This window comes from Salmo trutta, chromosome 11 (assembly GCF_901001165.1).
Source record: "Salmo trutta chromosome 11, fSalTru1.1, whole genome shotgun sequence".
Lineage (NCBI taxonomy): Eukaryota > Metazoa > Chordata > Actinopteri > Salmoniformes > Salmonidae > Salmo > Salmo trutta.
The window spans coordinates 14486115-14627409 of NC_042967.1; the positions used below are offsets into that span (position 1 = coordinate 14486115).

Here is a 141295-nt window from a genome sequence, read left to right on the forward strand (position 1 = left end):
ATGTCATATCAATAGTTTTCATGACCTGCCGTGAGTAACCATAGGTAAACAATAGTTTTCATGACCTGCCCTGAGTAAACATAGGCAAACAATAGTTTTCATGACCTGCCCTGTGTAACATAGCTGTACAGCTGTGATAGGATTTATTAGGATATGCACAGAGGAATGCAAATATTTACACTGTGATTTCCATCCTAGAGACACAACACGTTCTATCTCTCTCTCTGTCCCTCTCATACACTCATACCCCTGTGTCCTCCTCCTCTTCCCTCCAGCCAGTCTCTACAGATCCACTGCTTTAGACTAGAGGAGCACAGTACCATGACTGTGTCCTAGGCCTGGGCATTACCCCAGCACTTCCAGGGTTTCCCCAAGGCTAGTGACTTCCAGCTGAGGGAGGAGATGCTGCTGCAGCCCAAGGATGGACAGGTGAGGGTAGGATAGGATAGACTTTAAAGGGCAATTCCACCACTTTTCAACCTTATTTTCATTATCTGCAGCACAATACCAGTGTGTACATATGTGGAAACGGTGCATTTCTATGTTTTGTAAAAAAAAATATATAACACATTAAAAAGTTCTACCCGATAACATCAAAAGTTTTTAAAACAGTGGTTTCCCAACACTGAGATTCGCGGTGATGTGGGGAGCAAGATAATACCTTCCCTCTGGGTAGAACCACATTGCAGGTTTTTTAAAAATCACAGTTTTTTACACTTTGAATCCTACCCTGTGATGTCACAGAGAAGCATTTTTTAGGACCTTCTTATCTTTTTAACTACGGATCATAGAAGAGCACTGTTTCACATATGTAGACACTGGATTGGTGCTGGAGATAATGAATATGAAGTTGAAAATGGGCGTAATTGCCCTTTAATGTCCCTGAGAGAAATTGTCTAGCACATCCGACTGAAAATTTCACACAAAATTAACATATTCCTTTTGCAATTCTAACACGTTCCATGTTATGTAAAATTACTTGATAACCTGTTTCTAATGCAAATGTATTAACCACAGGTTATATATGCGCCGAAACGGGGAGGGACTAATCAGAATTTGTCCCCCACCAAAAAAAAGTGTATTCTTTGCAAAACAGTGTGCACTAATGAATACACCTTTGAACAAATTACAAATTTTTGTTGCAAAATGTTTTCCGTTGCAAAACGTTTTGGTACAGTGTTCACTAATGAATACACCCACAGTTGGAGGCTGTGTTCCTGAGTGTGGACCCCTACAGCCAGGGGATGATGAAGGTGGGAGATTGGAAACAAGTTGCCAAGTAAGGGAACATTATGGGGGACGGAGGTGGGCATGTGGATGCAAACACACCATAGACTTTCTATACAATTTAAAAACTCAAAAATGCAATTTTGAAAAAAAAAAAAAAAAACTAGCAAAAATTACCCCCAGCCGTTATCACGTTTGTTGCTGAAGCGTCATTCACCTCAGTCAATCCACAAACACAGAGCCTATTAGCTATACAATTAGCCACTACACATTAACTCACATCAACTCAGCACTGGGAGGATTAAAAACTATAATTGAATAATATACAGAGTAATCTGTAAGCAGAAAAATTATTTTATTAACAAAAGGTAAACAAATGCATTTGCTTTACAGAACTTGTATTTTTTCGCAGGTCCACTGCTAATTTCCTGCAATTGTACACATTTTACCATGACTTATGTCACGTTAACATGATATCTGAGTGAGCGCAACTAACCAAATCAATGGGGGCCCCCTGGGCACGTGCCCTCTGTGCCTGGTCAGTAATTTGGCGATGATTACTACATGGTACCAGGTAGCCTAGCTGCTAAGAGCATTGAGCCGGTAACCGAAAAGATGGTGGTGTGATCCCCGAGCCGACTAGGTTATAAAATCTGCTGATGTGCCCTTAAGCAAGTTACTTAACTCCAATTGCTCTGGATAAGAGTGTCTTAGCTAATGTACCAATCTGTAAAATATGAATTAACATGGGCTAATTGAGTGACATATAACAAGAGGAAAACTGCCAATTGAACAATATGTATTCTACTATTCTAACTCAACAATAAGTTCAGGCCCTACACAGCACAGTTGAAAAAATATATGGCAAATAGAACTCAAACTGGGTGGTCTTCAGAGATAGATAGGATGGGTTGAGGGTAGCTGAAGGATGGGACTAAAAACAAACAAACAAAAGATAACTCATGTAAAATATACTGTTTCCATAAAATATATATTGTATGTGTCACGACACCTACGGAAGGTGGCGCCCCTCCTCGCCCGGGCGGCGCTCGGCGGTCGTCGTCGCCGGCCTACTAGCTGCCATCGATTTATGTTTCACGTTCTGTTAGTTAGGCCTAGGTTAGTTGCGCACCTGTTTTGTGTTAGTTGTTAGTGGGGAAGGGTATTTAGGCTAGCTAGTTAGGTTTGTTGTTTGTGCGGGATTGTTCGTTGTCAGGGTGTGTTTTGTTATGAGGTTCTGTGTTTTCCCTTTTGGAGTTACGTTGTTCGTTTTGGGGCTGCGTCCCTGGTTACGTTCTTTTAAGGGTGGTGCGTTTCTTTCTGCACACCTTGCACTCCATACTTTCGCATATTTTCCGTGTGGATATTTTATTAAAATGTATTCACGGACTCATTCTGTCTCCTGCACCTGACTCCACCTCTCCTGAATCCACAAGCCATCTGGTGTGACAGTATGTATAAACTAGAAATAGAAGCCAAAGTGTTATTCTCCATTAGTTTACTCCAATTAGGGGAGGGGTGGTACGGTTAGGGATAAAAAAAATAACATATATATATATATATATATATATACATACATACATACATACACACACACACACACACACACACACACACACTGTATTTACCCCCAAAATATATGGGGGATTGGAAATGATGCAGACAACTACATTGATAGAAGCCACAATCTGCAATATTAAAGCAGATCTTTATTTTCATTTGTCCTCTTATGTAGCTACAGCCCTGATGCTAATATATTTGATTCAGCTTTGATCTAACTTTATTAAACAAGCACCATTCACCTGAGTATCCTGTTCTCTGGGCAGCCAAACTGTAGCAGAGACTGCTTAAAGTAGAGAATTACGCACATGCTCAGAATCTTCCGACCTTTAGCTACCAGGAGAAGTTTTTTTTTGTCAAGATGGAATAGGCTAGTTTATGTCCGAATTGACTAGAATTTACACAGCAAATTAGGATAATTAATGTAGCAGATTAGGAGAATTAGGTTAAGGTTAGAAAAAGGGTTAAGGTTAGCTAAAATTCCCGAAAGAGGGTCCCTAAGAATTCATACCCACAGCCACTCTGTAAAGAGATAACGAGCTCTGAATTTCACTCAAATTTCCTCCACTGTTTGATCATCAAAGTATGATTGGCTTTCATTCATCTAGATCATCATTATTTGGCCAATCAACAGCACATTAGGCTACGAGGGGTCCGGAGGAGGCGTAGATGCTTCTATTAACAGTGGTTTCACTGGGAAAAAACATTAAGCATTTATGAAAGATTATATTTACAAATACTGCTTGTATTGTATTTATAAAGACTGCCCTTAATGTCTTAATACTTTCATTTGCTAGCTCTGAATGGGTTTCCTTGACTAAATAAAATCATAATATTAAGAGATGTAGATAAAAACAAACTGCTAGGCTACTAGTAACATGCTTCCCATTTCAAACATCTCCAAACGCATCACAGTGGGTGATCGCATGGAGAAGTTTCTCCCGCAGAATGTCGATACTGCTGTAGTTAGGGAGGCATAACGTCACAGAGCAGGTTTGTGCTTTTGGATAATATTCATCAGCCTCAGTACTGCCCATAGACGTGATTTGCATCTGCAGTTTGGAGAGACTTCGACCTCTGGGCAGTCTGTCCGTTCCAGTCAGAAAAGCTAGAAGTTAGAAATGAGAGGAGAAGAATGATCAACTGACCAAGCATTTGTGGAGTGCTACAATGATTTACTTAAAGGGGCAATCAGCAGTTGAAACAATAAAGCGTCCTCTCCACCCCGTTTTGGTAAAAAGCTGAAGGATGAGAGAAATGTAACCGCTCTCAAATTCATAGACAGAACTATGGATGCCATAACTGACCATCCAAAATTATAGCTTTAACCATGTTTTGAGGCTATATAGTGTTTGTTTACCTTTACTTTGTTTACAAAGCTTATGTGGGTTCTGATGGGGTACGACAATGAGGCATTAATAAGTTCTATTCTTCTAGAATCAATGGTTACATTCATTTCTAAGTCCAAGAATTCATGTCGCAACTGCAGATTGCCCCATTGAAGTTAGTTAATCATAATTGTGTTAACTCACTTAGGAACTTCTTCTTTTGCTCATCTGAGAACTCTGTGAAAACACTCCAGAAGTTCTGGATGATGTCATCTGTGTGCTTATATCCTGGATACTTGGCATTCTGTTGGGAGCAAAAAAATGACATAATGAAACTACATGTACAGTAGACCATGGCACTATATTGCTCCCGAGTCGCGCAGAGGTCTAAGGCACTGCATCTTAGTGCAAGAGGCATCACTACAGTCCCTGGTTTGAATCCAGGCTGTATCACATCCGGCCGTGATTGGGAGTCCCATAGGGCGGCATACAATTGGCCCAGTGTCGTCCGGTTTCGGCCGGGGTAGGCCGTCATTGTAAATAAGATTTTGTTCTTAACTGACTTGCCTTGTTAAATAAAGGTAAAATAAAAATATATATTATAGACCGTATAGCCCAAACAGCATGGGACAAGATTTAACCACTGGGAGCATAGAGCTGCTAGCCTGATTACCATCTCTGTTCAGCTATTACGTTCCACTCCTTGCCACTCATGTCATTTGGAGTGGAATGTTAGCTAAAAAAAGTCTGGTACGCCGACTACAGAGCTGCTATATAGGCTACAATACATGTATTTCAAATTATAGTTACTTATGTACTCTTATGACATATCTAAGCAGGTAGAACTTTACCTCTCTCAACTTGTCCCACTCGTAGTTGTCATCTCCTTGCAGAAGTGTCATCAGCTCCTCAGGTAGAAACATCCTCCATGCCTGCGTAGGGCAGCCTTTGTGGAAGCCTTTCTCAAAGTCTGCAAACTGGCTCTGCACCGACTTGTTGAGCTTCATGTCAACGTACAAGTCAACATATTTCTTCCTGTGAATGATATATGGCAGAACAATGTTTGTTTATGAGTACAGAACACTTCCTGTGGAATCCTTTTGTTAATTCAAGAGATTCATAAGATTTATATGTTGATAAGATTACTGTCATCAAATATACCTGTTGACCATGGTAACTGGGAGCTCCTCTCCATTTGGTATCAGTTCTTGCCCATTGTCCTTCAAAAGACAAAGATTAGTACTGCATCAGCTGGGGTTACCTGTGTAGGCTACCAAAAACAGCTAAATGTATCAATTCTCTCTTACCATGAAAACCAAATCCAGCGCTTCAACAACCTCCTCATCTTCATCCAACACATACTGCAAGCAGCTAATTTTAAACAAACAAACAGTATAAATGTGATATGAGGAGATAATAGTATATCTGTAAAACAACAACTACACTGTTAAAATGATGTGCTTTGTTACACCCAAACTAGTGGCAACTGAGCTGCCACCAACTTGAAGGAGACGAAACCTTAATTTTGCAGGAGTATTGAAACACATCATCGTGAAATGTTTTGGTTATCCTAATGAAAGATACCTACATTTTAAGAAACATTAAGTTGGATTGATTCATACATTATTTTGGTAAAATGACATTAACAAATCATTGCAACGACTTGCATACATTTAAAAATAAATGTTTTTGGGGGGGTATTTTTACACTTTGAGACGGTTATGAAATGACAGAGAAGATACAGATAGGTGGGAGAAACGGACTGAAGGGTTGGAGCGGGGAATTTAACCCCGGTCTTCGATGGGAGAGGGGTGACATGTCTAGGCCAGGTACGTTATCGCTAGACATGGGCTCTGCACGACTTGCATACATTTTTATAAAGTATATGTTGGTCTTTTTTTTTGTCAATTTCAATTCACCCCAGAATAATTTCTTACAGTGTGGCTGCGTAGTTGAGTGGGTAAAATTCCAACGAAATGTACCATCTTACTGCCCCTCCTGTTTCTAACCTGTCTAAATAAAGCATTGAAAAAAGAATTCCACAAAAAAATATTCTCCATAGGCCCTTATCATCAATCAATATTTAGGATATAAACCGTTTGCATTTCTGAACCAGTGATTGTATGAGAAACAGTTGTGTTTTGATGCTTCCTTTTACATGCATTGAAATCCTAAAAAGTGTTTTCACAACACTCTCTTAAAAACACAAATATTCAGGTTGAAGAACCACTTTGGGTGTTTCAGAGTACTTAATTTCTGTTTTAAAACACATTCTGTGCATCAAAACACTTCCATTGGATAAACGGATATCAAGGTTTATCTGGAACAGTAAGGGACCAAGAATTAGATTTACAACATTACAATTACCAAAAAACGGTGGGGGTATGGCCTTACCAAACCTAAAAGATTATTATGTATCAGCCCAATTGAGACCTCTGGTGTTGGTGCAATTCAGAATACGAACCCAAATGGAAAGACATCGAGACTACTTTGACAGAGACACCCATACAGTCAGTTTTGGGAAATAAGGACATGGTAATAGAAATATACAGTAGACAAAATGAAGACATGGTTTAAGGTAGTTAAGCAAAATAAATTAGAGAGAGATCAAACTGCTGAGTTGGCCCGCATACGACCCCAGCTTCATCCCTGCAACTCAGGACGGCAGATTTAAACATTGGACGCAGAAAGGCATCACATCATTCAGTACAATCATAAGGAATGGGGACCTAGATAACTTCCAGGACCTAAGTAAAAAACATGGCTTGGACTAACCAGATTTTTACAGATACCTACAAGTTCGACACTATTTCTTAAGGGAGATAAAAGGGACTGACCCTCGAGCACCTCCAAAATTAATCCAAGTATTCACTAACACATACAACTTGGGGAGTAACAAAAAAAATATCTCAAATCTCTATTTGGGTATTCCACCCTTAAAGAAACATTCTACAAACTATATTAAAAAGAAATGGGAGGAGGAACTTAACATGTAAATAACTGATGAAACATGGTTGAACATATTAGAGACTCAACAAAGCGGCACCAACTCAAGATCACGGAGAGAATTCTGTTGGAAGAATGTTGTACGTTTCTTCATAACACCTAAACTGAAATCAAAACAGACTGGCTCCCTACATCCTTGTTGGAGAGAATGCGGCCTATCGAGGGTGGATCACTCTCATATCTTTTGGACTTGCCCCGCAATCGAAACCTACTGGGGAGAAATAACATCTAACATTGGAAAAATAATGGGATTTGACATAGAACAAACATTCATTTCTTTGTACTTGGGTGAAATACCTGATAACTTACACAAGAGAGAAAAGTACCTCTTGAAGGTCCTACTGGCAGCCAGTAAAAAGGCTATCACTGGGAAATGGCTACAAAAAGACCCTCCCACAGTGACAATGGATAGACATTGTAAAAGAAATACACCACATGGAGCGTATGACCTTTGCTTAAAGAACACAAGAGGACAGGTCAGGAACACTGGGAAAAATGGGTTTCGTACTTGGAAACGGTCTAATTCAAAGATGTCAATGTAACTAATATGATGAAGGTATGACGTGCACTATAACTGCCAGATCTTTTTTGTTGTTCTTTTATTTTACTTTATTTGTACTTTCTTTGTGTTCCTACAATAAAAACAAAGTATAAAATAAAAACACTTCCATTGGGTTTACATTCAAACCCCCTCCAAACACCAGATCTCAGCTTAGATGCACTACTTTTCCTGGTTTCATTACACAATCATGGTGTTTTGAGACTTTCTACTTTTACACTGTACTGTAGCAGCAGTTGAAGAGATGAACATATATTATGGACCCCTCTTCTTTTTCAGCAGAATAATTGTACCTTGCTTCAGTTGGAGACAGCTCTTTAAGGTCATCCAATGTTGTAGTCAGACCCAGAAGCTTCTTGAAGACAGCCAGAGGGAAGCAGAGGTTCAGAACACACTGACTAAACAGGGCCTTCCCACAGAGCAGCCCAAGTAAGTAGAATTCATCAGTGATACCACCGTCCTATGGATAAAAATAAATAAATACAATGCCACAAGCCGTTAAATATTAAAAATATTTAATAGTATAATATCAGTACCATAATTGGCATTTCTAAGAAAATATATTTCTAAGTTAGTAAATAAAATTGTGGGGGAAAGATGGAGTTAAATCTGGGAACAATTTGTAATTGAATATGGAACATACATCTGTTGTGAACCATGCTAGTCCAGACTCGTAAACCTCCAGTGTCTTTGGTTCCATTTTGAGAAGTTCCCTCCCCAGGAGCCTGAAGAATTCCAGTGAAACGCCACCTTCATCCACACCATTCTCTGCTTGAAACTTCACCTGGAGACCAAAACAGTTCAGAGCACTTGAGATGACTAATCTAAATAGTCCCACAGAAAGCTACCCATTCTCCAAAATACAGAAAAGCACAGCACCTACCTTTAAAGCCACCATGTGGCAAGTCATTTTTCGCAGTTGCTGAAAGGTATCATCCAGAAGTGTTTCCCGGTCCACCTTTAGGGTTTCGTCACAAAGCCAACCGTATTCGCTGTCCTCATGACAATCCTTGGATAAGATTATTAAAAGGTATGTGAATATTAGAGAAAACATTTTGGCAGAACAGCAAAAATAACATTTTTGGTGAATTCAATTTGCCTTGTGCCCGGCAACTTCAAACAGGATAATGTCTAACATACACTGTAATAAAGTGGCATGGCACTGTTGTTCATCTTAAGTGTTCTATTCAATTTGTCTAAAATCGCATACCGAATTTGAGATCAATGTGATTTTTGAATTGAATGAAAGCGTCTAAATTGCTTTCAATACCTCATAGCAGTGGGCACAATGTAGCGGTGGCAGCCTATCAGATGTGAGTATTTGTGATTTATTAGGTTTAACCAAAGAGGAAAAGTAAGTTGAGTGTTGAAATAGGCTGCAACTTGAAATATAGGTTTCTTAATAATCAAATATAACAGTTGGCATTAAATCATGTATTTGGTTTCAATAAATGTTAGGTTTTCTCAATTGAGAAATCCTAACTCAATCACTTCTAACCAGTTGATGCGATTTTTTTTAGGTTGATCAAGAGTCATTTTTTAGAGTGTAGTTTTAAAAAATGCAGGTACTTACTTTGACCTGATCAAAGGCATACATCCACACTGTACATTTGGTTTCAGTGTCCAGGATACAGGGGTTGTTCTTCAGGAGGCCAAATATGTTATCCTAAAGTGCAAAAAGTAAAGGGATTTTCCACTCAAAATACAACCTAGTGTCATTTCCCAACTACCTTGGCTGTAGTCGATTCCCCAAAATACTAATATGTTTCTAATGATTGGAAAAGAACATAAATACCTTATAACGTTTTATTTTGCTCAATATGATCTCGCTTTCAATCCAATATGTGTCATCCTCCCCAAAGAAGTCCCAGACCAGCTCTGTCAGTTCTGAATGTAAGTCTAGTACCTGAGTTTGGAGAGAGGTGAAAGCGCTAAGTAGACATTATGCAGTGTATTGCAGGACCTGAAATTAAACATTGCATGGTTTTTCATTAAATGATTGTTGCAGAAATGTGTATGAAATGCACTGTATTGTACAAACCAGCTTAGACTGAAAGAGAGAACTGATTTTGTTGATATGGAAAGTGTCAACTGTGATTCTTCTGCATCTCTTGCTGTTCGCCTACATGCAAGAGAGGATATTGATATGCAGTGCAGTGAACATTTAAAATGATTTGGGGCCATGACCAATATTTGAAAATATCAAATAATACCCACATCAAAAAGCCTTTGCAGAACCCCAAAAGTCTTCTTTAATGATTTTCCATGATCACATCGTTTGACCGCCATCTGCTGAAGATACTCTGCTGACACTGAGTGGAATGCTTTCACCACTGTTCGGAAGAAGGAATCTGACAGTGTCGACCATAGGCCCTCTGTTGGAATTAGCCTGGAGTTTAGTTGATACAAGAGCACACAGATGACCTCATGTATCTAAAAAAAAGAGTATAGAATGGAAGAAAATAGAAGAGAAGAAAATAAAAGACAAGACGTGTATTGATGCATGGTGACTTTACCAAGGACCTGGAGCTTGTCTGGGTTCAGTCTGAGAACGGCAGCAGCGAAGGCCTCAGTAATGTCTATGCGATGTTGTTTTAGGAGAACTCTCAGGAGCTCGGGGATGATGAGGTACACCCTCAGACCCTCCACACCAATGGGATCCTTACTCAGGGAGGGAAGGAGTATGCGCTGGACGACATTTTTAACCTAGAACCATGACAGGAGTGCTTGTGGGTCACAACTCAATGACTTATCGTGGCTTACAGTATCAATGACTGGTCAAATTGAATATCAAGGACAACAAACAGAAGTATTGAAAATAAGTATCTGATCATAAAGATAATAAATGAAATGATACCTCAGCCAGAACTTTGTCCTTTTCTGCAAGCTTTTGAAAAGCCATTTGGGCGAGTGACAAGTCCAGGCCAGAGTGCATCGTTGAGGTTTGGTAATGTTTGTCACAACTAGAGTAATAAGACCAAGAAGTACTATTAAATATGCAACAATAAAAAGTATTCAATAATGTGATAAAACATTAATGGATAGGCAGTGAGTTCTTACCTTTTGTCCAGGAAGCTCCCATTTAAACATGATGCAGAAGAGAATGTTTTTGTGATTTCCCTGAAAATAAAAGTGAAGAATCTTATAGTTCAGTGTATGTAAGTTCTGAGACCTTCATCTTTTCAGTAGTTGTTGTGTCACTGACTCATGTATGTTTGTGTTGCCTTGTCCACCATCATGAGTTGTTTATTTGAGCCTGGGGATCAGGTTTATTTGTATCATATACTATATATATATATATATATATACAAAAGTATGTGGACACCCCTTCAAATTAGTGGATTTGGCTATTTCAGCCACACTGGTTGCTGACAGGTGTATAAAATCGAGCACACAGCCATGTAATCTCCATAGACAAACACTGGCAGTAGAATGGCCTTACTGAAGAGCTCAGTGACTTCCAACGTTTCACTGTCAGAGGATGCCACCTTTCCAACAAGTCAGTTCGTCAAATTTCTGCCCTGCTAGAGCTTCCACGGTCAACTGTAAACACTGTTATTGTGAAGTGGAAACTTCTAGAAGCAACAATGGCTCAGCCACGAAGTGGTAGACCAAACAAGCTCACAGAATGGGACCGCTGAGTGCTGAAGCGCGTAAAAATAAAATGTTCTCGGTTGCAACACTCACTACCGAGTTCCAAACTGCCTCTGGAAGTAACCTCAGCACAAGAACTGTTCGTCGGGAGCTTCATGAAATGGGTTTCCATGGCCGAGCAGCCGCACACCATATGCAATGTCAAGCATCGGCTGGAGTGGTCTAAAGCTCGCCGCCAATGGACTCTGGAGCAGTGGAAACACGTTTTCTGGAGTGATGAATCACACTTCACCATCTGGCAGTCCGACGGACTAGTCTGGTTTTGGCGGATGCCAGGAGAACACTACCTGCCCGAATGCATAGTGCCAACTGTGGTTCGGGCTAGGCCCCTTAGTTCCAGTAAAGGGAAATCTTAATGCTACAGCATACAATTCTAGACGACTCTGTGCTTCCAACTTTGTGGAAGGCCCTTTCCTGTTTCAGCATGACAATGACCCCATGCACAAAGCGAGGTCCATACAGAAATGGATTGTCGAGATCAGTGTGTAAGAACTTGTCTGGCCTGCACAGAGCCCTGACTTCAACCCCATCGAACAACTTTGGGATGAATTGGAACGCCGACTGCGAGCCAGGCCTATTCGCCCAACATCAGTAACCGAACTCACTAATGCTCTTGTGGCTGAAGGAAGCAAGTCCCCGAAGCAATGTTCCAACATCTAGTGGAAAGCCTTCCCATAAGAATGGAGGCTGTTATAGCAGTAAAGGGGGTACAAACTCCATATTAATGCCCATGATTTTGAAATGAGATGTTCGATGAGCAGGTGTCCACATACTTTTGGTCATATGGGGTACTTACTTCTGTATTTTCTCCCATGATTTTGAGTCGCATTGCAAGATCCATCTGTCAATGACATCGTTGTCTAATGTTCGAGTCATTTTTTCAACACGGGAGTCATTCAACCCTTTTCCTGATTCCTGTAATAACAATTTGACGCAGTTTATAAAAACAAACTACTAAGGACTAACACAGAACAAACTAACTGTAAATGCAATACCTTAGCGGAGCTGCACAAGGCAAAAGAATGGTTTCCTCCAGCAAAGGTTTGTTCAATTTGCTGGTCATCAATGCGGCCTGAAAATGACCCAAAACAGTCACGATGTTATAAACCTGTTATTTGATCATTTCATAGAGACCAACATTTCTGCCTAAGTACTGTATTGCATTTTAATTAGGTTACGTTATGCAAAGGAAAGGAATGTTTTAATTACCCTGTGGTAGCTGTACTGGCAGAGGCACAGACTGATCCATCTTGACTCCATTTCCCAGCTGCCCTTGCTCTCCACGCCCAAATGAGTAGATCTTTTTGAAGGAGCCCACGAACGCCAACGTGTGGTTTCTAATTTGACAAACAGGATTGTAGGTAAAGGAAAAAAATCACAAATCAACTGTGATCCCTAAGAATGGATATATCCAAGAATACACCCAGTGTCACTCCAAGATTGATCTCACCATCCAAGCTACATCCATTGATCTTTGTCTGACTATGTATGATTGTACAGAGATTCACATGACTTCTATCAATCAATCAATCAATCAATCTAGTAACTACATACCTTCCACAGGCTATCTGGGTCACCTTTGCCCCCCAGAGTTCGGCCACCAGTCGAGGTCGTAGTTCATTTCTGAGAGAGTTGTGTCCAAGCTGTCCATGTCGACCCGAGCCAAATGTGAACACTAAACCTCCCTAGAACAAAACCATTCACACAGTTATCATGATGATGTGTTCGGCTCCTGTTGTTGATATGAATGTTTCTACTGTGTGTGATGGCAACCAGCAAGACATCATTGGTCCAAACATTCTTTAGATCTTAATGGTACTGGGAGTAAAAACATAGTATCAGTTGGAAATATTGTTGTGTAAAAAACGTCAGAACCTTTGTCAGAACGGCAGTATGCTCCACTCCACAGGAAACAGTAATGGTCTTCTTTAGATTCAGGCAATCAACAGGAGCTGGAGCAGGTCTGTCTGTAGAAAATTGAATTCACTGATTTCTTTTCCTTGCTCGTCTTTTTCTTTTGTTGACTAAATAATGATCAGATCTACTCATACTGTCTGCTTCAAACATATCAAATGTACTACTTTTCTTTAAAAGATACCAACTATTAATGAAAATACATTAGCATAGTAATATTTGTGTATACAGTACCTATTGTGTCCCCCAGTCCCAGCTGCCCGGTGCTGTTCTTGCCCCAGCCGAACACGGCTCCAGAGAGGGTCAGGGCGAAGCTGTGGTCTCCCCCAGCGGTGATCTGAGCCAGGGGGATTCCTGACAGAGACTTGACAGGCTGGGGAGACAAGGTGCTGGGCTCTCCCTTCCCCAAACCCAGCTGTCCGCTGGAGTTCTGGCCCCACGTGAACACATTACCATCTAATGGAAGGTAAAATAACATTTGTACATAGGAAATCTCACAGGACACATGCTGCATTGTTAGAGTATGTGATAAATGTAGTTTTATTTTAAATGTCTATTGTGAACCTTCTCAAACTCTTTTTTTTCACCTTTTATTTCTGCACTATGAACTTTTGGGCATGATGATGTCCCAATAAAACATCTCTATTTTAGCATTAAAGCCTCAGTATATATTTTTTTTGTTTTGACAGTGTGCGGGTCTCCATCTCTTCCAGTATTCTCATGTTGATATCTATGTACCTGGAACAGAGACTATTTGGTATAAAGGACATTCAAAGAGCACAGACAGCCTCCTATCATATCCTGTCTCAAACTGAGTGATTTAAAATGTAATTGTTTACCTTGGGTTAGTGCAATGGAATGCTGGTCTCCACATGCAACCTGAATTACCTGATTCAAGTTACCCACTGGTCTGAGAAAACACAAGAGAAACATACAGACCAAAAGTGACTATTTCAATATGTTCAGTTGCTAAAATTGACAGATGCATCAAAACATTGTGTGAGTAGGCCCGAATAGAGATGTGTCATTCTGTCAAGGCCTACCTGGGATCATTGGAGGCAGAGGTAAGACAAAAAACTCTGCCCTCCTCAGACAGTAAAACAACATGGGCATCTCCACAACTCAGAGCCAGAATCTTCTCCCTGCACTCCACACTCTCTACACAAATAAAATAGAAATAAAATATTAAAAAAGGTCCAATGCAGCCATTTTTATCTCAATATCAAATCATTTCTCGGTAACAATTAAGTAAGTGTTTTCAATTTAAAATAAAAAACCTTCCTAGCAAAGAGCAATTTCTTAAACAAGAATTTGGCTAGGACTGTTTGGGAATGGTCTGAGTGGGGATGGGAAAACTGAAAACTCTTGTTTCCAGGTAGAACGCCTTTGGGTTCTATGTAAAACCCTTTCCACAGAGGGTTCTACATTGAACCCAAAAAGATTCTACCTGGAACCCAAAAGGGTTATCCTACGGGGCCAACAGATGAACCCCTTTGGAACTCTTTTTTCTATGTGTGGTGTTGCGGGAAACATATAGGAAAGGTACTTACTCAGTTTCCATGTGACCCTTCTCCCATCTTTATACTCGTGCATCCTGCAAGCGAAGGACACTTTCCCATTATTTCTGATAAACGCGACCACTTTATTACCTGCGGACAGATGTGCAATTGGAGATTTCGTGAGTATGACATTTAGGCAACAATCCGTCTTCGCCTTTACCAAACCATTCGACTTTACTAAACCGAAGCCATCACCGATGTTCTCTCCCCACGAAAACATTGTCAATGTGTTATTGTCGCCTTCTAAACGTATCAATAATCAGCTACTCTTGATGGTCAGGGCGGTCTTTCTGCGCCCTGTGAGTCAGTGCGTTCTGAAAGGGAAAAGGGATGAACGCGACCATATGAAATAACAGCAAGGAACGAAAACGAAACTTGAGATGACATTTTTCTACAAACAGAAACTTATGCCACAATGAGAATGGCCTGAGCAAACGGAACAGGCGCCAAGTAAAGTATTTTAATCAAACAAACACCCCAGCTATCACATTTGGATCCTTGGAAGTTGTGGGGACGTACGTTTTGTTTTCCATTGGTTCTGGAGACGAAGCCATACGTTTCCTGACGGTTGAAACTGAACATATTTTAAACATTCTGAGAATGGATGTAAAAATGTTGCCTGTTCTGGGGACTTACATTTTTAGGTTGTAGGGAGGTTATTCTATGGTTCCCTGAAAGTTTTCCTGGGGGGTTTTATTACCGTTCTGAGAACAGAAGGTTATTTGAGGGTAATTAAATAATGTCCTGAGACTGTTTCAATAACACTGCTAGTTTAGGTGAACTGTTCTGAACTCAAAGCACAGTTCATTTGCGTAAGCATTAATCATGCAAACCCATTTCTTTGCTAATGTGGCATGGTGTCAGTGAGATTCAAACCTATGATCTTCTGCTCTCTAGTCATGGAATTAGTCCACTGCACCACTAGGATGGAGCAAGCATGCCATGATTTTTTAACTCATAGAAGCTGTTCATTTTGGTCTATTCAAACAGACCCCATTTCAAAGGAAACAAGCACTCATTAAGATCAGGTGTGGCCAATTAGTGGGTGCAGCCAACACACCAGAACACACTTAAGAGAGAATTTTGTTGATGCTCGGAAAGGAATGTTTTTAAATAATTCTTCCAACATCCTTTGAATGTTATCTTTTCATGGCAGTTTTCTTAATGTTCTGAGAACATGACTTTAAATTAGAACATGAGGAAACATGCAGAAAACGTTATGCTGAAGTACTGGATTTCCCACAGAATACCATTGTTTCTTAATAATGTTATGATGACTTAATAGAACATGAGAAACTGTAGAAAACATTATGCTGAAGTCCTGAAATTCCCATGGAAGAACATTGTTCTATGAACAATTTGAGAATATTCATTTAAATAGAACCTTATAGGAAGGTTGTATGCAACATATAGAAACATATGGTTCTCAGAACTTTATGTGCTAGCTGGGAAGGTTATGCACGTTGGAGAAACCACACCTCTGCATCAAAGTGCTGACAGCTGTTCCCATTGATAAAAGAAAACACTTTGAGGTGAACTAATCATTTATCATCTCTATTTATTAGATACATAAAGAATTATTACGTAAATAAAACACAAGATACAGACATGTCCAGAAAAAAAAAGGATGTTCACATGTAGAATTACATTACATTTTAGTCATTTAGCAGACGCTCTTATCCAGAGCGACTTACATTTCATACATTTAAAAAAAAAATCCCATACTGGCCCCCGTGGGAATCGAACCCACAACCCTGGCGTTGCAAACACCATGCTCTACCAACTGAGCCACAGGGAGGCCTTACATCAAATGCCACACTATATCAGTAACGAAAACATGCATAAATAACTAGGCTCTTGAATGTATATTACTGAATAAGAATGTTATATAAAAAAAATCACTCAGAATTAGTAGACATTAAGTCAAGGAATGTTTTTTCTATAATAGGGTAGGCCTACATATCCTAGATTTGCAATTTTAACATTTTCAATAGACCAAGGAAAAAGGCAACATTTAAAAGTTTTTAAAAAGTGGCAAATCTGAACCTAGAAGGTAGCTATAACCAAAATCCTATGCTAAACTGAAGCGATATATTGACATGTAAGAAACACATTGAATGAAATGATGAACACAGCAGTAGCCTATGTAAAGTGTCCATTAATCCTTCCAGAAGCCTCTGTTGGCACATGCCTCTTTGAGCCTGGCCAGCAGTATCTCCTTGGAGGGGTAGATGGGCAGAAACAGTAGGAAGAAGCAGGCATGGGATTCTGGGAAATGTAGTTCAGTAGAGTTCTGCATGACCGCTAACTTCATCTGGATCTTGTCCATGCCCAGGATGGGAGTGCGATCACAGCCCGTCAGGAACACTGAGAAGGAAGGGAGAGCGAGTGAAAGGTAGACAGAAAGGGAAGAAATATAGTGAATGTCATTGTGTGGTAGGTAGCCTAGTGATTAAGAGCATTGGGCCAGAAACCAAAAGGTCCCTGGTTCAAATCCTTGAGCAGAGAAGGTGAAAATATGTTATGCCCTTGATCAAGATACTTAACCCTTATTGCTCCTGTAAGTCACTCTGGATAAGTGTCTGCTAATTACTAAAATGTGTTCAGACAAAAATGATGTGTAAATGTTCTTGGAGAACAGGAAGTTCAAATATGCAGACAAAACCTTGAACCAGCATTATGAAAGACTGTATGGTTCCTCCAGTTTTACTCAACCGAGAGCAATTTAGTGCCATACTTACGGAGGAAAGATTTCTTTTGGTAGTCTGTCAGTTCCTCAAAAGCCTCCCAGAATGTGACGATGTTGGGATGTCTGGCATGGTACTCTCCATCATACACAGTGTTCTGGATATACAAACCAAACAAATGGCAGCAATAATTAAACAATATTAAACTTGCACGCCATTTAAACGATTCACCACTCAAAGTCACAAAGCACCATGTATAGCACATTATCTCCTAGTCCCAGTCCTAACTTGAGAAATGTACCCATAACTTGACATCAAAGCAAATCCCCCATCAATATAAATGCAGCAACACATTAATTGATTTATGCCCTAATGTCTCAAGTCAGCACCCAGCCCCACACTGAGTAATGAATGATGGTTGTATATAGACCTGTTTGAGCGTGTCCCAGTCGTAGTCCTCTTTCCCCACCATGACTCCCCTGAGCTCCTCAGGCTGGAACAACTCCACCACATCCCTGTCACACACCTTGAAGAAGCCTCTCCTGAACTCTTCAAACACCTTCTCCACTGATCGGTTGAAGGCGAGGTTCACGTAGGCATCAACAAACTGCTTCCTGTAAAAATAATTAATGGTATTTTTATATTTAAATTTTTTTTAAAAAAAACACAGAAAGCATGCTTGTTGTAATTTCTAAGACGTCGACCTTGTATTATGCATTACAGATGTAAGACTGTAATGTGAGCCAGTTTGCTACAGCAGGAAAATAATCCTGCAGCAACAGAAAATGTGAATTATTATGTGGATAATAATTAATGGACATTGTTGTAGGGGTTGATACATTTTTCTTAAGGGAAAATCAAGTCTGAAGCCTTTTTAAACCTCAAATATATACTACACTTTTTAAATGTACAGCAACAGGGGGATCAAATTAAGATCTTACATCTGTAGGAGTAAAAGTTGCTGTAGCCTTACTTGTTAAAACTTGTGACTGATTTTCCTGTTTCTTTGGGATCAAGCTCCACCTTCAGGTCATCCCAGCTCACCTGATGAAAATAAACAGTTTTACCACTATTCACATACTGTATCTAGGGATATTTCATTGCTCAATCAGTTTCAATACTATACATACGGTGAAGGTCATGTCCAGGTTTTCTTCAACATCATCATCAGTGTAGTCCTCCAAGAGGTACCGCAAACTTCTTCAATTACAATGAAAATAAATTAATGTTTAAACATTTTAATCAATTTCTAAGGGATACTAATTAAATGCTAAAATGTACATTCTAAAATACAAACGTACCTTCCCACAACAGGGTCAAACTCTTTCAGGTCCTCCAGGGAGGGCTTGACCCCCACCATCTTCTTGAACAGGGCCAGAGGGAAGGGCAGGTGTACAATGTTGTGGTTGTACAGGGCCATGCCACACAAGACACCAAACAGGAAGTAGCTCTTCTCCTCCACTCTGGGCTGGTAATAAGGGTAGGGGGCACATGAGCCAAGGCAGAGGTAAAAACAAGAATAAACACGAGCAGGCACCATCCCAAGCTGTGAAGACTTTTTCAACTAACTTTTATCTCCTTTTTTTGTATATTTCTTTTGTCTGCATACTGCAATTTAACATTTATGCTGCTAATGTGCACAGCCTAACTAATAATAAAACCTTGGTACATCAGGAGGAGAGTAGGGAGTGATGGTAATTCTTGTAAGCAATGCTTTAATGATTGATACAGTGTAGATAGTGGCACTGCTGTAGTGGTTGAATCTCTTTGTTGCTATTAACTGACTAAATGTATTTTGATTGTTTTTAGAATAATCTAACATTTCTTACTCAGCAAATTTTTATTTGCTTGAGAGTGCAGTGATTTATTATACAGTAATGAAATCGCAATTCCCTAATTCAAGTTCTTACCTTGGCAGGGAACCAGACCAGTGTCTTGGTGTCATTGTACATGAACATCTCAGACTCTGGTGCCAACAGCTCTTCAAACACATGGAGGAAGAAGTCCCTTTTGTTGACGAGAGACAGCTTCATGTCCTCCACAAACTGCACCTGAGGGATAAAGCATCAGAGGAACGTTTAGGTTGAGTTCTGACATTGTCTTGTGAAAAGCTTTTTTCAACATTTGTCCTTCCTAATTCAGGTTGTCATCATTTTACCACAAGTTCTCTCTGGAAGTAATCATGATCTGCAGCACCCAGTTGTCTGAAGGCATCTTTGATGAGTGACGGGCGCCTTAAGGTCAACTGGAAGACTGGGGCAGGGGGAGATTCTGGGTTGTCTCGGAACGTTCCAGAAGGACACACCACTGTCAGACGGTGGGCGAGTTTGTGAACCTTCTGCAATATATAAATACACAGTAGTTACGTTTTTTTTATGTCACGTGCACAACTACACTGAAATGCATTCCCTGCTTGCACTTTTCCAACAATGCACTAATCAATATCAGTGTCACTGATGTCAAAAGGAGAAGAGGACCAAGGTGCAGTGTGTGTGTGTCGTTCCACATTTTATTTAGTCTGTGAAACTACACAATACATAAACTGAATAACCAAAACAACAAACCATGACGTAGAGGTGAAAAACACTACTCAAAAATAATCACCCACAAAACCCAGGTAGAAAAACCCCTACTTAAGTATGATCTCCAATTAGAGACAACGAGGACCAGCTGCCTCTAATTGGAGATCATCCCAAACAAACCAACATAGAAATACAAAAACTAGAACCTAAAAGAAATAGAACACATAGAATAAACCCCCATGTCACGCCCTGACCTACTCTACCATGGAAAATAACAGTTACGTTAAGTAGAACATAAACACACAAGAAATATAAAAAAGAACACAAGAAATTAAGTAAGTTATATACATGGGCAGCTCTAGGGTCTATTTAGAGTGATATACAGACTGGTCTTTGGAAACCACTGGGTAGGCTATGGTGTACTTGAAAACAAAGATTCAATAAAAGGATATAAAAACAACCTTAGTACAATGTGCGAAAATGTTGAAAATCGCCATCTTGCAGGTCAGATTCAACACAAACGGGTAACGGCAAAAGATGACTGGTGTCACCTCTGTGTCCTAGAAGTGACACAAAAGAAACATGAAAGTGCATCTCAATAGTCTACATGGGTTCCATCTCTTTGTCTCGTTCCATCAATCTGTACTGAAAGAACTGGACAAGTCAAACCAGATTCCACCACTTTATCATTCTAACATTTTAGTAATTTACAGATGATTTGGTTATTTTATTACCTCCCTTGTTGACCAAAAATGCCAAAGCTTCACATCCTCCAATAGAATAACACTCTCGTTGATCTCGTCCACATAAAAGGTACTGGCTGGAACTTCCTGGGTTCTTCCGGACCTTATGTTTGCCTTTGACATAAGATAATGTCAGCATCAAAATAGATTTGCACATCTGCCTTGCAGTTCACAATATGAAGTATGCTAGGGCATGATCAACAATACTGACAAACGGCAACTACAGAAAATGGTCAGGAGGATTATAAAAATGATTGACATAGACACTGACTCTGTGGAGGTACTTGAGGGCTTCCAGCAGGAATTTGACTCCGGGGTTGTGGGTAACCAGAAGACCGTTCCTCAGCATGAATGACAGGGCATTCTTCCACATCAGAATGTGCTTAGTCATGATGGAAGGCTCCATTGAGGACCACCAGTCTTCTATAACATGATACAAGAATACAAAAGTCCAAAATATGTAAATGATATTGCCTGAGCAACAATTATTTTAAATCTTATAATATATGGTAATGTGTCACAGTGTCAGCTATGCTTCTATTATAATACAATTCTGTAAAATGATACTGATGCCAAATTCACTGATAAAGTGACAAGGTCAGAGGTTATTTACTTAATGTTTTTATGGCCGTGTCATTCAGATGTTCAACGATAACTATAGCTAAAGCCAAGACCCTCTTCATGACGCTGATGTCCTCATGGAGAAGAGAGATTGTGGGTAGTAGCATAAAGATCTCTGGTGACTTGATTGCTGGTGACTTGATAGCTGCTGAAATGCAAAGATTTTCCACCAGTGGCACAATGTTTACCTATTTGGAAAAATAACAGAGATATTAGGAGAGTAACATTTAGTTCTGTTCTAAATATATATATATTCATTTAAAATGTGGGTTTAAAGAGTGAATTGATCTTAACTGATTTCCTAATCCAAGGTATGTTCAGTAGCTGGTCGAAAACCTGGCTAGCAGCCTCTAGGTCCACTGTCAAAGCTCCGGCTGCTTGTGGAATCTCACTGGTCATAAGAAACAGAGGGCGTAGCATTAGAAACACAGGGCGTAGCATTAGAAACACAGGGCGTAGCATTAGAAACACAGGGCGTAGCATTAGAAACACAGGGCGTAGCATTAGAAACACAGGGCGTAGCATTAGAAACACAGGGCATAGCATTATCAGGAACACAACATATACAGTTAGGTCTACAGACAGTTTCCATTTCAAACCTTCTATTTTAAAATCACTTACCTGGCTTTGGTGAAACTGGCCACAAGACTTGAACTTGTTGAGAACATCAAGGATATTTCTCTGTTGGAACAAATGTGGACATATTTGATGTTTCAGTACAATTATACTATAAGAAATACAACTGTAAAATAAATGTTGATTATTTCATTTTGAGTTAACTAGAAAATAAATAAATACTAACAAAGAACCTTTGTCTACGGTAGATTATGTTTTAATATTCAATGTAAATAATATTAAATGAACCTTGCCGCCTCTGCATTTCCTTGCTCCATCGTCAGCCATTTTTGCAGCTTGGCTTCATCTAACCTCCCGATTGGCTGTTCCCTTTCAGAACTCTACAAAGGCAGATAAAGCAATATAATGAATTCACATATCTCAAACATGAATTATCAGCTTGAGACATTTAGAATGTTCCAGTCTCCCTTTTACTGGGGTATAAAAGGTCAGAAACATTACCTCAGCAGTGTAAATGAAGTTTGAATTCCATCCCACTGATATCTTCATGTCTGGTAAAAATATAAATGTACAGAAGAGGTTGTAGGGACATACAATCTCGTAATGTGTTCTTACTCAGTCACCCAAACACTACATAGTCAGTAGGTAGATGCATAATATAATTGAATAGAATCAAATACAAAATAGTAAAGAAGAGAATAAAATAGACATTGTATCCGGTACCGTTGTGTGTGACTGTCCCTGCCCCACCAGAAGCCCTTTTCAGCAGCACTGAGGTGGGTCGCAAGCAGCCCTCTGTGTTGCCAGTCCCTAGCTGACCTTTGACCCCACTGCCAAAGGCCCAGAGTTGACCTGAGGACCCCAGCACCAGGGTGTGATGGCTGGCAGAGTTACAGTAAGACAAAAACACAGTCAGACTGAGAATGTTCAAGGTTGGTTTCCCATTTGTTTATTACATGTATATATGTGTATAAGCAGCATTATGCTGTTGGTCATTACCTGCCACATGCTATCTGTGAGACCAGTCCATCCATACCCTCTACCAGTTTGGGTAGGAGTTCGTTAGCTGACGCGTTGTGCCCAAGCTGGCCTCGGCTTCCCTCTCCAAAGGTGAACACCTGTCCACCCTAAAGACCACAAAGAACCAGAACCAGTTGTTACATGTCAAGGCCCAGAGTTGTTCCTGGTCTCGTCAGGTCAGGGCCCTAATCACTTCTCTAAGAGACAGTATAATAGTATTGAAGGGTCGACACATTGGATTGACCTTTACTCTGGTAGCCCTGAGGCTTGATCTGTATTAACAGCCATAATCAGGACATATTCTGTATTACCTGTGATATTCCATTCTGTAATAAACTAACTTCTCATTTAGTATGAGACTGTATTGATGCACTCAGATAACAACTTGTATGGTTCATTGTGTATCCAGACACTTGATCGTTTGTTTTTCACCTCTGTTCAAGGTCATTTTGTATAAGTGCCTTTATTCATTAATATGTAATGAATTGTATCTTTGAGAGGTTGCTGACAGTGGGCCCACTGTTTAGGACATTAAATACCCTTTCTGAACTTAATGAACTGCAGTAGGATTTGTCTCCTTTCACACCAACATCTCCCTTGGGGCCTTCAGTAAAAAGCCTGTAATAGTATGATAGCTTGGTGAGAACAGCAGAATGTGCCTCTCCACAGTAATAGTATGATACCTTGGTGAGAACAGCAGAATGTGCCTCTCCACAGTAATAGTATGATACCTTGGTGAGAACAGCAGAATGTGCCTCTCCACAGTAATAGTATGATACCTTGGTGAGAACAGCAGTGTCCCTCTCCACAGTAATAGTATGATACCTTGGTGAGAACAGCAGTGTCCCTCTCCACAGTAATAGTATGATACCTTGGTGAGAACAGCAGAATGTGCCTCTCCACAGTAATAGTATGATACCTTGGTGAGAACAGCAGAATGTGCCTCTCCACAGCTGATGAAGGAAACCCCCAAGACTCTGAGAGCAGGCACAGCACAGATGTTGAACCGTCCTGGCAGGGGGAACAAGCATCATGCAATGTGACCACTCATTATAATACATCTGTAAAATGACTTAGTGGTTATAACAAAGGAATCCAAGTTGAAATGAGAAAATGCTGGTGGATAAGCCTGATTAGCTTTTTATACAAGTAGCATACGAAGAGAGGTAGAGTGCCGTAGTACCTTTCTCATCCACACGGTTGAGTCCCAGCTGCCCAGCCCTGTTCGCCCCACAGCAGTAGACCAGGCCTGGGAGGGTGAGGGCCAGAGTGTGGGTTCCTCCGGCTGCTACCTGGGTCACTGGGACTCCAGTGAGGGAGCGCACCAGGGCAGGAGTGGGCTGCAGAGGGACTCCCTTCCCCAGGCCCAGCTGTCCATGACTGTTCAGACCCCATGAGAACACCTGTCCTCCTGTAGAAGACAAATAAATTACATATATCATTACAATTACATCACAACAATTCCAGAGTTACATTCTTTCCTAATAAATATCATCTCACTGTCCTTTTGATGTTCACGCTTAGAAAAAAGGGTTCTTCGGCTGTCCTCATAGGATAACCCTTTTAGGTTCCAGGTAGAACCCTTTTTGGCTCCAGGTAGAACCCTTTTTGTTTTCATGTAAAACCCTCTGAAAAAAGGGTTCTACATGGAGCCAAAAACAGTTATCCAACAGGTTCTCCTATGGGGACAGCTGAATAACTCTTTTAGGTTTAAGACAGCACCTTTTTTCTAAGTGTAGTTTAACTGATGCATGTGGTTATCATAGTTTAGATGGAATGTAGTCTGTGTGAGAAACATCAGTAGGTACAGTACGTTATACCTTTAGTCAGGGCCAAAGAATGGGAATTTCCACAAGCAACCTGTATCACTGTTATCGGCAAGGGCGAAGGTATTGGAACTGGTCTGTAAAGAAAAGGAGACATCTAGTATATATTGTCTTTGTTAGTGATCAGTGGAATCCAAGAGGGCTCTCATTACTTGACAAAGTGAAATATCATCCATGATTTACAATCAAGATCTATTTCAAGTTGAAGTTTCCTTGCCTTCGCCTGGGGACTTTGGAGACAGTAGTAGGGGTGAGGCCCAGCTGTCCCTCACCCCCTGCCCCCCAGGAGTAGACCTGTCCTGACTCGCACACAGCTACAGAGTGGTCCTGACCACAAGCCACAGAGACCACTGCCCCCAGACCCTCCACTGGGGCTGAAATGGGTAGAACACACAGATTAATTTGGAAGTCCTATGTCTTGGAAAGGGTTAAATACCATTACATTTTGATTCCCTGGTGCCACTAGGGCAGTTTAACACCCTGATGATAAATGAGTTCACCAAGGTGTGCAATTGTTTTGATTGACTTTAATATTTTGTTTATGATACCTGTGATGTTAAATGTTCTAATGTAATGTACTTGTTACTGTATCTTGTAGTTTTATATTTTATGTCCTCAGGGCACCACTGACTAAATGAAAGTTCATAATCTTGAGGATGAAGTAAATTACATAGCAACAGTTCACCTTCTTTCCTCTGATTTGGATGGAGAAACGAAACTGAAACCCAACTGTGAGCCTATGTTGTAGTTTTATTGAGGGATAGCCTACCCATTTATGAAAGTTGTGGTAAAGCTCACTAGGCTAAATATAGGCTACTATACATTTTAATATAATCTGTAATTATGAACACTATAGTGACCAGAAAATGTTAGCATAATGATAAAGAATAAAATAATTCAGAAGCAAGCATCCTTTTAGCCGCACTTTAATCCTAAATAGCCTACATAGCGATCCTTGCATCCAAATAGTCAGATATAATTAAATTGTCTTACCTGGTAGTTTTGAATCTCCGTTCTGTCTGCCAAGTTGTCCCTTTGAGTTGCGCCCGCATGATAGTATCCTGCCATCTACCGTGAGAAATAAAGTGTGTTGCTCCCCACAAGCAATTTCTGTGACTTTATCAGAGAATATATTCCCTGCTATAGGAACAGACACATTCTCAAAGATTAGACCAAGCTGTCCACTCGAACCGTCTCCCCAGCAGAACATGATGATGTGATGATTGACTGATGAATGACTAAAGTGTGGTCCACCTAGGATGACTATATAGGGCACTACCTGTGCGCGCGCATGTGCCTGTGTGTGTGAGCTACTTTTCGTAAAATATCAGAAGGCATTAAATCCGATTTGCAGTAGTTATCAATGATCACTGATTTTCCAGATTGTATGCACTGCATAATTGATTGGACCCCATAATGAAAATGTAAACAGTTTGCGTTGATTGGCCCCAATTACCTTATCTGAGGAACGCTCAGCTATCTGATCGATAAAGTATGATTGGCTTTCATTAATTTCGTTTAGCATTCTTTGGCCAATCAGCAGCACAGAACGAGGGGTCCGAGCCTCCGAGGGTCGTCACTAGTAACCACATCCATAAAGTCATAATTATGTCTAAACCGTTGACGTCACCAAACCCGGGCTTTGATTTTATCTTAGCCCCGAGTCTTTTGACCTGCTGCAATGAATACTCCAAACATGAGCCCTGGCCTGCCCTGCCTTTTTAGTGCTGCCTAAAACCAGCAGTTATGTGCACGGTGGCACTTTAGGAGCCGGAGTCAAAGTGGTTTTCCAAAGTCACTTTGGAGTCGTCTCCAAAAAGTATATTTCGGCGCGCTGGCGACTGTTCCTTCTCCGAGGGAGAGAGCGCAAACAAAGATTTGTCTAACTAAACCAAGATAGACCACAGCCTGCCGTTTCCAATGGGAACAAATGAGCCATAATGGGCAGAACAAGCAAGGAGGGGGCCAAGCACGAGCTAGCGAGATCCTATTGGCGCGTTCTAGCATCATCTGCATATTTCTGTTAGGGAACAACTACAACAACAACAACTACTGAAGTGCGCGTGCGTAATAACTCAATTAGCCTTTGCACTCCTTCTAAACAACGCGATTTTTAAAATCTTTGGAAAGATTAAAGTCTACAAACCTTACTCCACTCGGTTAATAACATATTCTAATTTTGGGAACAGAAAACTGTATTGAGATCAAATGTTTAATCGATGAGATAATGTACAGAATGTAGGCCAAAATTCGTCTCGTTCCTTCTCCCAATGCACGCCAGTGGGCTTCCTCTCACTACCATATTTGATAGAGTAAAAACGCCAAGCGGATTCTTCACATTTAAAAATCCAGTGAAATATCTGTCTCATTGTTCTATCTGTGGTGCAAAGATTAGACTTAAACGTTGTTAGCTTGCTATTGCTATAGCACATTTTGTTAGCCCATGAGGATGTTGTTCAGAGTTAATGACCTCACAGTAAGCCAGATTTAAGTAAGGTACATTTCAACATGTTGACTCAAAAGCTGCACTGACAGATATGGGTGTGATATGTGCCAGAATTAAGCCTAGGCAACCGTACCACTGTTTGGCTGTTGACTACTATTGAACGGCTGACTGACATGACCTGATACCAACCTCTGCATGAGGCCTGCGTGTTAATGAAAGTCATAAGGTGCATAGTTTATATTTATATTGATTCAATCTCAACCATAACTGTTAGAAATGTACAGTGCAAGCCGATATTCCGATATAGCCACCTTGAGCTATAGTGTAGCCTACGGCTTGTGTATTTCCTGTTATCGATAATGGCCTAGAAAAGATTATGTCCAATCTATAGGTAATCTGTCTTTGCCTCAACACCTCATGGGATGGTATGTTATCTCACTGTATACAGATCTAAATGTTGTTAGCCAATCACAGACGTTGTAAGCCAATCACAGTTCCCAGTATCAAACAACCAATAGGAGTTGAGTCCATGGCTTTCAATCAAATAGAGGAGTTCATAGGCTTTCCCAAAGGGTCCGTGCTATTCGGATTCCTTGGGATGTCCCTCCAGCAATCAAGTATAAAAGTAAAATGGTTCAGTTTAGTGTTAGTTAAGGGTTATAGTTTAGGGTTTAGGGTTCAGGGTAGGGACATCCCAAGGAATCCAGATAGCAGTGACTGTTCATAAAGTGAGAGACGGGTACGGTTTTTGAGAGCTCGGTGGCGACACAGACATTCATTTGTTTGTTTTTTTACAAGCGGCAGAAGCGATTTTCCAGAGTGTCTACCCTAGATAGTTTCCTTAGAGACGATAAAAATAATTACCAAGATGTCTTTGATCCGATTGTAAGTAGGCTATATTTAAGTTGTGATATTGTTAGCAAATATCTAGGCCTACTGTGTGGATAAGGCAAATTTGGTTTATTTGAAAATAATTTATTTTTGATGATAACGAGTTGAAAGCACATAGGCAATATTATTTACTGTGTCGAGTAGGCTAGTGTACACTAATAATGTAATTTTAATGTGTTAGTATTATTTATTTCATGGATGAATTAAATAGTAAACGAAAATATACACACGTGGAGCTATAGGATATACATATTTTACATTGTAATACACTACCCCTACATGCCATTGTACTATAGGATATACATATTTTACATTGTAATACACTACCCCTACATGCCATTGTACTATAGGATATACATATTTTACATTGTAATACACTACCCCTACATGTCATTGTGTGCTGGAGCTACGGGTCTATTTTTCCACTGTCAGTAGGCCTACACATTCACACTCGAACTGAATTGAATGGGGAATGCATTAGTACTTTTCACTGAAGAAGGGAAACGAGGTACAACATTGAACTTCGATCAAAGATCTAAAATCATGCCTGACAAGGCAAATGAAATCATAACGGTATCCTAATATAGTCAGGATACAGGGGCAGCCTATCCTACTATAATGTAACTGTATGTGCAAGTATTATGTATCTAATTGATGAATGAAATTGTAAATGGGGATGGGTAGGCTACTTCATTCAGTGAATACTGAATGTCTTGCTATCTCTGGGAGTATGTTAATGAAGGCTTTTCAGCTGTTGAACTATGGCAATGTCAAACTAATTTCTAAGTCTATCTTTCTTTTTGTCAAGAAGTGATGAGCCAGAGCAACCAATCAGCGTCACTGCAGCTGTTCTAGCCACCACCCACACCGCTCTCCCTCCGCAAGCAACCACATCCTCTTCTCCTGTTCAACTCATTTGCCACCACACTGAAAAGGACTTTACGTACATACCCCTGGGCCCATCTCATTGCAACATGATCCATCCAAGGCCTCAGCTGGACGCCTAAAATGTGAGAAATGTAAACAAGACGCTACAGTTGTGTGTGTGTGTGTGTGTGTGTGTGTGTGTGTGTGTGTGTGTGTGTGTGTGTGTGTGTGTGTGTGGATGGATGGAGTTCCAAGAAAATACATGAGAATATGGCAAAGGAGATAGTGATGAGAGTGAGATCATACAGTATGAAAATAAAGACACCTTGGGATCTAAAATGTGTGTGGGGTGCCCTCTTGTGTCTCCTTTTTGTCCGCTTGAGGATACTACAGTCACCCCTGGTGGAGGTTCTTGGAACACTGCTATTTAAATCTGAGCAGAGGTTGACGAAAACCTTCAAAGGTGGTGCTATGTTGCATGTTATCTTGATCCTTTTAGGTTGTAGATAGCCCTTTGTTTCTGAGTGTAGGCTAATATTGCAGTGGTGGTTCGTGGTTTTCTGTAAAAATGAATGCAACAGGCCCTGTGCTTCTCTGGAGGATCTAACAAGATAGCGAAGCATTGCATCAATGACAGTATGACGATAATGAACATGTCTAACTTGCACCGCTATGCAATTATTAAGAGACTAGATACAAATAGCTAATCCTGGCGACCAATGTTCTAGCATTAATTAATTGAAGCAAGCAGATCAGAGATGTCAAGGTGGTACCCAAGAATATGCTACAGTATGTGTATAGTGTAATAACAACTACCAGTAGACCTTCTAAATTATGAACATTTAGTCAATCAAATAATTACTCTGTAAAACGAGGAATGCAGTTCCTCTATTTAACTAATAGGATGAAATAATTGACACTCAAACAATTACAGTGTACATGAAACATACATTACAGAATAACACGGAGTATTTGACTATCACCAATAGGCTAAAACAACGTGGTAACGTGTCTTCAGTTCAGAATAGTCTCTATGAGAAAACACAATGGGTGTCTGATACACACAGGAGCTTGGTAGCAAGTTCTCAAAGTATGAACAAATTCACTGTCCTTTTAACCAAATTCAAGCAGAAACTCACGCCCAACCTGAATTAACATTTCTTTGCACTTTGCTAGTTAAAATAAGACAGGAAAACACAGCCAGATTCAAATCTAATCAACTCAATGTAAATGATAGGAGCGCATCCTTGTGTTGCTCCGTTTTTGAACTATCCGCTGCCGGATGAACAAAATAACACTCCCTGTAACAATAAATCCACGGCACTTACAGTACAAAAAAATATATACAAATTCGTAGCTCTTTGTGAACTCTTGAAAAATTCAAACCTGACAATTTCATTCACACAGTAACATTAATTTAATTGATTCACGTTTTCATCTGTCTTCACACCTCTCCTGGCGTCAGTGACCCAAGGACTTCCATGAGAACGTCTCTTCTTAAGATCGCCACACCCTTATCTACTGGGTGAAATACCAGTGTTCCATCACAGCAGCAATATTTGTGACCTGTTGCCACAAGAAAAGGGCAACCAGTGAAGAACAAACACCATTGTAAATACAACCTATATTTATATTTATTTATTTTCCCTTTTGTACTTTAACTATTTGCACATCATTACAACACTGTATATAGACGTAATATGACATTTGAAATGTCTTTATTCTTCTGGAACGTTTGTGAGTGTAATGTTTACTGTTAACTTTTGATTGTTCATTTCACTTTTGTTTATTATCTATTTCACTTGTTTTGGCAATGTAAACATATGTTTCCCATGCCAATAAAGTCCCTTAAATTGAATTAAAGCTATGTTTGAACCTTGTGATAGGCCACAGATGGTCTTCCATCCAGACAATGCAATAAATCGTGATTGAGTCATCATGCTGGGCCTCGCACACCAGCCAGTCACCAGTGGCGAGTATATCACCTTCTCTCATTCTTCCACTACAGTCGTCATTCATGGAAAACAAATGAAAAATCAAAGGGCCTATCCGGAGCACCGAAACTTTTTGTTGTTGTTTTTACCGATGCCTGTTTATTCATAAAAAGCAGAAGATAGTAAATATCATTAATCACAATGGTTAACCTATGCAAATTAAATAGGAAAACATTCTAAGCTAATTAATAGGACAACATTTAGCTGAATTGGGTACACATACGGCTCAGGGAAAAATGTAAGAAAGGAAAACACAACCAGATTCTAATCTAATCAACTATATTTAAATGATAGGACCCTTGTGTTGCGCCCTCTGAACTATTTGCAGTTTCCCTGTAATTATAAATCCATAGCATCTGCAGTACAATAAAATATATCTAAATTCATAGCTCTTTACAAATTCTTGAACAATCCAAACATGACAATTTAATTCACACAGTAACGTTAATTTAGTGATTCACGTTTTCATCTGTCTTCACACTTCTCCTGGCGTCAGTGACCTCAGGACTTCCATGGGGTCACTAAACTGTACCTCCACTCGGTACCGGTACCCCCTGTATATAGCCTCATTATTGTTATTTTTATTGTGTTACTTTTTCTTTTACTATTTTTACTTTAGTTAATTTAGTAAATATTTTCTTAACTGTTTCTTGAACTGCATTGTTGGTTAAGGGCTTGTAAGTAAGCATTTCACGGTAAGGTCTACCTGTTGTATTTGGAGCATGTGACAAATAAAATTTGATTTGATTTGACATAATCCGACATTTTAATATCTTCCATTGTCAATAGATATCCCTTTTCTACCCCCTCCTCCAGGTTTGGATGAACGGACCAACCACACCCTCAAGACTGCCATGGGCAAGTCCCTTGACGGGTTCCAGGAATGGTGGGAGGACAACCTGAAGTTCATTCTCTTTGCACACAACAGCAGCGTCCAGGCCTCCAGAGAACTCACCCTATCTCGCCTGCTGTATGGACTGGAGCTGCAGCTGTATGGACTGGAGCTGCAGCTGTTGACTGAGGTAAACAATGCAATTGTATATACAATTATTGGATATACTGTAGTATTTCAAATTTGTGATTGACTTAGTGTTGTTTGTTTATTGCTATTTTTGTATAACGTACTTTCAGATCACTGAAACTCCACCTGATGTGGTGGAAGTTGCCGAACCAGATCAGAAGGCCTTGGAGGACCACCTTCAGGCACGGACTGAGAAGGATGTGGAGGTTTTTGACCAGGTAAAAATGTATTGTCCGCTGTTCATTTATTTTCTGGCCCTCCAAGAGATATGTAAGTGTATCTGTAATAATATGACATAGAAATTGCATTTATTTCTATTATCAATCAAGGTGACATTGAACATGGACAAGGCACAGGAGAAACAGAAGGAGAGCTACCGAAGGATAATCAAGGAGGGGACCAAGAGCTTAGACATCTGGGCGAATGACTTGGTTTGGAAGAAGGACGAAAGGAAGGCGAGACCTGGGAAACCTTGTTGCTCTTTCGCTCCTAGCTGGGTTCACCATCCGTTAAGGTGAATAGAAAAATCTCAGATGATAACTATATGCATTTGCCTCTTCACAGTGGGCGGCATCGCCATGCTGTCTGCAGTACCAACACTGGCCCGGAGGTTTCTCCAAATAGTCAATCTTAAGGCTAACCACTGGGACACAGTAAGTAACCTCCGCTGCCTGGTACTGTTAAGGTGTATGACACCATTGGTTATGACACCACCCCAGAGTTTCTCTGACAACTCACCTCTCTCATCTTTTCCAGGGACCATCCCTTACCTCCCTCATCAACCCCACTGACATAAAACATTACAGACGGGTATCCTTTCTTTTCTGTCTGCAATTAACAATATTGGATGTCTAATCAAACATTTAAATTAAATAATTGAATAATTGTATTTTTGCATACCTGATCAGCCTGTAACCTGTGTGTTTGCTTGTTTTACATCTCTGTCTGCTACCCTGTTCGCTTTACTCTGCTCCTGTTCTCTGGGACCTGGGGGTTCTGGGGGTTCTGGGGGTTCTGCCTAACACCCAGAAATGGATCCACCTGATGTCCTTCATTACCAACCATCCAGCAACTTTTCATTACATCATCTACAGCTACTGTTATTGTCATGTTGTCATTATCTGCTAAGAAATTCTACTGGGCACATAATGTGAGATACACAGATTAACTAAAAACACTAACATTGCAAACACTAATTGCTCCTGTAAGTCGCTCTGGATAAGAGCATCTGCTAAATTACTGAAATGTGTAAATGTAAGAATCAAATGTATTTGCATATGAATGAAGTAGAAATAAAGCTGACTGTGATCTAAGGTAAGTAACATTAACGTGTGGGGAGGACATCGACATGATATTTTTTTGTTTTACCCCGATGCCTGTTTATTCATAAAAGCAGATGATAGTAAATATTATTAATCACAATGGTTCGGCTATGCAAATTAATAGGAAAACATTCAAAGCTAATTAATAGGACTACATTTAGCCTAATTGGGAACAAATATAACTTGGGGAAAAGTCAAAGGAACCTAATCAATCTATTGCTTGTCAAATCCAGAGTTAATATAGGCCTTCATGTGTATTAAATCTGAAGGCGATTGTGGACTAAATCAATGACAAATACAGCTGAAATGTTCAGGCTTCATGATCTGTCATCAAAACAGGCTGGGGGGTTTTCGGTTCCGTTTAGACTAAGGTTATGAGTAAGAACGCAACTGCACTGAAATGAATAGCCTTATTCAATACGATTCTCCTGAATAATAAAGTGTTATATAATAAAATTATCTGTTAAACTGTTTGGTCTATGGATAGACCCATACCGATTTTATATTTTTGATCTATTGCTGTAAGCATAGCCTACCACTAATATTCTACATTGCAGAGCACTTAATAAAACAACCATATTTTCCTGTGATAGTAACACTTGCTTTTCATTTTAAAGTGAATGTTTTCATAAGCCTATAGCACTACCAATAAATTATGTTGAGGCTGAGCAAGACCTTCTATAGGCTAGTAGACTATGCGGAAATAATCGTGGCGTTAATACCCTAGATCACTTTACATAATCTGGACCGTTATTTTTCTACGGCTAATTAAACAAGGGGTAGCATATGCTTTTTACCTGTCTCTATAACAAGGGTTAGGCCTATATCCTCGCATACTAACCTCAATTCAAGCCCTGCTTTTAACCGTAAGATATCTCCACGGAATTGTATAGCCTAAGGATTGCATGGTGTCAGTTAAACCGTTAAACTGGGAACTCTGGCGAAAAAACGAGGTCGAATCATGACATCGGTGATTTTCAGAGAAAGATGCCCGAATTTCTGAATTGGAATTCCGAGTTGGATGACCGTTCTAAACTATTTTTCCCAGTCTGAGCTAATTTTTTTCAGAGTTCCCAGTTGTCTTGAATGCACTGAATTCGGAAGTCAGAGATTGCCGAGTTCCGAGTTGTTTTGAATGTTCCACTAGAGACCTAGACTACCTCATATTTCTGAATAGGGCTACCTCCAACAAAGAAGCACTTGTGTCTGTATTGATTTGAGAAATAGGCATATCTACACAGTAATGGTGGCTGGCTGCGATATCTGTCGCTCGTGCTGTCTTCGAATTCCCTGTCATAAATTAGCCAAGGCGCAGCGTGCCAGTAGTTCCACAACTTTTATTGGTGAACTCGAACAAAACAGGTGAAAACTGGAACAAATGTGACGTTCTGGGGCTGCTCTCACACACAGCTGCACAAAAACAAGATCCCACGAAAAGAAAGGGAAAAACAGGCTGCCTATGTCTGGCTTCCAATCAGAGACAACGATAGACAGCTGCCTCTGATTGGATACCATACCTGGCCAAAACATAGAAAACAAAACATAGAATGCTCACCCACCTATCACACCCTGACCGAACTAAACAGAGAAAACACAGCTCTCCTAGGTCAGAGCGTGACAATATCAACTAGCCTATTGAGGTGATGCGCCTATTTTAGCTAAATCGACAAATTAAATTGATTAGATTACTCTGGCAATGAAAAATATTCTTTACTAAATCATGTAGATGTAGACGTTTGTAAGGCGTTCATGTTGAGATCTTTAATAATAAACGAAACAGTCACTTAAACTTGACGCGTAACACATGTAGACATTTTTAAGGCGTTCGTGGTAAGATCGTTCATAATAAACCTACAAGCAAACTGACACGTGACGTGTCAGCGCTACGTTACACGACGTGAACACTACGTATACATAATGTGTACGTGTCACGTGACGTGAACGTGTCAGCAGTTTGACAACTTTGACACCAAAAAGTTGTCTCCGTTGACAGTCCATGTTAATTCATGACGGTATTTTATGGCACTAGGAAGACGTTAGGTGACTTCGTGAGAGATATCAGTAGCTTCACGAGGCTTAATTCCGGCCCCCATAGCCTGCCCCGTTCCACCAACCTGAAACAATCTTCCCCAAAGCTAAAGTGTGTGTGTTTTTTGTCTTACAGCCTGCTATGGTATTTAAGGGTCATAGTGAGGTCTGAAGTTGAAGCTCATTTACTGCATATCTATACAATTTAAAACCTCAAAAATGGTTTTGAAATATTGTTGTGTAAAAAAAAATATGAACCTTTGTCAGAACGGCAGTATGCACCACTCCACAGGAAACAACAATTGTCTTCTTTAGATTCAGGCAATCAATAGGAGCTGGAGCAGGTCTGTCTGTAGAAAATAGATTTCACAGATTTTTTTTTATTTTTTAAATCTTTGACTAAATAATGATTTGACATTAAATGATTAGATCTACTCATACTGTCTGCTTCAAACATATCAAATGTACTACTTTTCTTTAAAAGATACCAACTATTAACGACAGAGATAACCAAACACATTAACATGTTAATCTTTGTGTATACAGAATTGGACCATTATCCTGTCCTGCTAAGCAGTCAAAATGTAACGAGTACTTTTGGGTGCTAGGGTAAATGTATGGAGTAAAAAGTACATTATTTTCTTTAGGAACGTAGTGAAGTAAAAGTAAAAATATAAATAGTAAAGTAAAGTACAGATAACCCCCCAAAAAATACTTTAGTACTTTAAAGTATTTTTACTTAAGTACTTTACGCCACTGGACACAACTGTAAAAGCAACACAGCATGAAACGAAAACGAAACTTCAGTTGACATTTTCCTCCAAACAGAAACGTATGCAACAATGGGTATAGCCTGAGTAAACAAAAATATCAGGCTGACACATATGCAGTGGGACAGGGGCCAGGTAAATAAAGAATTTTAAACAAACAAACACATCAGCTAGCACATTTGGCTCCTTGGCAGTTGCGGGAACATACATTTTTGCTACTACATGTTGAGCCTGTAATTGAAATCATAAAGGCTGATGCTCCAGATACTCAACTAGTCTAAAGAAGGCCATTTTTATTGCTTCTTTAATTAGGACAACAGTTTTCAGCTGTGCTAACATAATTGCAAAAGGGTTTTCTAATGATCAATTAGCCTTTTAAAACGATAAACTTGGATTAGCTAACACAACGTGCCATTGGAACACAGGAGTGATGGTTGCTGATAATGGGCCTCTGTACGCCTATGTAGATATTCCATTAAGAAATATGCCGTTTCCAGCTACAATAGTAATTTACAACATTAACAATGTCTACACTGTAGTTCTGATCAATTTGATGTTATTTTAATGGACAAAGAAAATGGTTTTTCTTTCAAAAAAAGGGACATTTCTAAGTGACCCCAAACTTTTGAATGGTAATGTATATATAAAAAATAAAAAATAAATGAGCTCACTCAGTCTCAACTTACTGTTGGGAGATAGAATAATAGAATACACAAGGTGCAACTTTTAAATTTGGTTTCGCATCAGCAGTCACGCACTTAGCCCATGTCAGCAAAAAAAACGCAGATAGCGGCAAGCTATCTAAACGTGTAGTAAGTACAGTTGAAGTCGGAAGTTTATATACACTTAGGTTGGATTCATTAAAACTCGTTTTTCAACCACTCCATACATTGCTTGTTAACAAACTATAGTTTTGGAAAGTCGGATAGAACATCTACTTTGTGCATGACGCAAGTCATTTTTCCAACAATTGTTTACAGACATTATTTCACTTATAATTCACTGTATCACAATTCCAGTGGGTCAGAAGTTTACATACACTAAATTGACTGTGCCTTTAAACAGCGTGGAAAATTCCAGAAAATGATGTCATGGCTTTAGAAGCTTCTGATAGGCTAATTGACATCATTTGAGTCAATTGGAGGTGCACCTGTGGACGTATTTCAAGGCCTACCTTCAAACTCAGTGCCTCTTTGCTTGACATCATGGGAAAATCTAAAGAAATCAGCCAAGAAAAAAAATTGTAGCCCTTCACAAGTCTGGTTCATCCTTGGGAGCAATTTCCAATCTGTACAAACAATAGCACGCAAGTATAAACACCATGGGACCACGCAGCCGTCATACCGCTCAGGAAGGAGACGCGTTCTGTCTCCTAGAGATGAACGTACTTTGGTACGAAAAGTGCAAATCAATCCCAGAACAACAGCAAAGGACCTTGTGAAGACGCTGGAGGGAACAGGTACAAAAGTATCTATATCCACAGTAAAACGAGTCCTATATTGACATAACCTGAAAGGCCGCTCAGCAAGGAAGAAACCACTGCTCCAAAACTGCTATAAAAAAGCCAGACTACGGTTTGCAACTGCACATGGGGACAAAGATTGTACTTTTTGGAGAAATGTCCTCTGGTCTGATGAAACAAAATAGAACTGTTTGGCCATAATGACCAAAAGGGGGAGGTTTGCAAGCCAAAGAACACCATCCCAACCGTGAAGCATGGGGGTGGCAGCATCATGTTGTGGGGGTGCTTTGCTGCAGGAGGGACTGGTGCACTTCACAAAATAGATGGCATCATGAAGAAAGAAAATTGTGTGGATATATTGAAGCAACATCTCAAGACATCAGTCAGGAAGTTAAAGCTTGGTCGCAAATGGGTCTTCTAAATGGACAATGACCCCAAGTGTAATCGCATCGTTACCCATCGCGCCACAAAAGCCGCGGCCCTTGCAACGTAAGGGGAAACCCTACTTCAAGTCTCAGAGCGAGTGACGTCACTGATTGAAATGCTACTAGTGCGCACCACCGCTAACTAACTAGCCATTTCACATCGGTTACACAAGCATACTTCCAAAGTTGTGGCAAAATGTCTTAAGGACAACAAAGTCAAGGTATTTGAGTGGCCATCACAAAGCCCTGACCTCAATCCTGTAGAACATTTGTGGGTAGAACTGAAAAAGCATGTGCGAGCAAGGAGGCCTGCAAACCTGACTCAGTTACACCAGCTCTGTCAGGAGGAATGGGCCAAAATTCACCCAACTTATTGTGGGAAGCTTGTGGAAGGCTACCCAAAATGTTTGACACAAGTTAAACAATTTAAAGTCAATGCTACCAAATACTAATTGAGTATTCTTAAAATAAAGTGGTGATCCTAACTGACCTACGACAGGGAATTTTTACTACGATTAAATGTCAGGAATTGTGAAAAACTGAGTTTAAATGTATTTGGCTAAGGTGTATGTAAACTTCCGACTTCAACTCTATGGTCGAATTACCAACTGGGATGGGGCCCATTGATCAAAAAATGTATCTTCTCTCCGCCCCATGTCAAAATGTGTAGAATTTCAGTAAACTTGCGTTAAAACGGCAACATTTTCTGTATGCCCAATGGCAAAATGTGCAGAATTGTCACCCCTCATGATGAGTTCTGTTTTTTTTTGTGGCCCACACTCCCATCAAAGTTGCCCATCCCTGATTTAATTAGAACCATGAGGAAAGCTGCAGAAAACATTATGCTGAAATGCTGAAATTCCCACAGAAGAACATTCTTTCTTAACGTTCTGAGAACATGATTTTAAATAGAACCATGAGAAAACCTGTAGGAAACATTATGCTGAGGTATGGTAATTCCCATAGAAGAACGTTGTTTCCTAACGATCTCTGAACAATTTACTTTAAATAGAACCATAAGGAATCCTGTAGGAAATGTTATGGGAAGGTTGTATCCAAAACGAAGAAGAAACATATAGTTCTCAGAACGTTATGTGTTAGCTGGGAAGGTTATGCAGGTTGTTGGAGAAACCACACCACTGCTCTGCATTTGAGGGAAAACTCAATTATAAAAGAAAACACTTTAACGTGAAACTAATATCTGTATTATTTAGATACATAAATAATTATTCTGTTAAAAGAACACAAGATACAGACATGAATGTCAAAGATGATGCAGACATGTGTCCAGAAAAAAAGGATGTTCCCATGCAGAATTACATAAAATGCCAAAATAAATCAATGTTTTCATAACTCACATTCAAAATTTGTGGACTTTAAGTCAAGGATAGTTTTTTACAATAACATGGTAAGCCTACACATAGCCTAAACATTTGCAAAATTAAAATTCACTTGAAAAAGCCAAGGTTTAAAAGTTTTTAAAAAAAGTGTAAAATCTGAACCTAGATGAAGGCTATATCAACCCAACTAAAATCCTATGCTAAACTGAAGAGATATATTGACATGTAAGAAACACATTGAATGAAATGATGAACACAGCAGTAGCCTATATATAGTGTCCATTACTCCTTCCAGAAGCCTCTGTTGTGGGCCACCGCCTCTTTGAGCCTGGCCAGCAGCATATCCTTGGAGGGGTAGATGGGCAGAAACAGTCGGAAGAAGCAGGTATGGGATTCTGGGAAATGTAGTTCAGTAGAGTTTTGCAGGACTACCACAGTCATCTGGATCGTGTCCATGCCCAGGATAGGAACGCGATCACAGCCTGTCAGGAACACTGAGAAGGAAGGGAGAGATTGTTAAAGGAAGACTGAATGGGAAGAAACATAGTGAATGTCTTTGTGCGGCAGGTAACCTAGCCTTTAAGAGCGTTGGGCCAGTAATTGAAAGGTAGCTGGTTTGAATCCCCGAACCAACTAGGTGAAAAATATGTTGTGCTTTTGAGTAAGGCACATAACCCTAATTGCTCCTGTAAGTCGCTCTGGATAAGAGCGTCTGCTAAATTACTAAAATGTCAAATGTGTTCAGACACATTTTCTTTGTAAATGCTCTTGTAGAACAGGAAGTTCAAATATGCAGACAAACCCTTGAACCAGCATTATGAAAGACTGTATGGTTCCTCCAGTTTTACTCAACCGAGAGGAATTTAGTGCCATACTTACGGAGGAAAGATTTCTTTTGGTCGTCTGTCAGTTCCTCAAAAGCCTCCCAGAATGTGACGATGTTGGGATGTCTGGCATGGTACTCTCCATCATACACAGTGTTCTGGACATACAAACCAAACAAATGGCAGCAATAATTAAACAATATTAAACTTTCAGGCCATTTAAACGATTCACCACTCAAAGTCAAAGCACCATGTATAGCACATTATCTCCTAGTCCCAGTCCTAACTTGAGAAATGTACCCATAACTTGACATCAAAGCAAATCCCCCATCAATATAAATGCATCAACACATTAATTGATTTATGCCCTAATGTCTCAAGTCAGCACACAGCCCCACACTGAGTAATGAATGATGGTTGTATATAGACCTGTTTGAGCGTGTCCCAGTCGTAGTCCTCTTTCCCCACCATGACTCCCCTGAGCTCCTCAGGCTGGAACAACTCCACCACGTCCCTGTCACACACCTTGAAGAAGCCTCTCCTGAACTCTTCAAACACCTTCTCCACTGATCGGTTGAAGGCGAGGTTCACGTAGGCATCAACAAACTGCATCAGAATGTGCTTAGTCATGATGTTTGTCTCCATTGAGGACCACCATTCTTCTATAACATGATACAAGAATACAAAAGTCCAAAATATGTAAACGATATTGCCTGAGCAAAAAAAATATGATCTTATAATATATGGTAATGTGTCACAGTGTCAGCTATGCTTCTATTATAATACAATTCTGTAAAATTATACTGATGCCAAATTCACTGATAAAGTGACAAGGTCAGAGGTTATATACTTAATGTTTTTATGGCTGTTTCATTCAGATCCTCATCGATAACTATAGCTAAAGCCAAGACCATGTTCATGACGTTCTGGTCCTCGTGGAGAAGAGGGATTGTGGGTAGTATCATAAAGCTCTCTGGTGACTTGATGACAGCTGCTGAACTGCAAAGAGTGTCCACCAGTGGCAATATATTTACCTATATGGAGAATATATATAGACATGAAGAGAGTAACATTATGCTATCATGATCCTCCATTCAAAATATATATTGATATTTAATGGATTGTTGATATCTGTTTAAGTCTTTGAAGAGTGAGATAATCTTAGCTGATTTCCTGATCCATGGGATGTTGAAGAGCTGATCAAATGCCTGGCTAGCAGCCTCTAGGTCCACTCTCAAAGCTCCTGCAGCTTTAGTTGAGGGAGACTCACTGGTAGAGGGAATAGCATGGGTATAGCATTATCATTGACACAACATACTGTACACACAACACACAGTGTTCATTATAAACTATCCAAACCTTCCATTTTAAAATTTCTTACCTGGCTTTGGTGAAACTGCCCACAAGACTTGAACTTGTTGAGAACATCAAGGATATTTCTCTGTTGGAACAAATGTGGACATATTTGATGTTTCAGTACAATTATACTATAAGAAATACAACTGTAAAATAAATGTTTTTTTATTTCATTTTGAGTTTGCTAGATTTTTTTTTTTAACTAACAAAGAACCTTTGTCGATGGTGGATTGTATGTTTAAATATTAAATATAAATAAATGTCACGTCCTGACCGTAGAAAGCTGTTATTTTCTATGGTAGAGTAGGTCAGGGCGTGACAGGGGGGTTTTCTAGTTTAGATTTTCTATGTTGTTATGTTCTAGTTTTTGTATTTCTATGTTTTTTTGGGATGATCTCCAATTAGAGGCAGCTGGTCATCGTTGTCTCTAATTGGAGATCATTCTTAAGTAGTTGTTTGTCCCACCTGGGTTTATGGGAGATTGTTTTTGAGTTAGTGTATGTTGCACCTCTTCGTCACGGTTTGTTGTTTTTGTTCTTTAGTTTATTTGTGTATCTTGCATAGTTTCACAGTTCAATAAAATATGTGGAACGATACACACACTGCACTTTGGTCCCATTCTTCAGACAGCCGTGACAATAAATATATTAATAAATGAACCTTGCCGCCTCTGTATTTCCTTGCTCCATGGTCAGCCATTTTTGCAGCTTGGCTTTATCTAACCTCCCGATTGGCTGTCCTCTTTCAGAACTCTGCAAAGACAGATAAAGCAATATAATAAATTAAAATATCTCAAACATGAATTAGCTGCTTGAGAAATTTAGAATGTTCCAGTCTTCCTATTATTGAGGTATAAAAGGTCAGAAACGTTACCTCAGCGGTGCAAATGAAGTTTGAATTCCATCCCACTGATATCTTCATGTCTGGTAAAAAAAGAAAAGAAGGTTGTAGGGACATCAAGTCTCGTTAAACAGTATGTGTTCTAATTCAGTCACCCAAAAACGTCATAGTCAGTATGTAGCTGCATAATATAATTGAATAGACTCAAATACAAAAGAGAATAAAAGACTATAAAATAGACATTGTATCCGGTACCATTGTGTATGACTGTCACTGCCCCACCAGAAGCCCTTTTCAGCAGCACTGAGGTGGGTCGCAAGCTGCCCTCCTTAATGCCAGTCCCAAGCTGACCTTTGACCCCACTGCCAAAGGCCCAGAGTTGACCTGAGGACCCCAGCAACAGGGTGTGATGGCTAGCAGAGTTACAGTAAGACAAAAACACAGTCAGACTGAGAATGTTCAAAGTTGGTTTCCTATCTGTTTATTATGTGTATATATGTGTATAAGTAGCATTATGATGTTGGTCATTACCTGCCACATGCTATCTGTGAGACCAGTCCATCCATACCCTCTACCAGTTTGGGTAGGAGTTCGTTAGCTGACGCATTGTGCCCAAGCTGGCCTCGGCTTCCCTCTCCAAAGGTGAACACCTGTCCACCCTAAAGACCACAAAGAACCAGAACCAGTTGTTGACATGTCAAGGCCCAGAGTTGTTCCTGGTCTAGTCAGGTCAGGGCCCTAATCACTTCTTAAAGAGACAGTATAATAGTATTGAAGGGTCGACACACTGGATTGACCTTTACTCTGGTAGCCCTGAGGCTTGATCTGTATTAAAAGCCATAATCAGGACATTTTCTGTATAACCGGTGATATTCCATTCTGTAATAAACAGTCACTTCTCATTAAGTATGAAAACAACTTGTATGGTTCATTAAGGGTTGCGGAACTGGTGTCAGTGAAGTCAGACGCAGGAGAGCAGAAATAGGTAATAGCCGGAGCAGTTTAAAACAAAACCCACGGGAATACAAAAATAACCTACATGGGTACAAAACCCGACGCGCACCAGTAACATAGAGTACAAGCTCTTACAAACAAGCAATTCCACACAAGGACATGGGGGGAGCAGAGGGTTAAATACATAACAATTAATGAGGGAAATGAAAACCAGGTGTGTAAGAAAACAAGACAAAACAAATGGAAAATGAAAAGTGGATCGACGATGGCTAGATGACCGGTGACGCCGACCGCCGAACATCGCCCGAACAAGGAGAGGAAACGACCTCGGTGGAAGTCGTGACAGGTTCCTTGTGTAGCCTACCTCTTCCAGACACCCACCAGACACTTGATCTTTTGTTTTTCACCTCTGTTCAAGGTCATTTTGTATAACTGGCTTTATTTACTAATATGTGATGAATTGTACCTTCGAGAGGTTGCTGACTTTGTGTGCAGAACTATCTCCCAGTGGGCCCACTGTTTAGGACGCTAAATACTTTTTCTGAACTTAATGAACTGCCGTAGTATTTGTCTCCTTTCACACCAACATCTTCCTTGGGGCCTTCAGTAAAAAGACAGTAATAGTATAATATCTTGGTGAGAACAGCAGTGTCCATCTCCACAGTAATAGTATGATGCCTTGGTGAGAACAGCAGTGTCCCTCTCCACAGTAATAGTATGATACCTTGGTGAGAACAGCAGAATGTGCCTCTCCACAGTAATAGTATGATACCTTGGTGAGAACAGCAGAATGTGCCTCTCCACAGTAATAGTATGATACCTTGGTGAGAACAGCAAAATGTGCCTCTCCACAGCTGATGAAGGAAACCCCCAAGACTCTGAGAGCAGGCACAGCACAGATGTTGAACCGTCCTGGCAGGGGGAACAAGCATCATACAAGCATCATGCAATGTTCCCACTCATTATAATACATCTGTAAAATGACTTAGTGGTTATAACAAAGGAATCCAAGTTGAAATGAGAAAATGCTGGTGGATAAGCCTGATTAGCTTTTTATACAAGTAGCATACGAAGAGAGGTAGAGTGCCGTAGTACCTTTCTCATCCACACGGTTGAGTCCCAGCTGCCCAGCCCTGTTCGCCCCACAGCAGTAGACCAGGCCTGGGAGGGTGAGGGCCAGAGTGTGGGTTCCTCCGGCTGCTACCTGGGTCACTGGGACTCCAGTGAGGGAGCGCACCATGACTATTCAGGCCCCATGAGAACACCTGTCCTCCTGTAGAAGACAAAGAAATTACATATTACATTACAATTACATCACAACAATTCCAGAGTTACATTATTTCCTAATAAATATCATCTCACTGTCCTTTTGATGTACACTCTTTTAAACAAGGGTTCCAAAAGGGTTCTTCGGCTGTCCTCATAGGATAACCCTATTTTGTTCCAGGTAGAACCATTTTTGGCTCCAGGTAGAACCCTTTTGTGTTCCATGTACAACCCTCTGGTCTACATGGAACCCAAAACGGTTCCACCTGGAACCAAAAACAGTTATCCAATTGGTTCTCCTATGGGGACAGCTGAATAAGACTTTTAGGTTTTATACAGCAGGTAGAACCCAGGTAGAACCCTTTTTGTTTTCATGTAAAAACCCTCTGAAAAAAGGGTTTACATGGAGCCAAAAAGGGTTCTCCAACGGGTTCTCTTATGGGGACAGCTGAATAACCCTTTTAGGTTTTATACAGCACCTTTTTTCTAAGTGTAGTTTAACTGATGCATGTGGTTATCATAGTTTATATGGAATGCAGTCTGTGTGAGAAACATCAGTAGGTACAGTACGTTATACCTTTAGTCAGGGCCAAAGAATGGGAATTTCCACAAGCAACCTGTATCACTGTTATCGGCAAGGGCGAAGGTATTGGAACTGGTCTGTAAAGAAAAGGAGACATCTAGTATATATTGTCTTTGTTAGTGATCAGTGGAGTCCAAGAGGGCTCTCATTACTTGACAATGTAAATCATGGATGATATTTCACTATCAAGATCTATTCCAAGTTGAAGTTGAGGTTTCCTTGCCTTGGCCTGGGGACTTTGGAGACAGTAGTAGGGGCGATGCCCAGCTGTCCCTCAACCCCTACCCCCCAGGAGTAGACCTGTCCTGACGCACACACAGCTACAGAGTGGTCCTGACCACAAGCCACAGAGACCACTGCCCCAGACCCTCCACTGGGGCTGAAACGGGTAGAACACACAGTTTTATTTGGAAGTCCAATGTCTTGGAAAGGGTTAAACTCCAGACCATTGATTATATGTAATTTAATGCATGAAGGAGTTAATCAACAATTTTTCTGAGTCCAGTCACTTCATTGTTCCCTTTTTGTTTATAAAGCCCTACTACACAAGCTTCCAACTTAACTTTGTTGTTAAAGTATAAAAACATGAGTTCCCAAACCCTTTCACAGGGTTGGTTGAGTTTCCTCGGGTCCCCACCAAACTAGGTACAGTTGAAGTCGGAGGTTTACATACACTTAGGTTGGAGTCATTAAAACTCGTTTTTCAACCACTCCACAAATTTCTTGTTAACAAACTATAGTTTATGCAAGTCGGTTAAGACATCTACTTTGTGCATGACACAAGTAATTTTTCCAACAATTGTTTACAGACAGATTATTTAACTTATAACAATTCCAGTGGGTCAGAAGTTTACATACATTAAGTTGACTGTGCCTTTAAACTGCTTGGAAAATTCCAGAAAATTGACATCATTTGAGTCAATTGGAGGTGTACCTGTGGATGTATTTCAAGGCCTACCTTCAAACTCAGTGCCTTTTTGCTTGACATCATGGAAAAATCAAAAGAAATCAGCCAAGACCTCAGAAAAAAAATTGTAGACCTCCACAAGTCTGGTTCATCCTTGGGAGCAATTTCCAAACGCTTGAAGGTACCATGTTCATTCTGTCTCCTAGAGATGAACGTACTTTGTTGTGAAAAGTGCAAACCAATCCCAGGACAACAGCAAAGGACCATGTGAAGATTCTGGAGGAAACAGGTACAAAAGTATACATATCCACGGTAAAACGAGTCCTGTATTGACATAACCTGAAAGGCTGCTCAGCGAGGAAGAAGCCACTGCTCCAAAACCGCCATAAAAAAGCCAGACTACGGTTTGCAAATGCACATGGGGACAAAGATTGTACTTTTTGGAGAAATGTCCTCTGGTCTGATGAAACAAAAATAGAACTGTTTGGCCATAATGACCATCGTTATGTTTGGAGGAAAAAGGGGGAGGTTTGCAAGCCGAAGAACACCATCCCAACCGTGAAGCACGGGGGTGGCAGCATCATGTTGTGGGGTGCTTTGCTGCAGGAGGGACTGGTGCACTTCACAAAATAGATGGCATCATGAGGAAAGAAAATTATGTGGATATATTGAAGAAACATCTCAAGACATCAGTCAGGAAGTTAAAGCTTGGTCGCAAATGGGTCTTCCAAATGGACAATGACCCCAAGCACACTTCCAAAGTTGTGGCAAAATGGCTTAAGGACAACAAAGTCAAGGTATTTGAGTGGCCATCACAAAGCCCTGACCTCAATCCTATAGAAAATTTGTGGGCAGAACTGAAAAAGCATGTGCGAGCAAGGAGGCCTACAAACCTGACTCAGTTACACCAGCTCTGTCAGGAGGAATGGGCCAAAATTCACCCAACTTATTGTTGGAAGCTTGTGGAAGGCTACCCGAAACGTTTGACCCAAGTTAAACAATTTAAAGTCAATGCTACCAAATAGTAATTGAGTGTATGTAAACTTCTGACCCACTGAGAATGTGATGAAAGAAATAAAAGCTGGAATAAATCATTCTCTCTACTATTATTCTGACATTTCACATTCTTCAAATAACTGACCTAAGACAGGGAATTTTTACTATGATTAAATGTCAGGAATTGTGAAAAACTGAGTTTAAATATATTTGGCTAAGGTGTATGTAAACTTCCGACTTCAACTGTAAATGGGCTTGTATTTTTATTTTTTTTATGTTTCACATTTTTAAAATCACCTACAGATTTCCTTACATTTGGATTCCCTGGTGCCACTAGGGAAGTTTAACACCCTGATGATAAATGAGTTCACCGAGGTGTGCAATTGTTTTTATTGACTTTAATAATATTTGTTTATGATGCCTGTGAACATAGCAACAGTTCACCTTCATTCCTCTGATTTGGATGGAGAAACGAAACTGAAACCCAACTGTGAGCCTATGTTGTAGTTTTATTGAGGGACAGCCTACCCATTTATGAAAGTTGTGGTAAAGCTCACTAGGCTAAATATAGGCTACTATACATTTTAATATAATCTGTAATTATGAACACTATAGTGACCAGAAAATGTTAGCATAATGATAAAGAATAAAATAACTCAGAAGCAAGCATCCTTTTAGCCGCACTTTAATCCTAAATAGCCTACATAGCAATCCTTGCACCCAAATAGTCAGATATAATTAAATTGTCTTACCTGGTAGTTTTGAATCTCCGTTCTGTCTGCCAAGTTGTCCCTTTGAGTTGCGCCCGCATGATAGTATCCTGCCATCTACCGTGAGAAATAAAGTGTGTTGCTCCCCACAAGCAATTTCTGTGACTTTATCAGAGAATATATTCCCTGCTATAGGAACAGACACATTCTCAAAGATTAGACCAAGCTGTCCACTCGAACCGTCTCCCCAGCAGAACATGATGATGTGATGATTGACTGATGAATGACTAAAGTGAGGTCCACCTAGGTTGGCAATATTGGCCTCTACATCTGTGTGAGAGAGAGAGAGAAAGAGAGAGAGAGGGAGAGAGAGAGAAAGAGAGAGAGAGAGAGAGAGAGAGAGAGAGTGAGTTAGCTACTAGTTACTACATCCATAAAGTCATAATTATTTTTTATTTTATTTTTTATTTCACCTTTATTTAACCAGGTAGGCAAGTTGAGAACAAGTTCTCATTTACAATTTCCACCTGGCCATCTTAGATAAAGCAAAGCAGTTCAACACGTACAACAACACAGAGTTACACATGGAGTAAATCAAACATACAGTCAATAATACAGTAGAAAAATAAGTCTATATACAATGTGAGCAAATGAGGTGAGATAAGGGAGGTAAAGGCAAAAAGGCCATGGTGGCAAAGTAAATACAATATAGCAAGTAAAACACTGGAATGGTAGATTTGTAGTCGAAGAAACTGCAAAGTTGAAATAGAAATAATGGGGTGCAAAGGAGCAAAATAAATAAATAAATACAGTAGGGGAAGAGGTAGTTGTTTAGGCTAAATTATAGATGGGCTATGTACAGGTGCAGTGACCTGTGAGCTGCTCTGACAGCTGGTGCTTAAAGCTAGTGAGGGAGATAAGTGTTTCCAGTTTCAGAGATTTTTGTAGTTCGTTCCAGTCATTGGCAGCAGAGAACTGGAAGGAGAGACGGCCAAAGGAGGAATTGGCTTTGGGGGTTACCAGAGAGATATACCTGCTGGAGCGCATGCTACAGGTGGGTGCTGCTATGGTGACCAGTGAGCTGAGATATGGGGGGACTTTACCTAGCAGGGTCTTGTAAATGACCTGGAGCCAGTGGGTTTGGCGACGAGTATGAAGCGAGGGCCAGCCAACGAGAGCGTACAGGTCGCAGTGGTGGGTAGTATATGGGGCCTTGGTGACAAAACAGATGGCACTGTGATAGACTCTATCCAGTTTATTGAGTAGGGTATTGGAGGCTATTTTGTAAATGACATCGCCGAAGTCGAGGATCGGTAGGATGGTCAGTTTTACGAGGGTATGTTTGGCAGCATGAGTGAAGGATGCTTTGTTGCGAAATAGGATGCCAATTCTAGATTTAACTTTGGATTGGAGATGTTTGATGTGAGTCTGGAAGGAGAGTTTACAGTCTAACCAGACACCTAGGTATTTGTAGTTGTCCACATATTCTAAGTCAGAACCGTCCAGAGTAGTGATGCTGGACGGGCGGGCAGGTGCGGGCAGCGATTGGTTGAAGAGCATGCATTTAGTTTTACTTGTATTTAAGAGCAGTTGGAGGCCACGGAAGGAGAGTTGTATGGCATTGAAGCTCGTCTGGTGGGTTGTTAACACAGTGTCCAAAGAAGGGCCAGAAGTATACAGAAAGGTATCGTTTGCGTAGAGGTGGATCAGAGACTCACCAGCAGCAAGAGCAACATCATTGATGTATACAGAGAAAAGAGTTGGCCCAAGAATTGAACCCTGTGGCACCCCCATAGAGACTGCCAGAGGCCCGGACAACAGGCCATCCGATTTGACACATTGAACTCTATCAGAGAAGTAGTTGGAGAACCAGGCGAGGCAATCATTTGAGAAACCAAGGCTACTGAGTCTGCCGATGAGGATGTGGTAATTGACAGAGTCCAAAGCCTTGGCCAGATGAATGAATACGGCAGCACAGTATTGTTTCTTATCGATGGCGGTTACGATATCGTTTAGGACCTTGATGAGGTGCACCCATGACCAGCTCTGAAACCAGATTGTATAGCGGAGAAGGTGCGGTGGGATTTGAAATGGTCGGTAATCTGTTTGTTGACTTGGCTTTCGAAGACCTTAGAAAGGCAGGGTAGGATAGATATAGGTCTGTAGCAGTTTGGGTCAAGAGTGTCCCCCCCTTTGAAGAGGGGGATGACCGCAGCTGCTTTCCAATCTTTGGGAATCTCAGACGACACGAAAGAGAGTTTGAACAGGCTAGTAATAGGGGTTGCAACAATTTCGGCAGATAATTTTAGAAAGAAAGGGTCCAGATTGTCTAGCCCGGCTGATTTGTAGGGGTCCAGATTTTGCAGCTCTTTCAGAACATCAGCTGACTGGATTTGGGAGAAGGAGAAATGGGGGCGGCTTGGGCGAGTAGCTGTGGGGGGTGCAGTGCTGTTGACCGCGGTAGAGGTAGCCAGGTGGAAAGCATGGCCAGCCGTAGAAAAATGCTTATTGAAATTCTCAATTATAGTGGATTTATCGGTGGTGACAGAGTTTCCTATCCTCAGTGCAGTGGGCAGCTGGGAGGTGTTCTTATTCTCCATGGACTTTACAGTGTCCCAGAACTTTTTTGAGTTTGTGTTGCAGGAAGCAAATTTCTGTTGGAAAGAGCTAGCCTTGGCTTTTCTAACTGCCTGAGTATATTGGTTTCTAACTTTCCTGAAAAGTTGCATATCACAGGGGCTGTTCGATGCTTATGCAGAACGCCACATTATGTCTAAACCCCAACTATTTCTACAATTTATCTTCGTAAAATCTGACTTTAAACCTTACCCTAACCTTAACCTCACTGCTGACCTCATACCTAACCATAACCTTAAATTAAGACCAAAAAGCTGTTTTCTGTTTTCATTAATTTTAGCCAATGACTTTGTGGCTGTGGTAACTAGTGACAACCGGGTGGGAGGGAGGCGTAAATGTTTCCAGCATGCTGATTCGCGCTGCGCGGGTGACAGGCGCAGTTCCTCTTCTTGTTTGATAGCGTTCGGCACTCAACACACGGACACTTTTGATTAATTTAACTGTACACTGTGCAGCTTTTGCAACATATTCGAAGACGTTGTAAAGAGTTAAAGGTAAGAATACAACATTTTCTGCAGAGAAATACCGAAGGAATATGATTGTTGTCCAAGGGCGGGAGATAGGCTGCGCAAATCATTGATTATTTTGCTAGCTGCTGTTAGCATAGCGCTACCTATTAAATGAGCTAAAAAATAGTGTCAAATTAGGAATACTTTATCCTTACTATTTAACGTTAGTGTGATGAAATTAAACAGGGGTCGTTTGCGAAACCATTAGTTAACATTCTGCACAGCACAGCAGCTATCTAACTAGCCAAGCAGTAAGTTGTTTGGTTGCTAGTTAGCAAGCTAGCTTGTTCATTATGGGATATGGTGTTGCGTCATGCGCGTTTGTCAAGTTTGTGTTGACGTTAGAAAAATACGCTGCAGTAATGGACTAACGTAAACATTGTCAATCATTATTATTTTTTTCCAATCTATGTATACTTTTGTGCATGCCTGTTAATGAGCCTTTTGAAATATTTTGAATAATTAGATATTTATTTATTCAGCTGTAATAAAATAACAACCGCTGTTGACTCCTGTCTAGTGTTCATGCTCTTTAGCTGCACCAGTTACCGATAAGTGGTAACTGCATTATTTTATCAACTGATTCTGACAAATGTTCAGAATGCTTCAGGACAGGTGTGACAAAGAAGAAATGTAGGCAACACAGCAAGTGAAGCATCCTGACACTTACAGCTTGGCATGTTAGACCAATGATGACCGAGGTCTTAAAACTGCACTATAAAGTTCCAAGTAACCAATCTTAAGATGTGGCTAGGCCTACATATGGAATAGAGAAGAACATTTGATTTAATTAAGTAGGCTATTTCACATGCATTTTCTGTTATATGGAGTCGAGAGACACAGGAAGACAGACAGACAGACAGAGAGACAGACAGACAGAGAGACAGACAGACAGAGAGACAGACAGACAGACAGACAGAGACAGACAGACAGAGAGACAGACAGACAGAGAGACAGACAGACAGACAGAGAGACAGACAGACAGAGAGAGAGACAGACAGACAGAGAGAGAGACAGACAGAGACAGACAGACAGAGAGACAGACAGACAGAGAGACAGACAGACAGACAGACAGAGAGACAGACAGACAGAGAGACAGACAGACAGAGAGACAGACAGACAGAGAGACAGACAGACAGAGAGACAGACAGAGAGAGAGCGCGAGTATCCTGCATCAACAAACAGAAATATCAATCCAGCCACCATCCATTCCCGTGACATCTGTTGGAACTCAGCCACTCTGCAGCTGGCAGAACACAGCAGGCCTTTGAAAACTGGCTGACGTTTGCCTAGTCCAACTCTTCTATTCAATTTACAGCACCTATCTAGGAGCTCTTGTTGACTTGACATTCAATATAATAGCTATCGATCCTTCTTCCCCAATTGTTAGCCTATTTGCAGTCCAGAAACCTCTGCTCTAGGGTAACCTGTGTTGTTGGCCAGAGGTTCTCTCTCCCCGCGAGGAGTCGTCTGCTGCTGTTGGTGACCATGTCAGCCTTCGCTCTCATCCACCTGGCCCGGTCGGGGGGGACTCAGGCCATGCGACAGAGGGGTTTCCTCCAGACAGCCCTAGTGAGTGTCCTACCCCTGCAGGATGACCTCCCCCTCCAACGGCCTCTCCACCTGGGCCTGCTGCGGGCCAGCAACACGCGCTTCGACCCGGACAGCAGCGGCAAGCCCACCACCTGGGACTCGTTCGGCATCTGGGACAACCGCATCGATGAGCCCATCAACCTGTCGCCCTCCATCAAGTACGGCAAGCCCATCCCCAAGGTCAGCCTGTCCAAGGTGGGCTGTGCCTCGCTCATTGGCCACCGGCGGGAGAACGAGGACCGCTTCCAGGTCTCCCAGATGACAGACAATATCCTCTACTTTGCCGTGTTCGACGGCCACGGAGGGCCTGAGGCGGCAGACTTCTGCGACAAGTACATGGAGAAGTACATTAAGTAAGTCATCTGGCTGGGTTTTATGATCTGTGTTTAGTCAGGGCATCGGCCTGTAGGATCAGTTTAGGACCTAATGTGTGTTGAATGGACTGGAGAAAAAAATGCTATTTAGTTTTTATACTTGCAAATCTCTTAAGAGGTCAGGCTGAGACCATTGAATTGATTGAATGTGTTTTGGTGTTATTTCAGGGATCTTGTAACAGAGGAGGACAATCTGGAAGTTGTTCTTACTAAAGCATTCCTTGAACTGGACAAAGGCTTGGCAAGACACCTCCACTTCTTCCCTCATGGTAGGTTCCGTCTGTGATGTTACACGTCAGGGAATGTAGATAGACTGTCTCTGTACTGACAATGTACGTAGACCGCACTGAGTTCTTGTTTTTATGTTAAACTTAACCTAGTTTTGAAGCTAAAGTCTTTAGATTTGCTTGTGTTGAAATATTAATGAATAGCCTAACTTATCAATGTGACTGCTCTTCCAAGAGCTTTGATGACTTAACCGATCCTAAATGGAGCTAACGGGAATTTTCAGTCACTGCCTTCAGTGCTGTGAAAGCTAAACATTAATACCCAGGGTCACCTTTCTCAGACTGCAAAGCACAGGTTAGGACATGCATGTGGCAGACAAGCATTCTAAACAAACAACTCCACTGGATGCCCTGCAGATAAGAATCAGGGTTGTCCTCTTGTAGTGCATGCACCCTTCCAAGATACTGGATCAAGTTTACCTTCAGTTCCTTTGGCAGCCATTTTCTTTTGTAAAGGTCGCCTGGAGACCCAGATGTTAGCAATCATAGAATGTCGAGCGTTTTCTCTGAGAAAGGCCTAGTTTAACCGCCAAGATGGTGACAGTCAATTAGTTTAGCTTGAGTGTGTGGCCAAAATGTCGGCCACAGACGGCGTGAAATGTCCCAATATGCCCTGTGTGTGTGTGTGCATGTTATTTACGACAGCAGCGGAGCCAGCTAAGAGCTGGAGGCACCAGGCACCTTTTTGGAAGGAGAAGGGGGGCTAGATAATGGAGAGTCCAGCGGGTCCTATCCTGGACTACTGGAAGGTTCCTCATCTTTCTCTCTCTCTCCTCTCTCCTTTTCTATTTCTCTCACACAAGTTGATTTGAACAGCTGTATAAGGATCATTGTAAAATCAGAAACTGTAGGCTGTTACCATGCAAATGGTTGCTAAGGACACCCAAGAGGGAACAAAACACAAATCACCATGTGTACAAAACATGACACATAGAAACTTAGTCGGGAAATTTGAAGTGTTATACACTTAATTATTGAAAGAGTCATTAGCCTAGAGCTCTCACCTATAGATTTGATCACCATGGTGATAGTCCTGATAAGCGCTATCTGATTCTAAAGGATGCATGTCTGTCACTGCTGCTTTCTGTATTCTGCCATGGGCCAGTACACTGTATATAGGACTGTATATTAGATCACTCATTGTAACTCTGACATTTTTGTATGACACCACTGGTCAGAGATCCAAAGTTCCACTGACTGTATTGTAGTTGCTCTCATTCTGTTTCTGTAACCCTAAAACAGTGTGACATGCATGTCTGTCTGACTCTCTCTCCAGCCATCCTTTTTGTTTAGACTAGTAACCTCCCCCTCCATTCTGTTCTCATGTTGTGGAGTATGACTCGTGAGTGTTTGTCACGTGCCACCTATGCTGTGAATGTGTGAGAATACATTTTGAGCATGTATCTGAATAATTCATTGTGTGTTTTGAGGAACAAGTTTACCATAATATGATGATTGTCAGCTCTGTGTGTTGATTGTTAGCTGTATGTGTCTGGCCTTACAGTTGTGTAGAGTGTGTGTGTGTGGTCTTCAGATGTGTTTCCCCCCCTGACGTGTTTCCCTCTACTTCCTGGTGTTGTAGTGGTGAGCGCTGGCTCCACGGCCACGGTGGCCCTGCTGAGGGACGGTATAGAGCTGGTGGTGGGCAGCGTGGGGGACAGCCGCGCCATGCTCTGCCGCAAGGCCAAGGCCCTCAAACTCACCTCGGACCACACCCCTGAGAGGAAGGACGAGAAGGAGAGGTACGGCAGATATCCAGGCTCGAGAAAGACTTGATCTGATATTCATTTGTTGGTAGCTGTAAGGTTGGGAGTCGCAGGAGGCATGCTTTATCCATCACATCGGACACTAATATAAATGTGCTAAGTACTATGGATTAAGATCTTACTATAAGTTTTAACAATTCTACGTAGGTCATTTAAGAGCCCTCTCCCATGCTTTGAAACCACTTGTGTCTGTCTCTACCTCCAGGATAAAGAAGAGCGGTGGCTGGGTGACCTGGAACAGTCTGGGGCAGCCCCACGTCAACGGCAGGTTAGCCATGACACGCGCCATCGGGGACTTTGACCTCAAGAGCACCGGGGTGATCGCTGAGCCAGAGACCAAGAGAATATCAGTGAGTGTCTGCTGTCACCACCTCAGAGAAATGATCTACTGTGCAGTATCAGAGTGTATACATCTCAAATTACACTCTATTCCCTATGAAGTGCACTACTTTTGACCTGGACCTAGAGCTGGGAAGAAAAACCGACAATTATCGATACCGACCATTTCTGGAGGACATGTTACTGATATTGATAATAACGATAAGTAGCCGTTACTAGAGGAATATGACGTTTGAAATAAAATAACTCTGCTAATATGGGCTATTGCTAACGGGACAGTCATGGCCACAACATTGAAAGTAGTAGTAGTAGTTTTAAGGGTAATGTAAAAAAGTAACTGGTGCACATTTGTTATAAACTTATCATTCAATTTATTGTTATTGTGAAAATTCAGTACATTTATCATCATATGGGTTTTTGTCCATATCGCCCAGCTCTACCAGAACCTAATATAGTGCATTCATTTTGACCAGATCCACACAGTGCTGGACAAAATTGGTCCACTGTATGGGGAATAGGTTGGAATTAGCTAGTGTCTGTCACTCAGTTTGGGTCATTTTGGCCCCCAAGGTGTTTGGATCATTTTGGCCCCCGAGGTGTTTGGGTCATTTTGGCCCCCGAGGTGTTTGGGTCATTTTGGCTCCCCGAGGTGTTTGGGTCATCTTGGCAGGGTTTATCACGTCTTCAGCCTGCGGGTGCTCAGAACAATTACAGATTAACCTCCGAAGGGCAAATGTGTTTCCTCTTTATCACTGGAGCCTGTCTGGCTTAGTCTCTGGCTTGTGTCATGGTCTGTCTGTAGACGTCTGACAATAAGGTATTAACTGAATTTTTTTCTAGCTGCATCACGTCCACGACTCGTTCCTGGCGCTGACCACAGACGGCATCAACTTCATCATGAACAGCCAGGAGATCTGTGATGTCATCAACCAGTGCCACGACCCCAAAGAGGCCGCCCAGAGGATCTCAGAGCAGGTAGGGGGGTCACTTTGAGCCACCACAGCCCCTAGGGCAGCTTATCCCAAACTCAGTCCTCCGGACCCCAAGGGGGGCACGTTTTGTTTTATGCCCACAGCTGATTGAAATGATCAAAGCTTGATGATTAGTTGGTTATTTGAATCAGCTGTGTAATGCTAGGTCAGAAACCAAAACGTGCACCCCTTGGGGTCCCAAGGACTGAGTTTAGGAAACACTGACTTCGGGTGTAGGGGTAACATCTATCCCAAAGAGCAGCAGTGATTTTTGAAATTGTTGAAGCAGAGATATATAATGTAAGTCTAGCAAATTAATGAGTTCAAAGGAACTCCATGGCACTGTATAATCATCTCAATGGATTGTCAAATGTCTCCTGGCTATTTAAAAAAAACAGTTAAACATTGAGACAAATGTTCATTATTGGTGGCGGTGTCTCTCCTCTCGCAGGCGCTTCAGTACGGCTCAGAGGACAACAGCACCATTATCGTGGTTCCCTTTGGAGCCTGGGGGAAACAGAAGAACTCAGAGACCAGCTACTCCCTCAGCCGCAGCTTCGTGTCCAGCGGCCGCTGGGCCTAAACAGGTGGACCCGGGTAGTCATTAGTACGAAGTTACCCTTAGACACTAATCTAGTGTCAGTTTATGTTTCCCACCCCTAATAGTGAAGGTTAGGGCTTGGGGAGCGTAATCTGATCTGAGCTCTGTGGTTATGGATAACTTTGATCGAAGCAGACTTGAAGGGAAGGGGAATGGGGAGGGGGATTCCTATGGACCTTATCGATGTGCAATACAGTCTTCACACAAGGCGGGCCTGTTCAAGACATGCAGGGGAAAAGCACAGCTAACCAAGAACCGATGCCTTAGGAACAATGACATGCCATTTTACTGATAATAATCCCATAGTTTTGAGCCTGTTCTACAGAAAGGCTGTTGACTCATTATGTGCACTTAACAAGGAACACGTCCTTTTCACTTCCTCCAAAATCGCCTATTCCCTATGTAGTGCACTACTTTTGACCGCCAAACGTAGTGCACTACATAGGGAATTAGGTGCCATTTTGGACGCAAACAAGGTTGCAGTAGAAAGCCATCGACTTGGTGGGAGCTTGAAGCCTAAGAACTTACCTTATTCTTCATTGTGTGTAAGTGAGTTTGCATTGTGCCAAGTAAGGCAAACCAGACGCTAATTAGCTTTGTCTGTGAAAACTTGGGGAAGAGTGCTTCTTACTTGCATGTCATGGATAATGTTTTTGGTAGGAAGTTATTCTGAGAAATCAACAACGCACTTTTTTTATTTCCAGATGATGTTGAACTAATTTGTTTCAATGCGTCTAATTCATCCGCTGTACTTGTTAGTGGATATCACTGTGCTGTGGTGCTTCTTTGTTTTGTTCTGAACAACAGTTTTAGTCTGTCGTCTCATCGCGTGAAGCACTTGTCAGTATTGAGTTCAGGACAAACTTCTCAGAATGGGGATTTTGGGTACAGTAAGGCGCTGCTTATAGTACAGGGTTATCATTGACCAATATGTACAAATTCATATCCATCTAATAGGAAAACGCTCACACACTGCAGTCAAGACGTGTTAAAAGGACCACTATTTGAATCTCTGCGTTTCTATAATTTCAACATGGTAGAAGGAAAAGCTGTGTGTAGATACTGTAATACACAGAGAAAGAGAGCCAGCCAAATGATGGCAAAAGCCCAAAGTCTTGTAATAGATGGGCACATGCAGTATGGAATGGAATGTGTTAGTTCTCCCTGTTCTACAATCATATTGGGCCCTCGGGAGCCACAGAAAGCATTGATGCCCCAGTTGCACAAGCCTTAAAGATGCAGTCCTAGATCTTAAGCACTTAAAAATTCGTAACATATTGTACGATGACTTTGTACACAATTGTGTACAATCTTCAATGACCCGTTTTGGCTAGTGATCACTTCTTTCAAAACTACTGGGTGAAATTATGCAAAGGCTTTGGAGCATCACTTTGAGGTAAAGCTATAGAGAATATCTATTGATCTGTGTTCTAATGGTACTTAGTAGTTTAGTGTAAACACAGTTCATGGTCGTTTGGCTCGAAAACGACTTCAACCCATAGCATTCCAAAAGATGATCTTTATTGACAACAAACAGGTCGAACAACTTAACACGGGAGAGCCTTTGTTTATTTTGGTGATAGGGACTTGGAACAACAGAAGAAAGTGTAAAATGGTGTATATCTGATAACCATACTGGCATTTAAGATGTTCTCAACTTGGGTACAGAAGTAATTTGTATTTTGTGAGTTTTGTACATAGTTATATTTATGTATGTTTTCATTGCAGTAAAACCGTCAGTGTACTATTTTTAAGTGTTACAATTCAAATATATTACATTTTTTAAAAATAAAAAATGTCTCACTATTTTATAGTTTGTCCCTTGTCCTCTAGTTGTTGAAATGAAGTGGCTAAAATATCACTTGTATTGCACTTGTAATCAAATATGCTTTTTCATAGGGAACCTTTATATGCAACAATGAAGAAAGGAGACAGCTAACCAACAAATATGTGAAATGTGAATGTCTGTTTTAAAATGCCGTCAGTCACTCAAATGCAAGAAGTTGTAAAACAACTGGATCTAGAATTAGAGCACAAACAGTGACCGAAGCTAACCACAACTTAACTGTAATTCGCATGGATATCTCACCTGGTGCTTCCAGGTTGTTATAAATAATGTAACGCTGCGTTGATGTGCATTAAAGCCACAGTTGTATTTTTTGCTGTCTATCCAAGTCAGGAATACTTATGTCCATGTAACAGCTATACTGTTAAATATTACCGTGAATGTGAGTATCTACAATCCATGAATGTATCTATCCACCATTTTAGGTTTTCCTTGTACACAGTTTGTTTATGTTTGTCCGTTCTCTCACGATGTGAACATCTATTTATCCTCCGTTTGTAATGAGTATTAGTTTCCTCCGAGTTCTCATAATTAAAATCTTGCATACTAAGTTTCTCACCAGCCTTCCTACATGTTTGTTGGTTTTATTATGTCTGTATTTTACTTCAGATTGTTCATGTTGTATACTGTAGTGCAGGGATCATCAACTAGATTCAGCTGGGGGCTGATTGTTATCGTGAGCGTATGGTCGGGGGGAGCGGAACATAATTACAAATAATTTGTAGTCTGCAAATTGACCGCAAGAATGTTTGACTAAAACATAATTTCAAACCTTTCTTAAATTAAAATCACTTGGAGCTGTTTTCATGGTGTTTGTACAGTCTATGTTCAACAATGAAAATAAAAATGTTATATATTTGCTTTTTTGCTCAGAGCTTTGGGGGGGGGGACAAATAAAACCACTGCCAGTTTGGGAACTCTGCTGTAGTGTATGAAACCATATTCAGCTGAACCTCTGTGTGCCTATTCCTTTCAACTATTCTGACTGTTTTCTACTAGACGTGTCTAGCTCTAGTATATGTTGTACTGTCAGTACTGACTTAATGGACTGTCACTCCTATTCTCGCATGCCGTTGATGTCCATGTGGTCGACAGTTGAATATTTATCCAAATAAATAATCAAATATGATTTTTTTTTCTTCATTTGTGTACATTTTCCAACGTTATTGTCCAGTAGATGTCACTATTGTATCTAGTGCCATAAGTGTCGATTGGAACCATAGGAGGTAGGAATCTCTTGACAAGAAACTATGGGCGGTAGGAGAAACTAGCAGGTTGAAATCAAAAGTCAAGAGCAGCTGCTGTACCTGGAAAAAGGAATCGGACAACCTCAACCATCAGTTTCTCAGCAGGAGTTGTCTGAAATTTTAATAAGTCATCTCATCCTACAAGTGTATCTTCATTTGATCACTTTTGTTGCTGAGAATTTTCCTGCACCATAGGAAATGCAGATGAACTTTGATTTACATAAATTCACTGAAAATACACACCAACACACTGTTACATTAACAGTATTGCACTTTTCATGTAGCCTACTTTTGGCCAGCTAATAACTACAGATTATTTTTGCTGTGACCAATATAGTTCAAGTTAAGATCCTACATCTGTAGGTTATGGAAGTTCACATTCACCTGTGCCCTCATGCAGTCTTCAGATGTGTATCAAAGTTGATGTGGGTGGGAACGCTTCTAGCTATGGTGTACATTGGCGTGCGGGCTCGCCTCATGTATGCACGCATGCATCAGTCAGTCTCACGAATGCTCATGAAAATTCTGGTTTGTTTTGTCAGGGAGTGCCTCTTGCACTTTGGACCAAATATAGAATATCTCCACTAAACAACTGTTTTCTACACCTGCTGTATCCTTTTGTCAATGAAATAGATTGTATCACCCCTCTTGCTATTTGTTGTGTTACCTTGCATTATTATTATTATCATTATAACTTTATGTATGATACTTTTTTTCAAAAAATGTTCACCTTTATTTAACCAGGTAGGCCAATTGAGAACAAGTTCTCATTTACAACTGCGACCTGGCCAAGATAAAGCAAAGCAGTGAGACACAAACAACACAGAGTTACACATGGGATAAACAAATGTACAGTCAATAACACAATAGAAAAGTCTATATACAGTGTGTGCAAATGTAGTAAGATTAAGGAGGTAATGCAATAAATAGGCCATAGTGGCGAAATAATTACAATTTAGCAATTAAACATTGGAGTGATAGATGTGCAGAAGATGAATGTGCAAGTAGAGATACTGGGGTGCAAAGGAGCAACAACAAAAAATAACATGGGGATGAGGTAGTTGGGTGGGCTATTTAGAGATGGGCTATGTACAGGAGCAATGCTCAGTAAGCTGCTCTGACAGCTGATGCTTAAAGTTAGTGAGGGAGATATGTCTCCAGCTTCAGTGATTTTTGCAATTCATTCCAGTCATTGGTAGCAGAGAACTGGAAGGCAGCCAAAGTAGGAGTTAGCTTTGGGGGTGACCAGTGAAATATACCTTCTGGAGCGCATGCTACGGGTGGGTGCTGCTATGGTGACCAGTGAGCTGCGATATGGCGGGGCTTTACCTAGCAAAGACTTGTAGATGACCTGGAGCCAGTGGGTTTGGCGACGAATATGAAGCGAGGGCTAGCCAACGAGAGCATACAGGTCGCAATGGTGGGTAGTATTATATATAGTATGGCTTTGGTGACAAAACGGATGGCACTGTGATAGACTGCATACAGTTTGTTGAGTAGAGTGTTGGAGGCTATTTTGTAAATGACATTGCCGAAGTCGAGGATCGGTAGGATAGTCAGTTTTACGAGGGTATGTTTGGCAGCATGAGTGAAGGAGGCTTTGTTATGATATAGGAAGCCGATTCTAGATTTAATTTTGGATTGGAGATGCTTAATGTGAGTCAGGAAGGAGAGTTTACAGTCTAACCAGACACCTAGGTATTTGTAGTTGTCCACATACCGTCCAGAGTAGTCATGCTAGATGGGCGGGCTGGTGCGGGCAGCGATCGGTTGAAGATCATGCATTTAGTTTTACTTGCATTTAAGAGCAGTTGGAGGCCATGGAAGGAGAGTTGTATGGCATTGAAGCCCGTCTGGAGGTTAGTTAACACAGTTTCCAAAGATGGGCCAGAAGTATACAGAATGGTGTCATCTGCGTAGAGGTGGATCAGAGAATCACCAGCAGCAAGAGCGACATCATTGATGTATACAGAGAAACGAAGTCACGTCTCACTTTACTACTTGTATTACAGTCATCATAATTTCACATAGCATATTTTTATAAATCCTACTGAATATAATACATCTCAAATAGTTTTTAATTGCTTTTTTCACCTTCAGGTTTTTTTTACTACTTGTTATTTTTGACCTTTTATTTAGCATTTGATTCTTGATTGATATTGTACTTAATTGTCGAGGAGAGTTAGCGAGTAAGCGTTTCACTACTGTTTACACCTGTATGCAATAAACTTTGATTTTATTCGATTTTGATACCATCCTCATAGTCTCTAGTAAAATATATATATTTTTACTTGATGAATTTGTTCTGAATTGAAATATCAACAACAATTTGATGGGGAAACAGATTTTTTATTTGTTTTGTCCTTTTTCAAAATGTTATGAAATGCTGATGGACTGTTTCATAATTTTCATAATCTGGCGTTATGAAACTGGTTATGAATTGATTGATGATTTCCGACTGTAACTGGGAAGTATTTACTTTGTTATACCTTACCTTACCCTCCCTTTTCTCTTATCAGCTAAGCCCATGTTTACACAACCACATAAAAAGCAAACCAGAAATAAGTCACAAACACACACACCACGGGTACGAATATGCACCCTGGGTCCCTCCTTGTCTTGGCTACTGAGATACGTGATGTCGTGAGAGAGCTGTCATAATGCCGACAAACTGGTAACTCCAGCTCTCTCTGCTTGTTTCCTCAATGTGTATTAGCATGACTTGTCATCCGTCACCTTTCCTCTTCTCTAGAGAGACAGCTGTGGTCATTCCTGAGCAAAGTATGAGGTGTTACACTGAGTCAACATAGTTGGGCCTTTGCCATTACTAGTTTATGTTGTTGACTGTGAAGGACTGCGTTCCAGACATAATTTACGTTATTGGTGTGTGATACTCTAGATGTGTTTGTTTAGGAAGTGTTGAATAGGAAGATGTTGTTTTGTCTTTATGTAAATGAGCATGTGTGTGATTACTGAAATGTTTTGAAGTGATTGCTTCCCAGCAGCAGATGTTAGCGGGTGCAGGGAAATGCTTGTGTTACTATAGCGCCTAACAGTGCAGCAAAAAATGTCTAACAAGTAGGTCTACATAAATAATAATCAAAAACAAGAAATCACGAACGTCAGAACGAATCCAGTTGACAACCCAAATAACACTGTATCAGTAATACAAATGCAATCTATGCCTATATACACCAAAAATATATAGACAACTTAGAACAATATTGTAGAGACCTACAGCAGTCAGGGCCACAGGAAAACTTGTGGCGAGGAGGAGGCGGTATTTGCCACAGCACTTTTTAATCAAGTGTAGAAGCAACTGATTTAGTTATATAAAATATATCGACGCTTAGCATTAAAAAGATTTGTCAACTCGCACACAATTTTTATGTCCTTCATATCGGAGTGCTGCCGCAGCGCTTTGCGTGTCTTGATTCACAACAATCGCGATAGCTCAAGGCGCGCGCTCTACTTCCCTCTGGTATTTAGCAAGCTTGGTAACACATCACTCCCCCTACACAAGCAATAACTGTTACATAAATGTACCAGTCTAAATACCTAAATATTAGCGATCTGACATGACGTATTGCATGGAAACGATACTATTTTTCAGTCTGATCAACTGTAAACTAGGCTACTAACAACAGCAGCTGCATAGTCTAACCTACTATGCGCCCTGTCTCTCTGGCCAGGGTAAACGAAGCGGTATTAAACGTTGTATATGTATAGCCCATTTGTTTGTGAGAACGTGAATGGGATTACATTTGGTTTATCTTCAAACCTGGGCTGACTAGGCTATCTATACTTTTTCGATCCAAAATGATTAACGGGAATTAATTAACACAATAGCTGTCATAGACTGTGAATACATTTTTAATTAGGCCTACCATTGGGCAGTACTACACGATGCAAACCTGCATAAAGCCAACTCAGCCATGTGAGTTTTATTGTCCAATCATGTTGCTTTCTCTGTGTCTGTGTCTAGGAAACCCCCTAGTCCTTTAAAACGTAATTCATGTATAATTAATATGAACAAATACAAGGTTGCTGTAGTTTGACAGGGTTTTCATCCTCATCAAGGCCAGAAGTTTTTCCAGGAGTTTTTTAAAACCATTTGACACGATTAGAAAAACTCTGGTCCCATCATAGCCCATATGAAACCTTTTTACAACAGATTAATTACATCATACCATTTAAGGTCCGGAGTTTTACTTGATTAGGTTACCAGATCAGGTAAAACTACGGGCCTCAGAATTGTATTCTATTTTTGCCACGCTACTTTGGGACAGAGATGATCTCAATCAATGGGGTTGTGCTCTGGATACGTGTGAGAGCAATTGAAAGAGAAGGTGGTTCTATTGAAAATGTTGAAATGCTTATTTGCCAACGTCCATGTTGAGCCATTCATGCACAAGCTTTGCACAATTTAACGGCATGGCTTGGTTTGGGAGGCGCCCACACTGTCATAGGGAAGATCTCAACTATATATCCTCGCGTCCTCTCTCCTCGCCTCCTTCTCAAAACCCATTGGATGAGAAAGCCAGAGGTCCCGCCCCTCTGACCTTCTCCTCCAATGAGTTTTGAGAAGGAGGCCGAGGAGAGATTACGCGAAGAGTATGTATTGAGATTTTTCCATAGCGGCTTCTCTTATTCAACACCGGTAGTATAAATTCATTGGCCAAAGCGGATCGTTGGTCACACGCGTGGCTTGGTTCGGTCTTTTTGAGTACAAGACTGGAGAGGACGGTATAGCGTTTCAAAGTTTACAGGCGGGTATGTATCCGTTTTGCATGATATTTTCAGATGGGATCTATTTTATTTTAGGCTAAATTTGCTATATCATTTGAAGGCTAAATGCCATGCATAACGGTGACGTGATCCTCCTCGTGAATTCTTTAGTATCATCCTGCTTCTACATGCTAGTATTATATAAAAAATAACGGGCGATTATCTTTTAGTTCCAGACGATGATTCAATTTTGTTCAAGTTTTTGTAAAAGACCCCACTCAACTGCATGCGTGTTTGGTAAAAGAAAACATTGACTTTGACCATTTTTGTACAATGAAATATTGTTGTTTACTTTACGTCCAGGAAATGAAGGCTACATACGTTTTTCACGCAGAAACAACCTAACGTTACTTAGTCATCCATGCATTGCATTCCCAGTTGAACAATTATGGTCACCCATTCAAACCGTTCAGAAATCATATTTCCAAGAATGGCTATCTTCAGTCATGGTAAAACATGAATATATCATTTAGTATTTTGTCACTATTATATACATTTGTAGCAATTATGCTAAGAGAGGGTGGGGGAAAAAAGTAAGCACAATGAATGTACATGTGGAAAGTGGTCCAACTAACTAAATTTCAACGTAGATCTGCTCATTGGACGAGTATACTGTTTTCCAGTGTCTATACATTCCTATAGGATTAAATAGATACAATTATTTGGTTTAATTTGTGCTTCTCTCTCAAGCTTCTCTCTCCGGTCTCTCGAGCTTCTTTCTCTCTATGTACCAGTCCACCACAAAGGTCGCATGACATTCATTTAGACTGATCCTAATTAAATGTGCTCAGATATGCAGACAATGTGCCCAATGTTTCCACATCTCCACATCTGAATGTAATGATGAATGCGTATCACTCTTCCTAAAAGTCTGAAGTTTGTCTCTACAGTATATCCCTCCCTTAATTGAACCGCTCCGATTCATACACCAAAGTATGTCCTAAAGGCATCAATAAAACACATTAAAAGTCCTTCTATTTATCCACTCTAAATCTCAAATTAAGTGACACCCTATTTATTCTCCATACAGTAGTGTACTTCTTTTGACCAGAATCACTTTGGTCAGAAGTAACTCAATCATCAAGTTTGCAGATGCCACAACAGTGGTGGGCCTGATTTACCAACAACGATGAGGCAGCCAACAAAACAAAGGAGCTGATCGTGGACTTCAGGAGACAGCAGAGAGAGCACGCCCCATCCACCCCGACGGGGCAGCAGTGGAGAGGGTGGAAAGCATCAAGTTCCTCGGCGTGCACATCACTGACAACCTGAAATGGTCCATCCACACAGACAGTGTGGTGAAGAAGGTGCAACAGCCCCTAAGACCCAACAGCTTGAACCTTAAGACCCTCACAAACTTCTACAGATGCACCATTGAGAGTATCCTGTCAGGCTGTATCACCTCCTGGTACAGCAATTGCACCGTCCGCAACCGCAGGGCTCTACACTGCCTGCCCTACAAGACATCTACAGCACCCGGTGTCACTAGAAGGCCAAGAAAATCATAAAAGACATCAGCCACCCGAGCCACAACCTGTTCACCCGCTACCATCTAGAAAGTGGAGACAGTAAAGGTGCATCAAAGCTGGGACCAAGAGACTGAAAAACAGCTTCCATCTCCATGCCATCAGACTATTAAATAGTCACCACTAGCCGGCCTCTGTCCAGGGCCTTCCCTGTGGCTCAGTTGGTAGAGCATGGTGTTTGCAACGCCAGCATGGTGTGTGCAACGCCAGGGTTGTGGGTTCGATTCCCATGGGGGGGCAGTACAAAAAAATGCATGAAATGAAATGTATGCATTCACTACTGTAAGTCGCTCTGGATAAGAGCGTCTGCTAAATGACTAAAATAAAAATGTACCCTGAACTTAAGTCACTGTTACTGGCCGACTACCACCTGGTACTCAACCCCGCACCTTAGAGACTGCTGCCCTATGTACATAGTCATTGAACACTGGTCACTTTAATAATGTTTACATACTATTTTACCCACTTCATATGTATATGCTGTATTCTAGTCAAGGCCATCCTATATAATTACTGCTGTACACACCTTTTCTATTCATATACTGTCCATAATGTCTATACACACCATCACATACATATATATTTATATTCCGGACTCTGACTTGCTCGTCATGATATTTCTTAATACCTTTCTTTTTATTATATTATTATATATATGTGTGTATTGTTAGGTATTACTGCACTGTCTGAGCTAGAAATACAAGCATTTCGCTGCACCTCTGATAACATCTGCAAAGTATGTGCACGCAATCAATAACATTTGATTTGAGTAGTGCACTACACAAGGAAAATAGTGTATCAATTTCAGACCTATCCCTTGACCAATCCCCACAGGTCTCACCCCTGCAGATAATGACCGATCGAGCCAATCACATCAGCGTCGCCATGATTGAAGACGTCACGTCCACCAACGGGACGCCCAGGATCAAAGTCATAACCAGCAGCACCATGGTGGAGCTGAACAAGCTGCAGCCCCGGGGCTCCACGGTCAGCTTCCACAGCATCCAGTACAAGGTGAAGCTGAAGACTGGACCGCTCTGCAAGAGGAAGAACACTGCCAGGGAGATACTGGTGGACCTCAAGTGAGTGGAGTTAGTGGATCCTTTGCTCTCATGTACACACAGACACAAGCAGACAAACACACACTTTCAAAGATGCACACACACTCTCATGTATTCTACACACAGGCTTCCACCTTGAAACATGCCCAAACACACAAGTTTTAGTGATACTAATTGACTAGTGGATGATTAAAGTGAGTTTGATCACATGCATCCACACACACACACACAGTCCTGTGTGGCTCAGTTGGTAGAGCATGGAGCTTGCAACGCCAAGGCTAAAGGTTTGATTCCCGCTGGGGCCACCCATATGAAACATTTATGCACACATGACTGTAAGTCCCTTTGGATAAAAGCGTCTGCTAAATGGCATAAAATGAGTAAGGTTACATGCACACAATAAGGTGATTATTGTGCATAGTCAGATTAATATAATAGTTAGATGAAAATGATTTCCCTAATAATCCTGTTTACATGGACACATCTGAAGTCAGGCTACCTGATGGCACTGTTAAATGCAGAAAATCGGCAATTAAAATTAACGTTCAACCACAGCGACCATGTTATTTTTTGGAAGCATATTTGATTCTGAGTTGGGAGATACAAGGTTTGTATGTGAAAACTACTTCTAAGACTCATACATTCAGTTGTTCCAAACTCACTTCACTCGCGCTAAAGAGGGAGGCTTGCTCGGCTGGTGCTGGCACATGCGCAGATCAAATACACCGCTAGAATGCAGATTAAGGTGTTTACATGTCCTAATAATTCAAAAGATTGCTCAGAAAACTTTTTTTTTTATCGGCATATGCTTACTTCGATTTTGACCTTACGCCGATTTAAGATAAGCAGAGTAAGGTGTATACATGGCTATTGCATAATCTGCCTACTGCCATTAATCAGTTTAATATCAAATTATTACTGTGCATGTAAAAATACTCAATAACTAGCTACAATAACACACACACACACGCCGAAATGCTAGTGGACCTGAAGTTAATATACACTTTGACCACCCAATTACATTTGGGGATTATGAAGCTAATACGATGTGGATTTATTGGCAGATTCACCTCTTTTTCGCTCTGTGTTGAGCTCGTTTGCTTATGTCTTTCTTGGTACAGCCTCAGTCATTTTTGGGGGTATCTTTACTTTACATATTTTTGCCAACTTTTACTTTTACTTCACTACATTCCTAAATAAAATAATGTACTTTTTACTCCATACATTTTTCCTGACACCCAAAAGTACTCGTTATATTTTGACAGGAAAATGGTCCAATTCACACACTTATCAAGAGAACATCCCTGGTCATCCCTACTGCCTCTGATCTGGCGGACTCACTAAACATAGATACTTTGTTTGTAAATTATGTCTGAGTGTTGGAGTGTGCCCTGCTGTCCGTCAACAACAAAAAAATGAGAAAATTGTGCCGTCTGGTTTGCGTAATATAAGGAATTTGAAATGGTTTATACTTTTGATACTTACGTACATTTTAGCAATTCCATTTACTTTCGATACTTAAGTATATTTAAAATCAAATACTTTTAGACTTTTACTCAAGTAGTATTTTACTGGTCGACTTTCACTTTTACTTGAGTCATTTTCTACTAAGGTATCTTTACTTTTACTCAAGTATGACAATTGGGTACTTTTCCCACCACTGCCCCTTTACAAGTGAATTAAGGGAGTGTTAACAAATTAGGAATGCTTGTGAATGTCATTGATGGATCTAACTCAATTATAGGAGATAAGTTTGCTGTCTCCAATACTCATGAAGAGGTTTTAGGTGTGTGTGTGTGTGTGTGTCAGAGAGAGCGTGAAAGTGAAGTGAAACCAAAAGCGGGAGAGAGATCATTAACACAAGTTGACAAAACATACAGGCCTCTCCATTTGAGATTAGGGCTAGCATACTCAGACCACAATGAACAATAGTGCAGTGGAAAATTCAAATGTCTTTTTTTTCTGATGGCATTAAATGTACTTGACATTTCCCAGGGAGGAATGCGTAATTTCACACAAGTTTTGGTCCGTTTCCCCTAGTGTTAATTATATGATATTAAGCATGGTTTCTTGCGTGTAATCTCTTTGATGCACTGTGGAGCAGGCTGCCAAGGAACCAAATTAAATGCTGTCACGTGATTCTACACTACAAGCCTTTATAATTCAGCTTTTTAATTGTTTTTATATGACAGATGCTTTTTTATACCAATTGTGCAAATGTTCTTTGTGGAATCACAAGATTTGATTCTGTATTCTTGTTTTGGACCATTATACATTGGTATTGATCATTTCTTTCTCAGATTGTTGGAGGTCTTTGTGTTCACCGTTTTCTTTGTGCTGTTTGAATCGGTTAATTGGAGAACCAAACCTCCTCCTTTTCACTCTGTCACTTGGGATTCTTCCATGTGTATGACTATGCTATAGAGACAATGTTTACACATTAAAAACACAAGCCCTTGACACTTGATCAACTTGCTGGACTGGCGTGATAACTTTTGCCGCCGTATGTAATGGTTTGATAAGACATTTGCGTAACATTGTGAGTATAGAAAGTAGATGACAAAAATTCTTTGCCCATGACTTGAATGGGTGCTATAAACCTGTCGTAAGCATGTCATAAGGTGCTATAAATCTAGCATTTTGTTTGATGATAAAGTTATGTCCTATAATTCCTGGTCCTTAATCAGCTTTTCACAATTCTGAAAGTGGTTTATGGAGCAAAACACTTCAAAGTTCCTCTGAGATGAAATCAACATATTTCCTTTTCATAGCCACAATTCCAAGAGTTCAGACCTTTTTATTGGTATTGATTCAATGTTAGGTTCATCTAGCTTTGATTTGACCGACTTAGTCCAACCGTTTGAAATGCTTATGAATGACATATCCAAATCCATTTACTGATTTGCAACTGAACTGTAGGCCTATACTCTTGTTGATTTTTGTAAGTCTTTCATAATTTAGAATACAGTGCTACACTTCTCATTGGTATAAACATGATGTAACACAATGTGTGTTGATAACATGTTTATTATGGTAAATATGTGGAATGTTTCAGTGCATCTTAAAATATCTTATGCGTTTTGTCGTTGTCTTGCAGTGGCATCATGAGACCGGGTCTAAATGCTATTCTAGGACCCACTGGAAGTGGAAAGTCCTCGTGAGTATTGTGTTGATGACAACGGTTTATCTTGAAGGCATTACATTGCTTGTTACAAAAAAAAGGTCCCACAGGTTGCCATAGTGATTATTGATCTAACATTATGGTTAGGTTCCTGGATGTTCTAGCAGCCAGGAAGGACCCCTCTGGTCTCTCAGGGGAGGTGCTGATCGACGGGGCGCCACAACCACCCAACTTCAAGTGCCTCTCCGGCTATGTTGTCCAGGTAAGTCTATTGGCTACCTGTTGTAAACCTTATCGCAACATATTGTCGGAGACCATGGCACAGTTAGAAGAGCATATTCAATGGAGACATGTACAACAAAACTCTAGGGTCCAACAGCAGGGAAAAAAACAGTGTAGCTACAGTACTTTTTCAAAGCTCCTGACCATATTACCCCAGTCAGTGACCTCTGACCTTTGTCTCTGTGACCTCACCAGGACGACGTGGTGATGGGAACTCTGACGGTGAGGGAGAACCTGCGATTCTCTGCAGCGCTGCGTCTGCCCCGCTCCGTGCCCCAGAAAGAGAAGGAGGCCAGGGTCAACGACCTCATCACCGAGCTAGGCCTGACCAAGGTGGCTGACGCTAAGGTACGTTGTAACATAGACAGAATGGAAATGTTGAGACGACTGTTCAGGACTGAATTCATGATAGCATTATGAGCCTATGAGAGTCAAACCCATAGAATTAGGAATTTGAGTTTGAGTAGGACTAAATGCAATTTAATAGGATCTCTATGATCAAACCGTCCACAGTATTTTCCCTTCACTATATACAGTGAGTATACCAAACACCTTCCTAATATTGAGTTGCACCCCCCCACACACAGTGATGCTGGACCATGTTGACTCCAATGCTTCCCACAGTTGTGTCAAGTTGGCTGGATGTCCTTTGGGAGGGGGACCATTCTTGATACACACAGGAAACTGTTGAGCGTGGAAAACCCAGTAGGGTTGCAGTTCTTGACAAACTCAAACTGGTGCGCCTGGTACCTACTACCATACCCTGTTCAAAGGCATCTTTTGTCTTGCCCATTAACCCTCTGAATGGCACACATACACAATCCATCTCACAATTGTCTCAAGGCCTAGAAATCCTTCTTTAACCTGTCTCCTCCCCTTCATCTACACTGATTGAAGTGGATTTAACAAGTGACATCAGTAAGGGATCATAGCTTTCACCTGGATTCACCTGGTCAGTCTATGTCATGGAAAGAGCAGGTGTTCTTAATGTTTTGTATAGCCATTGTAGATGTGCAGTAAAATTGCTTCCTTCTCACCAATGTCTTCCAATGTCATTTTGAAGGTTTCAGGCCATCATGTCATACAAGGCTGTGGTACCATACAGCATATGATAGATGTCCAAGGGCTATCATGTGATGTGATTGTGTTCCTCTCCAGGTTGGTACCGAGATGATCCGGGGGATCTCTGGAGGGGAGAGGAAGAGGACCAACATCGGCATGGAGCTCATCATCGACCCCTCTGTTCTCTTCTTGGATGAACCCACCACGGGCCTGGACGCTAGCACCGCTAACTCTGTCCTGCTGCTGCTCAAAAGGTATCTGTAGCTCTAAACTGTTACTGTAACAGGCCTTTACGCTAGCACCGCTAACTCTGTCCTGCTGCTGCTCAAAAGGTATCTGTAGCTCTAAACTGTTACTGTAACGGGCCTGTACGCTAGCACCGCTAACTCTGTCCTGCTACTGCTCAAAAGGTATAGCACTAATATTCCAAGAAGGAAAGCCATTTCATTTACTTTGGATTGATTCATAATGGGTGGGGTTAGTGGTAGGTATCCTACATTTCATATTTGATGCTTTTCTTATTCCCTTCCTGTCACGGCTGTCGAAAGTAGCAGACCAAAGTGCAGCGTGGTTATAGTTCCAAATTTTTTATTAAATCCGTGAAACTTTGCAATGCATAAATAACTGAAATGACAAAACAACAAACTGTGACGCAGAGAGAAACAAACACTACTCAAAATATAAAAACCCAGGAAGAAAAACCCCTACTTAAATATGATCTCCAATTAGAGACAACGAGGACCAGCTGCCTCCAATTGGAGATCAACCCAAAAAACAACAACATAGAAATAGAAAAACTAGAACTTAAACATAGAAATACAAAACATAGAAAAACACATCACGCCCTGACCTACTCTACCATAGAAAATAACATCTTACTATGGTCAGGACGTGACAGTACCCTGTTTAATTTGCACCACATTTGTCCTCTAAATGTCCTACCTTTCTTATTGGCTGCCCTGTTAAATGTAGACCTCCAGACCTTTTTTCATTGTCTTATCTCCTTTTAGAATGGCCAATCAGGGACGCACCATCATCATGTCCATCCACCAACCGCGTTACTCCATCTACCGGCTGTTCGACTCCCTGACCCTGTTAGTTAGCGGCAAACAGGTGTACCATGGGCCGGCCCAGAATGCACTGGACTATTTTGCCGACATAGGTAACCTTCAATATCAATACTACACACAAAGTATAAGGAGCTACCGTTGTTGTATTGTTTAAGAGATAAAGGAAGTTAGATTGATGTAAAAGTCCTGAATGTGACAGAGCAGAATAGAGATTGATATAGGGGAGACTAATGTTCAAATGTGTTGTTGTATCCTAGGTTACGCCTGCGAGGCCCACAACAACCCAGCCGACTTCTTCCTAGACGTCATCAACGGAGATTCTACTGCCACTGCTATGAACAAGATTCAGGGAGAAGGTCATTTTCACACACGCACACTAACAAACAGTGTGCAGTATATGAGTCCAAGTCTCGCAAGCACCTGAAAGGTGCCTTAGAGCCCTGGCAGCATAGTAAAATAACTAGGGACCCAGAGCTCTAACACAAACATCTGCCCCTGGGTCAGTGAGATTAGGGGTGCAGGAGGCTTGGCGTTGCCCAGACAGGGACAGGGGTTGGAGGGAGCGGGTGGCTGATGCTGCAGCCAGGGCCTGAGGCTGGAGGCCAGGCAGTTGGATAACCCCCGTTAATCCTATCAGTTCAATGTGAAAAACCCTCTGATCTGTACTGGTACAGTAGGATTTGTTGGCCTTTGAGAGGCTATGGCTAATGCTAATAGCGACAGGCATACACTATTGGTGTGGATTGTGGAAGGAACCGTTTTGGTACAATGGGAGTAGTCAGCCGGATCTCGGACTGGACTTCAATGAATTTGTATCTGGGTCTTGTGCACCTAGGATAAGGGTATTGATTGAAAAAAGTGTTTTTGCCTGGGTGAATTAAGGGGTGATGGTCTCCAACCTTTAACAGTGTGTATTGACTCTTGGTTCTCTCCCATCCTAGACATTGACTTTGAGGAGCTGAGTGGCTCCAGGCAGACCATCGAGGAGCATCTAGTGGAGGAGTACAGGAACTGCTCCTACTTCAGAGACACCCAGGTCGAGCTGGAGAGGATCACCCAGGGAAAGCAGTACACCACCAAGCCCATGTCCCGTACCATCACCTACAACAGCTCCTTCTTCACCCAGCTCCACTGGGTCCTAGGCAGAACCTTCCGGAACCTGGCGCTGAACCCCCAGACCTCCGTCGCACAGGTTAGAACACACACCGATACAGACGCACACACACCGATACAGACGCACACACACACCAATAGTCACCGGATTTCTATTTGTGGGTTTCAAGTTTAAGAGGTGCTGTACCAATGTCCCCTAAACTCATTTCAAACACACCCCAGTGGGGAGAGGATTCTCAGAATTAAAGGGTAATGGATTTAGCTACGCTCCTATCACCAACAACCTTATGACCGGACTTACCCTCCGAGCAAGTGTCTTGAGAATAGTATGTTTTTTAATTGCAGCCCACATACTTTTCTCCACTTCACAACAAGCTCTTTTGCGCTTAAAGGGTGACGCAGTTGGCGGGAGGAGGGAGTTCTGACAACTTAGTGCCCTCATTAGTCATCCTAGGCAACAACATGCCATCAGAAGTATCTCACTTCAAGAGTTATTAACAGCTAATTGGCCTCGTAGTAAATCGACAATAATCCCAGGCTGGGGTCTGGATCTTAAAGGCTGGAGACCTAGCTAATCAGCTTTGCTGACTGTTGTGACCCTGCTGTTGCCTCTCCGGGCCTAGAACTGAAGTGATATCATATCTGGCCACAACCCCCCCCCCCCCAGTGGGCCCAGACCTTTGTCACATGATCACACCATGACCCGCGCTGGGCTTCCACATGAGGGGCTTGGGGAATGAGGTGAAAAAGGCTCAACCTTATTAGCTTATCCTCTCACCCTGGGAACCGCGCTGGGGCCGGTTAGGCCTGTCATAAAATGTAAATCGTCAGGATTAAAACAAATGTCGCTCCGGAGATTTCACCCTTTCTCTCTTTGTTTTCTCTCTTTCTTACCCAACATGGACTACCGGTCTGTGGATGAGAATGGATGAGGGAGAGTGTGGAGAGCGCTGATTCGGTGTAGTTTGTGTGGGAATATACCTAGTTTTAAGAATGTCCACATTCTTAATGGACTAATCAGGTTCTATCAGGGTTCTTAATAGACTAATCAGGATCTATCAGGGTTCTTAATGGACTAATCAGGTTCTATCAGGGTTCTTAATGGACTACTCAGGTTCTATCAGGGTTCTTAATGGACTAATCAGGTTCTATCAGGGTTCTTAATGGACTAATCAGGTTCTATCAGGGTTCTTAATGGACTAATCAGGTTTTATCAGGGTTCTTAATAGAGTAATCAGGTTCTATCAGGGTTAGACCCTTTGCCTCTGCAAGGCCAGGAGAAGTAGTGATACTTCTCCTGACCTTTGTATTCATCATAGCTTCTTACCTAACTGTATTTTAAGAAAATTATATTTTTTTCTTCTCTGAGAGCTAAACCCTTTTTTCTATAGACCTAAAGAGATGTGTTTACATTAAAACGTGCCTGGACCTTTGATGAAAATGGGCTCTCTCATGCGACTGAAGTCTCAGTTGTGTAAGGCAAATTGTCAGACATATAAGATTGTTTACTCCCCAATGCCACGGCGCATTGCGGATCATGATGTAAAATATGATGTTATGATTGTCTGATTTGCTGACCTTTGACCTGGCTACTAAATTTACAATGTTTCTCTTTTGGGCAGCTGGGAGTCACCATTTTTCTAGCTCTTATTGTGGGCGCCATTTTCTTCGGGGTGAAGGACGACCAGAGTGGAATACAGAACAGGTGGGGGAACCATTTTTATAACAACACCTTCAATCCATCTCAGAATGGGCTGTAAGGTGATCTGATTTCAATTAATCTGTAGACTGAAACTGATGGGAACCCATGGGGCAGAACAACGGCAGTGTCTGCCTGTAAAGGTTAGGTTAGTAAATGACTCTGCTTTGGGAGAAAGATGTTATAACAGGATAATGCAGACATTTACACTACCGTTCAAAAGTTTGGGGTCACTTAGAAATGTCCTTGTTTTTGAAAGAAAAGCACATTTTTTGTCCATTAAAATCACATCAAATTGATCAGAAATACAGTGTAGACATTGTTAATGTTGTAAATTAGTATTGTAGCTGGAAACGGCTGATTTGTAATGGAATATCTACATAGGCGTACAGAGGCCCATTATCAGCAACCATCACTCCTGTGTTCCAAGGCACGTTGTGTTAGCTAATCCAAGTTTATCATTTTAAAAGGCTAATTGATCATTAGAAAACCCTTTTGCAATTATGTTAGCACAGCTGAAAACTGTTGTTCTGATTAAAGAAGCAATCAAACTGGCCTTCTTTAGACTAGTTGAGTATCTGGAGCATCAGCGTTTGTGGGTTCAATTACAGGCTCAAAATGGCCAGAAGCATAGAACTATCTTCTGAAACTCGTCAGTCTATTCTTGTTCTGAAAAATGAAGGCTTTTTCATTCGATAAATTGCCAAAAAACTGAAGATCTCGTACAATGCTGTGTACTATTCCCATCACAGAACAGCGCAAACTAGCTCTAACCAGAATAGAAAGAGGGGTGGGAGGCCCCGGTGCACAACTGAGCAAGAGGACAAGTACATTAGAGAGTCTTTAACTAGTGTATTAGTCTGCTTACAATAATCAGGATTTTGCTCATTATTTTATTGGTACAATCACACCTGGGTTCAAATACATGTGTATTTGAGTTATGTAATATTTAGAAACTTATTTTTCTGTGTATTTGAGTATTTTCAAATACATAGCCCAAACATTACCTTTAATTTAGTATTTTAATGGTTATTTGTAAAAAAAAAAATAATAATAATAATTGTCTGCCAAATTGTATTTCAAATACTCAAATACACTCCAATTTATTTAACCCAGGTATTTGAAAATAGTATTTTAAAATACTGACAAATACTTTCCAAGTGTATTTCCAAATACATTAAAATATTCAACAACCTGTCTTTTCAAATAAACTGTATCTGAATACTCACTTTGAATGTATGTGAAAGTAATTGAGATATTTAAAATAGTATTTGAATCCAGGTCTGGGTCCAATTAGACCTACAGTATGACTCCACTCCCTTAGTCCCTTTAGTCTGAAGGCCGATGGAGTACACACACAGCAAAACATGTAGCATTCATTTCAATAGGGGTTTACCCCCTTTCATTCCATGCATGACTGGGCAGAACATAAGGATTTCATGTCATGACATGATGTTTCCCCTCTTGTAGGATTGGTGCTCTTTTCTTCATCACCACCAACCAATGTTTCAGCACGCTGTCCGCTGCCGAACTCTTCATCACAGAGAGGAAGCTGTTTGTGTACGTACTGTAGTAGACCAGTGGCACCACTATAACCTGGTCTCTTTGAAATATAGAATATGGGGGTGTGAGCATGCGGGTCTGGCCAGATGAGATGTAGTCATTGTTTGTGTGTGTCTGTAAGTTGTTGTTCGTATGTATAAGGTTGGATCTGGAGTGGAGGAAAAATGTATTATAAAACAACAAATCTCAATCTCTCTATTATATATATATATATATATGATTATGAAGACACTGTCTCTGCCTAAATACTTATCAGTATGAAATGGACAACAAGCATTCGTTTACAGCTACATTAGGTTCACTGTTTGAACTTTGTACTTCTAATTATTCTGTAAATGAGCATTTTCAGTATGAAATACCCCGGCAAGCATTAGTTCCAAATGGCCCTAGCCAAGGAAGTTAGAAAATAAACCACTCAGTATGAGTTAATGTAGACTTCTTGTCTTTGTTGTCCCCAACAGCCATGAGTACATCAGCGGGTATTACAGAGTCTCAGTCTACTTCCTGTCCAAGATCCTGTCTGACATCATCACCCTGCGCACCATCCCCGCCATCATCTTCAGCTGCGTGGCCTACTTCATGATAGGTGGGTTGGATGCACAACATGGGAATGAGACATTCGCATTTATGAAGATTAAATTTGAATTGTCAAGATGGAAGGAAAATAGAGAGGGACATAGAGTAGATGTTGAGGTAGCTAGCACACAAGCATTTCCCTGCAACTTTTATACCTGCTGTATAAACTGTGTACGTGACAAATACAATTAGATTTGAGACGGTAATGGCACAGACAGTAAAAGGTCAAGAAAGGTCAAAGACGGCTCTCAAACCCTCTTTGCACAGGGGCATGTACCCTACCACTCAATACCAGTCTCTGAAATGATCTTAACATTCAAGTGTGTGTCTCTCCTGCAGGTTTCAAAACCACTCCGGCAGCCTTCTTCATCTTCATGTTCACCGTGACCCTGGTGGCCTACACAGCCACCGCCATGACCATGGCCATCTCTGCCGACCAGAGTGTGGTGGCAATGGCCAACATCTTCATGACCATCAGCTTCGTCTTCATGATGGTGAGTGTAGGGACGAGGGTGTAATGCGGTGGCCACATGCGCGCGGTGGGGTACTCAGGGACGCGCAGGGTGCACCTGAGTTGTATTGCAATGCCAGTTATGGTTCAAGTTCAGCGCTGTCCCACTAGTATTATTTGCTAGTTATGTATAGACATAAATTATAAGCTAGCGTTGCATACCAAGGTTACACATGGATATTACAGTGGGAAATGGCCGTCATCTTTTCTAGCCTTGGATTAAAGTGATGTAGGATCTGTGGTGTTATTGTCTGTCTTTCTGTTTGATCTTTAGATAGGTTCTGTGGTGTTAAGACTAAGATCAGATTAAGATCACTTTATTGGTCAATTGCACACGAGGTCCAACCGAAATTTGACTTTTACCCTCACCCCTCTGAAAGACCTATATGCATACACGCCAGGTTTTGTAGATATGCGGGGGGCTGCCACACTGGGCGCCCAGGGAGCTGTTGTTGTGGGGGGTTAAGTGTCTTGCTCAAGGGCAAAACGGCAGGCAACAGCATCTAGGATTTTATACAGCAACCCTCCGGTTGCCAGCTCTCTTCCCGACAGATTTCTTCATGTCAGACCCGGGATCCGAACTGGCAACCCTCTGGTTGCTGGTTTGCCTCTTTAACGCTCCGGTTGCTGGTTGCTGGCTCGCCTCTCTAACCGCTAGGCTACCTGCCGATCAACTCTCTCTCTGTGGCTGTGTTGGATCCTTGGGGCGATAACATTATTGTATCTTGTTCTGCTTGTTGGGCTCTTTCCATCTTACCAGGTCTGTCTTGTAAAATCGCAATTTCCTGGTCAAATTGCAATTTAGGGGGGATCCTCATTGGTGAATTAATATTTATTGATGTGTTGTCAGATCTTCTCAGGTCTGCTGGTGAACCTGCCCAGTATCATGAACTGGCTGGCCTGGTTGAAGTACCTCAGTATCCCTCGCTACGGTCTAACAGTAAGTACCTCAGTATCCCTCGCTACGGTCTAACAGTAAGTACCTCAGTATCCCTCGCACGGTCTAACAGTAAGTACCTCAGTATCCCTCGCTACGGTCTAACAGTAAGTACCTCAGTATCCCTCGCTACGGTCTAACAGTAAGTACCTCAGTATCCCTCGCTACGGTCTAACAGTAAGTACCTCAGTATCCCTCGCTACGGTCTAACAGTAAGTACCTCAGTCAGCCACAACCTCTTAATTGATCTAGTGAAATGTTGCCATACTGTATTAATTAGAATAATTTCTTCAACTGTTATAGCGCTATTCATTACATATAGAATTGTTGTAAATATTAATATATACAGTATGTTATTATATAGTATAATAAAACTGTATTACTAAGTATTGTAACGTTTCTTAATGACTAGGCCCTGGAGATCAACGAGTTTGTGGGGCTGAAGTTCTGTGAGGACCCTGCCATTCACACCACCATGTCTCCTGGCTCTGGCATGATGACCAACTGTAGTATGAACACTACTCACGCTCTCGGGATAACGTGAGTAACGTAACACACACACACACACACACACACACACTGTGGAAGTTATCTTTTTATTTTTTGCTTAGAAATAGTGATAGATGTTGGCTGACTTAAATACGGTTTATAGGGTATATAACTAGTATTACCAGTAGGCTACATACATGCTGTCATTAAGTGCAGTGCCTATGGTCACTGGAGTACCTCTAGCACCATCTACTGAGGAAGTCATTGTAGATGGAGCAGCGGTTGTGTGTTAGCTAGATCCCCTGCCTTACATTAGAGAATGGCTTATTTCAATAAGGCATCATTACTGGGTATCAATAGCAGCGAAGGCTGAATTATTTGATACAATTCAAAAATATATATTAGAGAATAAACACAATTATCCTACGACGCAATAAAATTTGATCCAGAGTCCTTTTCAGCTGAAACCTCAAATTAGTTCAGGTTTCAGTCCGTTTCAAAACACTTTCTTCCTATTTAACGTGACCCAGCCTTGCCTGCCCACGGGATCCCATAGATACACAGTGGTGAACGTTTGTTTGGTCTTCTCTCCATCTCATTCCAGGTGCACAGGGGAACAATACCTGGACTACCTAGGAATAGAATACACTACATGGGGACTATGGGAAAACCACGTTGCCTTGGCGATAATGACACTAATTTTCTTGGTCATCGCCTATCTGAAGCTGCGGTTTATTAAGAAGTTCACATAAGAAGTGTCTTACTTTGCCTTACAATTGACTCCTCTGTGGTTATATCAATGACAAACTGCCAGTAGTTTCTCTCTCCATACACATGAAGCAGTGTGCCTATGGTTTGCACTGAGACAGGTTAAATGGGTAGTTCAGCCAAATTACATATTCACATTCATTTCCTGGACAAGTGGAGACTGCAATCCACGCTTTGGCTTTGCTGAACTAGCTACACTAGCACTGTAAATGAGTAATTTGTCTGAACTGTCACTTTAACGTTCAATATCTATGCATGAATGTACATTTTCACCACATGAATATTAATGTGGAATCTCTGCCCTCCAGTAGCCATTGTTCTCATGTTGACTGCTGTGTTTATTTAGTAGCATTTGTTCCAGTCTAGTACGAGACTATGCCTTGGAATTTAGTTAATCGTTTCTATTTATAGAGGAACTGAACTCATTTATTAGAAAAATTATGTTGAATTATGTTTATATGTAAAAAATTATGAATGACTTTTATTAGTGCTTTTTTTGTGTGTAATCATTGAAGTGTTTGTTTCTATTGTGTTTATTACCTTTTTATGTATACTAGTTTTTGGAAACAATGCTTTTATAAACATTTTCATGTAACTTTGAGTGGTAATTATGTACCTACCAACAATGTATAGCCAAAATCAATGATACCAACAGTTGACAGCGTGGTTCCAATGGACCATATGCAATAAATGCCTGACTCCTTGAACACATACAGAGGCCTAAATGGTCACCTTTGTGAGACTTTTTGGTGACAGAGCAGGCGTCTCATCTCCAGAACAGGCATTTAGGTCAATAGAGGGTATAATCCTATTTAATCTCACTTAATCCCCCAACATATATCAACTCCAATCAAACCGGTTCAAAGTACACGACAGGTCCATTACTGACACCTTATATTCAAGGTTTAGAGTCACTATCGGTGTGTTCAAAACGTATCAAACAACGACCCAGATTAAATTGACGATTTTTTTAACACACACCACTTCATCGTTTTAGCATCACAATACACTTTATTTTTCACACCTTTGATATACAGTATGTAACCACAAAAAAAGTACAAAATAATAACACTACAAAATACTGCAAGGCAGCATACATAATAATACACACAAGGATCACATGACCCTAGATGCACTCCGAATCGAAGTTTGTTTCAAGTTACAATATGTATCATATTATATGTTTATAAGAAGGGTGTTTTGTAAGTCATTACAAAGTGATATAGATGAGTAATTAAGACAAGATGAGCCACACTTGTAACTATATTAAAATGACAAAAAGGAAAGCAGCAAATGAACGATCGATGAGCCAATTCTTTTCCTGTGGAATATGAAGATGTGCGTGCGTATACGGTGTAATCAAAACCAAAAGCCCTTGAGCTACGTACCCGCACAGGAAAAGCAATGATAGGCCGTTTATTCTTAGAATATAAACAAAATGGAAATAGCTTAGAGGCTAATTCATTTACATCACATGTAATATCTCCAATATAATCAAAACCTTCATGTACCCTTAATTGTGTCCAGCATCTTCATGTACCCTAATTCTTCATTGTATTCGGGCCTTCATTTTAAACGCTACAATCATGTACTTGTGCTTGCACTATGCTTTGTAAATGTATCAGGTCATATTTTGCTTGCCTTAAAGCATGTACCCATCTTATAGATGGAGTACGTAGGACTGTTTTCAGACCATATGAGTCTATTGGGTGGGTTTCCCTCACACTCTTGGATAGCTGAGGTGCTGTGCACGTGACTTTGCCATTGTGGTATCATATGTAAAGATTTCAAACAAATACAGAGGGATGATGATGGGACTGTGTACTGGTATATAATGTAGAACACAACCAGAAAGGACATTTACACAAGGATATCTTCATTTGTGCGACAACCTATTGTGCCACAACCAATGAATACAACCTCGAACCTCACTAAAATGTCTCTTAAAGTTACCCTTAGCCATTTTGGTTGCTCTCCGATAGGTCCAAATCCTTACTTAAAATTTGATTGCGTAACTTGGACTTCCACGATGGACTTCCACGATAATCTTCCATTGAGGTCAATGGGAACATTTTCAGAAAATTCAAATTGCATGCACACATCTCAAGTAAGGATTCGGCGCTTAGAACCTGTAAAAATACTAGAATGTCCCTTTCTCGTTACCGTGTAACTTTCTGGTGGGTGGAGTTTTACACGTGGCCACTCCCATTACCCCCAGCGTCCACCCCGTCAGTAGACAGGGAGGAGGAGGGGCGGGCGCTGCGGGGGCGTGGTTGGGCTCCTGGACCAATGGCAGTGGTGGGCTGGTGATGGCTGACCTGTGAGACAGTGTCGTCAGACTCCCAGCGCTCTAGCTCCTCCCTCACCAGCCGCTCCATCTGCTCTCTCTGGACGTCCATGTCCCGACCCTGCCTCTCATCCTGGGGGAGGGGGAGAGCGGGGGAGAGATTTGATTTTATTAGTATCTTTTAGTCCTCATTTGGACTAATCTTCCAAGAGTCCTTAAACATTTTCACATATAACACACTGTTACAAACAGACATAAGACACTAACATATTGACCAGATAAATAGTCAAAGTCAGAGAGGGGGGGGGGGGCAAAAGGGAGAAGGGAGATGTTGGATCGAGAGAAATGGACAGAAAGAGGGGAAAGAAAGATTTTAAAAAGTGTTTGTTGTGGGCGAGATGGGCGTGTGTGTGTGTGTGTGTGTGCGTCCATGTACATTCTGTCTCACCTCCAGCACCCCCTCCAGCAGTTTTCCCAGCACGTCTCTCCTCTTGAGCTTAGCTCTCTCCATGGCCTCCAGCTTCACAATCACTGCATCGATCTTTGACACTATACTACCTATGGAGTGCTCCATCCGGTCAACACGACGTACCAGCCTGGAATAGAACGGAACAATAATGTCAATAACACGTTTATATAACATGCTATATCCATAGTTACGACACATGATTTAAAACATTAAAATATCAGGTACATCCTCTGCCGGAAACACACAGAGGACCTTTCAAAAGCCCAATACTTCAACTTGGCTGGTAATAGAACTCGACCTACACTTGAAACTCTTCGTAGGGCACGCCTCCTGAGCTGCTGCCGCGGCGACGGGAGCTGTGACCGCTGTCCTCGTCGTCATCCTCCTCAGAGTCGTCATGGCTACGGGGGAAGCTCCGCCCACTGGTGGGTCTGGGCAACGAGCTGCGCTCCAGATCCAAGTCCTCCTGGCCATATGTGCAGAGACATACTGAACATCTGCAAACGTGTGTGTGTGTGTGCAGCTCATTGCCCTGTGTGTGTGTGTGTCTGTGTGCGTCCACTCACTCTCTCCTTCTCCAGGTCGTCCCTCATCTGCTGGTGTTCGTGCTCAGTCAGCTCCTGGTCCCCACCGTGGTCATACTTGGCAAAGATGGCCTCAATCTCCTCATCCGTGTGGCCCTTTCTAAACACACAAACAACAACACATTTAGTTGTACTATTACGTCACGTGTGTCTTGATGTCTTTCTTCGTATGTATGTATAAATTATTGAAATAGTGTATGTTTATGAATTAGTGAAACCACAGTTTGGTTTCAGGCACTGCAGCGGTCACCCTTTGAGGTCCTGGCGGAGCTCGCCGAAGTTGAGTTTCCCACCGGCCTGGCGCAGACTGTCTGAGATGTCATCCACAGTGGTCTTCTTCAGTCTCAGCTTCATCAAGGCTTTGTTACAGCCCTGCAGGGAGAGGAACAACACTCAGACAAACTCAAGGACACCTATCAACACTGAGGTGAATGTTGTCATTTTCATTCTGCAGTTAGCAGTTATTCAGTACACGTTGATAATATTCAACAGTAACGTAAACTTACATTAACTTGAGTCTCCTTTTCAATTGAAGTCTTTACTTCATAGAATCTTAAATATGAAGTTGCTATGATACAAGTCAGCTTGCAGTTGTTTGAAATACTCAGCTACAATGACGCGTTAAGGGATCACATACACCTACTAGAACAAATAACCCCACATACCATTTGGGTCCGTACCTTTTTAATGAGGTCTGTCATCTCCATCTCAGACCTCTGCTGGGACATGTCTGCCTTCACCTCCGAGTAGGTGTCATTGATGATGGCCAGGAACATATTCTACAGGGAGACAAAAGACAAGTCAGAGCAACCTTTAATCTCTCTAGATAATGTAGATCAAATAGTACAATATAAATGTCTATCAATATACCCACACATTTATCAATGGTAGTATATCAAAACTCACCATGAGGATGAAGAAGATGAAGAAGACGAAGGTGATGAAGTAGATGGGTCCCAGGACTGGGTTAGCCTCCTCTATCTCTGAGAACTCAAAGTCTCCCAGGATGATGCGGAACTGGGTAAAACTACATGGAAAAGAAGACAAGAAGAAGAAGCTATGAAGAGGCTAAGATGAAGCTGTAGGGGTGTGTTACCATTGTAGTTCCAATGGGTCAAATTCCAAACAAAATTTGAATCAATCTGGGAGCCCTGGTTGTCTATGGGGAACCTAAAGAACTGAGAATCTTGGAACCTTGGTTGATTCCAATCAAACCAATGTTACTTACATGCAGGCTTGGAAGGTACTGAAGTCGTTGACCTGGGTGCCAAACACCAGGTAGGCCAGCTGAGCGTAGGCCAGGAAGATGATGAAGAACATGATGGCGAAGCCGATGAGGTCCTTGGCACAGCGAGACATGGTGGTGGACAGCTGGCTCATGGTCTTGTTGAAGTTGATGAACTTGAAGAGCTGAAGAGGAGAGATGAGCAGAAACCCGGTTAGAATTCAAGTGTCTTTGAATAGCATTATCAATTCTATGTCTTTTTTTATTTGTAATAAAATCATGCTAATATAGTCTCCCTTTATGGGCGCATACTTTGGCTTCTGCCAACAGGTCTGGACCTTTATGGCACAGGTAGTAGTACTCTCATCCTGTAACCAACTGCGGAGTGTCTGGTTCAAGCTCTGCTCCGGGTCAATTCCCACTCAATTGCTTCATTCAGCATGTCAATCTACCATAAAGCCATTCTTACCTTCACCCAGGAGAAGAGGACGATGACTGCGGCCATGTTATTGAACGTAACCTGGAGGTGTGCCAGAGGCTCGAAGCTGGGGTGGGCGCTGTGGTTCTCCAGAAGGTCTTTGAGACGATTGCTCACCACGGACGTTCTGGTGATGTTGATAATTATGGCAGAAACACTCAACTGGAAAAAGAGGGGGATATTTGGAATCTCAACACAACAATATTTGGATCACAAACCTCTTCCCTTTGTTCCAATGTCTATACTAGCCTACCACTTAGAATGCATGTTCATTGCACTACCTCATTCTTAGTATGCATGCTAGTGTGGATACTGGAACAGAGCCCTTCTTTACTTGGGTATTTCAGGGAGACTCCAACCCTTCCTACTCCCTGCTAGGGCGGCCATCTTGAATTACGTACCACAACGATGAGGACGTCCAGGCAGTTCCACACGCTCTTGAAGTAGCGCAGGCGGTGGATGCGTATCTCCAGGGCCTCCTCCACCACGTAGTACAGGATGAAGAGGCAAAAGGCCACCTCACACACCCCGACAAAGTAGTCCCAGCTGGACACGTAGCGAATCAGACGCACCGTCTGAAACTGCCAGGAAGTGACTACGCCTCCTGTAGCGGGGAACTCCACCACCAATCTGAAACATTCAATTCAGTTCAACTGTATTTATCCCCGCAGTTAAGCAGACAGGTTAAACTGAATGAACAAGAGATATTCAGCCTCTCTAGGGTGAAAATCGAGGTTCAATGACACCAGATTGTGGATGAGGATGGTAACTAGAGAACTCCCATTGGACTGCATGAGTCATTGATCCCAACCATGGACGTGTTGAGAGCCTGAATTGAACCTATGTATCACCTATATAAATCAGTGTGAAACAGTCCTAAGTAACATGTAATATGTATGTAATAACTCTGGGCTCTGTACCTGGCGATACAGAAGAGATTGATGTTGCCGTTGTAGACAGAGAAGTCCAGGAAGACGGCTCTGGTTCCTCTGTCCAGCCACAGCTGTTGTTTTAGGGAGCGTAGCAAGCCTGCCGACTCATCTCTGGAACGGGCCAGGTCCTGGTAGTACCCCCCTCCACCGTAGGTAGCCACCTGGCCCCAGTAACTACTCCCATTCAGGCTGTTCTCCTCTGTGTACATCCACCTGGTGGAAAGACAAACAGACAGTCAGACTCATCATAGAGCCCCAGTGAAACAGTTTGGCCTGGTATTCACTGGTGGCTATAAGTGAGTGATGTTATACGCCATACTTTTATCTGGTGGACAGCATCCATAATGTGCTTTCAGTTAACACTAGAGCACATGTTGCAACTATTGCTTTGGTTTAGTCTCTAGCATTACAACCAATTGTAGCTTTATGGTTGCTTTCTTATACGTTAACATTTAACTATAATGTACATCTAACAGTAGTACATAGTAGTTTAGTAGACGTACGCAGTTCCGTTCATGGGGCCAAAGGGGGCGCTGTCCTCGTTGCTAGGGGTGTACATGTTGTAGCAGTCCTGCACTTCGTCCCTAAGGTCCTCGTGCACGGAGCAGGATTCGTTGCGAACTTTGACCTGGCGGAGGCGGGGCACCCCCAGTAGCAGGTTCTCATAGTAGATCATACTGTGGTTCTCAGGGAGACTCTTGTTGTTGTACCACACCTCCCAATACATCCCGTTCAGGAAGGGACCCTCTGTGAACTGCATGGTGGAGAGATGCTTTGGTTACAGAGAGAATTTCAACTGAAAGCTCTGCTGGTCTGTTAGGTTCTAACCTGATTCATGTAAATGCTCCATTGTTCTATTTGGTGTTAATGTGATTTGGACTAAATACTTTTAAGTGTGTGCTGCTTTGGTTTTATGCTTCATATACACTACACAACAAAAAGTATGTGGACACCTACTCATTGAATATCTCATTCCAAAATCCTGGGCATTAATACAGAGTTGTAGAGGAAAAGCTTCTGGAAAGGCTTTCCTCTACATGTTGGAACTGCTGCAGGGACTTGCTGAATAAAAGCCACAAGAGCATTAGTAAGGTTGGGCACGGATGTTGGGCGATTATGCCTGGCTCGCAGTCGGTGTTCCAATTCATTCCAAAGGTGTTCGATGGGGTTGAGGTCAGGGCTCTGTGCAGGCCAATCAAGTTCCTCCACACCGATCTTGACAAACCATTTCTGTATGGACCTTGCTTTGTGCACGCAGGCATTGTCATGCAGAAACAGGAAAGGGCCTTCCCTAAACCGTTGCAACAAAGTTGGAAGCACAGAAACGTCTAGAATGTCATTAAATGCTGTAGCGTTAAAGATTTCCCTTCACTGGAACTAAGGGGCCTAGCCCGAACCATGAAAAACAGTCCCAGACCATTATTCCTCCTCCACCAAACTTTACAGTTGACACTATGCATCCGCCAAACTCAGTTCATCCCTCGGACTGCCAGATGGTGAAGCGTGATTCATCACTCCAGAGAACGCGTTTCCACTGCTCCAGAATCCAATTGTGGTGAGCTTTACACCACTCCAGACAATGCTTGGCATTGCACATGGGAATCTTAGGCTTACGGCTGCTCGGGCATGGAAACCCATTTCATGAAGCTCCTGGTGAACAGTTGTTGTGCTGACGTTGCTTCCAGAGGCAGTTTGGAACTCAGTAGTGAGACGAGTTTTACGCAATACAAACTTCAGCACTTGGGGGTCACGTTCTGTGAGCTTGTGTGGCCTACCACTTTGCGGCTGAGCCGAGCCGTTGTTGCTCCTAGACGTTTCCACTTCACAATAACTGCAGTTACAGTTGACCGGGGGCACCTCTAGTAGGGCAGAAATTTGACAAACTGACTTGTTGGAAAGGTAGCATCCTATGATGGTGCCACGTTGAAAGTCACTGAGCTCTTCAGTAAGGTCATTGAACTGCCAATGTTTTTTTAATAGAGAATGCATGGCTGTGTGCTCGATATTTTATACCTGTCAGCACCGGATGTGGTTGAAATAGACAAATCCACTAATTTGAAGGGGTGTCCACATACTTTTGTATATATAGTGTAACTGAGCATGGGCCAAAGTAAATGCATTGACATCTTTGTTATACCATAACTAAGCACCAAGCTCCATTTTCCAATCAGACAAAAAGCACAAAGCAGGAAATTAAACCACTGCATAGCAAACCGGGGAATTGACTCATTACCTTCCAGAATTCACTCATAGTTGAGAGGCTTCTGAATGTGGCTGTGTCCCCCGGGGACAGAGGTGTATCCAGGAAGAGCTGGGACATCACCTTGGTGTAGTAGTACATGTTGGAGCCCACCATCCCATAGGTCACTACACAACAGAAGATACTGTAAGAGTTTCTCTGGATGAGATTACGGTGCATTTTCTATTGTGTTTTTAGTTACACGCAGCATACCTGTTCAGCATTTTCTAATAACTGTTTATTTCATACATGCTTGTGTACATACCCAATGTTTAAAATAATGAATAACGGCATTAATGTTATCCTATCGTTATACTATATATTACTGTCATGCTACAGTTGTATTAGCCCATATTGTGTTTACCCCCATAGAGTCTATTGACACACCGATGCATCAATCTAAGTAACATAATTTTAAAAATCTCCATCAAAATTTATCAGTTTAAAAGAAAACTCCACCCAGAAACTCTTTTGGTATTTGTTTCATTTGTCCATTGTTGACATAGTCCTGAAATATTTTGCTTGTCAGCAATAAAGTTTTCAAGATATGTAACTTTCAAAATACAGAAATCATCCCCGTATAATGCATTTTGCATCATATGATACTGTATTTTAAGTCATATGATGGGATGATTTTTCTATTTTGAAAGTTACATATCTTGAAAACTTGATTGCTGACAAGCAAAACATTTTGGGACTATGTCAACAATCGACTAATCAAACAAATACCAAAGAATACGAAAAGCTTTGGGGTGGAATTTTCCTTTAAGCTCGAGATATGTTTTTTTGCATGGGCTATGTCTCAATCCAACGCATCCGCCTGTGGCCGTCTTCCGCATCTGAGGTGGAAAGTGGCAGAGCTAGAACTCTGTCTGACCAGGAGACATCCCTAAAAAAGATCATCTCAAGAAAACGTATGTAGCGTCTGAACGGTTTGGCCTATAAACTAATATGACCACTCTATAGAAAGGTAAGAATCTCACGAACATGATGGCTTTCTTGGTTTTGCTCTATGACAAGTGTCATGTGACTCGTCTAAAGGTAACCCATACAAATGAATGTATGGTGGTAGTTTTGTTCCAACAAACGTAAGGGGTTAAATATGTGTAAAAAAAAACTAAAACATTGCCTGAGCTTTCGTATATGTCCTAGATTTAGGACAGACACTTCCAAACCTTATTCCTTATAATAAATTTTTTCAGTGTTCTTTTTACCATTTATGAATGTGTTATTCAATGCGTTTCTATGGGCTATAGTAGTAAAGGACAAATTCAATATATATTTTTTTAAATTATATATATATATATATATACACACTGCTCAAAAAAATAAAGGGAACACTAAAATAACACATCCTAGATCTGAATGAAAGAAATAATCTTATTAAATACTTTTTTCTTTACATAGTTGAATGTGCTGACAACAGAATCACACAAAAATAATCAATGGAAATCCAATTTATCAACCCATGGAGGTCTGGATTTGGAGTCACACTCAAAATTAAAGTGGAAAACCACACTACAGGCTGATCCAACTTTGATGTAATGTCCTTAAAACAAGTCAAAATGAGGCTCAGTAGTGTGTGTGGCCTCCACGTGCCTGTATGACCTCCCTATAACGCCTGGGCATGCTCCTGATGAGGTGGCGGATGGTCTCCTGAGGGATCTCCTCCCAGACCTGGACTAAAGCATCCGCCAACTCCTGGACAGTCTGTGGTGCAACATGGCGTTGGTGGATGGAGCGAGACATGATGTCCCAGATGTGCTCAATTGGATTCAGGTCTGGGGAACGGGCGGGCCAGTCCATAGCATCAATGCCTTCCTCTTGCAGGAACTGCTGACACACTCCAGCCACATGAGGTCTAGCATTGTCTTGCATTAGGAGGAACCCAGGGCCAACCGCACCAGCATATGGTCTCACAAGGGGTCTGAGGATCTCATCTCGGTACCTAATGGCAGTCAGGCTACCTCTGGCGAGCACATGGAGGGCTGTGTGGCCCCCCCAAAGAAATGCCACCCCACACCATGACTGACCCACCGCCAAACCAGTCATGCTGGAGGATGTTGCAGGCAGCAGAACGTTCTCCACGGTGTCTCCAGACTGTCACGTCTGTCACATGTGCTCAGTGTGAACCTGCTTTCATCTGTGAAGAGCACAGGGCACCAGTGGCAAATTTGCCAATCTTGGTGTTCTCTGGCAAATGCCAAACGTCCTGCACGGTGTTGGGCTGTAAACACAACCCCCACCTGTGGACGTCAGGCCCTCATACCACCCTCATGGAGTCTGTTTCTGACCGTTTGAGCAGACACATGCACATTTGTGGCCTGCTGGAGGTCATTTTGCAGGGCTCTGGCAGTGCTCCTCCTGCTCCTCTTTGCACAAAGGCGGAGGTAGCGGTCCTGCTGCTGGGTTGTTGCCCTCCTACGGCCTCCTCCACGTCTCCTGATGTACTGGCCTGGCTCCTGGTAGCGCCTTCATGCTCTGGACACTACGCTGATAGACACAGCAAACCTTCTTGCCACAGCTCGCATTGATGTGCCATCCTGGATGAGCTGCACTACCTGAGCCACTTGTGTGGGTTGTAGACTCCATCTCATGCTACCACTAGAGTGAAAGCACCGCCAGCATTCAAAAGTGACCAAAACATCAGCCAGGAAGCATAGGAACTGAGAAGTGGTCTGTGGTTACCACCTGCAGAACCACATCTTTATTGGGGGTGTCTTGCTAATTGCCTATAATTTCCACCTGTTCTCTATTCCATTTGCACAACAGCATGTGAAATGTATTGTCAATCAGTGTTGCTTCCTAAGTGGACAGTTTGATTTCACAGAAGTGTGATTGACTTGGAGTTACATTGTGTTGTTTAAGTGTTCCCTTTATTTTTTTGAGCAGTATATATATATATATATATATATATATATATATTTGGGGGGGATACCTAAAGGGGTCCTAAAATTTAAAATAAAATAGCTAAATGGTCCATGGTATGACTTTCTTAAAACAATCCCCCCCAATGGCTTACACTTCTAAGAAATGTATACAACAATATTGTGAACTACATCTTTGTGTTGATCATGTGTTTCTCTCTCTGAGTGGTCCAACAGGTACAGTGAGAGCCAGTATTATACTGCAAGCCGAGACTTCATGTTAGCACCAGCTACCAAATCCGGGCCTACCGCACTGAGGCCAAGACCTGTTTAAGATGCCAATGAAAACAGAAAACGTATAGGGGAAAGGGGATAGCTTGTCAGTTGCACAACTGAATGCATTCAACCGAAATGTGTCTTCCGCATTTAAGCCAACACCTCTGAATAGGGCTGCCTTAATTGACATCCATGTAATTGGTGCCAGGAGAGCATCTGTGTATACTTGAATCTGGTCAACCAGCTCCCATGCACAGGGAATAGGCTTACACTTCCACAAGCAGCAAAGTCACTGGGATAAAACGTATTCAGCGTTCCATAGTCAATACAGGACTAAGAATGAATCGTACTACACCGGCTCTGACGCTCGTCAGATGTGGCAGGGCTTGCAAACTATCACAGACTACAAAGGGAACCACAGCCGCGAGCTACCCAGTGACACGAGCCTACCAGATGAGCCAAATTACTTCTATGCTCGCTTCGAGGCAAGTAACACTGAAACATTCATGAGAGCATCAGCTGTTCCGGACGACTGTGTGATCACGATCTCCATAGCCGATGGGACCTTTAAACAGATCAACATTCACAAGGCCGCAGGGCCAGACGGATTACCACAACGTGTACTCCGAGCATGCGTTGACCAACTGGCAAGTGTCTTCACTGACATTTTCAACCTCTCCCTGACTGAGTCTGTAATACCAACATGTTTCAAGCAGACCACCATAGTCGTTGTGCCCAAGAACACTAAGGTAACCAGCCTGAATGACTACAGACCCGTAGCACTCACGTTCGTAGTCATGAAGTGCTTTGAAAGGCTGGTAATGGCTCACATCAACACCATTATCCCAGAAACCCTAGACCCACTCCAATTTGCATACTGCCCCAACAGATCCACATATGATGCAATCTCTATTGCACTCCACACTGTATTTTCCCACCTGGACAAAAGGAACACCTAGGTGAGAATGCTATTCATTGACTACAGCTCAGCGTTCAACACCATAGTGCCCTCAAAGCTCATCACTAAGCTAAGGACCCTGGGACTAAACACCTCCCTCTGCAACTGGATCCTGGACTTCCTGACGGACCGCCCACAGGTGGTAAGACTAGGTAACAACACATCCCCCACGCTGATCCTCAACACGGGGACCCCTCAGGGGTGCGTGCTCAGTCCCCTCCTGTACTCTCTGTTCACTCATGACTGCATGGCCACGCACGACTCTAACACCATCATTAAGTTTGCGGATGACACAACCATGGTAGGCCTGATCACTGACAACGATGAGACAGCCTATAGGGAGGAGGTCAGAGACCTGGCCATGTTATGCCAGGACAACAACCTCTCCCTCAATGTGATCAAGACAAAGGAGATGATTGTGGACTACGGGAAAAGGAGGACCGAGCACGCCCCCATTCTCATCGACGGAGCTGTAGTGGAGCAGTTTGAGCTTCAAGTTCCTATGTGTCTACATCACCAACAAACACACCAAGACAGTCACGACAAAACCTATTCCCACTCAGGAGACTGAAAAGACTTGGCATGGGTCTTCAGATCCTCAAAAGGTTCTACAGCTGCACCATCGAGAGCATCCTGACTGGTTGCATCACTGCCTGGTATGGCAACTGCTCGGCCTCCGACTGCAAAGCACTACAGAGGGTAATGAGTACGGCTCACTGGGTCCGAGCTCCCTGCCATCCAGGACCTCTATACCAGACGGTGTCAGAGGAAGGCCCTAAAAATTGTCAAAGACTCCAGCCACCCTAGTCATAGACTGATCTCTCTGCTACCGCACGCAAGCGGTACCGGAGCGCCAAGTCTAGGTCCAAAAGGCTTCTTAACAGCTTCTACCCCCAAGCAATAAGACTCCTGAACATCTAATGCAAATGGCTACCCAAACTATTTGCATTGCCCCCCCCCCTTTACACTGCTGCTACTCTCTGTTTATTATCTATGCATAGTCACTTTAACTCTACCTACATGTACATATTACCACAATTACCTCGACTAACCGGTACCCACGCACATTGACTCTTTACCGATACCCCTGTATATAGTCTCGCTATTGTTATTTTACTGCTGCTCTTTAATTATTTGTTACTTTTTTTATTTTTCTATTTTTACATAAATTATTTTTCTTAAAACAGCATTGTTGGTTAAGGGCTTGTAAGTAAGCATTTCACTGTAAGGTCTACTACACCTGTTGTATTTGGCGCATGTGACAAATAAAATTTGATTTGATTGCGGTATTTTAAGATGGAGGATTGGTTGATTTCAAATTTTTAAGTATACGTTTTTCATGATGATTGATAAGAAATGTATCGTCCAACCCGACTTAATCAGCATTCCATTGTAGTATTTGCTTATATGCTCTGTTGGACTGCATCCAGGTCCATATATCATCTATATCTAGATAAATATACATAAACAGTCCAACATACACACATATAGCCCATATGGCTCATATAGATGCTATTTTCCAAGCCTCTATTTCATTGACTCCCACCTGGCTGAGAAACAGGCTGATCTAGCTCCATCTATCCAGCCAGGAAATGACTTCCTGATCCACCCAAAACCCCATTCTGGCACGGGAACACTTTTCCTCTCAGCAGCCGTGGTATAAGGAGTGGTGAAACTAGATTAACAGCATTCTGACTCTCGGTTGTACTGTATTCTGGAACTTTCATCATCTTCCCACAATCCTATTCCCAAACGTATGATAATAGTGACTAAACTCTAATGGAAGTTCCTGGCTTGAGGGAGCTTTCCTGATACGCTGCCAGAGTTGTTTATCAGATCTAAGGAGTTTGGAAAATGACTTTTCCGCAAGAAAAGCTGGTCAGCGGGTAAAAGTATCCACACGGACAGATGTTAGTATTAGTCCTAGCTAAGAGCAGCAGTTACATAGTAATACCACTTCAATATGTTTTCAAGAAAATACAAATGCGAGAGCACAAAAGTGCTATACTTGATAGGTGTATGTACTTTTACTACTACCTTATTACAATGACATTATATTGGTTTGCCTATCCTATAGTTATTCTGGTTCATAAACTGGGTGGTTCGAGCCCTGAATGCTGATTGGCTGACAGATGTGGTATATCAGACCGTATACCACAGGTATGACAAAACATTATTTTTACTACTCTGATTATGTTAGTAACCAGTTTATAATAGCAATAAGGCACCTTGGGGGTTTGTGATATATGGCCAATATACCACGGCTAAGGGCTGCATCCAGGCACTCCTTATCCGTGGTATATTGGTCATATACCACACCCCCTCGGGCCTGATTGTTTAAATAATGCATGTCTACCAAGTGGGGCCAACATTTTCTATGCAAAAAGACTCTTATGATGCCCAACATGCATCCTCTGTGTGTGTGTGTTTTATTTTTTTATTTCACCTTTATTTAACAAGAGATAAGCGTTTCCAGCTTCAGAGATTTTTACTTGCATTTAAGAGCAGTTGGAGGCCACGGAAGGAGAGTTGTATGGCATTGAAGCTCGTCTGGAGGTTAGTTAGCACAGTGTCCAAAGAAGGGCTAGAAGTATACAGAATGGTGTGGTCTGCGTAGAGGTGGATCAGAGAATCACCAGCAGCAAGAGCGACATCATTGATGTATACAGAGAAGAGAGTCGGCCCTAGAATTTAACCCTGTGGCACCCCTATAGAGACTGCCAGAGGTCCAGAAAACAGGCCCTCCGATTTGACACACTGAACTCTATCAGAGAAGTAGTTGGTGAACCAGGCAAGGCAGTCCTTTGAGAAACCAAGACTGTTGAGTCTGCCGATAATAATGTGGTAATTGACAGAGTCGAACGCCTTGGCCAGGTCGATGAATACGGCTGCAGAGTATTGTCTCTTATCGATGGCAGTTATGATATCGTTTAGGACCTTGAGCGTGGCTGAGGTGCACCAATGACCAGCTCGGAAGCCAGATTGCATAGCGGAGAAGGTACAGTGGGATTCGAAATGGTTGGTGATGTGTTTGTTAACTTGGCTTTCGAAGACCTTAGAAAGGCAAAGTAGGACAGATATCGGTCTGTAGCAGTTTGGGTGTAGAGTGTCTCCCCCTTTAAAGAGGGGGATGACCACGGCAGCTTTCTAATCTTTGGGGATCTCAGACAATACGAAAAAGAGGTTGAACAGGCTAGTAATAGGGGTTGCAACAATTTTGGCAGATCATTTTAGAAAGAGAGGGTCCAGATTGTCTAGCCCGGCTGATTTGTAGGGGTCCAGATTTTGCAGCTCTTTCAGAACATCAGCTATCTGGATTTGGGTGAAGGAGAAATGGGGGAGGCTTGGGCGAGTTGCTGTGGGGGGTGCAGGGCAGTTGGCCGGGGTAGGGGTAGCCAGGTTGAAAGCATGGCCAGCTGTAGAAAAATGCTTATTGAAATTGTCAATTATCGTGGATTTATCGGTGGTGACAGTGTTTCCTAGCCTCAGTGCAGTGGGAGGAGGTGCTCTTATTCTCCATGGACTTTATAGTGTCCCAGAACTTTTTTGAGTTTGAGCTACAGGATGCAAATTTCTGCTTAAAAAAGCTAGCCTTAGCTTTCCTAACTGCTTGTGCATATTGGTTCCTAACTTCCCTGAAAGGTTGCATATCACGGGGGCTATTTGATGCTAATGCAGTACGCCACAGGATGTTTTTGTGCTGGTCAAGGGCAGTCAGGTCTGGAGAGAACCAAGGGCTATATCTGTTCCTGGTTCAATTTTTTTTTAATGTGGCATACTTATTTAAGATGGTGAGGAAGGCACTTTTAAAGGATAACCAGGCATCCTCTACTAATGGGATGAGGTCAATATCCTTCCAGGATACCCGGGCCAGGTCGATTAGAAAGGCCTGCTCGCTGAAGTGTTTTGGGGGCGTTTGAAAAGTGATGAGGGGTGGTCGTTTGACCGCAGACCCATTACGGATGCAGGTAATGAGGCAGTGATCGCTGAGATCCTGGTTGAAAACAGCAGAGGTGTATTTGGAGGGCAAGTTGGTTAGGATGATATCTATGAGGGTGTCTGTGTTTACGGATTTGGGGTTCTACCTGGTAGGTTCATTGATAATTTGGGTGAGATTGAGGGAATCAAGCTTAGATTGTAAGATGGCCGGGGTGTTAAGCATGTCTCAGTTTAGGTCACCTAGCAGCACGACATCTGAAGATAGATGGGGGGCAATCAATTCACATATGGTGTCCAGGGCACAGCTGGGTCAGAGGGTGGTCTATAGCAAGCGGCAACGGTGAGAGACTTGTTTCTGATAAAGTGGATTTTTAGAAGTAGAAGCTCTAATTGTTTGGGCACAGACCTGGATAGTAAGACAGAACTCTGCAGGCTGTCTCTGCAGTAGATTACCACTCCACCCCCTTTGGCAGTTCTATCTTGTCGGAAAATGTTATAGTTAGGGATGGAAATTTGAGGGTTTTTGGTGGTCTACCTAAGCCAGGATTCAGACACGGCTAGGACATCCGGGTTGGCAGAGTGTGCTAAGGCAGTGAATAAAACAAACTTGGGGAGGAGGCTTCTAATGTTAACATGCATGAAACCAAGGCTTTTAAGGTTACAGAAGTCAACAAATGAGAGCGACTGGGGGAATGGGAGTGGAGCTAGGCACTGCTGGGCCCGGATTAACATCTACATTACCAGAGGAACAGAGGAGGAGTAAATTAGGTTACGGCTAAAGGCTATAAGAACTGGTCATCTAGTACGTTTGGAACAGAGAGTAAAAGGAGCAGGTTTCTGGGTGCGATAGATTAGATTCAAGGCATAATGTACAGACAAAGGTATGATAGGATCTGAATACAGTGGAGGTGAACCTAGGCATAGAGTGACGATGAGAGAGATATTGTCTCTAGAAACATCATTTAAACCAGGTGATGTCACCGCATGTGTGGGAGGTGGAACTGAAGGGTTAGCTATGGCATATTGAGCAGGGCTAGAGACTCTACAGTGAAATAAGACAATAACCACTAACCAGAACAGCAATGGACATGGCATATTGACATTAGGGAGAGGCATGCGTAGCCGAGTGATCATAGGGGTCCAGTGAGTAGTTAAGCTGGCTGGAGACACGGTGATTCAGACAGCTAGCGGGCCGGGGCTAGCAAGCTAGCAGAAGGGCCTTAGAGGGACGTCGCAACGGAAGTCTGTTGTAGCCTCCTCACACGGAGCCGCCTTGTGTGTGTGTGTGTCCGTGGTACTTACAGATACACAATGTGATGAGGAAGATGACGTAGGTGACCATTTCTCTCAGGACGTTCCTCAGGTACCTCTCTCTGCTGCTGTCACTGTCCTCCATCAGCTGAGTACCCCACAAAACTGGGGAAAAAACAATTAACACACACATTAGTATCCTTCCTTAACCGTCAATGCTCGCCTTGAGATGCCAGTGCATTACCAATGAGGGCATCTACAGGTGTGTGTTGACCTAAGTGGTGTATGGAACAGTGAGGAAGAACGGCCAGAGAGGTGTTTGAGCCAGTGACCCAGGTCTCTACAAGTTAAAGGGCAAGTGCACTACCTCCTGTGTCATAGAGGTCCAGACCTCTTGGCAGCTGTAGTGTTCTTTATACAAGGAGGAAACGTAAGTGACACTAACTTCTTATTTTCTCCAGTATCCTCTTCCCACAGCTTTTGATGTCATGTCTGTCTTGCTGCAGGGCATCCACTGTCGGGGTCGGGTATAATCCACGGTGGATGCGGGTGCTGCTCCCTCCGGCGGTGTAACTTCCCAACCCGCTGCTGCAGCTACTGCTGGAGCCTGTGGACACTGATCTTCTCCCTGGGCTAGCCGGAGGCCAATCGGCCCCCATCATCTCATCCTCCGGTTCGAACCCTGGGTTGTCCCGACTCCAGGCTTGTCTTGAGGGGGGTGATGGTGTGCCTATGGCGCCCCCGAGCCCCAAGTCCTGGTGCTGTATGTTCTCCATTTCAATCCCCTCGGTTGTGTCCAATCTGTGCGGCAAGGACGCACCCGCTGCGCCCGTGGCGGACCTGCCAGCCTGATTCTGCTGCGGTTGTTGTGATCTCACCCGAGTCGAGCTCATTGTTAGTCCAATTCACTGAAAAGCTTTTAAAGGCCAGACTAACTACATTTACGAAACGTTAAAAATCAATTATGTCTCTAGCCACTAACAAGTGCTATGTTTATGTCACGCTTGACGCACATATCAGAAAGGAAATGTATACGCACACATTAAAATATGTAAGAAAGTTGCCAAAGTTCAAACTCTGCAAAACAATTTTGGGAAACCACAGATTAACTAATTTTGATTATTTGTATATGTTCCTCTTCACAACAAATATACTTCGAAACGTAAATTGCTTACTATGAAAGAAAAATAACAACATCTAAAGTTTCTGTCTTCAAGAAAGTGAGCGTCTGCGTAGTTCTAGATCAAACTATTGCAAAAGTAGGTATATCAACAACAAAAATATATAGTTACAAAACTAATTTGTGGCGTAAACATTTACTAATGAAACTCAGAACTATCAACGAAATGCCTCGTTTATGGAAAAGAAGCCAAACACTTTCCTTGTCCCGGGCCAGCCATCTTGTTCTTGCTGTTCCCCCAAAATCTCGCATTCTCATTTGTTGGAGACTCAGATTACATTAGAAGTCATGGCGTCACAGACACTGTGGCATGCACCTCTGGAAAATACAGCACAGTCGAATGCGTAGGGGTGAATCACTTTGGTAAAAGACAATTTCACGTTTTAGAATTGTACAATATAGAATACAATATAATAGAATCAAGTTGCTGTACATTCCATCATTATTAAACGAGTGAAAAAATCATTTCAATATTTATTTCTACAGCAGTAAACTATAATTGCCTTATATGGCTCAGCAAAATACTTTTTTCTCCAAAGGTTTATATTACATTTTGTTCGTTTTCTGAGCAAATTGCTATTCAGGATGAGTGTTTGCAGTGCTGTGTATGGAATGAGAAGGAATACCCCACTATTTAGAATGAATAAAATCACAATTTGTCACGAGGACATTATTTTAGGGCTAAATGCATCTGCCTTTAGAAACAAAGAACTATACTTCGTATAACCATGTATGTTTGGGTCTGGGGCTGCTAAGCAACAAGACAGTCCTGCAAAACCTGGCCAGGATTGGATGTGATTTGGACCCAATAATTGAGTGACATTTTTAAAGGCCAATCATATTTCTTTACATGGAACAACAGCATTTCTGCTAGTACTTCCATAGTTATTCAGTCACTTGGTGTGTTCTTTTCTAGCAACATTGTTACTTTACACGTGATGTGTGATGGTGTTGTTACATACTTATCAACTTTGTCACACTGTATTACCTTTACTCACTGTTGTGTTATTCATGTCCATTAGATGACGCTCATTCTCCAGTTTTGATTTAAATCACCCACGGCTCAATTCACAAGGGAGTAAAGAACTCAAGGTAGTTACTTCAAGGTAACAATCGTTGTTTAAGAAAGTAGTCTTTTTTATATTTAACTTATAGCAAACGCATAGTATACCTTCGTTGTTCTTCACCCTTGGCATTGTTTGCTCAAGGACTGATAACTATACACCCACTACTGTTTACAACATAGCTGTACTTTCCAATAGCTGGTTTGATTGATAGAGTTCTTTGACTGAATGAATCATCATGACTGATAAGATGTTCTGTTCGTCTCTCAGAATAAGTCATTACAGTTCAGATAAGGAGAGAACAGCTGTGGTGGAACCGCCAGCCTGATACAATAACATAGCCTGTGCAGATGGTATGCTGTTGGAATTCAGGGTTGGGTAGATTACTTTATGGTACAGTCAGGGTTGAGTAGATTACTTTATGGTACAGTCAGGGTTGGGTAGATTACTTTATGGTACAGTCAGGGTTGGGTAGGTAACTTTATGGTACAGTCAGGGTTGGGTGGGTTACTTTATGGTACAGTCAGGGTTGGGTAGGTTACTTTATGGTACAGTCAGGGTTGGGTGGGTTACTTTATGGTACAGTCAGGGTTGGGTAGGTTACTTTATGGTACAGTCAGGGTTGGGTATGTTACTTTATGGTACAGTCAGGGTTGGGTATGTTACTTTATGGTACAGTCAGGGTTGGGTAGGTTACTTTATGGTACAGTCAGGGTTGGGTAGGTTACTTTATGGTACAGTCAGGGTTGGGTATGTTACTTTATGGTACAGTCATGGTTGGGTAGGTTACATTCTAACTGTAATCCTTTACAGTTACTGGTTACCTGTCCAAAATTGTAATCAGTAACTTAACTTTTGGATGACCCAAATTCAGTATAATCTGATTACTTTCAGTTACTTAAGAGGAATTAGAGGAAGACAAGAAATATCCATCAAATACATTTGGTGTGTCAGAGTGGTCTCTGACGTGTGGTCAGACTTGTTCAGGTGGAACAAACTTAACTTCGCAAACATCCTTTCTGAATTTGAAAGTTATCTGATTATAATATTTTTTGCTGGTAATTTAACTGATTACACTTACAGTTTTGTTGTAATAAAATTACTCCCTAACCCTGTGTGTGACGATAACTAAGCAATATGTTATCCTTTGTTGGGTACTTGAATCATATTCAGTAGCAAGTAACAACATCAATAGGATATGGTTAGTAGTGGTATATCTGATCAAGTTTTTTGGTGTAATCACTTTATCAATTACAACTTTATTCAAAACAATGGCGGGGAGACAACCAAAGTCCTGGCAAACATTTTACTTTTCAAACACTGTCCCGCTTCAAAACAAACAAAAAGATTAAGAATATGATGTAATATTTCCATATTAGAGCTATTTGTCAAAACAAGGCCTCTGGCACACTCTAAATTTCACAAGAGGCTCTGTGCTATATCACAAAGCACTGGCATGAGAGAGTTGTTTAATTAGCATGTATCAGCCTTCATAATAGATTTCCATGGGAAAGAGACTTCAGATAATTTTGCAGGCATGGATGTCAACAGTGTTGTCCGTGTTCTATCTGCAGTGACTATCCTCGTGATGTTATCTGATGACAAAGAAGGTAGGTATCATCAATAGAGTTGGCTGTAACTATTTACAAATTGTATTTTTTTTCTCAGGCTTTGTACCATGTGTTCTAAAGTAAACCTTTGTACAGGTTATTTTTGCATTTATCAAGCTTTGTGATGTCATGATGTATTCTTCATAGAATCAACTCTTTCTTTCTACAATCCATCCCTAATTGTAAGGGGTGCTTAACTGGTGGCAGGGAAGTCAAACGCAGCTGGTCGAGAGCCAGACCCGATCCCACAGTGCGAACACCGGGGCCTCACTGCGGGGACGGTGCAGCTGGTCGAGAGCCAGACTCGATCCCACGGTGCGAACACCGGGGTCTCACTGCGGGGACGGTCTGCGGCAACTTTCTGGCGCAGCACGGCGCGCTGAAGATGGACATGGGCGGCGTCCCATGTTTCCTCCGCGCACTGGAACCAGTCATCCACCGCAGGAGCCTCGGTCTGACTCTGATGCCAAGGAGCCAGAACCGGCTGATACCCCAATGCACACTGGAAAGGAGAGAGGTTAGTGGAGGAGTGGCGGAGCGAGTTCTGGGCCATCTCTGCCCAGGGCACGAACGCTGCCCACTCCCCCGGCCGGTCCTGGCAATAAAACCTCAGAAACCTACCCACATACTGGTTAACTCTCTCCACCTGCCCGTTACTCTCGGGGTGAAAACCTGAGGTAAGGCTGACCGAGACCCCCAGACGCTCCATGAACGCCCTCCAGACCCTCGACGTGAACTGGGGACCCCGATCAGACACTATATCCTCAGGCACCCCATAGTGCCGGAAGACGTGAGTAAACAGGGCCTCCGCAGTCTGTAGGGCTGTAGGGAGACCGGGTAAAGGGAGAAGACGACAGGACTTAGAAAAATTATCCACAATGACCAGGATCGTGGTGTTACCCTGTGAAGGTGGAAGATCGGTTATAAAATCCACCGACAGGTGCGACCACGGCCGTTGTGGAACGGGTAAGGGTTGTAACTTACCTCTGGGCAGGTGCCTAGGAGCCTTACACTGGACGCACATCGAGCAGGAGGAAACGTAAACCCTCATATCCTTAGCCAAAGTGGGCCACCAGTACTTCCCACTAAGACAGCGCACCGTCCGGCGGATCCCAGGATGACGTGTGGGCCCAATAGATCAGCCGGTCGCGGACAGCAGACGGAATGTACAGACGCCCAGCTGGACACTGAGGGGGAGCGGCCTCTGCACGTGACGCCCGCTCAATGTCTGAGTCCAGCTCCCACACTACCGGCGCCACCAAGCAAGATGCGGGGAGTATGGGAGTGGGATCCATGGGCCGCTCCTCTGTGTCATACTGCCGGGACAGTGCATCTGCCTTAATGTTCTGGGAACCTGGTCTGTACGAAAGGGTGAAAACAAAACGGGTGAAAAACATGGCCCACCTTGCCTGGCAAGAGTTCAGTCTCCTCGCTGCCCAGATGTACTCCAGATTGCGGTGGTCAGTCAAGATGAGAAAAGGGTGTTTAGCCCCCTCAAGCCAATGTCTCCACGCCTTCAAGGCCTTGACGACAGCCAACAGCTCCCAGTCCCCCACGTCATAGTTTTGCTCCGCTGAGCTGAGCTTCTTCGAGAAGAAGGCACAGAGGTGGAGCTTCGGTGGCGTACCCCGCAGAGTGGAGACCTGGTCTGGACTTTCCACCATAGTAGCACCAACGGAAACCCCTACACACCTGCCAGAGCACTCTCGCGACCATCCCGTGAGAGCCCTCTGTTGCCAACCAGGGAAGGCCCAGTATCACAGGAGAAAGAGACTGATTCTCTGACTCCCCTGCGTCACCATGGCCAGGGAGATAGTGGCTTCCCTGATTAGCCCGGACCCCAATGGTCGACTATCCAGAGTGTGTACTGGGAAAGGTCTAACCACAGGAATAATGGGGATCGCTAAACTAAGAGCGAGTGCTCTGTCAATAAAATGACCAGCTGCGCCTGAATCGACGAGTAACTTATGCTGGGAATGCGGGGAAGAAGAAAAAAATTACAAAAAAAAAACAAAAACAGGAAAACAAACAGGTACAAACAGTTGCACTTTGAAGCAATTCTTGTGATTTTTGTGACTTTGCCATTGTAATTGTAAGCTTGTGTAGTCTAAAATGTATCTTTGATCGTATGCTATCCATTTGTTCTTTTGTATGCCATTTTTATATTTCAGAGTTAACCAATGATATTAGGCCACATTTGGCCATGATTACAGACACCTATGTGTCTTCTGACACTATATAAACGAGTCATCTCGCAGTGTTTGTGATGATACCCTGATGAAGACCGCTTGGCTGTCGAAACGTTGGATATTACAATTTTTGCATCTGAGCTCCTAGAGTGTGCGGCTCTCCCTTATTTTCAAGTTTTCTACTCCGCTAGCCAGCACCTCGCCTTAATAGGTGTGCGTTTCTTTTTCTTCTACAGACAGTTGGACAACAGAGAACTCTGGATGAGAGTGGTGCAGACTCACCTGGGGTGACGCCAGAGTGCCCTGCCTGCTGCCTCGACTCCCAGAGGGACCAACCCGGCACAGACCGGCAGTGTGCCCTCTGCGGCCACAGATGGTGCACGAACTGGAACCCCCTCCGGTCTCCCTACGCACCGCCCCTCCCAGCTCCATAGGTTCAAGAGAGGGGGTGCGAGGGGATGGAACCACCAGACCCTGATCTGAACGTCCGCGGGTAGCCAGCAGGTTGTCCAGCCGGATGGACAGGTCCACCAGCTGATCCAACTTGAGGTTGGTGTCTCTGCAGGCCAACTCCCGACGGACATCCTCGCGTAGACTGTAATGGTAGTGGTCGATCAGGGCCCTGTCGTTCCATCCCGCGCCGGCAGCCTGAGTCTTAAACTCCAAGGCAAACTCCTGGGCGCTCCTCGTCTCCTGCCTCAGCTGGAAGAGGCGCTCACCTTCGGGAACCCTGTGAAGTCCTCCAACGCCGCATCTCCTTCTCCCCACACGGCGTTGGCCCACTCCAGAGCTTTCCCTGAGAGGCACGAGATGAGGGCGGACACCCTCTCCCTTCCCTAGCAAGCCGGGTAAACGGTGCCCAGGTATAGGTCCAGCTGTAACAGGAAACCCTGGCACCGTGCCGCCGTCCCATCATACTCCCCGGGAAGGGCGAGACGCATCCCACTGGGTCCAGTTGCAGGAGGAGTGAGTAGTGGAGGTTCGGGTTGCGTTGTTGAAGGCGCTGGAGGACCTCCCTGTCTCTCCCAACGGTCCAGGATCTGGATAACTTGATCCATGATGGCGCCGAGATGGTGGATTACTTTCGCTTACTCCTGAATGCGCTCCTCGACCTCTATACCAGGGGCACCTGTTCCTGCTGACTCCATAGGTGGTCGGGAATTCTGTAAGGGGTGCGTAACTGGTGGCAGGGAAGTCAAACGCAGGAGAGCAGAACTTGGTGAATAGCCAGAGCAGTTTAATATATAAAACTAACGGCATACAAAACAACAAACGCATGGGTACAAAACCCGTAGCACACCAGTAACACATAGCACGAGTACTTACAAAATAAAAAATTCCCAACAAGGACATGGGGGAAACAGAGGGAAAATATACAACATGTAATTAGAGAATTGAAACCAGGTGTGTGTGAATACAAGATAAAACAAATGGAACATGAAAAATGGATCGGCGATGGCGATGGCTAGAAGACCGGTGACGTCGACCGCCGAACACCGCCCGAACAAGGAGAGGAACCGACTTCGGCAGAAGTCGTGACACTAATGGTGATGTGATTAGTGATCTAATTAGAAACAAGCATACCATGTTACATAACTGCCTCTACAAACGCAACACTGTGTAAGTCCCAAATGTCACCCTATTCCCTTGTGCACTGTTTTAGACCAGGGCCAATAGGGCTCTGGTCAAAAGTAGTGGACTATATACAGAATAGAATGTCTATTGGGATGCACACATTGTGTGTAATGTCAAGAGATCTTTTCATATGATGTCATGCCATTAGGTTATCAAAAACATTATAGGTGAGTTGTTCATTGCCTTCAGTCAGAACGAACAAAGAACAAGCATTCCTTTCCTGTGATCAAAATATGATCATTTTTATCCTCGACAGGCAAAGGTGTTACAAACAGCCGCAAATACACTACATGACCAAAAGTATGCTCGTCGAACATCTCATTCCAAAATCATGGGCATTAATATGGAGTTGGACCCCCTTTGCTGCTATAACAGCCTCCACTCTTCTGGGAAGGCTTTCCACTAGATGTTGGAACATTGCTGTGGGGACTTGCTTCCATTCAGCCACAAGAGCATTAGTGAGATCGGGCAATGATGTTGGGTGATTAGGTATGGCTTGCAGTCGGCGTTCCAATTCATCCCAAAGGTGTTCGATGGGGTTGAGGTCAGAGCTCTGTGCAGGCCAGTCAAATTCTTCCACATCAATCTCGACAAACCATTTCTGTATGGAACTTGCTTTGTGCACGGGGGCATTGTCATGCTTAAACAGGAAAGGGCCTCCCCCAAACTGTTACCACACAGTTGGAAGCACAGAATCGTCTAGAATGTTATTGTATGTTGTAGCGTTAAGATTTCCCTTCACTGGAACTAAGGGGCCTAGCACGAACCAGGAAAAACAGCCCCAGACCATTATTTCTCCCCCACCAAACTTTCAAATCAAATCAAATTGTATTGGTCACATACACGTGTTATTGAGGGTGTAACGAAATGCCTGTGCTTCTAGTTCCGATAGTGCAGCAATATCTAACAAGTAATATCTAACAATTTCACAACATATACCCAATACACACAAATCTAGGTGAAGGAATGGAATTAAGAATATATAAATATATGGATGAGCAATGTCAGAGCGGCATAGACTAAGATGCAGTAGAATAGTATAGAATAAAGTATATACATATGAGATGAGTAATGCAAGATATGTAAACATTATTAAAGTGACATTATTAAAGTGACTAGTGTTCCATTTATTAAAGTGGCCAATGATTTCAAGTCTGTATGTAGGCAGCAACCTCTCTGTGCTAGTGATGGCTATGTAACAGTCTGAAGGCCTTGAGATAGAAGCTGCTTTTCAGTCTCTCGGTCCCAGCTTTGATGCACCTGTACTGACCTTGCCTTCTGGATGATAGCGGGGTCTACAGGCAGTGGCTCGGGTGGTTGTTGTTGTCTTTCAAATTGTCACTATGGATTCGGGCAGGTAGCGTTCTCCTGGCATCCGCCAAACCAAGATTAGTTTGTCGGACTGCCAGATGGTGAAGCGTGATTCATCACTCCAGAGAACGTGTTTCCACTGCTCCAGAGTCCAATGGCGCCGAGCTTTACACTTCTTCAGCCAACTTTTGGCATTGCGCATGGTGATCTTAGGCTTGTGTGCGGCTGCTCGGCCATGGAAATCCATTTCATGAAGCTCCCAACGAATAGTTATTGTGATGATATTGCTTCCAGAGGCAATTTGGAACTCGGTAGTGACTGTTGCAACCAAGGACAGACGATTTTTACATGCTACATGCTTCAACACTTGGCGGGTCCGTACTGTGAGCTTGTGTGGCCTACCACTTCGCGGCTGAGCCGTTGTTGCACCTAGACGTTTCCACTTCAAAATAACTGCACTTACCGCTGACCGTGGCAGCTCTAGCAGTGCAGAAATTTTACAAACTGACTTGTTGGAAACATAGCAATAGCATCCTATGACGTTGCCACGTTGAAAGTCTCTGAGCTCTTCAGTAAGGCCATGCTACTGCCAATGTTTGTCTATGGAGATTGCATGGCTGGGTGCTCGATTTTATACACCTGTCAGCAACAGGTGTAGTTGAAATAGCTAAATCCACTAATTTTAAGGGATGTCCACATACTTTTGTATATATTGTGTATTTTCATTATTTTCATTGTGTATCTTCATTATTATCATCATCATAAATGGTCACCCATTTCTTATCCTTAACAGGTAAAGGTGTTACAAATTGTCACAAATATTTCCGCAGTGAGTATTTTCATTATCATCATCATAAATGGCCATTCATTTATTGTTGACTGTACAGTTTGTGTTTCAATAAAAATGTCATAAACATTGTACTTTTAGTGGGCAATTCTGAACATGAACAATCGATCCATTCCATTCTATTTTGGTTCCTAGGGCTCCAGAAGCGCTTTGAGGACGTCTGGTTCCTTGAAGGCTATCAGGTCACCCCGAAGGACGAGGAGAGGGGAGACGGGTGTAAGGAGTTCCAGCTAACCCCTCCACTCCCCCTCCCAGACCACCACAGCCTTCCCCCCTGGTGTAGCTCTCCCTCCCACTGGGGCGTATTTTGTGTACCCCATGGTGGTCGATGTGGCTGGGAAGAAAATCTATTCGGCTGCCAAGTTCCCAGACATGAAAGAGGTAAAACAGGGTACACAGGTACAAGTCGTACCCATGCCTGCTGGGAGCAATGTGCAGCAGTCTGGTAACCTGACAAGGCCTGGGTCCAACCAGTCCTGGTCATGCCTCGGTACTCTTCACTCCCCCCTGAGAGAAGGGAAGGGGAGCTATGCCCCACTGGTAGCACAGGAAAAAAAAAGTATGAAATTGTATGAAATGTATGCATTCACTACTGTAAGTCGCTCTGGATAAGAGCGTCTGAGCGTCTGCTAAATGACTAAAATGTAAAATGTAAAAAAAATGGTAGTGGTGGTGGTGGTCAAGGGTGTGTATACAATACTAAAAGCTGTTAACTCTGCCAATGATGTCAAAGTGATGCTCAGTCACGGATACTCCAGACCAGTAATAGTGGTCAAACCAGGAACTGTAGTCAGGCTACCAAACTGTGTCGCCTCTGACTCCTCATGCTGGTGGTACTCCTCCAGGCTAGGATTTCATCTGAGACTGTCACACCCTGATCTGTTTCACCTATCTTTTTGATTGTCTCCACCCCCCTCCAGGTGTCGCCCATTTTTCCCATTATCCCCTGTGTATTTATACCTGCGTTATCTGTTAGCCTGTTGCCAGTTTGTCTTATTTGTGAAGTCAACCAGCTTTTTTGTATTCAGCTCCTGCTTTTCCCCAGTCTCTCTTTTCTCGTCCTCCTGGTTTTTGACGCTTGTCTGTCCTGACCCTGTATCCCGCGCCTGACCACTCTGCCTGCCCCTGACCCTGAACCTGCCTGCAGTCCTGTACCTTTTCCCCACCTCTGGATTACCGACCTCTGCCTGACCTGACCCTGAGCCTGCCTGCCGTCCTGTACCTTTGCCCCTGTTGCTGTATAAACATTGTTACTTCTGATTCCTGATAGTACGAACTGGCCATGACTGACCCAGCAGACCCGGGCCAGCTGTGCAACGACATCTCCACCCAGGGAGCCACCATCGGTATGCACAAGGAATTGCTTCGTGGCCTTATGGAGGGGGTCCAAACGTTGGCTGAACACCATGACCGGGCGTTGGACAGTTTGCTGGACCAATTCCACGGGTTAGCTGGAAGGCCACCTACCACGGTGGTAACCCCACTGCTCCTCAGCAACTCAGCTGCTAGCAGTGCCGTCTCATCGGTCACTCAACCTTCTCGGGAGCCCCGCTTGCCTCCTCCGGAACACTTCAATGGAGAGTCAAGCACCTGTCGGGCGTTCCTAGCTCATTGTGACCTCGTCTTCGAGCTTCAGCTATCCTCCTTTCCTTCGGATCGCTCCAACATAGCCTACAGTGAGGGAAAAAAGTATTTCATCCCCTGCTGATTTTGTACGTTTGCCCACTGACAAAGAAATGATCAGCCTATAATTTTAATGGTAGGTTTATTTGAACAGTGAGAGACAGAATAACAAAAAAATCAAGAAAAACGCATGTCAAAAATTGTATAAATTGATTTGCATTTTAATGAGGGAAATAAGTATTTGACCCCCTCTCAATCAGAAAGATTTCTGGCTCCCAGGTGTCTTTTATACAGGTAACGAGCTGAGATTAGGAGCACACTCTTAAAGGGAGTGCTTCTAACCGAAGCTTGTTACCTGTAAAATAGACACATGTCCACAGAAGCAATCAATCAATCAGATTCCAAACTCTCCACCATGGCCAAGACCAAAGAGCTCTCCAAGGATGTCAGGGACAAGATTGTAGACCTACACAAGGCTGGAATGGGCTACAAGACCATCGCCAAGCAGCTTGGTGAGAAGTTGACCACAGTTGGTGCGATTATTCGCAAATGGAAGAAACACAAAAGAACTGTCAATCTCCCTCGGCCTGGGGCTCCATGCAAGATCTCACCTTCTGGAGTTGCAATGATCATGAGAACGGTGAGGAATCAGCCCAGAACTACACAGGAGGATCTTGTCAATGATCTCAAGGCAGCTGGGACCATAGTCACCAAGAAAACAATTGGTAACACACTACGCCGTGAAGGACTGAAATCCTGCAGCGCCCGCAAGGTCCCCCTGCTCAAGAAAGCACATATACAAAAAGCCCGTCTGAAGTTTGCCAATGGACATCTGAATGATTCAGAGGACAACTGGTGAAACACACGGCCAAGGCAACAAAGGAGTGGCTCAAGAAGAAGCACATTAAGGTCCTGGAGTGGCCTAGCCAGTCTCCAGACCTTAATCCCATAGAAAATCTGTGAAGGGAGCTGAAGGTTCGAGTTGCCAAACGTCAGCCTTGAAACCTTAATGACTTGGAGAAGATCTGCAAAGAGGAGTGGGACAAAATCCCTCCTGAGATGTGTGCAAACCTGGTGGCCAACTACAAGAAACGTCTGACCTCTGTGATTGCCAACAAGGGTTTTGCCACCAAGTACTAAGTCATGTTTTGCAGAGGGGTCAAATACTTATTTCACTCATTAAAATGCAAATCATTTTATAACATTATTGACATGCGTTTTTCTGGATTTTTGTTGTTGTTATTCTGTCTCTCACTGTTCAAATAAACCTACCATTAAAATTATAGACTGATCATTTCTTTGTCAGTGGGCAAACGTACAAAATCAGCAGGGGATCAAATACTTTTTTCCCTCACTGTACCTCATTACGCTGATGTCCGGGAGGGCTTTCACCTGGGCTACTGCCGTGTGGGAACAACAGCCGGCCATATGCGCTGGTCTGGAGGGGTTTGTGGAGGAAGTGAGGAAGGGCTTTGATGCCCCGTTCTCCGGGCTTGAGCCCGCCCGGAGGCTAATCCAACTTCGGCAGGACTCCCGCAGTGTAGCTGACTATGCGGTGGATTTCCGCACGTTGGCAGCGGAGAGTGCTTGGAATCAAGAGGCACTGTTCGATATGTCCCTGCATGGCGTCTCGGAGGAGGTCAAGGACGAGCTTGCAGCCCGGGAGTTACCTACGGTGCTCGATTCCCTCATCGCTTTGACCATCTGTATCGATGGGCGATTATGGGAACGACGGAGGGAGAGGAAATTGGATTTCGCTCGCACGCACAGGGATCCCACCTTGCTTCCGAGTCATTCCCGGAAGCTCCCAATGGTCTCGTTACTGAGAGAACCTGAGGCTTCCCGACCTGCGCTGAGGGCTGCTGAAGACGGCCGAGTCACCGCTTCCTGAGTCTTTGCCACTAGGCAGAGCTGTGTTAGAGCCAGCGGAACGGCAATACAGGATCGACACGAAGAGTTGTCTGTATTGCGGGACTCTTGGTCATTTCGTGTCCTCTTGTCCTTTAAAGAAACCAGACTCACCGGTAGGAGCAAGTACTCTATGAGGAACGTTCCTGCTTCCCCTGCTCGCACCCCTTTTCATGCCATTCTGCTCTAGGGAGACCAGACCAAATCTCTCCGGGTTCTCATTGACTCTGGGGCCGATGAGAGACTTTTGGACGCTACGCTGGACATCCCCACTCAGCTGAACATCCCCACTCAGCCCCTCTCCATTCCCATGGACGTTAGAGCGCTGGACGGTCGTTCTATAAGCCGAGTCACCCAAAACACCACTCCCATCAACCTACGGGTCTCAGGAAACCACAGCGAGGCTATCCAGTTCCTGCTCATCAAGTTGCCTCTGATTCCAGTGGTATTGGGATTCTCCTGGCTCGAACAACACAATCCCCTCATTAACTGGTCTACTGGTGCCATCATGGTCTGGAGCCCGTTCTGCCACGGCCATTGCCTGAAGTCAGCACAACCTGCCCCGGGACGTCTTCCTGGGGGCTCAGAAGGTGCCCTGGATCTCCCTGCCATTCCAGTGCAGTACCAGGACCTCCAGGAGGTGTTCAGCAAGGCCCGGGCCATGTCGCTTCCGCCGCACCGACCCTATGACTGCGGGATTGACCTTCTCCCTAGCACCATGCCTCCCGGGGACATCTGTGCTGTCTGTCAGGACCGGAGACCAAGGCTATGGATACCTACATTGGGGACTCCCTAGCTGCTGGATTTATCTGTCCCTCTTCCTCTCCCGCCGGCGCGGGGTTCTTCTTCGTGGAGAAAAAGGATAAGACCCTGCGCCCGTGCATTGACTACTGGGGACTCAATGACATTATGGTTAAGAACCGTTACCCGCTATCACTCATCTCCTCGGCCTTCGAGCCGCTCCAGGGGGCCATTGTATTTTCCAAGCTGGATCGACGGAACGCCTACCACCTGGTGCGGACACGAGAGGGGGACGAGTGGAAGACCACCTTCAACACGGCCAGTAGCCACTACGAGTATCTGGTCATGTCCTTTGGCCTCACCAACACCCCTGCTGTGTTCCAGGCTCTGGTGTATGATGTTCTCCGCGACATGTTTAAACGGTTCGTCTTCGTCTACATTGATGACATCCTCGTCTTCTCCCGCTCCCCTCAAGAACACATGCTCCACGTCCGGAAGGTCCTTCAACGTCTTCTGGAGAATCAGCTGTTTGTGAAGGCGGAGAAGTGCGAGCTCCATCGCTCCACCATCCCTTTTGTGGGTGACATCATCTCTGCTGGGAGTGTCCAGATGAATCCCGTGAAGGTGAGAGCAGTGATGGATTGGCCTCAGCCTACGTCCAGGGTGCAGCTGCAACATTTTCTGGGGTTCGCCAACTTCTATCGTCGCTTTATCCGGGGTTACAGCACCCTGCCTTCCCCCCTGTCAGCACTCACATCGCCCAAGGTTCTGTTCACGTAGTCTCCAGCTGCTGACCAGGCGTTCTGGGACCTCAAACATCGCTTCACCACAGCTCCCATCCTGGTTCATCCTGACCCATCCCGTCACCCATCCCCCATCCCATCCTGCCCTTGACCTCAAGCTACATCCCTGCACCTTCTTCTCCCATCGCCTCAACGCCACGGAAAGAAACTACGATGTGGGGAATCGTGAGCTTCTCGTGGTGAAGATGGCATTGGAGGAATGGAGGCACTGTCTGGAGGGGGCGGAACATCCGTTCATTGTGTGGACTGACCACAAGAACCTGGAGTATCTCCGCACCGCCAAGCGCCTCAACTCCAGGCAAGCCAGATGGGCCCTGCTGTTCACATGGTTCAACTTCTCCCTCTCAAACCAGCCAGGATCCAAGAATGTCAAGCCAGATGCACTGCCAAGCGATGGCACTCAGCAGTGGGTCAATAGGGAAGCAGGTCCGTGAGGTCCAGCGTTCCCAGCCGAAACCTGGCCCCTGATAACTGGATGTTCGTTCCTGATGCCGCCTGCGCCGCGGTCCTGGAGTGGGCCCACTGTCCAGGCTTGCCTGCCACCTGGGCACACGTCAGGCCCTGGCCTTTGTGCGACAGCGCTTTTGGTGGCCTATTATTGTCCCTGACGTGTCCGCATTCGTAGCCGCTTGCACAGTGTGTGCACAGAACTAGACTCCTCTGCAAGCTCCGGCTGGTCTTCTCCAACCTCCAAAAGGCACCTAAAGGATTCTCAGACCATGAGAAACAAGATTATTTGATCTGATGAAACCAAGATTGAACTCTTTGGCCTGAATGCCAAGTGTCACGTCTGGAGGAAACCTGGCACCATCTCTACGGTGAAGCATGGTGGTGGCACCATGGTGGGAAGTTTTTCAGCAGCAGGGACTCGGAGACTAGTCAGGATCAAGGGAAAGATAAACAGAGCAAAGTACAAAGAGATCCTTGATGAAAACCTACTCCAGAGCGCCCAGGACCTCAGACTGTGGCGAAGGTTCACCTTCCAACAGGACAACAATCCCAAACGCACAGCCAAGGCAATGCAGGAGTGGCTTCGGGACAAGTCTCTGAATGTCCTTGAGTGGCCAAACCAGAGCCCGGACTTGAACCCGATCGAACGTCTCTGGAGAGACCTGAAAATAGCTCCCCATCCAACCTGACAGAGCTTGAGAGGATCTGCAGAGGAGAATGGGAGAAACTCCCCAAATACAGATGTGCCAAGCTTGAGGCATCATACCCAAGAAGACTTGAGGCTGTAATTGCTGCCAAAGGTGCTTCAACAAAGTACTGGGTAAAGGGTCTGAATGCTTATGTAAATGGGACATTTCAGTAAAAACCTGTTTTTGCTTTGTCATTATGGTGTATTGTGTCTAGATTGATGAGAAGAAGAAAAAAAACAATTTAATCAATTTTAGAATAAGGCTGTAACGTATTTTTTTTTTTTAAAGTCAAGAGGTCTGAATACTCCCCGAATGCACTGTAGGTGTGTCTCCTGATACTGGCAGGCATATGATAGCCTTGTTTCTGTGGCTCTAGGTTTTCTCCAGTTTTTGTATTCAAAAGTATTAATTGTAGCCTTCAAGTTATCTGCTGTCTGTCAGGAATAAAACATATCTTTGCCTCATGCATTACAGATTGCTCAATTTTGTAGTGTATAGAACATACTATATGAATATTATTTTCTTGGTAAATATGTTTTAAGTCACAATGAATCTCTTTTTAACTGTTGGCTGATAAAGAATATTATATTATGACAAAATAAACCCGTTGTGACGTCATAACGTCTGGATTTTTAGGCAGGAAGGCAGGCGGGAAAATACACCAAATCACGTCACAATTAATGTTGTCCAGTGTAAAAATATCATTGGCTACTCCACTGTCACGGGGGTTCCCTGCCCTAGATTGCAGGGGTTAGACAATACATTTGAAGTCTATCGCTTTAAATTCCAATCTCTGATACAGCAGAGATCATAAAGTCTGTCAGTAGAGGGTGAGAAATATTATAAATTACACCTGAAATATTCTTCATATTTCAGAGTATAGTCTTTGGCGACCAGAATCGTTTATAGTCATAGTTATTTAATCACTGTGTTCAATTAGATAGGTATTTCAAAAGGTAAGTTACATTTTTTTTTTAATCGCTAAACTGTCTAACGTTAATCTGACTAACGATAGCATTTTATTAATGGATAGCTACTGTAGTTCTCTGGAAAAAGCTAACATTTGAGTTAGTGAAGGTCTTTGTTGGCTCACTGTACAGTATGTGTCTTCAATTAATTCCATGTCGACAATTTTGAGCTAAAATGGAATAAACAGGCATGGTGTTATGTGATGCTAAACCCCGAATTTGACCAAATTTAACTTAATTTTTCTCATTGACTAACTATAGCTCAAAATACCTAGCCAGTCGGCCTTTGTATTATGTACAATGCTAACACGAGCACTGATGTCGACACTTGCTTGCTAACCAGCTCTGTTCAAGAAAACCCTGCCTGCCGGTGCCAGGATTTAGGCACTTGCACGAGCGTGTTAGCCGGTCAGAATAGACCAATGTGTATTGGCTAGTTACAAAGTGATTGTACTAGCTGTTCAACGTTTCTTATACCTGAAATTGAGCCACATGACTTTGCATCATTAAAGTGTTGATGCATATTAATACACGAAGGAACTGATCGGGGTAAACAAAGTTGTCAGACAAGGTAGCTTGAGAAAAAGCAACGACGCCACAAATCTAGCGTAGCGCCATTAGCTGCCTAACGTTAACTAATGTACCAGTTTCACTATCATTTAATTAGCAACCGGTACGGGCTTAACCTTCCTTTTTGTTGATAAAATGTATACTTAAATCACATTAGAATATTGGGGGTAATGTTATTTATCAATGCACGCAGTGTTAACGTGTTAGCGAGTTTTCCCAATTTAGCCTAGCAAACTAGCTACTTTCCCAACCTAGTTGTAGGAAGCCAGCGTTAGCTAGCTAATCCTCGTTTACCTTACAAGTATGCTGCCCTAACTAGTTTGCTAAATACACTTCCAAATAAGACGAGGCCTCTTTCAAAGCATTTGGAGTTGGTCTACTATTCCTAGCAACATTTTATGTCTGGTATCAAGGCCAGGGAAATGATTCGACGATGCCACACAAAAATAGACATCCAGCTACGACAGAGGCTGTACCAGGTCGTGGGAGGCCTTCCGCAGTTTCCGTCACAATAGGCCTGGCTAGTATCAAAAAATTAATTTAACATTAACCTAATTTGTTCATTTGATTAGTAACATATGTTCAGACAATCTCTCAACTCTTCCGAGAACGTCTCGTTGAAGTCGACCTATGCTTTGTACCCCTCTTTTGTGTCCGGGTGGATAAACATGATGGCGCAGTTGCACGCTAGTGTGTGCTAACAAAGTAGGTAGTTAGCTAGCCAACTAGCAACGATAAATATGCATCAGTTTAAAATGTGAACACGAACAACTTGGTGCGTTGTCGTTTAAAAATGAGTTGACTTTGTATTCATATTCTCAACTAATTTCAAAACTAGAAAGCGACGTCTTAATAACCAGTTTCTGTACCCAATTTTCTATTAGCTCAAATTTGCATGCAAATAACATTCAAGAACGATTCATAAGTTGTTCAGTTTTCCATTGGTCTCATTCTGGTATTAAGGGTTGATATTGTACATGTTGCCTCAATTATGTCCAATAAGAATTAGTTGTCATGGCTTTATTTTCCTTCTGCAATGCTGACCTGCATGTTCTTAGGTCACTTCAAAGTGTTACTTCATATCAAGATTAACATATGTTTTGTTAATGTTCTGTTTCAGCCCTTGATATTGATTACCAAAGAAATGGTGATGGAGAAGCCAAGTCCCCTGCTTGTAGGGCGGGAGTTTGTGAGGCAGTATTACACACTCTTAAACAAAGCACCTGATTTCCTGCACAGGTACTGACCGATTTTTGTCTAGATTGAATAGCCCACAGTATGTGATAACCTTCCATTGCTGTATGTAGACTTGTGCCAGCAGGACTTCAAATGTCTCTGCTTTGTCATGACAGGTTCTATGGAAGGAACTCCTCCTATGTTCATGGCGGACTCGACTCCAACGGGAAGCTTGCAGAAGCGGTGTATGGCCAAGCGGTAATTGTCAATAACCTAAATCAAAGATCCAGATGACAACTACCTGTTTTGAAAAACATGGCACAGTCAAGAGTCTTCACTCGGGATGCTTTTCATGCAAATCTCAAATAATTTCGATTTTAAAATGTTTTTTACAAACCTTCCAAGTGCTGTGATGTAATAATGCAGGAAATCTGATTCTATTATAAACCACTCCTGGCCTTGTGATTTACTTCTAACTGTACTTCCTTCACCCTACCCAGGAAATCCACAAGAAGGTCCTGTCCCTGCAGTTCCAAGAATGCCACACGAAGATCAGACACGTGGACGCCCATGCCACGCTGACTGACGGCGTTGTGGTCCAAGTGCTGGGTGAGCTCTCCAACAACGGCCAGCCGATGAGGAAGTTCATGCAGACTTTTGTGCTCGCTCCAGAGGTGCGTAGTACGGTAGGCTGAAGGGCGGGGCTCACTGCACACACTTTACTAAGCATTGGGTAGTTGTCATATTTTAATTGTCACTTACTGGGAATTTTGGATTGTGTTCAGCAGTCACGAAATGGTAGAATGAATTGAAGTGGAGCGACTACCTGCGTTGTGTTCAGTAGGACTCAATGTTCAGGAAGTACCTCCCTGATTCACTCTGTTTCAAAACATTTTATGCCCACTGAAAACAACTGCACTTTTTTTTTTTAGATTATGAAGTGCCTCAACTATGAGGGGAAAGCACATTTTCGTCAGCTAGTGCAGCACAAATGATAATAGCTTGTTGTCTGGCTATTTCCACAGGGTTCCGTGGCAAACAAGTTCTACGTACACAACGACATCTTCCGCTATGAGGATGAGGTTTTCGGCGACTCTGAGGCTGAACTTGATGAGGGTAAGAAATTCTGCACTTTGTTCAGTTAAATTATCTTCAAAATTGAATTTGGATGTCAAGTTGTTTATGGTTTGTAAACTTTGTTTTGTTAATCGATGATACCTCAGAATCTGAAGAGGAGGTTGAGGAAGAGCAGGAGGAGAGACAGCCGTCCCCAGAGCCACTCCAGGACAGTCCTAACAGCACTACTTACTACGAGCCTCACCCTGTCATGTAAGTCTATGCCATGGAGACCACCATGCCAGTTTGACAATGATGTTTAGGTCAATGGCGACTAGATGTACTTAATGATTTGTTTTAGAGAAATTGAGTTTACATACAGGAAGTGCACTGCATAAAAATAAAAAATAAAGTTAACATGGCATACAGTTGCTATGTACACTCACCGGACAGTTTATTTGGTACACCCATCTAGTACTGGGTCGGATCCGCTCTTTGCCTCCAGAACAGCCTGAATTGTTCGGGGCATTCTACAAGGTATCGGAGACGTTCCACAGGGATGTTGGTCCATGCTGACGGCGATGGCATCGCGCAGTTGCTGTGGATTGTTCGCAGCATGAATGTACTGCCGTCTAGCACATTCCAGATGGTCTATTGGGTTGAGGTCTGGGGACTGCGCAGGCCACTCAAGTAAATTGAACTCGATGTCATGCTCCAGGTGCTGTTGGACAATCAAGGAGTGTCAAAATCTTGGTGACCATGTGCCTACGAGCCCATTTTGTTTTTACCTGATAGGTGTGGAACCCGGTGTGGTTGTCTGCTGCAATAGCCCATCTGTGATAAGGATCAACAAGATGCCGTTATTGATCTAATTGTGGCCTGCCTGTTAGTTTGCACGATTCTTTCCATTCTCATTCTACCTCTCTCATCAACTAGCTGTTTTCGCCCACAGGACTGCCGCTGACTAGATGTTTTTTTCTTCTGTCTGTCGCACCATTCTTGGTTTACTCTAGACATTGTCGTGTGGGAAAATCCCAGCAGGGTGGCCGTTTCGGAGATACTTGATCATCCCACGCGCAGTCTTAAGTCACTCGTTTTGCCCATTCAATCGAACAGTAACTGGATGCCTGTCTGCCTGCTTTATCTAGCAGGCCACATGACTCACTGTTTGTTGGAGCAGTCCATTTTCGTGAACGGGGTGGGGTACCAAATAAACTGGCCAGTGAGTGTACAGTTGCATCATATTTGTGTCAAGAAGAAATGTGACCGAATCCAATCATATTGAGCTTGTACCTTATTATAAACTCGGATACATCTAGGTGAACAGCTGTAGAAAACTTGACTGATTTCTGCTTCATTTAGCAATGGTGTTGAGGAGCCCATGGAGGAGCCGGCTCCAGAGCCTGAGCCCGAGCCTGAACCAGAGCCCGAGGTAGAGGAGCTGAAGCCCGACGTGGAGGAGAAGGTGATGGAGGAGCTGGAGGAGAAAGCCCCCTCCCCGGTCCCCATAGAGTCCCCACCCAGCACCCAGGAGGCCCCCAAGGTTGGTCCACTCTCCTGATACAACAGTGCTATGACCATTATAACATCACAATAACATGCAGGTTGCATCTGAAATCCCACTGCTATTCTCTATAGATCGCTGGACAAAAGTTCACTATAGAAGGAATAGGGTGCCGTTTCAGAAGTAGCACTGATTACTGTGAAGATATCTGCCTTTCAAAATCATATTGTACAGGGAAAGTATATTGTACTGTGTTCTACTGATTGGCACGGTTGAATTCTGACTGAATTCCTGGCAGACCTTCTCCTGGGCCTCGGTGACCAGTAAAAACCTGCCTCCTAGCGGTACAGGACCTTCCTCTGGAATCCCCCCCCATGTTGTTAAAGCACCAAGCTCACAGGTAACCCCTCCCCCCCATGTCTTGTGTGTGTCTGGGCTGAGTGTTGTCTGTGGTCAAGTAGGTCTCATCTCCTGTGTGTCGCGCTCCTTTACAGCCCAGAGCGGAGACCAAACCGGAGAGCCAGACGGCCCCTCTCCGGGGACCCCGGGACCAGCGGCCCCGCGACAGACCAGCCTTCGTACAGCGAGCATCCAGACCTGGTAAGACCAGTGGGACCTAATGGCAATGTGTTTTTCTACACGTGCAATATGCTCTTGGTTTTAGGTCTGCTTAGTTCTCAACATGTCACCAAAGTCACGGGTGCTCACACTGTTCTAGTCTTTATTATTTGCACCTGGGTCAATGTGTGCACGTCTCTGTCACTTAGATGGTGTTGCACCTTCAGAATCACAAACCGGGAAACCCCACTTCAGTTTTGTCAACAAAGGTAATAAAGCTGTGACTTTGTACTAAATGGGCTCTCTTCAGTGTTGGTACAGAGTGACGGTGCAGATGGTAGCTAATGACTTCTCCTGACTGCAGGTCGGGGCGAGGCGGACCCTGGTGAGATGGACAGCAGAAGGATCATCCGGTACCCAGACAGCCACCAGCTCTTTGTGGGCAACCTCCCTCATGACATTGACGAGGCAGAGCTCAAGGACTTCTTCATGAGTAAGCACTCGTACACATGAATGGTTATTTAGCCATGCCATTTTCTGGTTATCAATGGCAATTAAATCAATAGAATTGTGTGCGTTTGGAACAGTTTACATCTTCGATCCTTTTGCTAAGGTGTGACTAACGAGTTAAACTCCAGATGACGTAGCAGGAGGACAGGTTATGATTTTCGGTATTTGGAATGGGAAAACTAAAATGTCTTCCTTCAGCTTTTGGCAATGTAGTGGAGCTGAGGATCAACACCAAGGGAGTCGGAGGAAAGCTGCCAAACTTTGGATTTGTGGTCTTCGACGACTCTGACCCTGTCCAGAGAATCCTGGGGGCGAAGGTAGGGGGGGCAAGTACTAACTTCATCATTATCCCCCTCGTTCACACTGGTGTTTTGGTGGCACACGGCTTGATGTTTTAAATCACTACCTAATGGGTTTTCTGCACAGTATCCTAATCCCCAAATATGTAGCCCGTTTTTCCTTTGTTTGAATCTCAGCTATAGGAGACTGAGTATTCAAGGTTTTACTTGATCAAAATGGTGCTGGGGGGGGTGCTGACTGGAAATTTGAGGGCCTCCCGTTGTCCGCAGAGACAACATTCGGCTTGGCTTATGCTATCCGAGTCTCAAACATTCTAACAAAATCAATGGGGTTCCCATGCTCTGACAAAAATACTCCTGAATGTATTATTTTGGAATTTGATTGTCCTTGACTCTTTTTTTTATTGTTGGTTCTCAAGGATCGAAGAATTAAAAGATAATATATTGGGGGCTCTTGTTTTAGCTGTTTGGACATAGGTGGCCTGCCCAAGACTTTTCTATGCAGGAAAACCACAAACACAATCGATACAACCTAAGATGCAACACTAGGGTTTTATGGTGTGCAAACCAGTGAATGAGAAGGATTGTGAAAAGGGTATTTTCTTAAGGTCCCCTATCACCTGCCAGTCCTGTATTAACGGTCCCCTCTGTCCTGTAGCCCATCATGTTCCGCGGCGAGGTGCGTCTGAACGTAGAGGAGAAGAAGACCAGGGCGGTACGTGAGCGGGAGGTCCGTGGCGGAGGAGACGACCGCAGAGACATGGGGAGACGCGGCGACAGGGGGCCCGGCGGCCCGCGAGGAGGCATGGTGGCTGGCAGCGGGAATATGCGTGACGGCAGGGGCCCCCCACCCAGGGGCGGCATGGGTGCTCCCAAGCCCGGCCTGGGCTCTGGAAGAGGAGCAGGAGGATCCGCCGAGGGCCGCTTCACCACCCAGCGCCGCTGATAGTGCCACCTGCAGTTCGGAAGTAGTACCACGTTCTTCATCTTCTACCGTTCTCGTTAACGAAAAAATCTACATGTATAAACGTATATACTTTTGTTTGTTTATTTTCGTTTCGGTAAAAAAAGTATTTTTGGCTTTGGAATGTGACACAGCCTGTCAACTATTTCTTCTTTGATGTGACAGACAAAAATGAGCAAACGTAATATTTGCATTTTCGCTTTACTTAGCTGTGAGCTGAGCGTCCTTTTCCAGTGTTGTCAAGAATTCACAAACATTAATTTGTAAATTTGAGGAAAAGCAACCAGGAGTAATCTGCAACGTTATAGGAGGAGGGACTGATAGACTTTTACCTACGATAATACAGGCCATCATTTGGAATAGAGATTATTATGCCTCGACTTACTGGGGCGCTACGTCATGAAACCCCTCTTAATGCACATTTTATATGTGGGAGTTCTCTGCCCGTTACTGTTGGGAAAGCATGAGGTGAATTTCCTGCTATGGGGGGGCTTGCATTTAGTTTTTTTCCTTTTCAAAGAACACTGCTTAAAACAAATTGCATAATGCACTCATCAATATGCACTAATGGGTACTTTTGTCATGTTACATTGACATCCTGGGAACGCAGCTGGTTGAGACATCTACTGTTGTCTCAAAGCTAAACGACGTGACAAGGCAGGCCTCCACTTCAGGCCTGTTTACTGTGACCAATATACTTTTTTCTCACATCTTTCATCTGCAAACCCATAACTATGCTTCAATTACTGCAGGAATACAACAAGACACAACAAACCAATCTACAGAATGATTATTTTCCTAAATGAATTTAATAAAAAGCTGAAAGTTCCTGGACTTCACCGAACGGGGAAATAAAAGGCTGGTCCACAAACACAAACCAAGCTGACCAATAGGAGAGTGGTGGTGATAATGTTTGTGGAGACTCGCTCCCTATTCTTTGTTGATACAAAGTTATTTTTTTTTGTTTTCTTCATGCATTCCCCTACCTTGCCAGAACCTTGAAACTGCCCCCCCCTCTCCCTCCATTCCCCGTCAAGTGTACGGAGGAACGTAATAAATGTACAGCAAAAATCATAGTTCACTGTATGATTTAATTCCTATAAAAGCATGATGGTGCCTTCTATTTCATCTTTCCAGTCTTACTAGTGAGTTGAGGTCAGGGTGTCCGGTGTTGCTCTCAGCTCCAGTTGAACTACTCTACCTACTGAGGCCAGGAGAATTTGCAGTGTTCTTCACAGGATTATAACATTTTTCTGGTGCACATTTCACTCTCCCATAAGTACTGTTCAACTACCTAAGATGATGTGCTGCAAGTTGTGCATTTGTTTATAGTATCTGCTCTTGGGTTTTGAAGAGACTAGAGAGACAACGGGTGCCTGAAGTTTTAATGTTAAATGTCCCAGAGATGTGTTATTATGTTAAAGAAAGGACTCATTGGAACATACTAGTCATGGGGGGTGTGTGATTCTTGGTTAGTCAAGCAAATGGGATCAGTTGAAGAGTTTGGACCTGCAGTATTGACGAGTGGTTTGCTTAGTAACTGTAACAGACAGTGAAAATGAAATGCCCTCTTAAAGGAAAACGTTGTATTGCACGGCTCAGACGTGGGCTACTAGACGGTTCTGAATCGGTACGGTCAGTCGGAGCAGCGTGGTCTTTGTCTCGAACGGTGGCACACGGAATAAGCCCTGGATCCAAGGGCATCCGACTGTTTCATCAACAACAAACATTTTTCGTTGGCAGCAATTTTTGTAAAATGGTCGTCTTAGGTGTGGTTTAGCCTTAGTGCAAACTTGATCTGGGATGACACTCACTTTTTTTAATCCATTTATGCGTTCATATTTTTTAAAATACTGATGATATTCAATGTGCTGTGTACCGATTTTTCTATAATTTTTTTCCCACTAAGGCAAGTCAAAATAAGATTTCCAGTACTCTGCCAGTGGAATGGGAAGTTTTCTTTTTGTGACTGTGAAAGGGAAGACCTCGGTTTCAACCTGGAATAGAATCGGGGAGGAGAAATGACAAATATTTTGCACTTCTTTTTTTCTTATACTGGTCTTCTTGCACTGAAACGGAAAGTTAAATCTGATGTAGCGCCTTTTCCAAAATGTCGTACTGAGGTCTTCCCTGTCAGGTGGTGTTGCGCTATTTCTGGGACAATCTGTCACAGTAAAAACACTTTCTACATCCTACCCCCTTTTTGACATAGCTCTCATAATTCATTTTCTCGTGGCGTGGGCCAGCTTAAAAAGCCAGTCTCACTGGTGGTTCCTGAAATGCATGCACCTTTTGGCTGGAATGGAGCGACGTGCCGAACACTGGTGTGTGTGTGTGTGTGTGTGTGTTATGGGAAGAGGCCATTTTGAAATTGAGCCCCTTTCTCCAGGAACCCATTGTTGGTCACTGCAGAGCTACACCCCTCCCCATGTTTCCACATATGGACAAGTTTCACAGTTGCCTATATACTCATCATGTGAGTTTCATATTATGGCTAAGAAAAGGGCACTTACTGCGATTTTACTTTTTCAATGGGCAACAAGGCGAGGAGAGTCAGTCGAGTGGAATGCCATCATGCTTTCTGGCTAGTTTTCTGATGTCAGTGCTTTAAAACTCAGTGGTGTTAAAATGTTTAATGGGAGCAGATTTGTACTTTTATTTTTTTTGCTCTGAAATTTCAGTGAACCCCCATCTCTACCCCCAAGTTTCAAAGGACCCCCTAAAGCAAAGGCTGTAAACTTTTTCCACTGTTGAAAAATGCTGTAGAGTGGATTTAAATGTATATCATTCCAGTCCTCTTTTCAGTGGAATAGGATTTCCTTCCTGGCTTTAGCAAGTGTGATACGCTAAGCAGTCAGTTGGTTGCCATCTTAATTTACTGTGTTTACCTTCTACTTGTTTGCTAGTAGAAACAAAAAATGTGTTGCAGATGGAGCAAATTTGTTTTAGTTTTCCATTTTGAATGTGTTTGGACTTAACATACAATAAACTACTGATATCTGCACCAGTCATCACGGTTGTCATGTTTTAAGGGGCACAGCAGTCAACCAAATGTCGTAAAAGACAAAGTTGGAAATGCCCCAAGATGTTGGATCCTACTTGAGAATATTAACAAAGCCAGAAGTGATGTGGGTCTCAACTATAAAAAAACTGAAATATGAACTCAACATGTAAACTGTTGGTCCCACATTTCATGAGCTGAAGTAAAAGATCCCAGAAATGTTCCATGTGCACAAAAAGCTTATTTCTCTCAAATGTTGTACACACATTTCTTTACATTCCTGTTAGTGAGCATTTTTCCATTCACTTGACAGGTGTGGCATATCAAGAAGCTGATTAAACAGCTTAGTCATTACACAGGTGCACCTTTTGCTGGGGACAATAAAAGGCCACTAAATTGTGCTGTTTTTTTACTCAACATAATGCCACAGATGTCTCAAGTTTTGAGGGAGTGTACAATTGGCATTCTGACTGCAGGAATGTCCACCAGAGCTGTTGCCAGATAATTGAATGTTAATTTCTTTACCATAAGCCGCCTCCAATGTTTTAGAGAATTTGGCAGTATGCCCAACTGGTCTCACAACCACAGACCACGTGTATCCACGCCAGCCCAGAACCTCCACATCCGGCTTCTTCACCTGGCTCCCCAGTGGGTGGGCCTATGCCCTCCCAGGCCCACCCATAGCTGTGCCCCGCCCAGTCGTGAAATCCATTGGGTAGGCCTAATTCATTTGTTTGAGTTTACTGATTTCCTTATATGAAATGTAACTTTGAAATTGTTGCATGTTGCATTTATATTTTTGTTCAGTGTAGTTACCACAGTCATAATTCTTGCTAAACCCCGCCTGTTTCTACAATTTCTTTTCTTATAATGTTATTTCAAACCTAACCTTAACCACACTTCTGATTTCTAATGAAAGGAACGTTTCTTATTGGCAGTCCCTTCCTGTTTCAGTCCCTTTTTTTCTCCTTCAGTTTGGTGCATAATGAACACCACCTAGTTCCAGCTCCCGTGGTTACTGTCTTGTGTTGATCTCAAAGGCAGGCGAGGTTGACCACACAGGTCTGCGTATTTGTGACACAGGCATGAAACTCTCAGATAATGAATCCATGAATCATTGTTCGTTCTGGCTTGATTTAAAGTTGCACTTGTCGAAACTGGCTTTCTTTGCAATGCAGTGTGTAATTTGTATTGTGCAAGCGTCGTGATTCTGAAGGTAACATTTTAAACGTATTAATTTAGTGTAATTAAATGGTTGAGCACTGCAGTCCAAAACAACTAGGACTGTTTATGAAAAGGAACTGGTTTATTTTAGTCATGTAAGCATATACGCATGATGCTGCGAGTGATTAAAAAATAAAAACATGATGCTTATCAACACTTCCGCATAGCAGATTCAGCACACAATGGCACTGATCATATCAGCCTCTACCGATCTCTTGTCTGGGACAGTAATGGACAGTAATGGCACCAGAAACTCTCAGCCATAGAAATAGAATCTATAGAACGGACACCCCCATTCTCTTTATAAATGGTCTTAGGAACCCAATACTTCAGTCACTCAGAGAATTCTCTTCAGATGAACCTCCATGCAAAGCCCGGACATAGGCTGAGATTACAGAGGGGGGCATGAGGTAGTTGGGCACACTGCCATAACCTCTTGGAAACCAGCTCATGGGGTGGGGATGGCGTGCTGCAGCTCTCTGAGGGACAAAGAACATTGGTGGTGCAGGAGGGAAGCCATTTATGTTGGGGGCACCAGGCCTGATGGGTAGGTATGGGACAACTGGAACCTGACGTTGAGCTCCCTTTGCTTTTCTGTTGTTTTTGTTATTGTCCAGGTGTGGGCTGTTGGTGGTAACTGTGGTCGGGGTTGGTTGAGTCTGAACCTGAGGGGTTGGGAGGTTGTCCATGACTGATATGACCTTACATGGAGACTCGTCACGGTTGATGTCTATCTCAGTTGCATCGTTTGTGCTCAGCAGTGTGTGAATAACATCATGTTCAGATTGCCCAGAATGCTCTTCTGTGAAAAGAAACATAAGTGGGAAAGTTGTTTTTGTTGTCAATTATATAAATTATATAAATGCCACCGAAGATCGACATAAGAGATCAATCATGTTTACTCTGTAGTCTTTAGCCTGGGATCCAAGCTGAATATCACACCATGTCACTGAAACAATAGTTATACTGATCAATATTCAGTTTGGATTCCAGGCTAGTCTGAATGTATTGATTTTTTTGACTCACCTTGTCTGTCAAATTTGTGCACCTCTCCTCTCCCCTTCTCCAAGTAGTCTCCCGTGTGAATTGCCCCTTGATCGGGCCAGGAAGTGGGAGCCTCATCGTTCCTCTCTGGATGACATTCAATACATTGTGAAAGTGATGCTAACACAGATTCATTTTAGTTCTGGACTAAAAATAATTCTAAATGGAAAATCTCCATAGAAAGTGCTTTTTAGTCCAGGGCTAGGCTTAATCTGAAATCGCCCCTGAATGTCCTGATCATCACTATCATTTAAAATGGCAAAAACTCTGTAATATTTTAAAACATATATATTTTCACTCCATTTCCTCTAAAAGTATATGACACTATGTCATCATAGCATTTTGAAGAGAAGATCTCGGATATTTCATGTTAGATATTTAAATCCCCAGAAATTATAAGATTTGTAAAAAAATAAATACTTTACTTACCTGCAGAGAATACCTGGAGAGTAAGAAGGAGAGAGAAAATCACTGCTCCTGTTAGTTTGACTTCCATTGTCAAAGGAACATGCTGAGATCTGTGCAGAGGCCTTTTAAGACAAGGAGTGGATCTGTTAGTCTCAGCGCCCTCCATAATTACTTTATTTCTGCACATTTAGATTTTTTATCCAGGTGTCTGGCTGGAACAGATGTGTATTGGCATGTTATAATTACCCTCAGAGTACAATAACACCTGACTCAAACTCATAGCTACCAGACAGTTCCATCATTATATTGTGCAAAAGAGATTGTGATAAGTAGGGTCTGGTCTGGGGCAATTTGTCTAAATAAAAAGGTAAGTTCTATCTCACTCTCGCTCTCATTCTGACATGTGTGCGTGTATGTGTGTGATTTTTGATTTGTGCATTTTTTTGCATGGAAAAAAGGTCATGTTTGATACCTTATTTGTTTCTTTACGTATCTGTCTTTTAATTAATGTGAATGTTTTGAAAATAATCGTGTATATATAGATAAAATACACACATTTCTGCACATTTAGATTTTTTTATCCAAGTGTCTGGCTGGAACAGATGTGTATTAGCATGTTATAATTACCCTCAGAGTACAATAACACCTGACTCAAACTCATAGCTACCAGACAGTTCCATCATTATTTTGTGCAAAAGAGATTGTGATAAGTAGGGTCTGGTTTGGGGCAATTTATCAAAATATAAAGGTTAACTCTATCTCAGTCTCTGTCTCTGACATGTGAGAGAAAGAGAGAGTGTCTGAGAGAGAAAGGCCATCAGATGCAACATGGGTTGCATACCAAACAGGTCCCACTGTTCAGCTGGTCCCTATTGTGGACAGCATCTAGGTTAAATGGAAATTATATAAGCAGATAATATAAGCAGGCTTCACCAGTTATATAAGTAGATCATTATGTTCAAAAATGAACACAGAAGAAAAAAATACAGGTGCATGAATCTTCTCTTTTCTTGATTTGTGATTTTTTTTGCATGGAAAGAAGGGCATGTTTGATACCTTATTTGTTTCTTTACGTATCTTTCTTTTAATTTATGTGAATGTTTTGAAAATAATCGTATATCGAATACACACATTTTACATAAGTGGCGGTGTGGTGGAATCTCATTTTCCTTTAAAAAATTAGGCACTTGTCCTCTGATCAGCCACGTAGCGCCACGTCTCGACGCTTGCGCATTGGCTAAATGTCACTCAATTTCCGGGGTCGGTCCAATAGGTTGTGTACAGTGTACAAATCAACATTTAGGCGCTTTTACATTATTACTCAAGACCCATCACGGCAGAAACCATTTCAAAGTTTCTTTAAGACTGTTGGAATTGCGAACAAATCCCCAAGAGGACGTCGATGACAATGAATTTCTTCAGGGGAGTGATGGGTGGACAACCCGCGGGGCCACAGCCGACTGGAGCGGAGACGGTGAGAAACGAAACTCGTCTAGCATGCTAGGCTAACAAGTTAGCTAATGTCACAAACGCACACAACCTGGTGGACCGAAACTTAGGACAAGTGTGTGTGTAGCTAATAGTTGCCAGACACGCAAAAGAGTTAACTTTCACGTTTTCCAGGCTGAAAGACCGGTGTAGGCCTTGTAACAGTGCACTATACGACCAGTTTCACGAGCACAGAGACAATGTGTCAATCAATACAGTGATTGACGCAAACATTTCTGCAGCGCTAGCTAGCTAAGCTGCTTAGCCTAATTGGCACAGGATAACAATTGAACAATTGAACGTGTGTAGCCTGCTCATATTCTTGATCTATCAGCGTTTTTGGGAAGAAAACGCTTGACATGACCGGCTTCCACTAAATGAGCAGATGTCTTCGTATGTGATAGTTTACATGCTTTGCATCCATCCAACTGTAAGAGCGTCTGCTAAATGACTTAAATGTAAATGTAAATACTGTCATCTGGGAGAGACTATATGGCTACTTGGATTGCAGTTCACAAACCAAAATACATATAAATCTCTGTAATCTCTGTAATCAATCAATCAATAACATTTATTTTTAAAGCCCTTTTTACAGAAGCAGATTTCACTAAGGGCTTATACAGATACCCAGCCTAAAACCCCAAAGAGCAACCAATGCAGATGTAGAAGCACGGTGGAAAGAAAAAACTCCCTAGAAAGGCAGGAACCTAGGTAGAAACCTTGAGGTACCAGGCTCTGAGGGTTGGCCAGTCTTCTTCTCGCGGTGGCGGGTGGAGATTATAAGAGCACATGGCCATTAAGACCAGAATGTTCTACAAGATGTTCATAGATGACCAGCAGGGTCACATAATAATCACAGTGGTTGTAGAGGGTCTAACAAGTCAGCACCTCATGAGTAAATGCCAGTTGGCTTTTCATAGCCGAGCATTGCGGTTGAGACAACAGGTGCAGTAGAGAAGGAGGGAGGGAGCCTATAGGGAGGAGGTCAAAAACCCAGCAGTGTGGTGCCAGGACCACAACCTCTCCCTCAACGCCAGCAAGACAAAGGAGCTGATCGTGGACTACAGGAAACGAAGGGCCGAGCACACCCCCATTCACATCAACAGGGCTGATTTTAAGCATTTCACCGAATACAAATACCTGTTGTATTCGGCGCATGTGACTAATACAATTTGATAGGGGATACCTAGTCAGTTGCACAAGTGAATCCATTCATTTAACCCAACTACTCTGAATCAGAGAAGTGCAGGGGGCTGGCATAGTCGACATCCACGTCATCGGCAGCAGAGTAGCAGTTGTTGGGAGTTAACTGCCTTGCTTAAGGTCAGAACGGCTGATTTTTCCACCTTGCTGGCAAAAAAACGCTCTTAACCACTAGGCTACCTACCACCCCCTGCAACCATGTACTGATACATAGGCTTACATCCACTGCCGATTCAGGACAATGTGTTCAATCGAAGTTCAGCCAAATCAAATGTTATTTGTCACATTCTTCGTAAACAACAGGTGTAGACTAACAGTGAAGTGCTTACTTACGGACCCTTCCCAACAATACAGAGAGAAAGAAAATAATAAAAAAGCAGTAACATGTAATAATTGATACACAATGAGTAGCGATAACTTGGCTCTATACACGGGGTACCTGTACCGAGTTGATGTGCAGGGGTACGAGGTAATTAAGGTAGATATGTACATATACCTAGGAATAAAGTGACTAGGTAATCGGATGGCAGTTAGTGTGATGAGTCAAAAAAGTTAGTGCAAAAAGGGGTCAATGCAGATAGTCCTGGTAGCTATTGGTTAACTATTTAGAAGTCTAATGGTTTGAGGGTTGAAGCTGGGCAGGGTCCTGTTGGTTCCAGACTTGGTGCATCAGTACCGCTTGCCGTGCAGTAGAACAGTCTATGACTTAGGTGGCTGGAGTGGAGTCTGACAATTTTTAGGGCCTTCCTGTGACACCACCTGGTATAGAGGTCCTGGATGGCAGGAAGCTTGGCCCCAGTGATGTACTGGGCCTTTCGCACTACCCTCTGTAGTGCCTTGCAGTCAGAGGCCGAGCAGTTGCCATACCAGGCGGTGTTGCAACCAGTCAGGATGCTCTCCATGGTGCAGCTGTAGATCCTTTCCCTTAACATGTTGTGTTAACCATGAATTATTTTGATTGTACCACAGATCCATAAGCTGTGTGACCGCGTGGCCTCCTCCACACTCCTGGAGGACCGCAGGGATGCTGTCCGAGCCCTTAAATCGCTCTCAAAGGTAGGGGACAATTGCATTACACTAATCTCTATAGTTACACCACTGTTACGCTGATGCACCATTGTTGTCATGATTGTACCATTGTTACACTGACAATTGTTACTCATTATTGATAAATGCATGTTAAAGCATTGAGGCTGCAGAGTCCGATTATGATGAGCCTAGGCCTTATCTAAATATTAGCTTTTCTCCTGTGCATTGTTTTAAGTGAACATCGCTGGAGTTCTCTTTTGATGTTCGTTATCTTGTGAGCAGGGACACATCCCCTTATCACCCCTCACTCTGCGTACACATCCTCATGCGTACACATCCTCAGGCTCTATCTAAACAGTCTGGGATGGGCTCAGTCTCAATCCTCTTAAATCACCTCATTATTTCGCCACCTTTCCTCCATACACTGTTCAGGAAAGACAGACTGGGGAAAGGTAATGTAGGAATTCATGGGTTGCACCTCTGTCACTTGGTCGCATCGTTGCCATTGTTATCAACATTCTACAGATGCCGCAGCATATTGATGTCTGACAGATGGTTGTCTTTCTGAACGGGGGCTAATGACTTTTTTTGGGGTCAAATTTAAAACGAACGTTCCAAACGGTATTGTGACAATGTGCAACCCATGAATAAGGAGGGTACCTATTGGTTGGCTCCGTGCGTTCACTGCTCCAGTTCTCTTAAAAAAAGCAATGTTGAGGAAAAGAAGACAATTATTGACATGCAGCCTTGCTGAAAACCTGACTCCTTCCCTCAGTCCCTACTCTACTGTATTAAAGGTCTAGAGACCTCTAGGCCATAACTGACTGACTGGCCACTAGCTGCCTCGTCAACCACGAGTAATGAGTTTATCAGGCATGAATAAGGGGTTTAGGGGCATGGGGTCACACACACACACACAGACAGACACAGACCAGGGAAAAACAACGCTAGCCAGAGAAACAGACCAGCTAGAGCTGGGAGTTGTTGAATTGCATTAGCTCTGTTTGTCCCCAGTAGGTTCTACTCAACGTTGAGGGGTAACTAATCACACGGGTTTGTCTTATCACATCATGTTCTGTTATTTAACTCTGCTTTCAGAATGTATTATACTTCTGCCTAAGGTCATGTGTGGAGCTAAAACGTGTGTTGTTCATGCAGACACGGGCGGTATATCAACAGTTAGGGGGAGCACTGGGGCAAAACAGGCATAGCTTTGAGTTAAAGCAAAGGTCATATCCTCTCTGGTCCATGCGCTGCCTAGGGGGAAACAATCACTTACTGTTCTCCTGACTTGACTGTTGGTTTTGATTTGTAGAAATATCGCTTGGAAGTTGGCACTCAGGCTATGGACCACCTGGTTCACATACTGCAAACTGACAGGTATGTTTTGTGTGTGTGTTTATGATTAAGAGCTTTATACTTATCCCTTGCCCTATGCTCCTCGTTAGCACATTGTAAACGTGTGGTGGGGTGATTTAAGGCGAGCGTTTTGTATGGTGCTCAGTCATGGCTAAGAGTACTTAATATTTCAGGGACTTAGGGGATGAAAGCAGTGCTTGTTGTGTTGACATCCGACCCCTCCCATTTTCTGCAGGTCGGACTCTGAAATCCTTGGCTACGCTTTGGACACACTCTATAATATCATCTGCAACGATGAAGAGGAGGAACAAGGTGTTTAGGTGTTAAAAACCTAGTCCTCTTTTACAGAGGGCTGTGAACAGGCCCCAGAACTGTCAATAATTTAGTATTTTGTCATAGAGCAGAGCCTCTATTTTTAACTGCATGTTCAAAAACACTCTTCCTTTTTGGGAAAAATGCTTTTGAATGACAACAAGCAAGCACTGGCCTAGTAACCATAGCATGTGAAATTGAGTTCAATTACTGTCAATTAATTGGACTTCAAATCAAAATGGACCCTGTCGTCCTCTTCCACACTCGCCCCATTTCTCTCTCTCTCTCTCTCTCTCTCTCTCGATGTTAATTGCAATGTATGTAAAGATTGTCATCTCTCTCTTCTCTTCCATGTTATAACTCTACAGACGAATCTGAAGGTAAAACTCTTGTTTGTGCATGACGCCCCCCCCCCCAACCACTAGCGACGCTTCTTGTAAATGATATGCATCGTTCTTCTCCGCGGGTTGTTTTGATTTCTAGCTCTCCTGTGGTGCACAGTAGGTTGTTATTCTGAAATGCAGTGCTTTGGCAGAACCTATTAACAAACACTGGGGCTATATTTGTATTGTGTACGAGTCGAATCGTCTGACTTGGATGGGGCTTAAATCTCTTGCACTCCCCCCTTCTTACAGACATGGCGGCCGCACCCCCTCTCTCAGGGAAGCATAAGAACGTGCCTGTGTCTGGTCAGTACTAGTACTGTAGACTAACTAGCCCACAGAAACCTCACGGTGTGGTGACTCTTACTAGTCAACTGAACTAACCTCACTAAAACGTGTTGGAATGGGAAGTATGGTTTAATACAGTAATGACTGGGTGGTAGTAACATGTCACTAATACCACTCCTACCTCAGCCTCTCTCCTGTCCTGCAGTGTTTCTCTTCCCATTGCTCTTCTTGTTTTCCTCACAATTAGCATATCTAGTCAAACGCACATCACTCTGCACAGGATGTTGGGACGAAGAGGTTTTGATTCCAAAAGAAGAATGTTAGATTCCGAAAGCATCCTCTTCCTCACAGTTGTACATTTTAAACCATGTTCAATGTGGTGAGGTTATTCTGGTATTACAGAACGTCTCATTTTCTGGTTGTTCTTGATGTGAAATATTATATTTAGCGTAGAACCCTAGATGATTGAGTGTGTTGTCTATAATACGATGCTCCAGTACTTTTGTGTGCTTTTAGACTGGATGTGAACCAATTCACCGTGCCCTACCACCTCCCCTCTCGCTAACTCCTCTCCCCCTATCTCCCTATGGTGCTAGCCTACCTCAACCCCCAACCATCAACACCCCTATCCCAATTACCCCCTCCATCTCTCCCCCTGTCTGTCTTTCTCTGAAGCCTGTTCATGAGTAGCATAAGGACCTGGAGTTTTTCCTGCCAGGTCACATGGTCAGGAGGACAAACTCCTGGTCCTATTCATGAGGGTCAGTCTGAACTAGGTATTGCATAGATTCACGAATCATTCCTTAATAAAGATCTATTCATACTCGGGCTCAAGTAATTTCTAGATCAAAACATCGGTGTAGTGCCTAGGTGAGATTGATCTCTGTGAACAAGCATTATTCTATGGCTCCCTCCAGCCTTGCCTATGTATAGTAGCCATGTCTCGGGGCTACTTCCCGCCTAACATGGCACACCCAGAGGTCTTTAAACCTTGTGACCTTTGACCTTTTCAGATGAGAACGCCCAGAAGCAGGAAGAAGACCTGGGAGTCCTGTTCACTGACAAGTTCCTCGCCGACTCTGAGAACGTGACACTTCTACTGACTCTGTTAGAGGTAAACAGACCAGAGACCCAAACATCTACTTTGTGTCTTTTATGAAAGCTAGTAGTCTCTAACCCATGGTCTCAGTGTTAACTAGACCTGGAGACCCATTGTGCGTGGTGGTTTTCAGACCAGCTTGTTTCAGATTTAAGCATAAGCCTAAAATCGGCACTGCTTATATACAGGATTACAAGGATGTAATTGATTTCCCACCATGCCTGTGACACTGACTCCCTGCCTGTTTCAGGAGTTTGACTTCCACGTGCGGTGGCCCGGAGTGAAGCTGCTCACCGCTCTGTTGAAGAACCAGTGTAACCAGGTCCAGGGCGTCATCCTGGTCAGCCCAATGGGTGAGTCCTCTAACAAATGACCTGGAATCAGCTGCTGCTGAATTGTCTGACATCAGCCCACACCAACAACTGACCCAAAATGAGCTGTTGTGATTTGATTTATCCTCTCAAAATCTTTTTTCTCTCTCACTGGTGAAGTAGTATGACAAGACGTGTTAGTCTTGTCTATTTCTTTCCCTAGAGTATATGACTAATTAGCGTACCTGACCATTAGTGGAGTTATTTTCTGACTGATTTGCCTGGCTGGTCTCTGAGTTGTATGTTGTTAATGGTCCGTCTCTCTCCCCTGCAGGTGTTTCTAGACTGATGGACCTATTAGCTGACTCCAGAGAAGTCATCCGTAATGATGTGAGTACTACTGATTGCTGCTTCAGATAGTCTTCAGTAGTAAGACCGTAAAGCCACAGGAACAAGCTAGTCTGCTAGTTTACCTTTCTGCTGATACAAGACATTGGGCCGGTTTCCCAGACACAGATGAAGTCTTCGAACCGTCCCAAAATCATACGAGCTGGTCTTATACCTGGGCTTGTTGTTTCTCTGGATATGTGATCACTACATCAGAGCTACTTTGATCGTATTTCCTCAGGGTCTGCTGTTGCTGCAGCAGCTGACCAAAGGCAACGCGGCCATCCAGAAGATCGTGGCGTTTGAGAACGCTTTCGAGCGTCTCCTAGATATCATAACAGAGGAGGGCAGCAGTGATGGAGGTAAAGTCGAGTGGAGGAGTACTGCCATATATACACTCAAGCTAATTGGCAATCAATGAATCCATTTCTTAATAGATTACATTTGATTTAAAATTACATATTTCAGCCAACGTCCACCCTCCATACTTGCACTCTAGAAAATTGGCAATGAATCCGTTTCTTAATAAATACAATTTTATGTGATGAAATCAAAAATCTTCATACATTTCTTGACAGAAATCCACCCTCCACCTTCTCTCTGTCCAGGTATCGTTGTGGAGGACTGTCTCCTGCTGCTCGTCAACCTGCTGAAGAACAACAGCTCCAACCAGAACTTCTTCAAGGAGGGCTCCTACATCCAGAGGATGAAGCCCTGGTTCGAGGTGGGAGACGACAACTCTGGCTGGTCTGCCCAGAAGGTCACCAACCTCCACCTCATGCTGCAGGTAGGACGCAGCACACCACAGTCCTGATGGTACGTTTAATTCAGGGAGAAGGGGAGTTTTGAGCCCTGAGCAGTTGACAGAGCAGTGTGATGGTCTGTGCAGTTCACTGTGCCACGCATGGCCAGGATTTGGGGCGGTTGGGGTGTAGAGTATGTTGACCGTAGCACTGTGTCTCATCTCTCCATCTCTTCTCTGGTCCAGTTGGTGCGAGTCATGGTCTCCCCGGTCAACTCTCCTGGAGCCACCAGTAGTTGTCAGAAGTCAATGTACCAGTGTGGCCTGCTGCAGCAGCTCTGCACCATCCTCATGGCCACTGGCGTGCCTGCTGACATACTCACTGAGGTAACGTAGGAGAGGACTGTTGGAGTGGACCAAAAAGGCTTTTCTTTCTACTCATTGTGTTAGATCAGTGATTACTGTTGTTCATACTGATGCGTGCTTTGTACCACTATGTCAAGTTTTCTTTCTCCTCTCAGACCATCAACACTGTATCGGAGGTGATCCGCGGCTCACAGATCAACCAGGACTACTTTGCATCTGTCAACGCTCCCTCCAACCCCCCAAGGTGAGTTCCCCCAGACAGAGGACTGTAATCAGTTATAGCACAGCCACAGAGTGAAGGTCATCTCTAAAAACTGTTATCCCCTGATTCCAGACCTGCCATAGTGGTGCTGCTGATGTCCATGGTCAACGAGAGGCAGCCGTTCGTGCTGCGTTGTGCCGTTCTCTACTGCTTCCAGTGTTTTCTCTACAAGAACCAGAAGGGCCAGGGAGAGATCGTAGCCACCCTACTGCCCTCCACCATCGACGGTCAGTTCAGTTGCACTGAACCTCCACACTGAATGTGTTGTTATTACAAAGCTATGACCACACTGTACAGCTGTAGATGGCATATAATAAAATGTTACTTATGACTAATATACTGTAGGTTATTTGCTTATTATTCTCTAGCGGGAAAAATATAGTGGAACGGAGGCATAAATAATCTACATATATCTATTATTTAATTCCCCCTCCCTCCGGCTCTCTCTCTCCCTCCCCAGCCAACTCTATCTCGGCGGGCCAGCTGTTGTGCGGGGGCCTGTTCTCAGCTGACTCCCTGTCTAACTGGTGTGCTGCAGTGGCCCTGGCCCACGCCCTGCAGGACAACCTGACCCAGAAAGAGCAGCTCCTCCGGGTGCAGCTGGCCACCAGCCTGGGCAAGCCCCCCGTCTCCCTGCTGCAGCAGTGCACCAACATCCTCTCACAGGTACACCACATAGACAGCTAGACAGGCTAACATGCTACGTGGGGGGAGCGGTCAGACTGGACCAAAGGGTTAGCACCATAGCGGGAGAGTTGTAGGTGTAGCTGATCAATAAATATTAGTTTGAAAACTAAAAGTGCCATTTTGAAAGTCTTATTAGTGAAACATAAGCAACAGAGGGGTGATTTGAAAGGTGTCTCTGTCTGGTTGAAAGGTGTCTCTGTCTGGTTGAAAAGTGTCTCTGTCTGGTTGAAAATATTGCCTTAGATTCAAATAGTTGATCATTTGTCACTCCAGGTTTTCAGGTCACCTTTGTCATGGTATGGCTCCCAAATGGCACCCTATTTCCTTTACAGTGCACTACCTTTGAATAGGCTGTCATTTGGGACCCGACCACAGTAGTGGGGTGTGGTTCTCAGACAGTAACCCTGTTGTTTGTGTGTGTGAAGTTGCCAAGTGTCACGTAAGGAAGGTTGTTGTGGTTTTGCAGGGGGATAAGATCAACCGGAGGGTGAGTATCTGGGGTGTGGGCAGCACATGTCTGTCATGGTTTGGCTTTGGCATCAGCAGGATCCTTCTATATGTTCCTTACGTTGGGGGTTATGTTTTGGCTTTCCTGTTTTGTTTTCGTGCCTCAGCCCTCTTTGTGTTTGCCTATCTCACCTGTTTGTCGAGTTCTATATTGGTACTGACCCCCCCCCCCAACTCCCATAAGCCTGTGCTTTGACTCTTGACCCCCTTGCTGTGTCCGTTCTATGGGGACTTGACTGTCCTGGAAGGATGCAGCAACCACTGCGGAACTCTGTCTGTTCCTCTATTGATCTGTTGTGAGAGGGGTTACTGACATTATTATTTTCACCACTGGTGTTTCTCCTCCTGTACTCTAGGTGGCAGCACTATCCGTTATAAAACTTACCGTTTCACCCGGGGCCAAAGATTCTCCAATTAACTATTGTGATCATTTGTGTTCCCCCTTTTTTCTCCTCCTGCCCCCCTTTCTCAAACATTTGGTGTTTTTTGCATTACGTCACCATTGGAGGCGAAATCTGAAAAGGTGATTTACTTATGGTTTGATAGTATGCCATGTCATCCTTACTATTTATTGTCACTTACTGACCTCCATTTGGAATGAACCCTCTTTCCTTTCTCACACCCTTCATCGCCCTCACAACAGGAGAGGTCTGCATTGCCTCCCAAATGGCACGCTTTTCCTTTTATAGTACACAGCCCAGGGCTCTGGTCAAAAGTAGTGCACTATATAGGGAATATGGTGTCTTTCGGCACACAAACATGCCTGAACTATGCAGTTTACGTGCGGTAACTTAATAGTACCCATCACTCACTGCATATCATTACGCCAACAACCTTTTTTCTTATTCCCATGACCATGCATGGATACTGTAAAGCCACTTTATTATCATTATTATCCGTTTCTCTTTTGTGGTCGCCACTCCTAAAGACTCACTACACAGAGGCTTTAGCTTTGCATGTGTTGTCAGCTACATTTAGCAGCCGTGCGTTAGCTTGATATCTTAGTTATTTTTGTATGTGAATGTCTAAGTAGTCATATTTGGGCTCTTGTGGATTGTGTAGAGGATGACGAATGTGCCAATATGCTATTATATTCCTTCCATGCAGTAACATTTTCATCAGTCCTGTTGTATCACCTGCTTAGCTAAGCTGCAGAGGAGTCGCATCATCCTTTTGTGGTGCAGGTAGTGATGGTAACCAAGGCCGTTGCTATAGTAACATATTGTTGAACACTTAAGGGTCCTGAAAAAGTATTTTTTTTAACAGGATCTGAACTAACTCGGGTCATCCTATGATATTCACTGCATGGTTGACCTAACCTAACCCTGGTTTATTAATAATGTTCATTTTTAGATTTTGTTCCTTTTGTTGTATTTGAATAACTTTAATGAATTACTAACGGTCTGCATTGAAGTCACTAACGTGGTACTCTTGAAACATTTATAACATGGTATTTCCTGCGTAACTGCTAGATACAATGTTGTTTTTCCCAACAGAACTCAAAAGGGAAAAATACAATTCAAAAGTTGACCATGTGCCAACAAAATTGCATTTTTATTGTAGCTACCAGCACACAATGTTCCTAATTTCAGTGTCCGTGACATCAAGTTATATTATAAAGTTCCTATTCAACCTTAAATGTCTGTTGGGAATAGTTTAGAAATATCAGTTAATTTTGTTGGCCCTTAAAATGCTGTTTTATTTGGTTGGTTTAAATCAAACGTGTCGTCCGGAGATATTCAGGAGACTGATTAATTGGACAAAAGGAGACTCAATGACAAGTTGTCTTAAACAGGAAAAATAAGACATCCCTCATTATAATGTGGGGGGACAGACGTTTGAATTGAACCCAGCTAAATGAATTTACTCTCCATGTTGAGGAGGAGTTCTGTTCTGACAGAGACCAGGATGTGGTCCGGCACGAGACTAAACCTTACATGAGTCGTGTTTTGCTGAGTGGTTAAAGTCCTGGATCCCAGGCCATCAACAGGCTCTGTACACAATGTTCATGTTCAATGCCTTTTACTCACCCCTATGCTGATGTTACAGCGCTATATTTGTGAGTGTGTTTCTTAAGACTTTGTGTGTGTGTGTGCGTCTCATCCACAGGGCAGTAAAGTGCAGACGCGGGTCGGTCTACTCATGCTGCTGTGTACCTGGATCAGTAACTGTCCCATCGCCGTCACACACTTCCTGCACAACCAGGAGAACGTCCCCTTCGTATCCTCCTTCAACAAACCAACTAGCTCCACATCACTGTTCTATTGCACTTCCTTTTACTCAGATGGCTGGAATATCTACTATTAGCCTGTTAGTGCAGTCTGTCCTATAACCAACTCCTCTCTGTGTTCCTTCACCACATACAGGATAGTGTTGGATATTGCATACATTATTGCATGGATGTTTGTGAGGCCCTATGTCTTGTGTTGCTAAGAGAATAAGAGAGATCAACGCTACACGGGGGATGCCAATGTATGCACGAGTGCATTGTTTCAGTAAATTGTCTTGAGAAAGGCCTTGTTGCCATTAAATCCTCTATGTTGCTGTGACCCTTGACCCCTGGTGCCCTGTAGCTGACAGGTCAGATCTCCGAGAACCTGGGGGAGGATGAGAGGCTGGTGCAGGGCCTGTGTGCCCTCCTACTGGGTATCTGCATCTACTACAACGACAACTCTCTGGAGAACTACACCAAGTAGGACATCTAACTGCGACCCTCATAATAACTATGCCAAGTAGGACATCTAACTACGACCCTCATAATAACTACACCAAGTAGGACATCTAACTACGACCCTCATAATAACTATGCCAAGTAGGACATCTAACTACGACCCTCATAATAACTACACCAAGTAGGACATCTAACTACGACCCTCATAATAACTACGCCAAGTAGGACATCTAACTGTGACCCTTGTACTACTTGGTGTAGTTATAGCTAACTACGACCCTCATAACTACACCAAGTAGAACGTTCTAACCCTCATACTAATGCATCCTCTTTCACTCTCATAACCGCAGTTAGAACTACATCAAGTATGACATCTGCTACCCAAATATTAATGCGTACCCTCTCATACTAGGCCTGGGTTCAAATAGTATTTTCAAATGCTTGTTTGATTGAACTTGGAACCAATATTATAATAGCTCCAAAAGTCAAAACCCTATTTGAGCCTGGTTGTCTCATACACACAGCCTTTCTACACCTCTTCACCCTACACCAGCAGTTACAGCACACACCGATGCCGCTACAATGAGAACAACAACTATGAGCTGCCAGATTCAGAGGGGTTGGGTTAAATGCGGAAGACGCATGTCTGTTGAATGCGTTCAGTTGTGCAACTGACTAGGTATCCCCCATTTCCTTCCCTTCATGCTAACCCTGCCTGTCTTGTCCTCCCCCAGAGAGAAGCTGAAGCAGCTGATCGAGAAGCGCATTGGGAAGGAGAACTTTGTGGAGAAGCTGGGCTTCGTCACTAAACACGAGCTGTACTC

At 42.8% G+C, this 141295-nt stretch overlaps 10 protein-coding genes and 1 long non-coding RNA gene across 25 annotated transcripts in view; 4 read left to right on the top strand and 7 right to left on the bottom strand.

The window, feature by feature from the left end:
* Positions 1-2902: 2902 nt before the first annotated feature.
* On the bottom strand, positions 2903-15389 carry LOC115202262 (probable E3 ubiquitin-protein ligase HERC3). Of its 2 annotated transcripts, none has more exons than XM_029766287.1 (24): positions 14799-15389; positions 14292-14406; positions 14088-14158; positions 13483-13704; positions 13210-13301; positions 12889-13019; positions 12544-12671; positions 12330-12406; positions 12131-12249; positions 10741-10800; positions 10538-10643; positions 10197-10386; positions 9898-10055; positions 9722-9802; positions 9476-9586; positions 9254-9346; positions 8564-8689; positions 8324-8464; positions 7974-8035; positions 5423-5486; positions 5277-5335; positions 4967-5150; positions 4320-4419; positions 2903-3895 (listed from the first exon to the last, which is right to left on the bottom strand). In XM_029766287.1, the coding sequence occupies exons 1-24, from the start codon at positions 15025-15027 to the stop codon at positions 3678-3680; spliced, it is 2937 nt and encodes a 978-aa protein (XP_029622147.1). In that variant the 5' UTR covers positions 15028-15389; the 3' UTR covers positions 2903-3677. The 2 variants fall into 2 exon arrangements, with proteins under 2 accessions (XP_029622147.1, XP_029622146.1); XM_029766286.1 differs by having other exon boundaries at positions 7974-8140.
* Positions 15390-16544: 1155 nt separating this feature from the next.
* LOC115202000 (probable E3 ubiquitin-protein ligase HERC6) lies at positions 16545-26012 on the bottom strand. The gene is made up of 23 exons (XM_029765860.1): positions 25796-26012; positions 25020-25176; positions 24797-24879; positions 24160-24387; positions 23896-23987; positions 22956-23083; positions 22680-22837; positions 22458-22507; positions 22245-22336; positions 22002-22061; positions 21675-21771; positions 21373-21568; positions 21031-21182; positions 20751-20873; positions 20478-20576; positions 19653-19832; positions 19405-19545; positions 18796-18962; positions 18625-18694; positions 18468-18538; positions 17925-18108; positions 17549-17651; positions 16545-17174 (listed from the first exon to the last, which is right to left on the bottom strand). The coding sequence occupies exons 1-23, from the start codon at positions 26010-26012 to the stop codon at positions 16966-16968; spliced, it is 3057 nt and encodes a 1018-aa protein (XP_029621720.1). The 3' UTR covers positions 16545-16965.
* Positions 26013-39585: 13573 nt separating this feature from the next.
* LOC115202002 (probable E3 ubiquitin-protein ligase HERC4) lies at positions 39586-40822 on the bottom strand. The gene is made up of 3 exons (XM_029765861.1): positions 40622-40822; positions 40248-40350; positions 39586-39862 (listed from the first exon to the last, which is right to left on the bottom strand). Exons 1-3 carry the CDS (start codon positions 40820-40822, stop codon positions 39651-39653), a joined length of 516 nt encoding a protein of 171 aa, XP_029621721.1. The 3' UTR covers positions 39586-39650.
* A 380-nt stretch (positions 40823-41202) lies between these two features.
* Positions 41203-42988, bottom strand: LOC115202265 (probable E3 ubiquitin-protein ligase HERC6). Its single transcript, XM_029766289.1, has 6 exons — positions 42920-42988; positions 42644-42801; positions 42422-42471; positions 42209-42300; positions 41574-41633; positions 41203-41461 (listed from the first exon to the last, which is right to left on the bottom strand). Exons 1-6 carry the CDS (start codon positions 42952-42954, stop codon positions 41287-41289), a joined length of 570 nt encoding a protein of 189 aa, XP_029622149.1. The 5' UTR covers positions 42955-42988; the 3' UTR covers positions 41203-41286.
* A 1194-nt stretch (positions 42989-44182) lies between these two features.
* Positions 44183-45264, bottom strand: LOC115202266 (uncharacterized). The gene is made up of 3 exons (XR_003879933.1): positions 45186-45264; positions 44438-44615; positions 44183-44254 (listed from the first exon to the last, which is right to left on the bottom strand). It is a non-coding gene; the product is annotated as an uncharacterized LOC115202266 (long non-coding RNA).
* A 5533-nt stretch (positions 45265-50797) lies between these two features.
* Positions 50798-59856, top strand: LOC115202267 (protein phosphatase 1K, mitochondrial). The gene is made up of 7 exons (XM_029766290.1): positions 50798-50935; positions 52341-52896; positions 53086-53186; positions 54787-54946; positions 55176-55320; positions 56150-56284; positions 56732-59856. The coding sequence occupies exons 2-7, from the start codon at positions 52439-52441 to the stop codon at positions 56861-56863; spliced, it is 1131 nt and encodes a 376-aa protein (XP_029622150.1). The 5' UTR covers positions 50798-50935; positions 52341-52438; the 3' UTR covers positions 56864-59856.
* A 2775-nt stretch (positions 59857-62631) lies between these two features.
* On the top strand, positions 62632-81251 carry LOC115202270 (ATP-binding cassette sub-family G member 2-like). 3 transcript variants are annotated; one of them, XM_029766295.1, is made up of 16 exons: positions 62632-62648; positions 67123-67370; positions 70447-70506; positions 70618-70732; positions 70948-71100; positions 71911-72068; positions 72825-72976; positions 73142-73240; positions 73826-74076; positions 75620-75702; positions 77167-77256; positions 77721-77845; positions 78175-78329; positions 79197-79286; positions 79696-79823; positions 80377-81251. In XM_029766295.1, the coding sequence occupies exons 2-16, from the start codon at positions 67141-67143 to the stop codon at positions 80522-80524; spliced, it is 2037 nt and encodes a 678-aa protein (XP_029622155.1). In that variant the 5' UTR covers positions 62632-62648; positions 67123-67140; the 3' UTR covers positions 80525-81251. The 3 variants fall into 3 exon arrangements, with proteins under 3 accessions (XP_029622155.1, XP_029622153.1, XP_029622156.1); XM_029766293.1 differs by lacking the exon at positions 62632-62648 and adding an exon at positions 64675-64747; XM_029766296.1 differs by lacking the exon at positions 62632-62648 and adding an exon at positions 64698-64747 and having other exon boundaries at positions 67138-67370.
* A 280-nt stretch (positions 81252-81531) lies between these two features.
* Positions 81532-99513, bottom strand: LOC115202269 (polycystin-2). 2 transcript variants are annotated; one of them, XM_029766292.1, is made up of 15 exons: positions 98491-99513; positions 98097-98210; positions 88749-88882; positions 87019-87269; positions 86504-86728; positions 85985-86213; positions 85575-85745; positions 85109-85290; positions 84787-84907; positions 84561-84659; positions 84131-84252; positions 83863-83980; positions 83599-83759; positions 83276-83423; positions 81532-82960 (listed from the first exon to the last, which is right to left on the bottom strand). In XM_029766292.1, exons 1-15 carry the CDS (start codon positions 98936-98938, stop codon positions 82730-82732), a joined length of 2754 nt encoding a protein of 917 aa, XP_029622152.1. In that variant the 5' UTR covers positions 98939-99513; the 3' UTR covers positions 81532-82729. The 2 variants fall into 2 exon arrangements, with proteins under 2 accessions (XP_029622152.1, XP_029622151.1); XM_029766291.1 differs by having other exon boundaries at positions 83599-83762; positions 98491-99512.
* Positions 99514-114864: 15351 nt separating this feature from the next.
* Positions 114865-124711, top strand: LOC115202271 (ras GTPase-activating protein-binding protein 2). 4 transcript variants are annotated; one of them, XM_029766297.1, is made up of 13 exons: positions 114865-115051; positions 116754-116872; positions 116986-117067; positions 117310-117495; positions 117835-117925; positions 118033-118138; positions 119228-119408; positions 119668-119769; positions 119864-119969; positions 120137-120196; positions 120292-120420; positions 120636-120763; positions 121395-124711. In XM_029766297.1, the coding sequence occupies exons 2-13, from the start codon at positions 116778-116780 to the stop codon at positions 121680-121682; spliced, it is 1554 nt and encodes a 517-aa protein (XP_029622157.1). In that variant the 5' UTR covers positions 114865-115051; positions 116754-116777; the 3' UTR covers positions 121683-124711. The 4 variants fall into 4 exon arrangements, with proteins under 4 accessions (XP_029622157.1, XP_029622158.1, XP_029622159.1 ...); XM_029766298.1 differs by having other exon boundaries at positions 114866-115051; positions 120636-120754; XM_029766299.1 differs by having other exon boundaries at positions 114866-115051; positions 117310-117483.
* A 1275-nt stretch (positions 124712-125986) lies between these two features.
* LOC115202272 (uncharacterized) lies at positions 125987-127653 on the bottom strand. The gene is made up of 3 exons (XM_029766301.1): positions 127399-127653; positions 126952-127056; positions 125987-126727 (listed from the first exon to the last, which is right to left on the bottom strand). Exons 1-3 carry the CDS (start codon positions 127562-127564, stop codon positions 126255-126257), a joined length of 744 nt encoding a protein of 247 aa, XP_029622161.1. The 5' UTR covers positions 127565-127653; the 3' UTR covers positions 125987-126254.
* A 955-nt stretch (positions 127654-128608) lies between these two features.
* The window catches only part of LOC115202273 (general vesicular transport factor p115), an 18602-nt gene continuing 5915 nt past the window's right edge, over positions 128609-141295 (top strand). Inside the window, exons 1-20 of one of the 8 annotated variants that reach the window (XM_029766302.1) lie at positions 128609-128851; positions 131038-131124; positions 132413-132477; positions 132692-132768; positions 133137-133148; positions 133404-133457; positions 134453-134553; positions 134789-134891; positions 135184-135239; positions 135478-135598; positions 135845-136023; positions 136225-136365; positions 136500-136588; positions 136679-136833; positions 137067-137272; positions 137760-137780; positions 138309-138323; positions 139910-140020; positions 140374-140492; positions 141206-141295. The exon at positions 141206-141295 is cut by the window's right edge and continues 92 nt beyond it. In XM_029766302.1, coding sequence (XP_029622162.1) covers positions 128780-128851; positions 131038-131124; positions 132413-132477; positions 132692-132768; positions 133137-133148; positions 133404-133457; positions 134453-134553; positions 134789-134891; positions 135184-135239; positions 135478-135598; positions 135845-136023; positions 136225-136365; positions 136500-136588; positions 136679-136833; positions 137067-137272; positions 137760-137780; positions 138309-138323; positions 139910-140020; positions 140374-140492; positions 141206-141295 — 1874 coding nt within the window. In that variant the 5' untranslated portion in view covers positions 128609-128779. The remainder of the gene's footprint in view (positions 128852-131037; positions 131125-132412; positions 132478-132691; positions 132769-133136; positions 133149-133403; positions 133458-134452; positions 134554-134788; positions 134892-135183; positions 135240-135477; positions 135599-135844; positions 136024-136224; positions 136366-136499; positions 136589-136678; positions 136834-137066; positions 137273-137759; positions 137781-138308; positions 138324-139909; positions 140021-140373; positions 140493-141205) is intronic. The other 7 variants (XM_029766304.1, XM_029766306.1, XM_029766303.1 and 4 more) reach the window with 7 other exon arrangements.

Excerpts from the sequence above, each read along its gene's own strand:
- LOC115202002 (XM_029765861.1), bottom strand. The coding sequence starts at position 40,822 with ATGACTAAGCACATTCTGATGCAGTTTGTTGATGCCTACGTGAACCTC. Across the intron at positions 40,351-40,621 it reads ACTGGGACACGCTCAAACAG|AACACTGTGTATGATGGAGA; the intron begins GTCTATATACAA and ends TTGTATGTCCAG. Across the intron at positions 39,863-40,247 it reads CCAAAAGAAATCTTTCCTCC|TGTTCCTGACAGGCTGTGAT; the intron begins GTAAGTATGGCA and ends CTTCCTTCTCAG.
- LOC115202272 (XM_029766301.1), bottom strand. The coding sequence starts at position 127,564 with ATGTGCAGAAATAAAGTAATTATGGAGGGCGCTGAGACTAACAGATCC. Across the intron at positions 127,057-127,398 it reads TCTCCAGGTATTCTCTGCAG|AGAGGAACGATGAGGCTCCC; the intron begins GTAAGTAAAGTA and ends AATGTCATCCAG. Across the intron at positions 126,728-126,951 it reads GCACAAATTTGACAGACAAG|AAGAGCATTCTGGGCAATCT; the intron begins GTGAGTCAAAAA and ends TTCTTTTCACAG.
- LOC115202269 (XM_029766291.1), bottom strand. The coding sequence starts at position 98,938 with ATGAGCTCGACTCGGGTGAGATCACAACAACCGCAGCAGAATCAGGCT. Across the intron at positions 84,253-84,560 it reads TGACAGACCTCATTAAAAAG|GGCTGTAACAAAGCCTTGAT; the intron begins GTACGGACCCAA and ends CTCTCCCTGCAG. Across the intron at positions 83,424-83,598 it reads CCCTACGAAGAGTTTCAAGT|GCTGGTACGTCGTGTTGACC; the intron begins GTAGGTCGAGTT and ends GTTCTATTCCAG.
- LOC115202000 (XM_029765860.1), bottom strand. The coding sequence starts at position 26,012 with ATGTTCTGCTGGGGAGACGGTTCGAGTGGACAGCTTGGTCTAATCTTT. Across the intron at positions 25,177-25,795 it reads CGGAGATTCAAAACTACCAG|CCCCAGTGGAGGGTCTGGGG; the intron begins GTAAGACAATTT and ends TACCCATTTCAG. Across the intron at positions 18,539-18,624 it reads ACCTGGACATGACCTTCACC|GTGAGCTGGGATGACCTGAA; the intron begins GTATGTATAGTA and ends TATTTTCATCAG.
- LOC115202270 (XM_029766295.1), top strand. The coding sequence starts at position 67,141 with ATGACCGATCGAGCCAATCACATCAGCGTCGCCATGATTGAAGACGTC. Across the intron at positions 72,069-72,824 it reads GTCCTGCTGCTGCTCAAAAG|AATGGCCAATCAGGGACGCA; the intron begins GTATCTGTAGCT and ends ATCTCCTTTTAG. Across the intron at positions 77,257-77,720 it reads ACAGAGAGGAAGCTGTTTGT|CCATGAGTACATCAGCGGGT; the intron begins GTACGTACTGTA and ends TGTCCCCAACAG.
- LOC115202271 (XM_029766297.1), top strand. The coding sequence starts at position 116,778 with ATGGTGATGGAGAAGCCAAGTCCCCTGCTTGTAGGGCGGGAGTTTGTG. Across the intron at positions 117,926-118,032 it reads TGAGGCTGAACTTGATGAGG|AATCTGAAGAGGAGGTTGAG; the intron begins GTAAGAAATTCT and ends ATGATACCTCAG. Across the intron at positions 119,770-119,863 it reads TTAAAGCACCAAGCTCACAG|CCCAGAGCGGAGACCAAACC; the intron begins GTAACCCCTCCC and ends GCTCCTTTACAG.
- LOC115202265 (XM_029766289.1), bottom strand. The coding sequence starts at position 42,954 with ATGGATGGACTGGTCTCACAGATAGCATGTGGCAG. Across the intron at positions 42,472-42,643 it reads AGTGACAGTCATACACAATG|ACATGAAGATATCAGTGGGA; the intron begins GTACCGGATACA and ends TTTTTTTACCAG. Across the intron at positions 41,462-41,573 it reads GGCAGTTTCACCAAAGCCAG|TGAGTCTCCCTCAACTAAAG; the intron begins GTAAGAAATTTT and ends TCCCTCTACCAG.
- LOC115202262 (XM_029766286.1), bottom strand. The coding sequence starts at position 15,027 with ATGTTTTCGTGGGGAGAGAACATCGGTGATGGCTTCGGTTTAGTAAAG. Across the intron at positions 13,302-13,482 it reads GGGACTGGGGGACACAATAG|ACAGACCTGCTCCAGCTCCT; the intron begins GTACTGTATACA and ends AATTTTCTACAG. Across the intron at positions 12,672-12,888 it reads ACCCAGATAGCCTGTGGAAG|AAACCACACGTTGGCGTTCG; the intron begins GTATGTAGTTAC and ends TTGTCAAATTAG.
- LOC115202267 (XM_029766290.1), top strand. The coding sequence starts at position 52,439 with ATGTCAGCCTTCGCTCTCATCCACCTGGCCCGGTCGGGGGGGACTCAG. Across the intron at positions 52,897-53,085 it reads TACATGGAGAAGTACATTAA|GGATCTTGTAACAGAGGAGG; the intron begins GTAAGTCATCTG and ends GTGTTATTTCAG. Across the intron at positions 53,187-54,786 it reads CCTCCACTTCTTCCCTCATG|TGGTGAGCGCTGGCTCCACG; the intron begins GTAGGTTCCGTC and ends CTGGTGTTGTAG.